General features: G+C 44.3%; 2 protein-coding genes across 2 annotated transcripts; one reads left to right on the top strand and one right to left on the bottom strand.

Annotated features, from left to right (window-relative positions):
- Positions 1-16,320: 16,320 nt before the first annotated feature.
- Col17a1 (collagen type XVII alpha 1 chain) lies at positions 16,321-55,538 on the top strand. The gene is given in 65 exon segments (XM_038317972.1): positions 16,321-16,372; positions 19,037-19,081; positions 20,241-20,306; positions 20,309-20,344; positions 21,455-21,469; positions 21,472-21,585; positions 22,901-22,948; positions 23,685-23,720; positions 24,642-24,665; positions 24,668-24,688; positions 25,215-25,358; positions 26,573-26,731; positions 27,354-27,425; positions 28,707-28,791; positions 29,456-29,511; positions 30,509-30,579; positions 30,581-30,675; positions 31,046-31,125; positions 31,552-31,596; positions 32,399-32,512; positions 32,515-32,597; positions 32,599-32,626; positions 33,186-33,401; positions 33,660-33,689; positions 34,035-34,061; positions 34,887-34,913; positions 35,022-35,084; positions 35,616-35,671; positions 35,674-35,722; positions 36,498-36,564; positions 37,135-37,176; positions 37,720-37,766; positions 38,003-38,044; positions 38,522-38,557; positions 39,052-39,115; positions 39,494-39,546; positions 40,040-40,067; positions 40,315-40,394; positions 41,555-41,581; positions 42,426-42,461; positions 44,183-44,215; positions 44,483-44,541; positions 44,543-44,567; positions 45,468-45,503; positions 46,008-46,036; positions 46,039-46,092; positions 46,878-46,932; positions 47,048-47,092; positions 47,266-47,325; positions 47,934-47,993; positions 48,715-48,765; positions 49,240-49,326; positions 49,329-49,361; positions 50,046-50,191; positions 50,668-50,749; positions 51,078-51,111; positions 51,113-51,216; positions 51,634-51,723; positions 51,821-51,931; positions 52,489-52,635; positions 52,873-53,229; positions 53,757-53,894; positions 54,122-54,184; positions 54,315-54,395; positions 54,688-55,538. Coding segments are annotated over 65 exon segments (4,512 nt in total). The 3' UTR covers positions 54,741-55,538.
- A 1,688-nt stretch (positions 55,539-57,226) lies between these two features.
- Slk (STE20 like kinase) lies at positions 57,227-112,140 on the bottom strand. Its single transcript, XM_038329777.1, is given in 35 exon segments — positions 57,227-60,702; positions 63,652-63,765; positions 64,615-64,740; positions 65,260-65,448; positions 65,892-66,016; positions 66,668-66,797; positions 73,262-73,354; positions 75,481-75,677; positions 80,085-80,179; positions 80,181-80,207; positions 80,586-80,607; positions 80,610-80,720; positions 81,839-82,243; positions 82,246-82,494; positions 82,497-82,548; positions 82,550-82,663; positions 82,665-82,808; positions 82,810-82,854; positions 82,856-82,930; positions 82,932-82,975; positions 82,978-83,131; positions 83,460-83,510; positions 83,513-83,590; positions 85,165-85,193; positions 85,196-85,244; position 86,700; positions 86,780-86,942; positions 86,945-86,973; positions 87,113-87,123; positions 87,125-87,169; positions 87,171-87,187; positions 90,644-90,793; positions 91,466-91,514; positions 93,980-94,144; positions 111,782-112,140. Coding segments are annotated over 35 exon segments (3,645 nt in total). The 5' UTR covers positions 111,932-112,140; the 3' UTR covers positions 57,227-60,555.
- Positions 112,141-113,273: the final 1,133 nt, after the last annotated feature.

Genomic DNA, 113,273 nt, shown 5'->3' with positions numbered 1-113,273 from the left:
TCTCTTCTCTCTCTCTCTTCTCTCTCTTTCTCTCTCTTTCTCTCTCTCTTCTCTCTCTCCTCTCTCTCCTCTCTCCTCTCTCTCTCCTCTCTCCTCTCTCTCTCTCTCTCTCTCTCTCTCTCTCTCTCTCTCTCTCTCTCTCTCTCTCTCTCTTTCTCTCCTCTTCCTGGCTATCTTACACCATGCAGTGATGGCTTTTCCCCACCATGCCTTGCCATGATGCACAGTAGCCTCAAACAGATCCAAAAAGCTAAGCAACAGAAACCTGTGCAGACGCAAGCCAAAATAAACGTTTCTCCCTCGAAGTTATTCCTCAACTATATTTGTTATATAGAAAGTTAAACTAGCACATAAGATTCATAACAGAAGTAAGTACCTAAGGGGTGACTTACTAACAGGGTATTTTAGAAGTGTTTGCCAAAGGAATTTTGAATTTTTGCAGAAATGCAGGCTGCAGGAGCCTAGAATGGGGTAGGCAGACTAACAATCAACTCTGAAAGGAACTCAAAGAATCAGACCGCTCATAGAAGCACAGAGCGGTTTCTGGTGGGAATGCAGACTCTGTTAGGGCTAGAGGCTGTTTACCTCGTGTTAAGAGAATTCGTCTACATTTTAGCCGTGCTCTAACACTCTGTGGGAGGTTGAGTTTAGAGGTCATGGACTAACTAAACTGGTGGAAGGAATTTAGAAGGCAGCTCAACATTCATGCTGTGACACAGGTATTTGTTTACCTACGCTTAAGGTGAGAATGTGTTAGCACTAAGAAGAGCAAGGGTTTTCAGAGAAAGACGTGCGAAATCGGGGCCAAGGACAGTACGCTGTCAAAGATATGAGGTTCATCGAACAGAAGCCATCCATGCCTTTACAGTGGGGCAACAGCAAAGATGCCTTCAGAGCATCTTAGAAATAGGCTGGGCCCAACCTATCCCAAGCTCAAGGACGCAGAAGTTTCAATCCACCGGAAAGAGTTTCAGGGCTCCTTGTTTTCCAGGACCATCTAGAAAGGCGCCTCCCCATCTAGACTCTGAGCAGCTGTGGGGACTGCCATGATTTTGACTTTGTTCTACTAGCCCCCTCTGCCACCATGAGGTTTTATCTCACCACAAACCAGACACACAAAAGCAGGTGTGTCTTACTTAGGATTTTCATTGCTGTGAAGAGACACCATGACCACGGCAACTCTCATAAGAAAAATATTTAATTGGTGTGGATCACTTACAGTTTCAGAGGTTCAGTCCATTGTCACCATGGTGGGAAACGTGGCACGAAGGCCAACATGGTGCCTACATCTTGTAGGCAACAGGAAGTCAACTAAGACACTAGGTAGTATCCTGAGCATAGGAAACCTCAAGGCCTGCCCCCACAGTGACACACTTACTCCAATAAGGCCACACCTCCTAATAGTGCCATTCCCTATGAGATTATGGTGGCCAAATACATTCAGGCTACCACATTCCACTCCCTAGTCCCCATTATCTTGTAACAATATCATAATGCAAAATTTATTTAGTCCAACTTCTGAAGTTCCCATAGTCTGTCACAGTCTGAACAATATTTTAAAGTCCAAAGTCTCTCCTGAAATTCATGCAATCTTTTAACTGTAATCCCCTATAAAATCAAAGTCAAAGGAGCAGGTCACACACTTCCAACATATAATGGCACAGGACATAAATTACCACACCAAAATGAAGGGAAGGGAACATAGTGAGAAAATACCGGACCAAAGCAAGATCCAAACCAGCTGGGCAAACTCCAAACTCCTATCTCCATGTCTCAGATCAAAACTCTCCCCACATCTCCACTCCCTTCAGCTCTGTTGACTGCAGCACACTTCTTTCTCTTGGTCTTGTTCCACTGCTTGTTAGCAGCTCTCCTCGGCAGGTGTCCCACAACTCTGGCATCTCAGCAAACATCTTGGAGTCTCCATGGCAGTCCAGGCTTCAACTTCACAGTTTCACACAGTGGCCTCTCTGAGCCTCTATTCAGCCCACTGGTGCAGCAACAGACGTTTAGCATGGATACCCAGCAAGTCCTGACCTGAAAAAAGCAATGGAATAGACAAAGAGCCTCAATCCATATATAAAAGTCCTCAAAAGTGATCTCTAAAGCTGAAAATAATAGCTCTTCTAGAAGAATTATATCAAAAAATCTTGTGAACTTGTTAAGCAAAGATTTCTTTTTTTTTTTTTTTTTTTTTTTTTTTTTTTTTTTTTGGTTTTTCGAGACAGGGTTTCCCTGTAGTTTCTAGAGCCTGTCCTGGAACTAGCTCTTGTAGACCAGGCTGGCCTCGAACTCAGAGATCCGCCTGCCTCTGCCTCCCGAGTGCTGGGATTAAAGGCGTGCGCCACCACCGCCCGGCAAGATGTTGCTTTTTGAATCCCAACAGTACAGTGCAAATTTTTGTAATTTCTTATGGCACTAAATATGGATTAACCTGGCCTATCATTACACTTCAAGACAATTGATATAATCCAGATGTCCGTCACTATAAGAACCTATAAACAGTGGGAAATTACTCCATAACGAAGTCAGGCTCGTGAGGCACACTCGCGCATGGATGAATCCCAGATAGCCACAGGAAAGGCTGGACGCCATCTAGTCCTCGTAAAAGGCATATTCTAGAAAAAGGCAAAACCACGGAGTCTGGAGCCAGACAGTGGTCATCGTAGGTGACCAGAGACTGGAGATAAGAATGGACTAATGTGGAACACACGTGAATTGGAGGGTGTAAGGAATTTCTCAGGAGCTTAAAAATAGCGGTGGTTATGCGGCTATGAGCATTTGCTGAAATCCCTAAGGCCTAAGGGTGTAGCGCTCTGATAGAACAAGAAAGCATTGGGCGGGATCCCCAGCCCCACCCAGAGCATCAGAAAGGGTGGATTTTCCCAAATGTCAACAATTGAGTAGCATCTCACTGGGAACTGTTAAAGCACTGGGTCCTCAAGGTTGGAGACCACTGGTGTGGTCAGTTCAGGAACTTCCAGATGAGTGTTACTCGCCAGCAACGCGTTGAGTCGATGGGTGTGTCTGGCATTGAGACCCAATTCTCACCGCAAGTCTATGCGCCAGAGACATACCCGTGGGGAATATACTGGCAACCACAGAATAGATAATAGGGTGCGGCCCTCATGCTAATGAAGACAGTCTTTGTGTGAACATGCCTATGAAAAGCAAACCCAGCTCCTGAATCATGGCCTACAGCACAAGAGAACCATCACCGCCTGACTCAGACCTTTCAGCTTCTTGGCCTAAAAGCATGAAAATCTGCTAATTAATCCAGCTGTCAAGTAGCTTCCTGCTGCTTCATTGACCTGTCCTTATTCAGACAAATTTCAGACAACTTATTTGGTAAGATAAGTCGGTTCTGGGAGCTCACCTTTCCCTGTATCGAGCTTTGCTTATGCCTGACAAGTTCCAGAGACATTTCTGAACAAATAACAAGACGAGGAGTTGCCTGCCTGGAGGGTTTCTCCACCAGGATGGGAGGGCAACACTGCCAAGCTCAAGGCTACAGAGGCTTTGATCCTGCCACAAGGATTTGCCTTTCTCCCGCTAGTAAGGAAAGGCTTTTTTTTTTAATCATCCAAGGGATACTTTTTCTCAGATTATAGAAGATGTCTGTTTCATGCCTCTATAACAGAATACCTGAAACAGGTAATTTGAAAGAAAAAAGTGGAAGGGAGATTTACCTCACTGGGAGTCCAAGATAAGGAATCAGAATCTGACGAGAGCCTTCTCCTAACGTGGTGGAACACATCACGTGACAAGAGGAGACGAGAAGGGCCAAGCTCACCCGTTTATGTGGAACCCACCATCCAATGGTGCATCGATGCATTTGTGAGGGCAGATCCCCTGTGACCTTAATCATCCCCTGCCTACCCTGTGACCACCCTCTCAATACTGCTTTAAGTTTCCAACTCGTGACCGTGGTGGGCCAGGATGTGGCCATAGCAAAAGCAAGCAACTGCTAAGGTCAGGCATCACTGATTTTTCTTGAGTACATTGTGTTCTTTTGTTGAAAGAGCATGAATGTAATAGGGTATATGTCAGAAATAGCATATGATGTAAGTGGAGACTGCTCGTTTGTTTCCTGACTGCTCAGACCCGAATAACCACACCGAAACCATATTAATTACAACACTGCTTGGCCTATTAGCTCAGGCTTCCTATTAACTAACTCTTACATCTTAAATTAACCCATTTCTATTAATCTGTGTTTCGGCACGAGGCAGTGGCTTACTGATAAGAGTCCAGCAGGCATCTTCCTTGGGGAGGGGGCTACATGGCAACCCCTTGACTCTACCTGCTCTCTCTATATCTCTGTTCAGATTTCCTACCTGGCTTTACTGTGCTAAGCCATTTGCCGAAACACCTTTATTCATCAACCAATAAAAGCAACACATATACAGAAGGACATCCCACATCAGTTTCCAACCAAGTAGATATGTCACCTATGGGTGTCTAGTATTTTTCTATCACTTAATTCCTAAATTCTTCAAGACAGAAAACAGGGCTGTTCTTAAGTGTCCCATTTATTATGTGATAAGGGGTGAGCCTAGGACAAATCGGGGTGGGGGGAAGGAAGACTAGAAACAAAAGGAATAATCTCGTTATTGTTTTCATATCCCCTACTGGAATGTAAGCTGTAACCCAGGGAGGTTTGAGAAAGGTAACTTGGCAGGGAAGGTAAATTGCTGTGGTCAGCGGGCACCTTGGAACACTCTCAGTATCCACCCAGTGTCTGTCAGACTAACAGCTACTGTCTCTGTCCAGCCTCCTTTTTAATTATGTTCATGCGTGTGTACAAGTGTGTACGGGGTTACACATGCATGACAAGGCCAGAAGTCAGCATGGTGACATCCGAGTCACAGCCTCACTCACGCTCCACCTGTTTTAAAAAATTACACGTTATTATTTAGTTTTTTATGTGTGTGTGTGTGTGTGTGTGTGTGTTCGTGTGCAAGAGTGTGGGCACACAGAAGCCACGCACAGCTTACAGAAGCCAGTTTTCCCTTTCCACCTTGTGGCTCCCGGGGATGGACTCCCAGGGATGGACTCAGTGCATTAGACTGGACAGCAGACACTTTTACTGCTGAGCCTTGGCTCTAGCCTCCCACTCTGTGTTTTCAGACAGAACCTGATTCAGCTAGACTGGGTACCCAGCCAGCTCTTGGGATCCTCTTGTGTCAGCCTTCCCAGTGCCTAGCTTTTGTCTGGATTTGAATTTCGGACCTCATATTTGAGTGGCAAGTGCTTTACCGAGTGAGTGGTCTCCCGAGCCCTCTGTAGCAGCTCCCTGAAGTCTCACTACTGTGTCCCACCGTGCTGTGTGTCTCACTCTCGTGTTGTCCTTGGTCAATCATTCCTCGGCGCAGAGCTCACCGCTTTATTTCTGCTGTCAATAACTCCCCTCACCTTTGGAACGACTGGACTGACAGATCCGAGCCTTCCAGCCTCCCCCCTTCCACTCTCCTTCCCTTGCACTATGCTCAACCACCCTCCTCCAAGCCCTGTTCTTTTCTGCTGTACCCCTGAACTTGAAGTTCTTTCTCCAACCTCAGTTTCTAACACCACCCCAACCCTAAGATTCCAGTTCCAGTGATGTCCCAAGCAGGAGGAAAGTCTCCAAAGTTCTGAGCGGTTACATCACCTCTATGTGGCACATCTATACTGAATACTTCCCTATTTGCACAACTGAGGTCCACCTCAGCTGACTCCAGGCACCTTATAATGACCTGTGGTACACACTCAGTAGGTGGTGGTGGTTTCCTCATTCAGCAAAAATGTGTGAATTTGGGGAGGATACAGGGATGAATAGATCAGAAGTTGGAACGGGAAGAAAGGAAACCAGGTCCTTTGTTATTATAATGAAGGGAAGCCAGAAGCCCAGCTGGGGACAGACTATTCTGGAAGCCTTATAGACAGGAAAAGCAGACCTACAGCCACATGGCAAAGGAGGCTGTTCTCAACTACATCCCCACATCCTTCTGGTAGCCAGACTTCTCCACAAACTGTACACATGCCTTATCATATTCTTTTTAGATAAGTTCTGTTACCCAGAAACACGTGGTCACCAGGGAAGTCCAGGCAGCGGTATTGTCCACCTAGTTTCTAGCAGCGACCACTTGCTGTGATCCAAAAAGTACAAAATATTAAAAGTGGGTTTTGTGTTATATTTTTAATATCTGGGGATTAGTTCTTTAAAAATCAGTGGATTTGCTGTTCAGTAAAACAGTTGAATCAACAGATATAGAGATTAGAGTGGTCTCACGACTATGTAAAAAAATTCAAAACTATTTTGTTTCCCCCCCACACACACTCCCTCCCTTTTCAATGTCTTTTGCTATTTTGTTTTGTTTTGTTTTTTGAGACAGGATTTATCTGTATAACTTTGAAACCTGTCCTGGAATGCACTAGTAGACCAAGCTGACCTTGAACTCACAGAGATCCGCCTTCCTCTGCCTCCTGAGCGCTGGGATTAAAGGTGTGTGCCACCAACTCCAGCAATGCCCTCTACTTTTTATTGTCTCTTAGGAACAGTGTGCAAATGGGTACTCAAAGTTTAGGATCTCTGGATAGAAAATACTATAAAACATCACTACGAACTGATGCGGCTTTATAGGAGGAAGTACTAAAGCATCTCTACCAACTGATGCTGTAGGACACAGTCATCAAAACCAACCAAACAAAGGAGCTGTGTATGTATGAAGATACATATGTATGTATGAAGATAGATACATATATATAGGAGGTGCTTAATAAAAGTCCACCACGGCCTGGGTTTGTCACTTTTCAGAAACATGTCTGTCATTGATGGTTGAGTCCACCTGTTGCCATGCTGCTCATTTAATGAAGAGTCTGGTCATATGATATCCTCTTGCATCACATGTGCAGGCATGTGCTCACCACATGTAGTGGGCATCCTTTCCCTCTGCCTGCTTTAAAGTCATTGGATAAATTTAGGAACAGGACTATTTTTCTAGATGCCTTTTAAGGAACTTTAATTAGACTCCTAGCCAATCAAAAACTAAGCAAAAATTGGTCGGGGCCGTGGGTGACACGGCCTTAATCCCAGGATTTAATCCCAGAAGCAGAGGCAGGCAGATCTCTGTGAGTTCAAGGCCAGCCTGATCTTCAGAACGAGTTCCAGGACAGCCAGGGCTGTTACACAGAGAAACACTGTCTCAAAACAAACAACCAAACTAACTAACTAAATAAATGTTTAATAAAAAAAATTAATGGGTCTAGCTGGGTAGTGGTGTCACATACCTTCAACCCCAGCGCTTGGGAGGCAGAGGCAGGCAGATCTCTGTGAGTTCGAGGCCAGCCCGGTCTACAAGAGCTACAGTGTCCAAAGCTACAGTGAAACCCTGTCTCAAAAAACCAAAAGGGAAAAAAAAAGAACGTTCCTGGACCTAAAGTGATGATCAGTGGTTGTTAAGCTCTCAGTGCTGTTGTCAAGGACCAAGATTTGGTTCCCAGCACCCACATAGTGTGTCACAGCCATCAGAACGTTGGTTCTAGGCCGTCTTCTGGCCTCAGAGGGTACCTCACACGCTTAGTACCCACACGCACATAAAATGAAAACAAATCCATCTCTTTAAAAAGTTGACTAATGACTCATCAGCATGAGTCTGCCTGTGGACAGGAGAGATGAGCACCTTTCCTGCCACAGGGGTCTTAGTCACTTCTGTTTCCGGAAGCTGACTCTGTGCCTCTTCATTTCAACAGGAATTCTGCTGTTCTCCAGTTACTCTAACATGTTCCCGGTGCTGAGAGTTTTGCACGTGAATATTGACAGACACAGTTCTCTCTCTTCGTGCACCATGATGAGTCCCAAACCGCTTTGTCAAGAGCTGGATACTGAAAACCTGGGGAAGATGCGGGTGAATATTGAATTTCCTTTTTCTCCTTTTCTCAAAGGAAAGATTCTATACTTAGTGCAGTTCTATACCTGTCCAGGCTCTAGAACAATCTATCCCTTCCCCTCACCTAAGGGATCTCTGTCGTGTATCCATCTAAATGTCACTTATGTAGCCCTACTCAAGATCATGTGCCCTCACAGGGTCCAGAACTACTTTTTTTTACAATAGTTACTGCATGCCTAATTATAGAAACCTACATACAGCTGTTGCTTGCAGATCAAATTGCGACATGCACGCCCACACAATTGTGGTGTGACATCTTAGCCACAAGAGTCTCGGAATGTGACTGTATTGGAATGAAAAGGCTATTAAAGAGTGATCGATTTAAATGGGCATTATGATGGGCCCTTGTCCCATGTGACTGGTGGCCTTCTAACAAGAGATAAGGAACTGTGTGGTTCTGAACCTAGTACATAATCTATAAGCGGGACTCAGACACACCCATGAATATGTGGGAACATATGTGCTTATAGGTACACACAGGCTGATTAGCTGGCAAGTTAGTTCAAGGGCCTGACATTTTCATGGAATGTGGGGAATAGCAACATTATTACAGGAACCAGAAGGTGGAAGCCCAGCCGTGTTTATGCAACGGTTGCTAAGCAAGCTCTAATAGTATCCATAGTTAAACCAGTCAGTTGTCTTAATAATCAGATTTCTATCTAATCTTTTCTTATCAATATCATATCATAGTGCTACTAATGAAAAATCCCACTGTTTGCATATTTTTTATTTTAGGCTGTCATTTGCAATCAGTGTGATCTGTTTGCCTGTCCTCCCCCTTTCCGAAACCGTGGGTGTGCCGGGCATGATACTGCATGCCTTTATTCCCAGCACTTGGAAGACAGAGGCAGGTGGATCTCTGAGTCCCATGTCATCCTGGTCAACAGAGCAAGGTTCCAGGGCCAGCCAGGCCTGTATACATCATGACAAAACTATCTCAAAAAAAAAAAAAAAACCCAAACATCCAACCATGGGTATACTTAAATTTAACAATCTACAAGGAGGTAGCAAAGAATCAAAGGGCCAGGTGGTAGCAGCTCCTTCCTTAACCCCAGCACTTGGGAGGCAGAGGCAGGCGGATCTCTGTGAGTTTGAGGCTAGCTTGGTCTACAAGAGCTAGTTCCAGACAGCTAGGACTGTTTACTCAGAGAAACCCTGTTCTGAAAAAATCAAAATAAAATGGGGAGGGAGTCTCAAAGGTCAGAGTGGAATAAAGGTGTAACCATCTGTGGGATATGGGCCTTTTATCTGATGGGCCCAGCTGCTGCAGAACTTCACCTCTCTCTGCTGCAAAAGCAAGGACAAGACCAGAGCGGTGGCTCAGCAAGTGAAGGTGCTTGCAGCCAAGCCTGACAGCCTGAGTTCGAGCCCACACAGGAGAAGGAGAGAACCGACTTCCAAAGAGTTTGCTCTGAACCTTGACATGTGTACATTTTCCCAGAAAAGAGAGAGAGAGAGAGAGAATAAGTACATATAATAATAAAAATCATGACAATAATGAAATCCAGTTCTTAGACTTGAATACAATCCCTTATGCAATAGGGATTGTATAAGACAATGTGTGTAAAATAAATAGAATATAAAAGGCCACATGAAAATGAGTTCCATCTGGCTCTTCCCCCAGGATCCACAGTTTCAAGCACTCAGAGAGTGCCTGTAAAGACTACAAGTTTAAGAACGTTATCCAGGTACAGAACCCACTACCCTGCCTAGGCTGTGAAACCATGTATGAAGAGGGAACTTGGCCTTCCTATCTTTTCGGCCACCACCCCCCTTCTCTCAGTGCTGAACACAATCTGGCCCATCCCTGATCCTCTAGCTCACCATGATTGTCCCACCTCAGAGCCTTCTCAGCTGCCTTGTTCTCTGCCCAGGCTCTAGAATGATCTATCCCTTCCCCTCACCTAGGGGATCTCTGTCATGTATCCATCCATCTAAATGTCACTTATGTAGCCCTACTCAAGATCATGTGCCCTTGCAGGGTCTGAACTGTATTGAAATGAAAAGGTCCCTAGCCCTCTTGATGAGCATCTTTCTCCATTATCCCGTGGCCCATTCCCAACATGCTGCCTTCCTTTGAGGTCATTGTCACATAGCAAGTCACGTCTTTCACAAGAAGCAACCCTTAACCCAGCAACTACTCAACCTCCTCCATATCGGGCATCTACTGGTGCGTGGCTTCATGTTTGACCCAGGTGAGTCTGGCCTGGCTTGGCCAGAACGAAGGAAAGAGGCCACAGGCACAGCTCTTGAATACACATTCCTCACGGTTCTTCCAGACCTCGGGCACTGTGACCACATGGGCTGAGATGCCCTGTGAATCATGTATGCTGGGACTCAGATACCCTGTGGTTTGCAGGAAGGGAACTGCTAGGTTATGGTTATTTCCAGATACCTGAGGTAGGGCGAAGCTGTGAAGGGTATTTCCTGTGGGCCATCCCTTTTTCCCCTTCCCCACGGGTCTATAAATGGTTAATAAGAGGGCAGGAGAAGTCTTCTGCCTTCTGCAAAGTTTGGTTCCTGGAGGCAGATTTTTTTTTTTAAACCCAGCAAGTGTCAGATAATTGGAAGGGTGGAGCGGGGCGGCAAAGCTCGGCACACCTTTGTCAGGACTTGTTTGGAAGCGAAGCGCTGAAGGAAACAAGAGGGGAGAGAAGAAGCGAACATTTTTTGAACGATCACTCAGCTTTAAACACACCTTGGCTGGGCCTGGATAAAAAAAAAAGTGGCCAACCGCAAACTTCTAGAAGAAAGGTATCCGAGGAAGAAAGAGAGGGGTGTCCGCTTCAAGCGTTTCCAGTCCCCCCAGACTCGAAGCCAGGTGAGTCTTTTCCCTTTCTCTGAGACTTTGGTTTGAGGCTTGCTTTCAACTGTAAATGTTTATCAGGAAAAAAAAGAGGGAATTTCTGTCTGGAGCTCTGGGTGAAGCCAGAATTGGTCACACGCTTATATATGTGTGCAGCTTAGGGTTGGTCTTCTAAAGCAATACCAAGGAAGACCCACCTAAGGCAAGGAGAAGGCCAGCGGAGAGCTCTCCCAGTGGCGACTTTTCTCCATTATTTTGAGTACTGAAAAATGATTGTTGAAACTGCTCTTACCAGGTGGCAGTCCCCTTCCCTCTGTCCTCCCTCTTCCTACCAGCCTCTGCTAACTGCTCCAAGCCTCTTCTGGCTGCCCCAGGGCCTCTGTTTGCTGCAAGGTTTCCATTAATCTCTGGGGCCTAAGCAGACATTGCTGCTCATCCCTAACTTGCGGAAAAGTGAAATCTTTGAATGGTGTAATTGGTCCAGGGATTTCCTAGAGTCAAACTGAGTGTGACTCCAGTTTGAAAGAGAATGAGGAGGAGGGGAGAAGAGAGAAAGAGAGAGAGGAAGAGAGAACACTGTTTCTATGTATATATTCTCACTGGCCAATTTGGCCTCTCTTTCCTCTCCTCGCAAAAAAAAAACAATCGCTTTGGCTTTGGACTTTCCAGCTTAGGTCTAACTGAGCAGAGTTGTCGTAGGCTAACACAACTGTCCCTTCACGTTAGAAAGCCGGGCAAGCCTCGGCCATCTCTCCCCTGTCAGAAGTGCTTACTCCGCAGTCCAGAGTTTAGAACTGTAACGTCCTCGAAACGTGCCAAGTTTTTTAAGGCTGTTTTATCGAAACCCTGGTACTGTTTTGTTCCTCCTCTGTGTCCTCTCTTGGATCTGAAGCAGGGGACCTGAGTAAAAACTATCACATGTCCATCTACTGATGGATGCCCTCAGATAAGTAGGGGGGTCTGCTTCCTCTCGGGCCTTGCAAAATCTCACAGAGAGAGAGCAGAACGTGCACGAGTCAGAAACAGTGAGAAGCTCTGCTTTAAATCTGCACAGAAACCCTTTGTTTGGGGAAATGGATCAGGCCTAACAAGTTACCAAACACAGATTGTAAGCAACGGTAAGAAGCCTGTTGGCAAAGCACGGTTTGTTCACCATCATCGGTGGTGGCAGTCACAGCTGAGTTGGCGTAATTGCAGACTGCTATCTTAGCTGTGGTCATGAAGATCTAAGGTGACCAAATGTACTAGGCTGTTGTTTTAAGATTTATTTATTTATTATGCATACAACATGCTGCTGGTACATATGCCTATATGCCAGAAGAGGGCACCAGATCTCATTATAGATGGTTGTGAGCCTCCATGTGGTTGCTGGGAACTGAACACAGGACCTCTGGAAGAGCAGTCAGTGCTCTTAACCTCTGAGCAATCTTGCCAGCTTAAATTACTAGGTAGCAAACTCACGACACTATCTATGACGTGACCCCACGACATGAGCACCAGGCCTCTGGTTTCCCTGGCCTCAACCTGCTTGGCCCCTGTGTGGAGTCAGATAAAAGGCCAAGGCTGGTTTTCTCATTCTGCAGCAATTTCCATGATCTTTACTTTAAAATATAAAATCTACAGAGATTGGAGTAACAAAAATGTGAAAAAAAAATACTGTGGTTTTTTAGCAGAATATAGGAGCATTTATTCCTCAAATTAAAGGCTAAGAAATAAATAAATGACGATTATCCTCACCATTCTCTCTCTGTGGTCAAGCACACAGGGTTTTGTGTGTGTCGTTAGACAATCACGGCCGTGGTTTGTTGTCCACACTGACAGGAGCTGGTCCTCACTTGTGTGTGCCTTAGACCACATCCCTGTCTGAACGGTTTTTAAGCGGGTGTGACCCCATCCAAGAAAGTGTAAAGGGAAAAAAATACTCATCGAAGAGTAGAAACTGTTTCAAATTTTGTCTTCATGCACCAGAAGTCACGTGGGATGTTTGAGTGTTTTTTTTTTTAAGTATTAGCCGTGAAATAAGTATAAGGCAGCTCCTGAGAAGAGTGGGTGGGCATATTCTCACGGGGAAGCTGAAAGGTTGACCTCAGAGAAGGGGTGAGAACGGTGATTACTAGAGGCTGAGAAACACAGCGGGGGTGAGGGGTGATGGGAAGAGACAGAAGCTGGCTAACTGTTACCAGTCGGGTGGGAGGACAAGCACTAGGGTCCCACTGCACGAGGGGCTGCCTGGAGCTGGCAGCGATTTCTTATGGATTTTATAAACAATAGAAGGAAGGGTTGTAGGTAGCAGTGCTTGAAACCCGGATAGTGGTGTAAGGAACCGGAAATCGCATTCACCTTGACTGTGTCAGTGCATGTGTGCATGCGTTTAATCACAACACACACTGACTGTGTGACTTGAAAATCTGAGAGCCATGTCTTGAATCCCAGCACTCAGGAGGCCAAAGCAGGTGGATCTCTATGAGTTCAAAGCCAGCCTGGGCTCATGGCAAATTCCAGGCCAGCCAAGGCTATATAACGAGATCTTGCCTCAAAATAAATAAACAAAAATGAACAAATATTAGGAGGAACAGCAGAAGGAAATCGGTACAACTCTGGAGTTAAGAACTTGAGCTACGGACTCTGCCTTTGCGCTAGTGAAGCAGCCCATACATCGAGGAAGTTAAGAATTATGTTAGATGACAAAGCTCCCATTAAGTGGTACTTGGGAACTCCAGAGCCCAGCCAAGCACTGCCAGGAGTGGCAGGCTCGGGCACGAACCTGACCAAACTTACTTTTCCCTGATATTACACTTTAAAAAACAACTACCAGCTTGGAAGATTCAAACAGAAGTTCTGTGAGGAAACCTCTCTCTCGTGGGACAATGCTACCAGGTCTGTGCCTACCACAGCGCACTTCCTCAGAGGAAGGGCTAAGAAATGGCTCAAAATCACAAAAGTCAGAAAGCCACAAAAAGATCTGCCTTCACAGCAGGCTGTTTACCTCTTTGTGCCTCTGGAAGCTGGGGAACCTGTGGCTTTCTGCTATAGGAACAGGTATTTCTTCCTTAGAAGGAGCCACAGCAGGGCCTGGGAATGCCTGTTATTGTGTGGATACAGAAACCCCAGCAGAATTGAGGCCTTTGGCGCTCAGGAGACTGAACCCTTACAGATCTGTCACCCACCTGCCTTCAGTCAGTTCCATCAGCACCCTTCTGGAAGTATCAAAAATGACACCTCAGAGAGTAAAAGATTCAGACATTTTACTAAGCAGTGATCTCAGGGTAATATTTCCTATTGATCAAGTACCAATCTAGAGAGCCAGTCACTGCTCCAGCCAGCGTCCAGCTCTACTGAAATGCTTAATCTCCTCAAATCCCCCCCCCCCCCGCTCTTGGTAATGGTCAATGCGAAGACAAATAATGATGATGGCACTGATAATAACAACAGAGAATGCCAGCGGTCCTGAGATGATTAATTCTTAAGCTAAGGATTTCAGAGAGGGTGTCCAGCTCCACACAGACAGGCATGCACAGTCCTATAGTCCACAGCCAGCCTTCCGGTGCGGTCACCAGCCAGGTTTGGCCTTTAATGAGGCTAGATTTCCTTATTAAGCTGTTTATGGAGCTATTCCTCTTAGTCCCAAAAAAGACATTTGATGGCACCTCAGATGCAGCTACATTTTTTCCATGATGCCACATTCCTTCTCTAGAGCTAGGTTTAAGAAACACCAGTAACAAGGAGCTGGCATATCCAGTCAGGCCCTGAAGCGAACGCTCGCCAGTCTTGGCTAAATCCAGCAAATTGCTGAGCTGGTCTTATTTCGTCATTGTCTCACCAAGGAAGTCACCTCAGGCTACATTATGACTTGCATGGATGAGTCTTAGACATGTTTGCCCTTGTGTGTTCCTTCCTCCATTACAAACAAAACCAAAAACCTCCTAAGAAAAATATAATCCTGATTAAAGTGTATTTATTTCTCTTCTGATTTTAAAAGAAATTAAAATAACTTTATGGTTTCCAATCAACACACACACACACACGCACACACGCACACACACACACACATGCACACACGCACACACGCACCCACGCATGCGCAGACACACACATAAACAAACCAAAACCATGGTGTGAGGCTGGGAAGACAGTTCTTAGTTAAGAGCCCCGGCTGCTCTTCCAGAGGACCCAGGTTTGTTTCCCAGCACCCACATGCAGCTCACAAACATCTGTAACTCCAGTTCCAAGGGATCTGATGTCCTCTTCTGACCTCCATAGGCACAGGGCATGCATGTGGTACACAAACATATATGCAGATAAAATACCCATCCACAAAATTAAAAATAAACAAACACAAGACAACAAACAAACACATCATAGATGTAGTCCACCATCCCCTGTGCCAAAGTAGTAAGGCAGCAACGTGAAGCCCGAAAGCAGATGAAGTGTGCAGGAAAATGCTCTGTAAGAAATGGCTTTGCGTCTACAATCTAGACAGCACTGCACCAAAAGATAACGCTGAGAAGGGAAGGCTAGCAGAAGAGAGGCCCAGGGGAAAGCCTGGCCCTGAGTCCTCCCACAGCAGCCCCTAGTCCACCACCATGTCTGTCAGCCCTGCCTGTGTCTCCTGTGCCCAGGAACACAGCAGGCAAGAGCTTTTCCCTTCCAAAGCAGAGTCAGGGAAAGGCTGTTGGTTTGCATGCCTTCTGCTTGCGGATGCAGGGACGTCTCTGGACTAGTCTGTTAGGAAGATCACACTTCAAACTTTGCAAACTGTAAGGATCTGTGAACATATAGAATGTGTTTTTATCCACCAAGCGCTTTTCTCACATGCAAACTCTAACACAGCACGCAGGTCATACGTTCAGAGTTCCTCCCTGAGCACAGAACGCTGCTCTCGGTGTTTCACTTCTCCTCTGTGTATGAATGCTTGATTGTGAGTGCGTACAGATGTGTGTGGATGTGTGGAGGCCTAATGCTGCCAACGGGTGTCTTCCTCCATCACTCTCCAGCGTATTTATTACAACAGGGTCCCTTGCTGAACCCAGGGCTTGCCAATTCTAGCTACTCCAATAAGCCAGCTTGTCCTGGGGCTCCCCAGTCCTCTGCGTCTCAAGTGCTGGGATTACAAACAGCCACCATCCCTGCCTGGCTTTTATAAGGGCTCTGGGGAATCTACCCTCTGGTTCTTACTCACTAGTAATCCGTGGAGCTATCTCCCAGCCCTAGAACACAGAACACTACAAGGCATATTAAAATGCCATAGTCAATATGACCAATGCTTCAGCCCACATCCTGTGGTCCCCCATCACCCTAGCATATAGTTAGACAAAGGTCAGGGTGGCCAGGCTGCTGAAGCCCTTGCATGTTCAGCCAAGGGCAGGCGGTCCTACCAGATTCTAAAAGGGGTAGACTGTACTGGGGAACTATTGGATTTTGTCTGTTACAGTCAATGACCAGATGGGAACTGGTGCCTGTACAAGGTATGCACAAGAGTTAGGCTTTGAGTGCTAGGGACAGGTTTTTGGCTATTAGCTTGAACGTGTGTTATTGGGGCTAGGCTTGCTAAAAGCAGTGACTTCTGTTCCTGCAGGTGGCTATGGGATGGATGTGACCAAGAAAAACAAGCGAGAAGGCACTGAAGTCACTGAAAGACGTAAGACTCTTTGGATTTCTTTTACTGAGAACTGTTCTAGCTCATTTGGGAACAGCAGCAATAATCTGCTCTAAGTCCATTGTCACCGTGGTATCTCCAAAGGTCTCCACAGGCAGACTCCACTCCTTCGCCCGGGAGCAATCTTCTCGATTTTAGCTTTCATGTGCTTATAAACAAAGGAGTTCTGCATCTTGTTCTGGGATGAAAATCTCCATTTCTGAGCCAGGCTCAGGGCACTATCCCCAGTCCGAGAGAAAACAAAAGAGAAATAAGGAGAGGAAAGGAGGAAGAGGAGGGAGAAGGAAGGAGGGAAAGAAGGGTTTTCTTTTCTCCATAGTTTCCATGAGCAGAATTTCCACAACTTCCCAGTTCTCTGTGGTTTGATGACTACCTGATTCTCTGTGATTTAACTCCTTTATTTAACCCTTCTCTACCAAGGGGTATAGGACAACAGAAGTCCATAAGTAGAATGTCTTACTTATTTTGGGGCCAAGATTGAAATAATGCTGGTGTCACACTCCAAATCCACACTAAAACTTGAAATCACATACATTTACTCTGTGGAACTGTCCAAATGATAAATTCGGGGGCGTTTAGACTGTCTCTCCAGCAACTCTAATTTAGGAAACTTTTTCATTTATTGTGTGGCTTTCATTTATTTCCAACAACAATGAAAAATTCTGGCTCCACAGACTTAGAACTTTAGGCTAGAAATAATTTATTTTTATGCATCAGAAAATCCCTAAGGTTGGTGCAGCGAGAGGTTACTGGGGACTCAAAGGCCATTATTCAAATGGAGCTGTCACCTTCCTATGACAAGCCATCCCCTTTAATGTCCTGAGTGCGGTCTCCACAGCATTCATAACTCTGTGCTCCTGGGAGGGTGAGGGAACTAATTAGAAACATGCCATGTGACAGACGGGGATGTCTGGACAGCAAGGCTGGAATGCCAGCAGCAGCACACGGCGGTCTGGACCATCTCCTTCCACCCTGCTTTTTCACCCCTCTTTCCAAAAAGAATGCATGCATGCACTGGGCACAACCACATCTGTACACATGTGCACGGCAAACAGAAAACTCTCCTTTAAAGACCAGTGAGGGCCAGTCAGGTGGCTCGGCATGTTGAGGTGCCAGCCTGCTGACTGTTTAAATGTGAAATCCAGACCCTACATGGTAGAGGGAAAGAGCCAACTCCTGCAAGCTGTTCTCTGATTTCCACACACGTGCCATGGCACACACATGCCCCACACGTCATGGCACACGCATGCCCACACACATGCCCCCACACACGTGCCATGGCACATGCATGCCCTCACACATGCCATGACACACACATACATGTCATGACACAAACATGCCCCCCACATGCCATGGCACACATGCCATGGCACACGCGTGTCCCCACACACATTCCATGGCACATGCATGCCCTCACACACATGCCATGGCATGCTCATGTCCCCACACACAATGGCTCCAGCCAGATGAGGCCGAAAGTGAGGGAGGTAGTATGATGATAGCCACAGTAAGACAAAAAGTTGACCCTGTTATGGCTTTGGGAATCCACCCAAACCTCATGCTCCTACAGGGGACTGACTCCTGAGGAAAGAGGTCCTACTTCTGAACAGTGTTTTCTTAGACACCGGAAGCTGTTAGAGTCTCTGTAAGCTTGCCACTAGAGAAACTCGTGGTTGTGTGGTGTAAGGGGGATGTTCCTCAAAGTCTGCCTCTGGGATTCACTGATGGCTCATTTTACTGACCTCCCAAAGTGGCTTACTCAGGCTTCCCTTCCTCTCTCTGCCTTCCACACTCACACACATCCTTGAGGGTTCCAGGATGAATCATGGTATCCTAGAGACTCCTCTACCTTCATCAGGGCAAACAGAGTGAGATCAGCAAGGGTGCTGGCCCCAGCTGGCCCAGCATCTCTGGGAAGGGACAGAGCGGGATAGTGTATGTGACTGTAAGAAAGGAGAGGCTGGCCCTCTTCCAGACTCAGACTTGGGCCTGGACTGGAGCCATCAGTGAAAGGCCTCGGTGCCAAGACAACCCAATCTAACAATTGGTGGGGAAATTCTTTTGGTACTGACTTAGTTAGGGTTTCTGTGCTGTGAAGAGACGCCATGACCACAGCAACTCTTACAGCGGAAACATTTAATTGGATGGCTTACAGTTCAGAGGTTTAGTCCGTTGTCACCATGGTGAGGAGCCTGGTAGCATGCAGGCAGATGTAGTGCTGGAGATGGAGCTGGGAGTTCTACATCTGGATCTGCAGACAGCAAGAAAAGAGTGGCACACTGGGCATGACTTGAGCATCTGAGACCTCAAAGCCCACCCCCAGTGGTACAATTCCTCCAACAATGCCACAGCTACTCCAACAAGGCCTAATAGTGCCACTCCCTATGGGCCTAGGGGAGGCCAATTTTATTCAAACCACCACAGGCACCAAAGAGAAAATTTATAGTCTAGGTACATTGACCCTCATTATTATTGCTCATATTTCCATGTATAATAAGTCAGATTTCTTTTCATAAAACACAGCTACGTATAAAGCTTTGTTGAGCCTAACAATGGGCTGAATGTATGACAGACACCAGGCCCTGCCAAAACCCAGCAATGTCAGTAGTAAATGCCACAGTGTCTCCTCTTTTCCTTGTCTTCCAGTTATCACGGAAACAGTAACTACAAGACTCACATCCTTACCACCAAGTAAGTGGCTTTGTCCCAGTAAGGTCCCATGTGAAAGCTCCATGCTGTAATCTTGAACACGACAGTGTTCCCACTGAGAAAATCCAAACTTTCTGGAATATATTCTTGTGTGTGTGGGTGGGGGGGGGTGGATTGAGACAGGATTTCTCTGTGTGGCCCTAGCTGTCCTGGAACTAATTCTGTCTGTTGACCAGGCTGGCCTTGAACTCACAGAGCTGCACCTGCCTCTGCTCCCGAGTGCTGGGATTGGAGGTGTGCACCACCGCCTGGCTTGGGAGATAGCCTTTTGCTAGCAGTTAGGCTGATGTTGGATTATACCCCACAACTGCTACCAACCGAGTCACGTGATTTGCTGCGGAAGTGAGCAGCAACTGCTTGTTTCCGTCTAATTGGAGGACACTCCCATCACTCCCTGCAATAAACCCCCTTGTTTATTCGCAGTTATGCCTCACTCCCCTCTGCTCCCCCCACCCCGCCCCTAAGAACTCCATCTACCAGGAACTGTGTCTGCCGTCTGTCTGTTATGGATTTGCTAGTAGAGTAGTAAGAATAATTGGGAATCCTGTACTCCCTGAGCATTTGATTTCACTCCACTTTTTTTGTTCGGGAGCTCTTAAGTGGATTCTAATCTTCCTGGTGAACTCTAACAACAAAGATCCCAACATTACCCCTGAGCCCACATGGACTGTGGGGTAGGGAGAACCCACCCCATCTGTGGCCAAGCCCACGTGGGCTGTGGAGTGGGGAGGAACCCCACCCATCCGTGGCCACAGCAGGGTGGCAGAGCAGTCAAGTGGAACCCAGAGCCACCCCAGTCCTCACAGCACCTCTAGCGGCTGCTGTGTCTGGGTCCCCAACTTCCATCTGAGATGGGGGGCGGGGCTTCGCGTCACTCAGCGGCCAGGTCTGTTTGTCCTACGGGATAACTTTCCGTTGCTTCACCAGAAAGCTGTCGTTCACATCAAGCAGGATATTCTTTCCAGACCTCTGTACTGAAAATGAGGAGTGGGGGAAAGGGCCACTTGAATTTGGAGCGTAGTAGGCGAGGCATCCCAACCAGTGGAGCCTAATGAGAAGGGGCATGGGAGGCTCCACAGAGCAGAGGATGAGGAGACCCTCTGGACAGGCTCCACCTGAGACTGTCACCCTGCTTTGACAGAAGGGAGCACCAGAAATGGATACGCTAAGACAGGATCTCTCGGCGGAGGAAGTCGGCTAGAGAAACAAGTCTGACTCATGGCAGCAGCGGCTACATCAACTCAAGTAAGTGGCGTCTGGCCTGGGGGGTCAGGGTGATAAGCAGAGATGAGAAACAGTGAAAATCCACCGTCTGCGGTCATTGCATGTGGACCTCTCTGTCGTTCATTCCACATGCCCCAAGAGTCACCCAAATGACAAGGGAGGGATTGGCTCTCAATCACAGCTTTGGACACCTACAGCAAATGGATTCGCTTTCCACTAAGTCTCCAGGGCAGGTGACACTCAACCAGTTAGGAAGCCTGCGAGAGAGGTTGTGGCTCCCCACCATTGAGTCCCTCTAACCTAAGCTGCATCACTTAGGAAAGGCTGTGCCTGTTCAAGGTTTACAGTCGGACTAACAATGAGTGGAAGGTGAAGTCTGATTTGCTCTGCTGAGAAACTGAAGGCAGTTCTCAACCTGTGGGTCGCGACCCTCTAGAGACTGAATGACCCATTCACAGGGGTCAACATATCAGTATCCTGCCTATCAGATAACCTGCCTATCAGATATCTACGTGATAATTCATAACAGTATCAATTATAGTTATGAAGTAGCAATGAGAAGAATTTTATGTTGGGGTCATCACAACATGAAGAACTGTGTTAAAGGGTCTCGGCATTAGAAAGGCTAGAAACCGCGGCCCTAATGACACGCAGCTCTGGCTGCAGTATTCTGCTGGGTAAGCACCCTCTGTGGCTCTCTGTGAGGCCATCTTCACGTGAAAACAAAACACAGCAAAAGTATGAACAAAAAAAAACATACTAACTCTGGATAGCCTTAGAGGTGACAGCGGAAATAAAAAGGAAACGTAAGACTCAGGAGAGCCTGCCCTTGTCCCTCTGAGCAGGAGTCAGTGGTCCAGCATCAAGTCCTCAAGAAAACTCTAAGCATCCTTACAACTCCCATGTACTCATGTATGAGGGCATCCTTACCTCTCAGTGTCTGCCCAAAAAGGCAGGAGCATCAACCCTGCCTTCCTTCTCCTGTGTCCCCTGGATCCCCCTGCCCCTCTCTCAGGGTCCTCACTTAGTAGCCTGGAGATTATTGGCTGATAGAACCACGTCTGGATTGTTGAGGAAGCATCTCTGGTGAGGAGTGCCCACTAGATTATTTTACACCGTTTCCCATGGCAGGCGGGAGCATCCGGGGCACGCTTCCACCTCCAGCTACAGGAGAGCTCACTCACCGGCCTCTACCCTGCCCCACTCTCCAGGCTCCACCTTTGAGAGGAAAACTCACAGGACCCGCCATGGAACTTACGAAGGTATCTGCAGAAGAGAGCCGCTCTCTTCCTGGTGTAACGCCGCTCATCCTCAGCACATTGGCTTCTTGGCTTCTCTTGTGTCCACACTCCACCCATCTTCCTCCTCACTGCACGGCTGCTCTTACCAACTTGCATTATTGGTATAGCCTTGCATTCATTATCTCTCTCATTCTTTTTTTTTATTCTCCTTAATCGCTTTTCAACTAGCACGTAACCGGTGTTTTACGCTGTGCGAAATGCCTTAGGGACCTTGTCTTCAGGGGCCCCATAGTCTGTAGTGAGAACGTGAGCAGGCCTGCTTTTTGTCCCACCCGGCTCCCGCACGGCTAGCTTTACACTGAATAACAACACACAAATTGTATTCATTTAAACACTGCTTGGCCCATTAGCTCTAGCCCCTTATTGGCTAGCTCTCACATCTTGATTAACCATTTCTAATAATCTGTGTAGCACCACAAGGTGGTAGCTTTACCGGGAAAGATTAAGCATGTCTGACCTGGCGTCTCTCTCCATGGCGGACTGTCTCACTGCCTTCTTCCTCCCAGCATTCTGTCTGTCTTCCCTGCCTACCTATGTTCTGACCTATCAGGCCAAGCAGTTTTTTTTTTTTTATTAATTAACCAATAGATAGAAGACCCTCTCATATCAATAGTCTATAGACGACCTAAGGTGACAGGAAGAAGCAGTAATACTGAGTAGGAGGTTCCTACTTTCCACTGAGGAAATCAAGGATGACTCCATGAAGGTGGTGCTTAACCTTGGCATCGTGATTACACTCATAGATGGAAGGACAAGACAAGGACTGGTCCAGGGCTGAAGAGGGATTGGGAGGCCCAGATTCTGTACTAGGCTTAGATTTTAGTCTCCGCATAAGAACACACAGAGGTTTTTGAGTCAAACGGGTGATCATATTTGAGGCCCAGAAAGCCATGGACAGGTGACAGTTTAAAAGGAAATCTTCAATAGTTGAGGAGAGAAAAATCTGGGCTACGAGTAGCTTCTAGCAGTGAACAGGAGCTGGGAGGTGTGAGGTAAAAGAGACAGAGTTGGCAGGCTTTGCCACCGATGTGAATATAAGAACCTGGAAACAGCTGTGCCTCTGGGGTTCCAAATGCAGACTGGGTGCAAAGTGATGCCAACAGTCGGAACAGGAAAGCAGAGGAAGGCCCTGCTTGGGTGAATTCTGCTTTGAGAACAACCCATTGCCTCCCGAAACACCTCCAGCTATGGGACATAGTAGCTGGCACCCCTGCCCCGTAGGAAGCCTTACTGAGGTAAGCAGCCTTTTGTACTAAGTGTCCCATCTGCTCTCCAGGTAGCTCCAGCGGCAACTCCTCCCCTGAGTACCCACGGAAGGAACTCGGTAAGTCCTCTCACATGAGCCCCAAGGCCAAGCAAGCAGCTGTAGGGATTCTGCTTTCCACGGTCTTCACAGAGACCTGCCACCAAGGAGGAGCACCAATCAACATTCAAATGCTGGACGTCTCTCGTAGCTTCCTCCCAAGGGCCACGTCGTACACCTGTGCCACACTGAGCTGTGTGTTCACTTGACCTTAAGTGTTTCTCTTGACCTTAAGTCTTTGGCATGTATTCTTAGAATCTCAGTGTACAAATGAACCGAGGTTAGGACCAGTGGTTACATAATGATTATAATTTTCTATATTTGCTTATGTTGGGAAAGCCAAGGCAGGCTTTAATAAACTTAAAGATTTAGCAGTCTTTTGGTCCATTTGACAGCGTTTCCACTTGTCCGAATGCATCACACACACACACACACACACACACACACATACACACACACACGCACACACACACGTCTCTGACACAATGCTCTAAGCATCAGCTAGCTCAACATTTGCTCAAATAAATTGCATAAAGGTGTTGCAAGAACATTATTTGCCCTTCGGCCTCTGGGCATCATTTATTTAACATCTTCCATACAGTAAATATATATATATATATATGAATATAAAATAAATATATATATATATATATATATAAAATCTGGATTTAGACACTGTGAAAATATCCCCGAGTTAAAAAATATTCAGCATACCAAGTCTTATCTGTGCCTGAGGTTACTTTTCTCTCTTCCTCAGCATCTTCTGCAACCAGAGGACGAAGCCAAACGCGAGGTGAGTACCATCACTGAATCCAGTTCAATTCACTCTGAGCAAATAGTACTTGTCAACCTGTAGCCAGGAATTGGAGCACAGAAGCGTAAATAAGAAGAGCCTCAGCTTGAGGAGCCTGGAGCACTGCAGAGTCTCAGACAACTCCGTGAAGCATAGGAGTGAGCATCTGAGAATGACCCTACAAAGCTCCATGGGCAGGAACCAAACACAGTGGCAATCTAAGGGATACGGATGCCACACCTATCTTCACAGCTGGTCTCCCAGATATGCTCTGATTTCCTTAGTAAATCAAGACAAGCAAAAGCCCTTCTTTGTCAAATTATTGCAAGGGACAGTATTTTAAACTTGTCATCTAGAAAAGACAGAGGAGAGAAAGACTCTAGAAAAGCCACCCTAGCAGAGCCCTGCGCAACTGTGGGAGCCTTGTGTCAGGCTGTTCTGAAGGCAGAGTCCTCCTCAGGCTTGGCGGCGTATTTTTCATGACCAGGCTAGGCTCCCACCGTGTGTCATCAGGAGCTGTACCAACCACCCGCAGCTTTAGGACAAGAATTAAAAAGTCGCCCACTTCCTAGCTGAAGCTAGCTCTATGGTGCTATCTTACTGACTTCCTGTTAGATGACGAAGTGAACATCAGAGGTTTTCGAGTTCTCTTGTCCCCATCTCGGGGGCTCTCAGAGGCAGAAAGATGCTGGCAACAGTAAGGTGGGTGGTGACAAGCGGGGCCTCCTTGCTCAGCCTGGGGTTTGTGGAGTCTCAGGTACCTAGGAGTCAGCTGGCAAGTGCTGAGGCAGAGAGGACATCCCTTCTGTAGCCACACAGAGTAGCTCAATGAGTCACACTCTTCTCAGAACTTGGGGTGCAGGACAGTGATGCAGACTCCTTCATCCACAGCCTCTCCTTCTCTTCTCTCCCCTTGTACAGAGAGCGAAATTCGAGTTCGACTGCAAGTGCGTCACCTTCCACCAGATGTAAGTGGTCACTGTCCTACTTCAATGACAGCACCTAGGAAAGTCTCAGAGTAAATGAGAAACAGAGGAACCGCAGAGCTGAGGAGTTAGGGGATAACGTGCGCTCCCCCGAATCCCTTTCAACACTGGCAGGCATACCAGGTCGCCCAAGACAACATATTCAGGGAAAGCCGATTGTCATGCTAGTTTCTTAAAGAGCCTAGCACTCTGACTGCTCTATCCCAGATGACAGTGTCTTCCAGGGGCAGTCACCCTAATGAGTCTGGTGAGGAGATACCTCCAAGGACTCTAAGTTCTGTGTGTGAAGCCCTTTATGTATGAGGCTGTTCCAGCTGCAAACTGGCAGGTTCATAGGAGCTACAAATTGCCAAAATTCAAAAACTACAGCGCTAATGGAAAATGTCCCCACTTACGGGGCAAGATACCAACTTCTCTGGTATCAGACTGCCATCAGCATTCCTTCCCTGAACTTTGGACTTAGGAAAGGGCCCAGGGCCCTGATGGGAAAGTCTGGGGTTCTTCGCAGGGACAGAGCTGGATGAAGTCAAGCGTTTGCTTAAGGGGAGCCGATCTGCAAGCGCAAGTCCCACCAGGAACACCTCCAATACTCTCCCCATCCCCAAGAAAGGCACTGTAGAGACCAAAATGGTGACCGCGAGTTCCCACTCAGGTAAGTGGACATCCCAGGCCATCACGGGGAGTTGGGGACAATGTGAAAGATGTGCCTTTTCAGCTTTACCAGAGTTGGGAAAGCACCGAGTGTCTACTCTTCCACACTGTGAATGTCTGAGCGGGGTGTTCTAATCTGCCTGCTCAGCTGTCTTCTGAGGATGTGGTACCCAGCTAAATCCCTGAGTTTCCCCAGTGAGAGCTCTGGATGTGTTGTCCACAAGAAGAGCGAGGGCAAAGTTGAAGTGCTTTCACCATCAGGAATGAAGTATTTCTCCTATGCTGCTCTGTGTTGAGCCCTGAGGGGAAAAAAAATGGACAAGGGAGGCATAGCCAATGCCCTGGTGGGGGAGGGTCTCTGGGGGAATTGGACAGGAAACCAAGAGACTAGGGTCACATAGAATGAGGGTACTCAGCAGCCTTGTGGAGCGTGTCGTGTATCTTCCATGAGGGAAATACTTCTTCAAGTGACGGGAAAGAGAAGTTAGCAGGGACGTGGGCAGAGACGAGGAAAGAGACCATATCTGTGAATGAAGATCTCCTGCTGTTTCTGGAAAGTCTTGATACCATGACCTTCCTCTTGTGACTTCCCTGTAAAGCCAAGCCTCAAGCATGCTAGCAGCTGTTGTCCAGCGCCCCTCTCACAGAGTAATGGGCAGACATGACGTCAGATTGGAAGAGGCATGAAAAGCCCTGTCAGGGACAGAAATGCCTTGGGTCTGGTAGACTCGCCGAGATGACTTAGTGAAGGTCTAGCCAAGAGGCTGCTGTGTCCAAGGAGTTACTACACCTGAACATTCCTTCATCAGATGCATACCCCGCATCTGCTAGGGCGACTAGAAGCAGCTCCTGACTGAACTACCCCTGGGCATCTTTAAAATGGCAGAGCATGTAAAGGGTTGTCCTCATTGGTGGGGAGAGGCCTGAAAGATATAGAAAGAAAATACTTAGGAGATACAATTAGTGGACACTAAAGTAAATTATTTTCATATTTCACCAAGAACTAGCAAGAATTTTGTGATCGAAGAAATCAATGACTTCTGTCAAAAAATGAAATGACTAAGTGCCTTAGGCTATCCCGAGCTGAGGAGTTCCTGGGATGTAGGACCTTCAATACTAAGTTCAGGGAAGCTCCAGGGAGCCAAGAAACCAGGCTCCCCCAGCAGGAGTGCCCATCTCTCTCATGGTAAGATATATGTGTGTTTCTCTTTCCAGTATCAGGAACCTATGATGCGACAGTACTGGACACCAACCTCCCCTCCCACATGTGGTCATCCACCTTGCCCGCAGGGTCCTCCATGGGGACCTATCACAACAACATGACAGCCCAGAGCTCCTCCCTCCTCAACACCAATGCCTACTCAACAGGATCGGGTAGGTGGGGCTGCACCTGGCTTCTCTCTCCCAGAATGGGGACGAATGGGGACCAATGGGGACCAATGGGGACCGCCTCAGCTCCACTCTGTCATTGAAGAGCTCCCTCGGTGGGCGCCATCCCCAGGGCCTCCTGGGAAGGTTTGTTTTTGTTTTTGTTTTTTTATGCCCAAATGTCCAAAGCATTTCCCACTGGAACATTGTTCATTTCAATTTAACCCATAAGGTATATTTTTTTTATAGAGTGAACATATAAGACTTAGTATCAGAAGAACTAAAAATAGATAAGGACACCACATATCAATGAGTATGAATTGATTGTGGAACTCTAGAATAATTCAAGTAATTTTTAGAGATAAAAATGGAGCCACTAAGAAGAGAACCCTTACAGGACCACTTGTCTACTCGGGTCTAGCTATCCCAGATCGCCTTTGGTGAGGACCTAGGGTGCCACAAGCTGATGTCTGGTTCTCTGCAGCAAAGAGAAAGAATTGAATAGTAAGGGTTTTTTTCCAAAACCAAAAATGTAACAGAACAATGGAGCCAGCTCCCAGCATTTGTTCTGGCGTATTTTGCCTTGCCTAGGCCTTGCTGTCAACTGCCTTCTCTTTCCCCTCTGTAGTCTTTGGAGTGCCGAATAACATGGCGTCATGCTCCCCCACACTGCTCCCCGGACTCAGCAGCTGCTCCTCAGGTCAGTGCCTGCCGCCACCTCGTCACCTCCTCTTATACTATTTTGGAAATTATTTATATATTTTTCTATTGCGTGAGTGAGCTTTCTGTTTGCACGGATGCTTGTTCATCATGAGTGTGAAGCACCTGCAGGGGGCAGAAGAGGGCATGAGATCACCTGGAACTGAACTTTTCACATAGGCTTTGGGAGCCACACCAGTAAGGCAATCAAGATCAATCCCCCACAGACATGTCAGCAGGCCAGCTCAAGGTAGACAATCTCTCACTGAGAGCCTTCCCAGATGATTCTATGCTATGTCAAGTTGATAGTTAAGGCAACAATCAAGCCTAGGAGTCAAAATTGGGGCAAGGATTTAGCAAGTGCACACCTTTAACCCCAGAACTCCAGAGGCAGAGATGGGTAGTTCTCTGGGTTCAAGACCATACTGATCTGAGTAGTGAGTTCTAGGGTTGCATAGAGGTGTGCTGTCTCAAAAGGGGATCTTCAAATAAACCACTTCAAACAGAGCTCAGTGGTTATTTTATGTTGTGCCATCCAGGCCACTGTGCCTGCGCAGACCTGGGGGTTAGAGCAGGGGAAAGGGTGTGGAGATGCTGGGCTCCTGCATTCCACCTGCCAACCCCTTAGTCAGAGTAGAGCACCCAACCCACAGGAAGCAATAAGTATCCTGTAAAACAGCAGGGATTAAGTGAAGAGCGAAGTCAAAGAGGACTTCCTGAAGGAAGTGGGCCAAGGAACTAGGAAAAGGCACAGCCCTCCAACCCCCACTGCTGGAGAGAGTTGATTTCCTGTGTACAGCTGATCACAGGGCTCTCAAGCCGTGGAAGCCATCGTCGCATACTGGCCCAGCTCATTGCGCTTTCTCTCCTGCAGCATATGGCTTGAAGAAGATACACTGCCTCAAAGGGAGGGGAGACCAGGGAGTATGTGTTAGAGTCAGAGGAAAGAGTTCAAAAGAAAGGGAGAAACGTGCTGTGTTCATGCTTCTCGGCTCAGTGTGTCTGCATCCCGTCTCCACACAGCGTACCTACTGCCCTAGAGGGCAACAGGGACAGGATATTCAGGGGAGGTGATAGTGTTTGTCAGCCCTATGTGACGTACTGCTATTTAGTCGCGTGGCCTTTACTCTGAAACAATCATAGATAAAGTTTATTCTGGTGGAAGATGCCCCTGGTAAAAGCAGTTTTCCAGGAAATGATCTGGCATCTTCAGGATGCTTGCGGCATCCCTAGGGGCATCCTCCCACTCACGACTCTCACCCGTTCTGGGTTTCTCTCGCAGTGTTTGGCATGCAGAACAATCTGGCCCCCAGCTCTTCTGTCCTAGCCCAAGGCACAACCACCACTTCCACAGGTTGGTAGCCCACGTTTGGAGCTCAGGGACTGGGAATGGGCACCCCTTAGACGCTACAACTCATGACACACCTTTTCACAAGAGTTAAAAGGCCAAAAGGCTTGCCCACCAGTAAATCAGGCCCGCCCCCCCCCGCCTACTGTCTCTGCTGTGAGTTAACTATACAGGGGAGCCTGTAAAGTCAGCACATCCACCCTGAGACATCTCGTTCCCATGTGTCTCTCAGCCCAGCTGGTCAGGTGGTCTCTCCAGCTCATTAGTCAATCTTTTGCGGCCACTGCCACTTCAGATAAAGCTCCGTGGTTGTTTTTATGTTGTTCCTCCCAGGCCGTTGCACTTGTGCAGACCTGGGGGTTAGAGCAGGGGAAGGGCTCCTGCGTTCACCCAGCCTACCCCTTAGCTGGAGTAGGATGCCCAACCCACGGGAAGCTATAACAATCCTGTAAAACAGCAGGGATTAAGTGAAGAGCGAGGCCAAAGAGGACTTCCTGAAGGAGGTGGGCTTATGAACTAGGAAAAGACACAGCAAATTAAGCCACCCCACCACACCCCGGCTGAGAGAATTGATTCCATGATTCCACGTGCTTTCTCTCAGCTGATCAGACCGCTTCCCACACCACTGTCCCACATTAGCCCAGCTCATTGGTGCTTTCTCTTTTGCAGCATATGGTGTGAAGAAAAAACGTACCGCAGCCCCCCACTGTCACCAGCACCGGTGTGTCCACCTCTGCTAGTGAGTGCTATTACCAACATCTAGGGCCCCGGCTGGTACATGGGAGAGGTGCCATTACCACACACGGTGTCCTGGGAAAGATCTCAACCCGTGCGTGGGTGTTCTGAGATCCACAAACCCAGCTCCTCTCAAAGGTCTCAGGGATGTTTCTACAGGGATGAGCTGGCTTCATCTTCCTCCCTGGAGCGGGAAGTTCCACCCCCCTTACACCTGCCTGCTGTTATATTCCAGCCACCAGACTTATCCAGAAACTCTTGGCTTTCTGTTACCTGGGATCTCTGAGAGGCTGGGAGCCCCTCTGAAGCTGCTTCCTATAGACTCTATGGATGTGGGTTCACCCCATGCAATGAGCTATTTTCCTCCAGTGCTTAGGTCTGCTGTGTCTCCTTCGGATCAGCAATTCATTCATTTAAAACAAAACGTTACCAAGCACCCATTTAGTATCAGACGGGCAGTTTGGTTCTCCGGGTGACAAGAGTAGCAAGTGGACAAGAGAGGGCAGAGTCATGTAGTGTCTTGGTAAGAGCAAGACAGAGCCAGTGGAGCAGCGGGTGACAATTACAGAGACAAAGTGCACCAGACAATGACAGAAAATGACATAACTCCTAAGCAAGCAAGCGATGTGGTGGACCCGGGGCCTGTGTATGAGAGGGCTAGAGCTTTAGGGGGGTGGTCAGAAAAAGCCTCCCCAGGATGGTAAAACCAATCTATTATGGTAGTTAAGGAAGGGCCTGGCTGATGAAAGAGACCTGGCAAGATCAATGAAGACCCTGTGTCTTCAGATAGAGAGGTAGCCCCATAGATCCAGTCTCCAATACGGTCATCATTGGCACAACCTCGTGATGGCCAGACCTAGCTGGTCCCCAAGGTACTTCACAGCACTACTGTCTAAAAGAGGAGCCCCCCCCAACACACTGGGGAACCCTCTTTCCTTCCTCTTCCCTCTCCTTTCTTTGGTACCCTTCCCTTCCTCCTCACCCATGGCTTTCCTCTACAGCCTGCACCACCAGTGTCCAGAGTGATGACCTCCTGCATAAAGACTGCAAGTTCCTAATTCTGGAGAAAGACCAACGTACCTGCCAAGAAGGAGATGGAGCTCTTGATCATGACCAAGGACAGTGGGAAGGTCTTCACTGCCTCCCCTGCCAGCATCTCTTCAAGTAAGTCAGAGCTCGGGTTTCGTGGGCTTCAGAAGGGCCAAGGGTCCTCACAAGGTGTTGGAGCTGAGTCAGTCAACAACAAGCCACCAGGATTCCATTTTGATGGAAAAATACCTGCCTGGATCTGCCTCGAATGCATATAAGCTAGGAAAACACGGGAGCTCCCACAGGGAGTCTGTGGACAGTGGGAGTCTAGCCACAGGCCCCAGAGAAGGAGATTAGCCCAGGAACACCAGACTAGCTTCCTATCAGGCTAACCTTGGTCTTCCCAGGATGGAGGGGACTGAGCAGGCAGGGAGAGTGGAGAGACAAACGGAGGTGTGGGGGGGGGGACGAAGGGAGACAGACCAGATTATCATGGATTCTGTGCACAGCTTCTTTTCAGAAGACACCCTGAAAAAAGAAAAGCAGGCTGCATATGTGGCTGACACCTGCCTAAAGGCAGATATAAATGGTAAGAGAAATCCGACCCTGCCCACCTAGCAAAATCAAAGCCACACCTCATTTCTCTGTCTTCTGGGACCACAACGCTCAGAGTCCACGGCAGTCCCCAAGAATGTGTTAGGAACATAGGATCCAGCCCTCCTCGGACTTGCTGGGTGGGAGGTTGCAGCTTTTATGTGGAAATGGGTGTGTGTATATGCGTGTTCCTGTGTGTATGGGTGCACATGTGTGTGGGTGAGCACATGTGTGGGTGCATGTGGGGGTACACCATGTGGGTTCATGTGTGGTGGGTGCATGTGTGGGGGTGCCCTGTGTGGGGGTCCACATGTGTGTGGGTCCACGCATGTGGTTGCATGTGTGTGGGAGTACATGTATGTGTGCTTGTGTGCTTTTCCAGTCCTCGAGTCCAACTCCCAACTTGTGTTTGTACTTTTAGGAGACCTAAATGCTGTGTCCACAAAGAGCAAGGTCACCTCAGTAGGTGAGTAAGATTGGGGGGCCCTGCTGTGAAAGATCCGTGAGGTTGGCCATAGTTAGCGGACAGAGGTTGCCCTTGCCAGAGCCTGTGCACACATGAGCTACCCAGATCTGGCCTCCTACAGGCTCAAAAGGGAGAAAGATGGAAAATGGAAGTGACAGGCTGGGGTCACAAAGATGATGCTCCTAATGGCCAGCCGCCACAGTCCCTGAGGCCCAGAGTCTCCCACCAGGGCAGACACAACACGACAGGCCCAGGATGATCATCCCGTGATTGCTCCAGCCCTCCGCCCTTTCCCTCCCCTCCTCCCTCGCCTTGTGAGAGAAGTGCATAAAGTTCCCACCTCCTAAGACAACTGCCAGCCCTTACCTTTAAAATATAATTTTAAGTTTATGGGACTAAGTGGGAACCACCAAAGGTGAGCTGTGTCAAGTGAGGCTTAGTGGCCAGAGATGGGGTTTAGGCCTAATTAGAGGTAGGTGTCACTCTGTGTGCATGCGACACTCCTAACAATGAAGATGTTTTAAAGCCCGCGCTGGGGTCTGCGTCCTCCACTCCTTAAGAATCTCATTAACTGTTTTACGAAGCAGTTTGACCTCATTTTATAAAAACTCTTGTCAAGAGTACACACAGCCAAATCCCGGGGTTTTCAGACTTCCTTTCAGTCTTATCTCTATGCTCATGAAAAAGCCATCACACAAACTCAAACCCTCCGGAAACCGACCCGACCTGACGTCAACCAATTTTGAAGGGAGACAGACAAGAGCCTCCTGAATTCAACTCAACCTCCCTATTTTTTCCACAGAAAACCACAGCTATGACCGGGGTGGCGGTGGTGGAGGCAAAGGCGGCGGCGGAGGAGCCGTCCATGGTGGTGGTGGTGGCGGTGGCGGCGCCGGTGGTGGAGGAACATGGGGGGCTGCCCTGCCTGGTGCCCCTGCGGCTCCTGCTGCAGCTGGTGGAAGTGGCTGCTGGGCCTGCTGCTCACCTGGCTGCTGTTGCTGGGGTCTGCTCTTCGGCCTCATTGCTCTGGGTAGGTGCCAAGGCCACAGAGCCTGAACGAAGTGCCCAGCCCTCCTCCCCCCTTCTTAGAGTCAGGAAACCAAAAGCAGTCCTGAGTGTTAGGGTCAGGAGCTGGAGATTGCTAGCCAGGCAAAGGCTGTTTTCCTACAGAGAGGAAACAGCCCCTGGAGGCATCTGGTCCAAGTCTCAAGGTCACTAAGCAGGACACTGGGAGTCTAAGGTCCTGGCTCTTCCCTAGGCTCCTGCACTGATGGCCCTTAGGGCCTCACTGCCTCAGGGTCCTTTCAACCTTTATCTTTCCTGAGCATCTACATTTTTACCCTGTTTTTCTCCTCTCTTCCACCTTCCAGAGGAAGGAGAGCCAGCCTTGTACTCAGCTTGGGTAGTGACAGAGCCAGGCTTCCGGAAGCTACGGAGGATGTTAGCTCCTATTGGCCACAGGATTATCTCTGCATGAGTATTCCTGAAATATGTGCCCAGGAGTGTGCAGAAGCCCCTTCCCCAGCCCAGGGCCCCAGGGCAAGAGGCAGACCCAGTCCTCACGGACGGTCCTCATGTGTCCATCACAGCGGAGGAGGTGAGGAAGCTCAAAGCCCGGGTGGACGAGCTGGAGAAGATCAGGGTGCAATATTCTGAAGACAAGATGGAGAGAAGTAGCAAGGACCGCCTTCTGAGTGAGGCTCCGGGCCTGGGACCTGGATTAGGCAAAGCTGAGCTGGATGGCCGCAGCCAGGAGGTGATCTGGCTCTTCGTGAGGGACAAGCTGATGAAAGAACAGGAAAATGGTGAGAGCAGGCCAGAAACAAGGCCAGCCAGCCCAGAACTCGGGGCCTGGGTGGCCTTACTGTTGCTCTGGGGACACTCCTCAGCCTCTCTTCTCCTCCCATCCTACCCTCCATCACCCTAAGGGACAAGATGGAGCTGGGCTGGGATCCCCACTTTCGTTTGGATGGTGGTGGTGGTGGTGGTGGTGGTTGGTGGTGGTGGTGGTGGTGGTGGTGTGTGTGTATTTGTGACTGACTCAGGTCTGTTCTTTTTTGTAGGAAATCTCAGAGGAAACCCTGGTCCAAAAGGTATTGGGGTGGGGTGACCCAAACTTTCCCTTGTTCTCATATCTGCAGGGGAGGCATGAGTCCCTGGGACTGGAATCTTTTTCTCTTTGTCCAAACAAGAGAGTGCAGATACCACCTGTCTGTCAGGAAGCTGGAAGTTAACTTTCCAGTCAGACATCACAGCAGGGTTGGGAGCCTAGGCACTGTCCAGGAGAAGCCTGGTGGTCTGCCCCGACTGCCCTAACAGGGCCCCGTCTTCTCACTGTGATACGTGGTTCCCATGTTGCCAAATGACCTTGAAACACGGGTGAGAAAGCAGCTCTTGGTTAACATACCATCTCACAGTATCTGTCTTTCTGGTTGTAGGTGACATGGGAAGTCAAGGTCCTAAAGGTAAGTATTCCAAAGACGATTTACCTTAAGCCCTGAGGAGGAGGGGGTTAAAGCAAGCAGGAAAACCCTCAGGCTGAGAAAGGCCTTTTAATAAGCTGTAGTCGGCACTTGCCTGAGGAGGAGGCTGCCTGTCCTTTTGCCCCTAGATGGACTCAAAGCCAGCTTTCCCTGAATCATATCACGAGCGTCTTGTCAACTCTAGAGTGGGAAGGAACTATGTAAAGAACCCTGGGCCCCTCCCAGAGCCTCCGATTAAGTGGATGTGGATGGGCCCAGGAGCCTTCCGTCTTCATCACCCCAAGGGATCCTGCACCCAGGGGTACCTTCCCTAAGACAGGCCCATCTCCCATCCTTGGCTCCGTTCTAACTCACTCGAATATATAAGAGACCCCAGGCAAGAAGTGGGTTCCTCCATTTGCCTGCCCTTCTCCCGTGTGTGGCTCCTTCATGGTTCCCACACACTTCCAGCCTCAGCACACTACCCTGGATTTACACCAGCACACTTCCAAGATTTACAATTCTACAGCCGTCCTGATCCTGTTTAGGACGGGAGCTGGTGGTCTGAAGCCCCAGCCTGATGAGCCAGGTAACATACAGGACTTCCGCGTGCAGCAGAACTCAGGAAAACATCATGTTTCCACTCTAATTATGTCCCAAACAATCACGGAGCCTAATGATAGAAAATGTATTTGTGGTTTTAGCAACAATTTGAACGTAACTGGATGCATTTGCTCCCTGGAAGGCCCAAATGAACCTTCTAGTGGCTCCTTAGGGGACCAGGCGACGTTTCTCCATCTGATGTCTCCTTTTCTTTCATCCCTACAGGAGACCGAGGCCTCCCTGGGGTGCCAGGTGAGTAACCTGCAGTAATTACACACACCTTTCATGTTGGGTTGGGTATGCTCAGTCGTAGCTGCCAACTCTGGAGGAAATACACACTGGGTCTTCTTATATCCACAGGTATTTCTGGGCCCCTAGGTCACCCAGGCCCAGAAGGACCAAAGGGACAAAAGGGCAGCATTGGTAAGAGCCACTTTTCTAGTCGTTTGTTTCCTCTTCGCCCTTTTTTTAAGTATTAAGGAGATCTTGTTTTAGAAGACAACAACGACCACAAAAGAGAAAGTGGGAAGTTAAATAGGGAATTTGAAGAGGGAGAGGCTGTGGCCGGCATAAGACCTAAGGACACATTCTGAGCAGAGGGGGCAGCCACAGACAAGGCTCCAACAGCAAGTTCAAAGAAAACTGGGTAGATAAGGAAGCTGACGCTAAAGAGGCAGAAGGGGTGGCCTCAGGCAGCAAGCCACGTGGGGCCTCAGGGCAAAGCCCACAGGCTTCTACTCCTGGTGTACTGAGAGTCGCTTGCAGATTCGGGACCAAGGCAGGGGGATTTTATGTATTCATTGGGTCACTCTGGTCCTGGATTGAGCAAGGCTACAGGGCAAGACAAACAACAGAGGCCTAGAAGAGGCTCTGGCCATCACTCAGCTGCGGAGAGGCTATGTGTGGGCCCTGACATGGGATTCTAACTGTGAGGCTGGCCATTTCCATCTTTAGGAGATCCTGGCATGGAAGGACCCATAGGCCAGAGAGGACTAGAAGGCCCCATGGGACACCTCGTGGTGAACCTGGGCCTCCTGGGTCTGGAGAGAAAGGGGACAGAGGTAAGAGGTGGACGCCTTACCTAGAGGACCAGCTGCATCCTTCCTTCCTTCTGCATGCTTTGGGGCAGCCTGGACTGAGCACATGCAGAGGTGGACGGTGGAGAAGCTCTGTACTAAACCCTGTAGAGACATCACTAATGATGGAATATGGCCAGGCTAAGAAACAGGCTGTGATCTGTGATCTGGGGACTTAACCAGAGAAAGAAGTCTCAGGGATGTGGCCTTTCCAGAGAGGGTGAAGAGCAAAGCCGGGTCAAGGTAGAGAACAGAGAGCAGCAGAGCCAGGAACACAGCCAGGTGTGGGTGAAGGTGAAGCTCCCTGGCCTCTGCGGGCTGAGACTCAGCAGGGCCAAAGGCAGAAGGACTGAGTCAGTAGCCTAACACTTCAGAGGGTTGGGGAGGTTTGGAATTCAGCTCCTTAACCATGAGATTGACTTTATGGGGAAACTGAGAAGGGCACCAGGAGTTGTTTGGTGCCAAAAAACACTGAAGGGAAGCTTTCGGAGCCACATTCTCTTAAAAAATAAAAGGGTCGCTCAAGTAAGTCACTGCTGGATCCTGGCAAAGACCCACACGGCCCCTTAGAATGAGCCAGTATTTGTTGAGTGCTAGCTATGTGCGAGACCTCTCTGGGCGGGGAAATGAAGGTTGTGGCCTCACAGAGGTACCAAATGATCCCCAGTTCATTGGCCAAGTGGAAAATCTCGCTTCCAAACCTGACTGCCAACTGGTAGGTGGGGCTTTCTCAACATATTTCTTCTATCTCTCTCCTCAGGGATTGCAGGAGAACAAGGCCCTCGGGGCCTTCCGGGTGTCCCAGGTTCTGTGGGTCCCAGAGGTATGCCAGAAAGACCACCCCAAGCTTGCAGGGAGGGTCCACTTCAAGAGGGAACAGGTCCTGGGCTCTCCAATAGTGCTGCTTGACAGCCCCAGATTTGTACAGGATGACCACAAAGTTTTCTTCCAAAGGGGAGTTCTGAGTGTCAAGACTCTGGGCTACGATTCTTACTTATTAGTGGGGCTTGGAACACATTTCTGTTTCTGTTCAGTGGCACGTTAAGTGGTGTCTAAGCAACTGGACAGATTATACCAGGACCAGAAACCAGATGATTGCCCTGCTGACTGGGACCCATTTACACACACAATGCAGCAAGTGCTTGATGGCCAGCTGCACCCTTCTCTTTACCTCAGATCTGCCCTCAGGATCTTAGGAGAAGCAAAGGTCTCTGACCCTGCCAAGCTCGGGCTCCCCTAAAGGAGGACATGTTATAGGGTCAGCACCGACCCCTCTGGTCCTAGAAAGACCCCCAAGGCCATTAGAATGAGTTCCTCATACTTCACAGGCCCTTGATACTAGGGTTACTGTCCCAGCCAGTCCTTGGCCTTCTGATTGTCTCTCCCCTGTTTCTCAGGTCCCAAGGCTCTCCTGGTCCCCAGGGACCCCAGGTAAGTGTGCTGCTTCTTGTGAAAATCCTCTGGCTTCTGTGGTAAAGAAAGGGCTGTGAAAAGGAAAACCAAACATTTTTAAAAGCCAAAGAAGTGGTTACAGAGAGAGCCTACTGTACATGCAAAATGAAAGTCCACAGTGTACCACTGTGGCCGAGCTTGGGTGTCCTGGCAGGTCCTGGCAAATCATGTCTGGACTGGTGTCAGGCCTGAGACCTCCCAGCAACTTCACCAATAGGAAGCTCCCATCCTGCCTCTGCTTTGTCCCATATGGGACAAGTAAGCCATCTGCTACCCTGAGAGCTTGAGCTGCAGGCAGTGTCTCTGTTAGGACCCTTTGGGATTCTAATGTCCGAGCCTGGTGACTAGCAGGAACAGGGAATGTGGGCCAGGGTTGGGCCGGCAAGATCAGGGTGGGATGAGGAGTCCATGGGAAGCAGCCCTCGATTTCATGTGTGCATCTGTGTGTGCACGCACAAGTATACATGGTGTTTCCATCCCTTCCAAAGATGGAACACTCACCTGATTGTCTGTTTTCCCCGTGGGGGCAGGCTCTGTGGGTCCCAAGGACTCCGAGGTGAAGTGGGACTCCCTGGTGATCAAAGGTAAGCTGGGGGAGGGGCAGGGAGTCAAAGGACTCTGTGGAGACCTCTCATTCAAGAGGGAATCGGGGTTCAGGGCTCAGAGAGATCTGATGGACACGACCCACAAGCTACGAAGTGCAAGAGGCGGAGGTGAAGCCAAGATGGGTGGGGAAACTTTCATCAGAGACCAGACACTGACCCTCTCTGGTCGTCCCCACACGAACTTTGCCACCAAGGTATCTGTTTTTCCTTGCAGGTGACAAAGGACTTATGGGACCACCGGGCACCAAAGGTATACTGTTCCCACCGCTGCTCCCATCTGCTCCCAGACACCCAGAACAACCTGTGCACAGATCCAGGAGCACACATGACTCTGGCTCTGGGCTCTGGGGATGAGAGGGAGCTGAGAGTTTCATTCTTCTCCTCAGAAGGGAACTGAGGCACAAAGAGGGGAAACACAGTGCCCACATCACATAGTCAGGGTTGGGTTGCTCTCTACGGTGGTGAGGCAGCACATTGCCAGGTGTCTGCCCTCTGGTCTTGTCTTCTTTGTGCCCAGGACACCTGTGTGTGCCACAACAGAGGTTGTGGGGGGAACCAGTTGGTGGATTGGGGGTGGGTGGTGGGTGGGTGGCTCCTCTAGCTTCGTCAGTGCAGGGACTTCACACCAGCATCCTGCTGCAGCTGCCTCACAGGGCCCCAGACATGGGGCAAGATGGCTTCCGTTGCTTTCAGCTAATTCTTCCTCTCCATCCCCGCATTTGTTTAGGTGACCAGGGTGAGAAAGGACCCAGAGGCCTCACAGGTCAGTCCAACCCAGGAATTTAAGGTCTAGCAGTCACCAGAAGTGGGACAAACACAAAAAGATGGGGGTTGAACCCAGATGGAATCCATCCGCCTTGATCCGTTGTCTGTTTGATGCAGAGGTTATACCTGTCTTAGGTTCTTTGGAAACTGACTGGGAAATATTAAGAATCAATTCCCAAGCAGCACCAAGCGCTGGCTGCTCACCCTCTCAGCTGCTCACCTCCTGCCCACTGCACGGAATTCATAATGCTTTGACCACAAAGGGTAGCTGCTGTTTCCAGGGATATCAGACTTATACACGAGCTTCTGAACCAGTCTGAGCCTGCTGCCCATGGGGTGGGAGGGATAGGGCGGGTCCTGACTGTGGCATCAAGGCAGAGGGTGCCTCTCTCAGCTCCTCTGGAGGAGGAGAAGCAGGCATACGCAATTCTACCTCGGTGGAAGCATGCATAGCTTGTTAGCCTCCGGCAGCGCTCCTTTGTCTCTTTGCAGGGGAACCTGGCATGCGAGGTTTGCCTGGAGCCGTGGGTGAGCCCGGAGCCAAAGTGTGCAATGGGTAAGTGTCCACAAAGACAGGCGACAGTTTTGAGCTGGACACCCTCCTGGGCTCTTCTAGACATAGTTTTCCTGGGAATTTCTCCCGCTCTGGAATAAGCAATGGTCCTCCTTCCTGGTGATTTTCTGTCTGCTAAGAACTGACAGGGGCCAAAGTTTGGTGAGCCCCCAAGTAGCCCACCTCAAGGTAGTGCCAAAGCCAGATCCAGACCGCCACCTTTTGACTAGCTATTACTGAGATGTCTATGCCAGGAGAGGAAGCACCAGGATGCCTGGTCCCCAGGCTGAGTCCCAGTGAAGCTCAAGCCCCACCAACAAGGATGAGGCCCTCACACCTCCATTCACTTAAGGAGACATAGTAAGTGCTTACTGTCCACAGGACAAGTGAACTACTGGCAAGGGGCATAGCTCGCCCCCTCAAGTTACCACAAAGTTTGTGATGGGTGACGGGATCGTGAGAGGCACAGAGAACGAGAATACAATCAGAGAAGAGATTGTGAAGGACAAAGGAAGGGTATTTCAGATGTTCCTAAACATTTAGGAAGCATTTCATCATGGGCCACTTTGGAAAAACTATCCCCTGCTGAGGAGACAGAGGTGTGGCTAGTGAGACCAGCCAGAGGGCTCCACTTTAGAAGGTCAGCCAGTTAGAACTATGCTTAGAACAGAGGTTGACAAGGGTCTAAAGGACCCCAGGTAATGGGGGGACAGGGTTGTCCCAGCAGGGGAATGCTGTTGAGGAGAGGAGGCTGTACCCGGGGTACCCCACAACAAGCTTCTGAGCTTGACAGCCAACAGTGATAGCTGCATAAGGCCTTCCAGCTAGGAGACGGTGCGCTCCAGGCTTACTAGGACAGGACGAGAGAGGGGTCCCAGAACTACCCCCCAAGAGTGCCTGACAGACTTTGCTTTTCTGCTTTACCAGGTCCTTCTGGCCCTGATGGACAGCAAAGGCCCCAGAGGTTAGTCACTGCTCGGTGGTCTTCAGTCTCACCAGGCCGCCCATGTCTGCCCCTCCCAACCCTGCCTTCACCCCCACATGCATAAGCTGGGCCCTCCATCCTAATGACAAAGGGGCATGCACCATGTGGTCACGGGACCTCCTCCTACCTATCTGCCATCCTGCCAGCATGTCACCCAGGAAAACCTGCTGACTCAGAGGTGCTTTCCCAAGGGAAAGACATTTCCATTTCTCATGCTCTCTGCAGGTGAGCAAGGTCTGACAGGGATGCCTGGAACCCGAGGCCCACCAGGACCCTCTGGAGACCCAGGAAAGCCAGGTAACGAGACAGGAAATGGAAGTCACAGTCTTTTGAGTGTGTGTGTGAGAGTCAGGAATGTTCAGGTGTATATGTGCACTCTCGAGGATGCAGTAGGCTCATGGGTGCTTCATCGCATGTATGCATAAGCCTTATCCCATCTCGGTGGAAGACTCCAACAGCAAGTTGTGCTGACTGATGTGGGCCCAGCATCAGTCACCGAGTCTGGACATTTGGAAAAGAGAGACTAGCCGATGAAAGCAGGGTGCTCTAGGAACGAGGTGCTCTTAAAGTTGCAGACTTGAACAGCCGGGCAGTGGTGGTGGCACATGCCTTTAATCTCAGCACTCAGAAGGTAGAGGCAGGCAGATTTCTGTGAGTTCAAGGGAAGCCTGATCTACAAAGCAAGTCCCAGGACAACCAGAACTGTTACAACAGAGAATCCCCCCTGTCTCAAAACACAAAAAGCAAACAAGAAAACTGCAGACTTGAACTCAGCTTCATATCTTGCCCAAGCTTTTCCCTGTCTCCTCTCCTGGTGCTGTGCCTAGGCCTTCACCAGTATCTACCAATCGAGAGGAGAAGCCTTCTTTAGTATCTCCACTGAGGGGCCAGACAGCAGGATTTCTCAGGTCTGTGGGAAAGAGCAAATCAGAAGCAGGCAAGGCGACCATTTCCCCAGGCTCTGAGAACACAGGACACCTGACTCCTTGGCTTGGTGCTTAGGTGAACTGTAAGAGAGGGGATGGTGGCAGCATTTGGCATCGTGTGTGTGTGTGTGTGTGTGATGTGTGTGTGTGTGTAGCTTTCTAGGTTACTGGCTCTCTATATTCCTGAAAACATCTAGAACCCAAATGGGCTTATATCAGATATTTACATAACAACTCATAACAGTAGTAAAATTACAGTTATGAAGTAGCAGCGAAAATAGTTTTGTGGTTAGGGGTCAGCACGGCATGAGGAGCTGTGTTTAAAGGGATGCAGCATTTCACGGCAAAACTCACAGAGTTGCTATCTGCCGAGTGACGAGGGCTCCAGATTACACCGCTGTGAGGCTTGTCCTCCCGTGTCCTCTGACCCCTTTGGCTGTCGTGCACACCAGCTCCTGCAGGCAAGGCTTGTGATTCCTTGGGGACACTCCTAACCCTTCAACTCTTGGCCCCATGTCTTCTTTTCTGCAGGTCTCACAGGACCCCAAGGACCTCAGGGTGAGTCATCCAGTCCCAGCTTCCACCTCCTCCCAGGCCAGACACTTTGGCCAGTGCCTCTAGTCATGTGAGCCTGGCTTCCTGCTCACAACTCCAGCAACACAGGCTCAGGTTCTGTCATAGTGAGTTCTGAAGAAGCACCATAAGAAAAAAACACACAGAGAACAATCTAGACGGCTTTCTGGTGTCAGTGATTCAGATCCTGTTCGTGCTGGGTTCTGCCCTCATCTGGTGCAGGAATGCTAGGAGAAGACCCAAGCCTCAAGGAGTCTACTGGCCAGGAATTCTCTTAGCCAGCCAACCCAGGTTCCCTATGGCATGGAGGGAGCACGTGCTGCCCTGCATGGCACTGGCTCCCAAGGTTCCCTTGGGGACAATGGCTGTGGTTAAAGCCCCTGTAAAGCCGAGTTGGTTTTTATTGTCTTCACCACGCCCAGGCCCTAATTTTCTAAAGGCAATTGGTCAAAGATTCATAGTGAAATCGAGTCCAGGCTACCCAAAGGTCCTCAGCTGCTGCTGCCCTAGACAGGGAAAGGGACAGTGGCAGCTTTGCAGTCCAGAGGGTAGGAAATCCCTAGGATGCTTCTGCCTGCTTCAACCCATGCCTGATGTGCCTCCATTGCCCAGAAACAGACCAGGGATCTGGGAGAGAAGCCCTCACTCTCACTCCAGGTACTCAAGGCAAGACCTGAGTCCTGCTGCCTCGATCAGGCAGCCAGGGTGGCCTGGCTGAGAGGCAGAATGCTGGCTACTGCCAGAGAGAAGAGAGGGATGGGAGGGCGGACACTCACAGCTGCCTGCCAGGCTTTGGTCATCCTGACTGACTTATGTTTAATCACATTAGGACTTCCTGGTAGCCCTGGCCGACCGGGGACTAAAGGTATGTGACTTTTCCCAAGAAGGTTTCTTTGGGTTTTTTTTTTTCTTTGCATCAGCCATTTTAACAGCTGGAGATGGTTGGCAAGAGGGAGGTCTGCTCTGACCAGAGCCTGGGACCAACAGTGGCATCTAGTGGCTCCGACTGAAGGCGGGACGGTGGGAGCTCTGAGATTTGTGCACAGCCCTCCTGGCCCTGAGTCCTCAGGCGCCTGTTCTCACCAGCTATCCGTTCTCAGACTAAGACTCATTTTCGTGTTCCCAGGCCCTTGTGGCAGGAAGATAGGACAGGAACCTGCTGGTCCCTAAATTTTCCAAGTCCTTGTTTTCTGCTAAAATACTCCGTCACCTAGGCTCATCCCCACTACTTTCTGAGACTAGAGGCTACCCTTGGTCTCAACCTCCCACCCTGTCCCAGGTGTGACCAAGGACATCAGATCTGAAGAAACAGCTGTCTACACAGGAAGGAAGGGGTGTTTCCACCCCGCTAACAAAGTCCAAGAACTGAAAGGGGTCTAGGTAGCGCAATGCAGAACCGCCTGGGTACATAGTGGCACTCTAGTTCAGTCCTGCCCATCAGACCCCAGGCCCCGAGCAGGCAAGGCATGCAGGGACTCAGGGACACACACTGTCTCCACACTCCTGAACTCTGACACTTCTGGCCATAAGCACTCATGGTTCACCCTAGAAAAAAAATTTAAAAAACTATTATTTCCAATGAGCAGTTGAACCAAAAAGATATTTTGAGGATAAATGAATGTAACCCCCCCCCCAAAAAATGACAGTTGAGTTCATACTTCCTAGGACAGCAAGTCTCTAGTGGCTTCAGTAGGCCTCATAGGTTTAGGGATAGCGCCACAGACTTCCTCTGTGACTTCCTGTCCAAAGGAGATGCACTACAGTGAAAGTTATCAATCGCTAGGCTGTGTTCTCAGAACAAACTCAAGTACTTTCTCCTGCTGTGACCTTGACACCCTGCTGGAAGGAACATCAACAAAGCACCAAGAGGAAACCAAAGCCACCTTTTCACTGAAGAGTCCCTGGGAGGACCCCGGGTCAATGAGCCACATTCTTTTAGCTCTTTGAGTAAAACTGGAGGCTTCAAACATGGCTGACAGGCTCTTTCACACTGAGCCTGGCTCCCAGCCCCAGGATCTCTCCCATGATCTACCTTCTCCTCTGGTGTCCTCCAGTCGAGAGGTGCACGAGCGGTGGGCGTGCGTGGGACACACAGAATCCATGTCCCTGTCCCTGGACGACCTTCACTCACACATTTTCTTCACCTTGTATCTAACTCGGGATCACCCAGCTGGGCCAATTGCCAGAACCCTCTCGTGTGGCCCCAGTCTGTCTGTCCCCCCGCCCCAGGAACTAGAATGTACATACGAGATCATGGCTTTTAATGTACCCTTGACCTTCAGAAAATATTCTCCACCTATGGCCATTACAGGAAGAAAAGGTGGGGCAGAGGTGTTGAGAATGAGTCTCCTGTTAGCCCATTCCAGCCTCATGGAAGGGGCGAACTCTCCATAGCCTCCCAGAAAACTCTTCTCTGAGAGACGAGTGATGCGCTGGGCTCAGTGCTCCCTGGGCTCCCATCACATTAAATCCCATTAGCCTGAGGGCCCGAGGACCACAGGTGGCTCTCCAACGCAATCAAAAACGTGGAGCGTGATTTATCAAGCCACTGATTGATCCTCTTGTCTACTCTTCTCATCTCCCCAGGTGAACCTGGTGCTCCAGGCAGAGTCATGACTGCAGGGTAAGCAGCCCGGGAGAGGCGCACTCCCTGAGTTCTATTTGCCTGGCATACCCTGGGCCATGGCCTAGCTGGGCCTCCATGTCAGCAAGCAGGTGGGTGGGTGCTTAGGGAGGGACAGAGGTGAGCTCTGTGGGTTAGCACAAGGAAGGGGAGGGATGTCAGGGGTGGGAGACCGAGTCTGGCTGCTGCACCTGCGGCCCACTGGGGGCTGGCACCCCTGAAGGGCAGGAGTGGGGCTCAGTGCTCCATGTCCCTTCTGTTTCCAGAGGGGTCATCAACAATCACTGTCCCTGGACCCTCCGGACCTCCCGGTGCCATGGGACCCCCCAGGACCTCCAGGGACTCCAGGTCAGTCTGTCTGCTTGCTCTAACCCAGTCAACAGCAGGTTATAGATGCAATGGATTCTAGCCACATTTGTTTCAAATCCTGACAGCAAGGGCAGGAACTGGGGGAAGAGAGAATAGGGGGCTCCAGAAAGCCCATGCTCGCAACATGGGGACCCCTCTAGCATCTGCAGATGAGAAGCTGAGACCAGAGCGGGTGAATTACATGCCTAGGTCACAACAGCAACCAACAGCAGGGTAGGGTGTAGGCCCCCGCAGCTGGACCAATCAGAAGGAAGGCTCTAGAACTCTTTGTTTCTTAGAAACACAAATGCCAGTGCTCTGTGAGGGGGACGCACCCCCAAATCCTCCAGCAGCGTGAGACGGCTGCAGGAAATATGGGGAAGCCGTGAGGGGGTGGCAGCGTCGTTATTGAAGAGTTCCACTGTTCGGGGCCATGTAAGAGCGCTGTGGTGTGGATTACATAATCTTATAAATAGATGATTAAAAACCCTGCCGAAATGAACAAAACAAAACAAAAAGCCAAGCACTTGAGGATGGTTTCCTGTTTTCCCCCCAAACCCTTGCTGATCTTGTATGTGCTTAATTATTTAAAATACTTATATCCAAAGTAAATACATGATTTATACCCAATGCAAGTATGCTCCAGTGAGTGTGGGGACATTTTGAGATAATGTCCCCAGCCAATAAGAGACAGCTCTGCCACCTCGGGGTCACCTTTCTGTCATAGTCTTACAGGACTGGACCTAGGGTTTCTAATCAGTCCTGACACAGCCAGCTAGTCCCCGCTCCAGGAGGATGCCTGTGGATCCCCAAAACCCCTGCCCTTTCCTCCGCTTTCTCCTGTGACCCCCAGAGTGAGGGTAGGATTTAGCCTTTTTTGTAATTCATAACTGTTTCCAGGTCCCGCCGGCCCTGCTGGTCTCCCAGGACAACAAGGTATGTCCCAACCTGTAAAATCCTAGGCTGTGGGCTGAGTCGCAGGGACATTCTTCCCAGGTGGGGTTGAAGTGTCTGGATGTTAGAGAAAGAGGGAGATGTGTGCTTTGGAAGAAACAGCAGGGCCTTTCCTCATCCCTCCCATTTCTCTGAGAGGGTTGGGGTCCTCAGGACAGGAGGCCCAAGGACGCTCTGTGGTATCCTGGTCAAGGTTAGGCAGACTATTTTCATAGCCTTACTGTCCAGAGATTTCGCCATGTAGTACAAGTACAGTGGACTTTGGGAGAACTGACCCAAGTCATCACGGGTTTTTGGCCACAGGCCGAAGGAGCAGCCATCAGTGGCCTGGCCCCTGCTTTACTTTCTTTTTTTGGTTCAGCTGGAATCAGCCTCTCTTCTCCAGGTCCTGTCCTTCCTTGACTAGGCCCTATCCTGTATCTGGTCCTACCCTGGAGTTTTCCTCTGCAGGCAGTGTGCACCCTAATTCTGCTGTCTTCCCCACAGGCCCACGAGGGGAGCCAGGACTTGCTGGGTGACTCATTCAATAAGCAGTGGTAGCTCCATCTCCGAGGTCCTCTCTGCCCCGTGAGTGCAACCGCTGTCCAGGGCAGGTGTCGCGTGGGGAGGGGATGGAAGATGAGGACCGTGGTGGCAGGGCCTGGGCAGCTGCACCAGTTGAGTCATTGCAAAGTCTCATGTCACAATGATCATGTTCCCTGCTCTGCCATGGAAGCTGGGAAGAATGGCAGGGTCTGTCGCTGTGAGAGGCACAGTCACACAGATGGGGCAGCTGACAGGCTCTGGGCTTCCATCAGGACCGGGGTCAGATCAGACCTCGGGAGTGAGTATGGTTGGCAGGAGTCACCTGAACTCAGAGAACAATGATGAGGAGCCTTGGATTCTCAGTCCGCAGGCGGGCTGACACTTGTGGCCTCCCGTCCACAAAGCTCTTTCAAGAGCCCAAGGGGGGATTGCAGCTGGGCCACCCCCTGACCGCTTTTGTCGTCGATACACTAGAGGCTCAGTGTTTGGTGGCATCTTGCTGAGTCTGAGTCATCTCAGCACCTCTGTGGTGCAGGTCTCAGTGACCCTGGTCTCTGGAGGGGAAACAGACAGAGAGAGGTTAAAAAGTTGCCTGGAGTTGCCAGCTTGGCTCTACAGAATGGGGACCGAGCTCTGGTTGGCTAATGCAGAAGTCCACTCCCCTGACGTCAGTTTGCATCCACCCTGCTTCTACCTAGGGGCGTCTCAGCAGATGGGGTCCTAGGGGGTGTTGTGCAGTCAGGGCCTGGGTGGCAGCCCCAAGACTAGCCATCCTGGTGAGAGATCGGGAACATGATGAGAGCCTTCACTTTCTATTTGCTTCCTCTACAGAAGGGTGTTGACTTACGAGGTCCCCCTGGTCCACCTGGCCCACGAGGGCCACCAGGTAAGGTCTTGTTGATCTTGGGAGTTGGGGACATGAACATTTTATGAGGAAGCTCAGATACTGCTCTCAGGAGTTAACCAGCCCTCTAAGACCAGCACATTCTCTGCCCCTACAGGGCCTTCCATCCCAGGCCCCACCAGGACCCAAGAGGCCCCCCCAGGTGAGAACTGAACTCCTTGTCGGGGAGAGGACAAGGACAGGGGAAGTGGGAGACCAGGAGACCCAGAGCCTTGCCTTCTGGCTCTCAGGAAGAGCATCCCTGCCTCCTCCCCCAGACAGAGGGGCGGCTGACTCACCCCCTGGTCCTACTGAGTCCTGGGCTTCTTTACCCAGGGGAAGGTGTGCCAGGTCCACCCAGGCCCACCAGGATCTTTCCTGCCTGGACTCAGGTAAGTTTGGGACATCCAGTCACACCCATTCCTCCCTCAGACCCAGCCTGACTGTGGTCTCAGCAGCTGCGACCTTCCTGACTGGCTCCCCAGACTGCTCCATTCTGAATTTTTGAGGGGAGAATCAATACAGAATCCCACCTTTATCTGCCGCATGTGGGGAATATGCTCCGTCAGCGCAGCTACAACTGGGAACCTGATTAGAAGGGAGAGCCAGGTCTGCTCTTGGAGACCCTGGGGTGAGCAGGAGGCTTGGTTCCTGCCCTCAGAGAGCAGGGAGTTGATAAAGCAGGAAAGGTGCCCGCACACAAATACGAGCAACAATGTTAACCAACGATGTATGGAAATAACCTAAGATTAAGCACTAGGCCAGAACAAGGCCCCGGAGAAGATCCGTTCCACCCACAACATCCCCTCTTACCCGACCTGTCTACCTAGTCATCTTTTCATTCATTCACATGCCAACCTTTTGAGCATGCAAACATCTTACAAAACCCATACACGTAGGAAAGGGGTTGACTGAGCATCTACAGCGTGTGCCCAGTACTGTGCCAGCTTCTGCTTCCCCAGGAGCACCTCATCCACACTCCTGATGTTTCTTTCTCCTCGCAGAAACCCTCTTCTCTGGCCGTCCTCGGGTCCACCTGGCCCCCAGGTCCAAGGGAGACCAAGGTAAGATCGTGTCTCGGGGATCCCAGAGACCAGTGTCCTCTGCTCATCTGCCTGGTGGTCAAAGCATTTAGACGAGGCCGGGGCAGGACCAAGGGCACTTCTGCCAGGCTCAGCAGCCTGCAGCGTGGGGATGGGAGTGAGAGAGTGGCAGGTGGTCAGAAACTCTGCCAGCAGTCTCCACCCGACAGAGATACCCCAGGTTGTCATACTCCAGCGCCAGCCTCCGTCCCCTTCTCACAGTGTCTCTGGTGTCCTCTACAAGACCCTCCAGGCCTCAGAGGGCATCAGGCAACATCAAACACAAACCTGGGGTAGGGGCAGGTGGCAAGAGCTGACCCCCGAGAACTCTGAGCTTCTTCAAAGTGCATTTGGTCCACACAAGTAGATCAGAGTCCCTGTGAATAGCTAAGTATGTACAAGCCTGAATGCGGTGCTGGTGTGTGTGCGTGCGTGTGTGCATGCATGTGTGCATGCTTATGTGTGTGTGTGTGTGTGTGTGTGTGTGTGTGTGTGTGTGTGTGTGTGTGTTTACTGCTCAGAGAGGGATGCAGGCACAGCAATTGTGGATTTTAGAGCGCCTCCCCATTAGGGAACACATGGTTATTTTTACAAGTAAGATTGTAGTAGACAAGGAATGATTGCTGAGCCACCCACGAAGGGTGCTAAACTTACTAGGCCTGGAGGAGGTGGTACAAACAGGGTTTCTCGGTTTGGATTGCAGGTGATCCTGGTGTCCCAGGTACTCCTGGCATCCCTGGTGGTCACTCTCATGGTAAGAACTAAAAGAGAATAAGTTCTTCCATCTCCAAGTGAGACTGGGGGTTCCAGTGAGGATGGTGATGCCTCCGTTCATCTCCTCGTCTCTGATTTCCATGGTAACTCGGTAGCTCCTCAGAGGCTCTACATGAGCTACCTTTAAGGAGGCCAGCAAGCTTGTGGGGGAATGGAAGAAAAGGTGCGTGCGCATCTGTAGTTAGTGGACCCAAAGCTGAGAATGCAGGCAGGCCTGGGAGCTTGCAGGTCGTCTGAGAGAAGGGAGGCTGTGGAGGCCGAGAGACTGCGGAAAGGAAAGGGCCAGGTCTGGCCTGGGGTCAGCACCCAGCTCTGCACCCTTAAAGATGTGGCCCTTCCATTGTTAGCTTCCTGTCTTCTCTACAGACAAAGCCTGAGACCAGGCAGGGACACAATGCCTGGGCCCGACCCAGAGTGAAGAAACCTAGTCAGGGACCCTTTCTCCTCGCTGCAGGTGGATCATCCAGCACTACGTACATGCAGGGCCCACCTGGCCCTCCGGGGCCCCCTGGGCCTCCAGGCTCCCTCAGTGGCTCTGGCCAGGAATCCAGCACTACATCGCAGAGTACATGCAGAGTGAGTGCCTGACACCCGCCTTGGGAAGGAGACTGAGGAGAAGGAGAAGGGGTGTTGGGGGTAGTCATCTATGTGGCAGGCCCACGTCTTCCACCCATGAAGTCTGGCCTGCAGGTCCAGAGCTGGCCAACATACCTGTCCATAATATGCTGCGTCTTCATCCTACCTGGAGCTCTACACATGCACGGAAATGAATATACACATATGCACGCACACACACATTTTCAAAAGTGTTCATGCCCCTCCCATCGCTGGTATGAGTGATATATCACATGGATGGCTGACTATAGAGTCTTGTCGGCCCAAACCCCTCATGGACAGAGCAGGCCTTAGCCTCAGGTTCTCTATCAGCGGCAAAGCAGTCCAGGCCACTAAGAGAGACTTACATAGATCTAATCTACGTGGGAATTAGAAGTAGAAAAAGACAAGATCTCCTGAGTAAATTGGGAGCATGGAGACTCCTTGGGGGAGGGTTGAAAGGGGGAGGGGAGAGGCAGGGAGGGGAGCAGAGAAAAATGCAGAGCTCAATAAATATCAATTAAAAAAAAGCAAGCAGTCCAGGCCCCCTGCTAGCCATGGCTCAGGCCCTATGTGGACCAGGACAGACTCTCTCCTCCACCTGTGACCATAGGGAGGTCGGATGCTCTTGGCCACAAGCTTGACTGTTCATTCCTTTGTTGGCAGGTGACAGCATCAGGTCTTACCTCTCTGGAGTTCAGGGTCCTCCAGGCCCACCAGGTCCTCCAGGGCCTGCCCTCACCATCACAGGAGAGACTTTCGACTACTCCCAGCTGGCAAGCCAGGTGGTGAGCTACTTGCGGAGTAAGTCTGTCAGTCTTCAGTGCTCTGATACCCTCCTCCTAAAGCATCCCCCGGATCCCCAGAACCACATCTCTCAATGCACTGGGCATCGCACCCCTCCCCTGACTATATAACCTTTGATTCCACATTCATCATAGTTGGGTCACAGGGCCGAGCTTCAGCAAACATTGTATTGCTGGGAACAGGCATGATGGGGCCAGCATGAAACTCATTTAAACTAGCATGCTCCCAAGTACAGGCCCATCTCTGCCTCACAAGAAGAGACCCTTGCTTGACAGTATCTAGTAGGAATCAGGCTAAAGCATACTTTTAGAACATGGCATTCCCTACAAAAGCCAGAATCTCCACCCGGCCTCTTCTGGCCTCCCGAATAGCCTGAAATTGCTCCATCTGTTCATTTTGCAAGAGCATCATGACAAGTTGCCTTGACTTTCAGAGCTTTGGACATAGGGGTATGCGTCTGAGACCAAGGGGGTAACCTGAGGTCTTCTTCCCACCGCGGTCTGGCTACGGAGTCAGCTTGTCCTCTGCCTCCTCCGAAGAGATCTTGGCCATGTGCGACGTAAGTCACTGACCCACCGTGGGCTAAAGTGGGGCCTCTTTGATCTATTCCGACCTCACTTGGTGGGCAACCAGTCAAGGCTGAGCTCTGTAAGGCCTGCAAGTCCTCTGTGACACTCCACTGTTCCACCTCACTTGCTGGGTCACAAATGCATCATGGGAGAGTGAATCTCCCATCTTCCTCCACTGCAGACACCCAGAAGTATGCTGATTTCCCCCGGCCTGTGTGTGTATCCCACGGACCGAGACCTAATACTGGGAGCCAGCTCTGAGCAGGTGGACCCTGACTGGGCTTCTATGGTTGATCCAATAAAGCATACCTCTCCTTTCCAGGGAATGATGTGTGGCAGTTCCTACGTCGCACCTGGCAGCCCCCCGGGTCCCCCAGGGCCACCAGGAGTCGGTGGAGATGGGTCCCTCCTGTCCTTGGACTATGGAGAGCTAGCAGACACCATTCTCAACTATATGTCAAGTGAGTAGTCAGAAGGGACAGCATGAGGACTAGGGCATCCAATGTCACTGAAATGGCCCCACGGACCCCTCCTTACCCCCCTGCCAGCTGCACTGACCCCTGCAGGGACTGCAGTCTCCAGGGCTGTTCAGGGCAAGTCTGAGTCGCGAGCACACTTGTATATGTATGCACATTCCACATCCAGCAGCCGTCAAGCAGTGTGGACCCACACTCTGCTCAGTGCCCTCCCCATTGGGCATCACTGCCCAGACTGTCTGCATCTCTCTCCTATTCATCTTCTTTCTGATCCCCTTCTCTCCCTTCCTCAGACCCCACTCCGGCCCAAATTGCTATCTGCTCTCCTCCCTGGTAGGCCATTTGTATCTGAGCTCCGCTGTCCCATGTGAGTCCCCAACAACTTGAGACCTTGTTCCCCAGATTCTGGAATCAGTTTTGGGCATCCTGGTCCACCAGGCCCCCCTGGCCTGCCAGGAACATCCTATGAGGAGCTACTCACCATGCTCCGAGGTAAGGCCAAGCAGGGACTCCCATCTATAGGTTTGGGATGGAAACTAAACATGGGCTCAGGCTATGACCGACTCCTTACTGTCCATCCATGTCCCAGGGTCTGACTACAGGGATATCATTGGGCCTCCAGGACCACCCGGGCCACCCGGGATGCCAGGCAGCGCGTGGTCCAGCATCAGCGTGGAGGACCTCTCATCCTACTTGCACAGTAGGACACTGGGGAGCAGGGAGAGAAGGGTAGAGGGCTGTGGCCTGACCCCGCAGGCATCCTTAATCCTCGCTAGGGCCACCATGGAGAACTGACTCAGTGTGCCATTTCCTGAAGGAGCATGCACAGGGATGAACTCTGGGGCTTGAAGGGGGCCATGAGCCATGGCAGGGGAAGAAACAGGGCTCTTAACTCATGCAAGTAGCCCTTGCAGAACTCATGAGCCATGTGATCAGTCATGGAATAAGGGTTCTAATGCCTGGTAGTGAAGACCTAGGAGAACAAGATGTGGGTTGTGGGGTAGAAGGGTGTCGGGGTCCAATGTCCCCTTGGAAGCAGCCATCCCCAAATGATGTCAGAAAGGGGACACCTAGTCCTTTCTCCTCCTGCATGCAAGGGGCCCAGTAAATACCCCCCACCCTCCTCTACTCCACCCTCCACTTCCCATCTCCTTCCCTCCATCCATGGAGGGCCCACAGTAGGCCAAGGGAAAACTGAGCATCTAGTTGTCTCTGCCCAGGACCCTGACCTTCCTCATTCCCTCTCCTCCCACCCAGCTGCTGGCTTGTCCTCCATCGCTGGCCCTCCAGGCCCTCCTGGACCCCCAGGTCCTCGAGGGCCCCCAGGTGTCTCAGCAGCTCTGGCCACCTATGCAGCTGAAAACAGTGACAACTTCCGCAGCGAGCTGATTAACTACCTCACAAGTAGGTGCCTTGACATTGGTGGCCTCCTGTGCCCCCCCAGACCTCATTACTCCTGTAAGTGGCGCAGTAGGCACAAGATTGTCAGCAGGTTCAGACAAACCAGTTTCGCTACTCAACTGCATTCTTCTGTACATGTACTCTGTCACTAAGGGATTTTATTCAAACTCCAGAGACCACCCTAGCTCCCAAGTCTTTTGTTCATCGCAATCTGGGCTAATGCATCTTCCTACCCCACAGGTCCTGATGTCCGTAGCTTCATCGTTGGCCCTCCAGGCCCTCCAGGGCCCCAGGGACCACCTGGAAATGGTCACTTAAGAGAGAACTACAGCTGGGGTAGCAGCTCCTCAGCCAGACGAGGCACTTCCTACAGCTCTTCCACGGGACTAGGGGGAGCCAATGGAGGCTCCCTGGGCGAAGGTGGAGCCTTTGGTGCAGGAGATGGGGGTCCCTATGGTACTGATATCAGCCCAGGAGGAGGTTATGGGGCAGCTGCAGGTGGCACATATGGCACCAATGGTGATTCGTTCCGGGCTGGCTTCACTGGAGACCTGGATTACAACAAGCTGGCAGTGCGGGTGTCTGAGAGCATGCAGCGTAAGTTGGAACCCTTGGACCTCAGGGAGGGAGGAGCATGAGTGCTTCTTGGCACACAGTCCTCACAAACTGGCCCGTTTTTAATGAATGTGAAGATAGAAACTGTAGAATCAGATGAGCAGGGATTGAAAGACAGAAGACCTTCATCCTAAGTCTCCACCGTCTCAGTGCAAGGAACCCCAGTATTGACACCCGAGCTGTGGGGGACAGGGCATACAGAAGGGCTTGGTATTCTGCTCAGAGCAAGTCTGACAGTAACAGAGATACAACTTGTCGGTTGTTAGCCAAGAAGTCCTTTCTCCCTCTAGTTATCAGCACAGGTTTGCAGGCCAAATGCCCCCGAGGAATGTCACAACAGGCCAGGCCAGTCTCGAAAAAGAGAAGGAAGCTGCAGGGCTTCTTCCTCTGGGCAGTTTCCTCTAGTTTAGCTGCTTTGAGCAAGGCTGTCTGAGGATACTGCCCTTCTGCTGCTGCTCACCACTGTGAGTGGTATCTGCTTCCTACACCTGCATCCTGGTGTTCTGCAGGTCAAGGTCTGCTACAAGGGATGGCCTATACTGTCCAGGGCCCACCAGGTGTGCCTGGGCCCCAGGGCCCTCCTGGCATCAGCAAGGTCTTCTCTGCCTACAGCAATGTGACCCAGGACCTCATGGACTTCTTCCGGAGTAAGCATGCCCTCACGGCTTCCCCAGCCCTAGCCTGCTGCTTAGACTCACAAGGGGCCTGACACATAAATGCCTCTTTCTCCCCGTACTGAGATTCCAAAACCATGAAGCCAGCTCCACTTCCCTGTACAAGCCCAGATTCCACTATCTGTGTTGCGCTGAACAAACCGCTCGACCTCCCAAACCTCCGGCAACCTCTAGTCTAAAACCAGATTCCTTCCTTGCAGCTTACGGAGCTATTCCAGGCCCACCTGGGCAAAAGGGAGAGGCGGGTGCCCCAGGACCCAAAGGTAAGTGGCAACAGGGATCGTGTGTAATGACCACCTCTTAGTTAGAAGTAGTAGCCCCTTTGCTGGTACCACACTGTGCCACACCTTCAGCCTTGTATTCATACATGTCACATCTTCTCTGTGCTTTTAGGTGACAGGGGCCTTGCTGGACAACGAGGTCCTCCTGGGCCACCTGGCCCTCGAGGGCAAAAAGGAGAGAAAGGAGACAAGGGTAAGTCCGAATCTTGAGGCTTCTGAGGTTCTGGGGCTCAGCAGAGAAAAAGTAATTTGCTTCCAAGCTAGTCTGAGAAACTCAAACAAAAACTTAAGCATACAGAGGTATTTAGCACAGCTGAGGAGGAAGACCAGAGCTGCCGCAGAGTGAGAAAGAACCTGGCAACAAAATAGGGCAAATAACTTGAAAATAAGTAGTTTTACAAAGGATTAACTATTAATCATTGTTGGTATCACTGGTCCTCATAGGTCATGACATATTTAACCCCTATTCCTCTTTGGACTTTCAGGCGACCAAGTCTACACTGGGAGGAGGAGGAGAAGTATTGCCGTCAAGCCATAAGTTGCACTTGGCAGGACCACCGAGTTCTTGGACCAATCCTTGCAATATGCTTGGGTGTCTATGTCCAAGGATCCCCTGTGGGTGAAAACTGGAACTGGTTCACATCTTGTTAAGACCAAGTCACCTAGCAACACTTGTTCTAGTTGGAACAAAATAGATACATACAGAAAGTTCAAAGACACACAGTTGGGAACAGCTTCATTGATTGGGTGGGCCTTTCAGAATAGCTGCAAAAATTTAATATGAGATTTAACCTCTCTGCTATATAGATCTGAGCTCCCTGGCTTCTTTAGCTCCCTGGCTTCTTAACTCAGGCCTAAACCTCGGAAGCCAGGTACATAAATGTTGGGTGGGGAGTCTTGGCGCTTTGCCTAAAAAATGAGCCCAGAAAAATGAAAAAACGGGAATGGGGACCTTGGCAGGGGTGACACTTGATGGTTTCTGGTCACTGTCACCAAGGCTGTGCTCACTCTGCACTCTCAGAAGTTCCCTTCCTTCAAGGATGGTTATCTCAGCAGAGATGCCAACCACCTCCTACTGGAGTACGGCCTGTGTCCCTGTGCATGCCGGAAGTCACGATACGACACCACACTAGACCACAGCGGACAGCACAAGAGGGGCAGCACACAAGGAAGGGGAACATGGCCTCCATACCCCATTCTGCACATAGGAAAGGGCATGGGTGCAGCTTGTTTTTAAGCACTTTTCACTGTCCAAAAGTATTTGTATGTAAGCTGTAAGATGAAAAAATCATTTCAATTGTAAAATTTTCAATTAAAGTTTTTTTTTTCTTTTTTAGTATGTTTACTATGAATCATGTGAAAATGAAAGTTTAAAAAGAAAGACTCTGGGTTACCTGGGTCTGACTCTAACGCTGTTTATTACAAACATTAGCAGAGAAGACTGGTTGCATTTTAGGCCCTGCCTTTTAACATTTTATCCCCGAGAGCTCTAAAGCAGACTTTTATCTGAAGCTACTAGCTCAACCTGGACACACCAGACAAAAAAGTTTGTTTTTTCTAAGTTCCTTGAAATAGAAACACTTACACAACAAATTAGCAAGCTTCTTTGCAATTAATGCATGACTGGAGGCCAAATATATATACCATAAAAATGTCTACTAAGGAAAATGTACACTTATCAGACACCCCAAAGAAATGCATGGTAAGATCAGAAGAGTCTGCACTTGGGCAATGGCAATTTGTTAATTTGTTACAAGCTGTGACTCTCAATTGCTGGGAAATTAAGCATGGGATAAACATAAATTCACTTCTACATCTCTCTGTGTAGTCCTGAAACTCACTCTGTAGACCAGGCTGTCCTCAAACTCAGAAATCTGCCTGTCTCTGCCTCCTAAGTCCTGGGATGACTTTCTTTACTTTTCTATGCTCTCTCCTGACTATCTTACATATCCTAGAGAAAGGACACGACTTAGTTTCACTCCCAGAGGCAGCTGCAGCAGCACCAATGCAAGCACATCATCATAACGTTGCATGGTCTTCTGGCCTGGCTGTTATATCCTGATGGCTACCCATAAGAATCAACATGGGGATCTTTGCACATGAATTCATATAGCCTTCACAATTTCAGATAACTTGCTTTATTACCCATAGGGAACAATACCCATTGTGGATAACAATGAATGCAATGCATCTTTTAATTTTTAAAGAATTTATCAGTTTCATAATGAAAACCTTTTGAAACACTACTTTTTACTTTGGGGCTCAAGTATTACATGTTAATAATTGCTACTGTGATTAATCAGATCTAGGAAATGTTCCCTTGTTATCAGACTTTACGAAGACACCTAAGTCTTCACAGAGTTCTACACTCAGAAGAAATGGGAGGGAAGTCCCAACTGTGCAGCTTTCTTCAGACAAAACCCAAAGAGGACAGACACACACAAGCCACACTTCTGCTGGACAGCAGTGCATCTGAGCCTCTTTTGTTTCACTGGGAAAGGGGGGCAGTGGTCAGGAATGAGCTCAGTAGTGCACAGCGCTCTGAGATTAGAAAATGACATCACAGCCTCCCTCTGGCCACGTTGCACACATGCCAAGCAGGGTTGCCAGTGTCTACTGAGTGGTGTTGAACAAATCAATTGACAAATAACAAAAAAGCTTTTTAGCATATGATTTTTCATTGGATTTGAAACACTTGGTGAAACAAATACTCTATCCCAGTAAGAAAAGGAAATTAAAGCACACACACACTTTATGTGAACACAGACATTTGAAGTTCCTCCCAGAGGAGTCTGAACATTGGAAGGTACTTACCAGCAAGTTAAAAATTAACATTTGTCAGGAGGGAGAGACTACCACAGATGCCTAGAATCGATGATAAACACAGAAGGTCAGAAGACTAAGAAAAGTGCAAGTTTAAAAAATGTAAGTAGGACCAAAAACGCAGGGGGGACAGACCTGCAAAGTGTCTCAGCAGGACAATCTCATTTCTAAGATTTTCTTTTAAAAAAATGTTTCCCAAAATAGATTAAGAAATAACTTTATTGTTTGACAATCCGTGATTGAAAAGGCGTGTTTCTAATCCCAAGTATACAAGAAGCATAACGTGAAACGAAATTCTCTCCGAAAATTTAGCTTGTGAACTTATTACACTACAAAGAATCACATTTTTAAGCTGCAGCCAACATTCGAAACTGGTCAACTCTATTCCAAGCTTTGTAGCAGAAATTTTAAAGCATTATCAAAACTATGTCAGCCAAAGAACAGCAACAGCAGAGGCATTAACTGTTGCCTCTGATGTAAGAGACACACTGAAAATATCACCCGTGTCCTACAAGACCATTTCCCGAAAGGACCAGAAGGCCATTAAAACTGACACCTCTTCTTCAACTGCAGTTCCCACGCCGGGCAGTCTGCAATATCTCTAGCTATTAATTTGGCCGAATTTGGCTTCTTAGAAGAGTCTCTGTCATATAATTAGCACAGTGTGGAATGGGGAAAGTATGAGGGTACAGGGGACCTGGAAGAGTACAAAAACAGTTACTTCTGAGACGTGCTGATGCTCAAGAATTCAGAGAAGCCTCCACGGGGGAAGGTCTCATGTGCCTGAGAGCGTGTGCTTGAGAAACACTGCTTAGAGGGTAGCTCCGGTTCTGCTTCTTACTTAGTCACACTCTGCCATGTCCTGGCATGTGGGAAGGTTCCAATATTTTCAACAAAATAAAAGCACTCTAAATTTGCTCCTCACCCACAGAAAAGGGTAAGAAAGAGCTTACTGTGACTCCAACTAAAACAGCAGCTAAGTCAGCAACCCACAGCCCAGGGGTCAAAAGGTCTGCGGAAACCCTGCACTTGAGCTCTAAGAGCTGGACCTGCAGAGGTGTGGTGGGTAGAGGTGTGGCGTGGCCAAAGCATGCAGGGAAAGGAGAGGCGACTGCATGGAGAATTTCCTTTAAGCACTGAATGGCGCATTCTGCCACAGCAACCAAACAACTTCATCAGGAGATGGACTAACTGCACTCTCAGATTCAAAGAAGGCGATGCCCTCAGCCACTCCCCACCTATACCTCACCCAGCAAAGAATGATCACTGTTATCTACTGGCATATGGTCTTAAAGGAAGCACAAGTTTAGAAACAACATGTTCTATAACAAAACACCTTTTTTTTTTTTTTTTTTTTTTTGGTTTTTCGAGACAGGGTTTCTCTGCAGCTTTCTTAGAGCCCGTCCTGGAACTAGCTCTTGTAGACCAGGCTGGCCTCGAACTCACAGAGATCCGCCTGCCTCTGCCTCCCAAGTGCTGGGATTAAAGGCGTGCGCCACCCACCGCCTGGCTAACAAAACACTTTTTATATATAACCTGAAGTGTGGAGAGGAGTGTCCCCTCTACAAGTGTACCACAGGACAGTCCCTGCACCCACAGGAACACAACCTTGCTTGAAAAGAAAACTCAAGGAGGAGCGGGGAATCCAGAGAGCAGGCTTCAGGTAAACAACCTCTCCAGCCTCCATTCCAGATACAATTCTCTAAATGTCAAGCTGAATAGAAACAGGAAGGAAAGATATTCAGACCAAATCGTGTCTACAATTACCTAAATGATACTGAAAATAAAGCCCACTGACTGAGTATGTAAAAATCCAATAAGCTGAAAAATTCAAAGGAGAAAGTGGTGTATAAGAGCTTTCCTCCCCTCTCCCTCTTCAAATAAATCATTAAATACACTGGGCAACATAATTCTGTCTTTTATCATAACAATATAAACAATCTCCATCATCATCCTGAATATTACTTTATAAAGATATATTTAAAGGCTTTCAACAGTTTTCAACCCAGCATCTGAAAATAAAGCATTAAGAATTCTGTATACAGTAACACATTCATGTGCTAAGTGTATGAATTTACAACCATACATTATAATATATACGTATATATATATTTATATAAAAAACAAAATTGGCTGAAAGTTAAGGCTACCTACAAGGTTGTCCAAGAAAATTAAGCTTGTCAAAATAATTATAAAGTTAAAATTACACATGCATTTTTAAACCAGATAAAGTCCAGCATCCAAAGTTTTCAAATAACGGCAACAAAGTCCTACAAACATCTACATTCTCTTAGTATGAGCTGGTATTTCCACATTACACTGACAGTTCTATTTTTCCACCAACCTCAAAATAGAACTAAAAACTGAAACGTTTACAGAGAACAGATTGCCAATGGCAGGCAGCAAGCATCATTCACAAATGTGCTGTTTATAATACTGTTGACCTGATGCGACTGAGATTCTGAGCTTCAGAAGGAACTAAGAGTGAACACTTCATTGATGAGCACATGTACCAGCAACCACATGATAAAGGTTTCACGCTTTTCCTACTCAAAGAAATTAATTTAAACATGGAACAAAATAAAACCAAAATGCACTTGAATAACCTCATTTGAAACCTTACAATGCCACTTTGCATGTGTATCTGATACTGAATGAAAATCCTTTGTGGACAATGCTTCTTCTAAGACGAGCTTCAGAACTGTAGTTGTGACTGCAGCTCGGGCACATTTCAAAGCTAGCTCATTCATCTCTCCATACTTTGTACAACATTTGTTTTAGGATGAATGTTAAATGGCAATATAAACATGTTTTTAAAACAGTAATGTCCACCAGTGAGAAGGGTATTTTGTTCATGCTGATCAAAAAGAAAACCCCATTTTATATATGATTAAAATTTAGTGTTTTAGGCACTATCTTAATAAAATTAGCACCTCAATTATTGTTCCTGCCCACACAGGCTAATGTTTGTGACAAATTACTGAAATAACCTTTCTCTTTTAAAAGACTTTGATCCTGCTTAATGATAAAAAATATATCTATGTATTGAATCACTAGCATATTTCTGTAACTCATGGCTTTTTAATAATAGTTGGTTTACCAAAAGAAAATCACTCCAATTCTACAGCATAATCTTAACTATAGAATTTAACATCATTGAGAAATCAAGTAAAACAATATTTATTAATACTTAGTGATGTAACAGGTTTGGTTTTTTTCCCCCCAAATAGCTTTAAACATTTCTCTGGCAGTTTTTCAGTACTATGTCTAAAGAATACAATAGTTAAGATCAATATACAAAATCACCTTAGGGAATTACTGCAAGATGCTACTTGCCAACACGGCCTAGCATCTGTCTTAGTTCATTTGCCCTTCATCTTTGTTTGCTTAACAAAAAAATCCAAGAAACCAATTTTCAAAACCACCGAGAAGATGGACAGGTGATTGTCTTGTGAGTCACATGTGCTGTGGAAGATGAAGAGAACACAAGGATGCACTTAGAAGCCAAATCCAGAGAATGCTTGCTGTCGCTATGACCCAGTGGAATGCAAGGTGGGAATAGGGTAGAATTTGGAGATACGGCTCTGTGCTGATGGATTAAGACATTCGGACTCCCCAGTCATTTTAAAAAATACTTCCTGCTCCTGCAGTTTCCTGGCAAACTCTTCTTCCAGTGTCTTAAAAAAGAATAGACAAACAATTATGCACTGTTTTACACTGTACATGTAAATCAGAATTTACTCTGATAGCCAAGATTGAACCTACTAACCCCAAACATTTTATTCAATAGTTAAGACCACATACTTCCCACGGTTGCAGGTTCAAGACTCAGTTCAGTTAGTCCTCTGCTATAGAAGAAGGGCACTGCCTAACTTACCTTGTTAGCATGCCATGTGAACATCAAACATAACAAGTGACAATTATTAATCACCTACTTTTTGTGTCAGTTACTGACATACATAGTTTTCTTCTGCACTGAACTACAAGCCATATAAACCTAAGATCTAAACTATACTCATCTTATAGCCCTACAATACACAGCAAAAATACTTGTACGCTATGAATATGTTTATTACCATTGGTTAATAAAGAAGTTGCTTTAGCCTATGGCAGGGCAGAATAAAGCCAGGCAGAAAATCCAAACAGAGACATATAGAGAGAGTAGGCAGAGTCAAAGAGACATCATGTTAGTTGCTGAAGGAGAGAGATGCGAGCATATTGCCCAGTAAGCCACAGCCTTGAGGTGATACAGAGACTAATAGAAATGGGTTAATGTAAGATATAAGAGTTAGCTAGAAATACAACTAAGATATTGGCCAAACAGTGTTGTAATTAATATAGTCTCTGTGTGATTATTCAGGTCTGGGCGGCTGGGAAAGGAACGAGTAGTCTGAATTTATTGAAACCTAACCCTGATAGTTTCCTGAAGTTAATCTTTTGAGTGGTGATTAGGTCACAAGACTGAAGCCCTCTAAATGGGACTACTATTCTTTTAAGGGGCATGCAGAGAGTTCTTTCCTAAAGAAGGTGGCCCTCGCCAGAACCTGACCATGACAGAACTCTGGACATGGCTTCCTTGGTCCTCCATCTTATATTTTGTTTTAATGAACTGAATGGACAGGCATCAGCGATTACCGATAAGTCATTTAAAGAAAAGTGCTATTGCTTAGGTTGAAACAAAGCACAAGAGGGTTTCTCAGAAATAAAACATGAACTTAACCAGGAAGCAGTATCAGGAACTGATAGGCGGGACGGAGAAGGTGCACTGGGAAGAGCAGGTAAAACTGACACGAAGGCAGGTGGCAGAAGGAACAGCTGATCTAGCCATGCTGCAGCATACTGGGAACACAGTGGGTGAGAAAGTGTATCACTAGGAAGGCTTCAGAGTCAAATCGCAGGATTTATGTTATTGATGGAACTGAAATTTATCAACACCTCTATGACATCTTCAGATGTTCATGAGGATAACTGGCAACAGCCAGCAAGTAAGAATAAGAAGGGAACTAGGGCCAGTAGATACATGAGGACATGGCTGAACAAGCCCGGCAACAGGAAAGAGAATACACACTAAATGTGAGTCACAATTAATATCTGGTTGAATGCTGAGTGCCACAGATTAAGGTTCTAACCTGGATGTCAATAGAGAGGGAGGATGTGGGAACACGAGACACTGGTGGGGCTACTGGAGGAAGGAAAGGGGAGATCAATACTGAGTTCACTCTGAAGTCTGCTGAGCTGACGTTCTCATCAGCTTCAACAGCCGTGCACGAGTCACTCAGCACTCCAAGAACTCCTCTAACACCAAGATACAGGTCAGAGAACAAAGAGAAATTCCCTGCTTTTTAAGCAGCTTATATTCTCATGAAATAAGACAAGAAATATATCTGGTGATGAAGACTATAACAAAGAAAAATAAATAAGCCAGTCCTGCAGAGAAACCCTGTCTCAAAAAACCAAAAAAAAAAAAAAAAGAATATTTGAGATGGGAATTAAGTGAAGAAACAAGGACCTCAGAGATGCAATGACACTGGAAAGGAGGCCTAGATGAGATGAGGAAGCCTAGAACACCGAGAAGAAAAGGAAATGAGTGAAAAGTTCACACTGACAGTGAGGAGACCAGTGAGCTGGATGTCGTGGGCACGCCTGTAGTCTCAGCGCCTGGAGCCTAAGGCAGGAACACAGCAAGCTTGAGGCCAGAATGGGATACAAGCAAACCCTGATTCAGAATAGCAATAGTCATGGCACTAAAGAACAGCCACAGCAATATAACCACTATGGCCTCAAGTGCCGAGACCCTGCTATATGCACATCACCTCTTTTAACTTGTTTTTTCTCCCTTTAGACTGGGTTTCATGTAGCCCAGGCTAACCTCAAATTCATCATGTAACTGAGGAGGACCTTGGACTTAAGGCATGTACACCATTACTGAGATGTATAGCAGGCAGAAAGCTCACAAAAAGAAATGTTAATGTCGTAAGGGTTAACAAAGGGAAGTGGACAATAGAGTAACAGCCAGAGGTACAGTGGTTAACTCATGAAATCAGGCTGGCAGAAACCTGGTTACAAACAAGAAATGGAAGGAGAGAGAATAAGCCGTTCTTGTGCTTTGTATCTTAAGTTAATTCAAGAGCCGTGTTACTGTAGCTTCAGCTGTGGGCAGACTCAGCCGTCACTGCTTTCTTCCTGTACTCCTCCCTGATGCCCCACACCCTAGACTACTCTGCAAGGGGAAAGAACTATTCGTAATTTTCCACATGCAGTATTTTTGCTCACTCTACTTTCTCTGCTTGTCCTATTCCTTTCCAATCTACCCACCTGCATGCAAGTTATTATTAATGGTTCATAGACCACCCAGTTTTTACCTCTTCGGCCTCCTCACAGAGATTTCAGCCCTCCTTCTCCTGTGCTCATGCATCTGCTCCCCTACGTCAAGCTCTGACCTATCCCCCAGCAAGGGTCCCCTCAGCCTGCAATCACTTCTCACAGACCCTTGACTTGGGAGTAGGGATGCTGTCTTTTCATCTCTGTACCCATCATGCCACTGCACCTGACACAAAGAAAGCACAGAACCATAGGCAGGGGATAGGTGAACCACACACAGCACTGTAGGACAGCTTTTAAATCACCTTCTTCCTCGGTCTCAGTCTCTCTCTCCACTCCTTTAACTCTTGGCTGTGCTCCTCATCTAACTCCTTCAGTTTCTGAGTCTCATGTTCAACCAACAGGTGGCATTTTTCATTCTGAAAATAAAGTTGGTATTAAATTATTTTTAGGGTCAATGGAGCCATTTTTAACAGATATACATTTCCTCCAAAGTAGCAAATTACTGACTAGATATCATGCTGTTATGGAAGTTCAAATTCTCCTTTAAAAACTAAGTGCCAAGAGTTGTGAAATCATCTGTTTTATAAGTATATAAATACCTTCACTGTTTTTGAAACTTTTATATCTTCTTGCAAAAAAAATAAATAAATATCATATAAAGCTATTAACATAACATATATAAAAAAGAACTTAAGTAGAAATACTTTGGGCTTTTGCTTTTCCAGTTGGTAAAAGATTTGGAATTAGTAAGTATTCTACTCCAGTAAATTAACCAAGTATACAGAACATAAAGTTACCTCTGAAAGTGTAAACATTTCGGGCACTCACTAGATGGACTGTGCATTTCAAATGAATTCCAAAAACAGTCCTCTCTAAGGTCTAATTTCCTAATGAAAAAATTTCCCAGTGTTTACCCTTTTTTTCTCAAAACCAGAAAAAAAAATCAGCCAAATCCTTTTAAATTAAAAAATAAATAAATTCAGAATCTTAAGCACACCATGATTTAATAATAAAAAGCATATTTGATGATGCTGTCTCAGGTTTTAATTTAGCTCATGCTTACATTCACCTTAGTCATATGGCATAAAAACAAGGTCTACAGCACTGCACAGCTCTCCCTTGAGCTTGGGCAGCAGCCAGGCATTCGATGCTCTGTCCCTTTCCTAAGCAGCATGTGCAAATTCTGGTTGGTCTTATTTTCTCCACATCAGTGGTATAAGCTACCCGGCCACCATGCATCCCGTTGTCAGGCTCTAGAACCTAACCTGCAGCTGATGCAGTTCTCGGACATTGGCTTCACACTGCAACTGGAGATCCCGCATTTGGCTCTCATGCTTTTGATGCTGAGCCATTCTCTCATTTTTCTGCCTCTTTTCTTCTTGTGCAGCAAACTATAAATAAGAAAAACAAAAAATAATTTAGATAGGAAGCAGGGTAATCTGTCCATACTCTAGAGGTATAATTAATCGATTTAACAAAGCTTAAAAAACAGTAAACTAAAGCTGTAATCCTACGCTGTAACTCAAACCTCTAAGACTTAGGTAAAGGGAGAGGAAATGACCTCTGGTCTAAGGCCTCCGTGCTCAAAAGCCTAATGATCTCCAGTGGCAGAAGATCATTTGCTGCTGCAGAAGTGCCCCAGGCAGACATGGTTCCTACTTCAAAAGTTGTCGAAGTTATCTCATTCCCATGGTCTAAGATCTGTCAAGGAAGAGATGGCTTTGCCCTCTATGGTCCCACACAGGGAAGACTAAGTTGGTACATACATAACAAGTACCCTGCCCCATCCCAGAAAGTTAAAATAACAATCCCGAAATGAGACTAAATGTCTAAACCCAATTATGAGGTACTTTTAAAGGCCATTCAACTTTGCTAAACCCTGAAAAAGAAGAGAATTATCTCTTAAGTACCTGTTTAATTTTTTCACGATCCTGATCTGGTGTGGCCGTTGAGTTAATTCTTAGACTTTTCTTAAACATGGCCATTCGTGTCTTGGCTTCACTTCGTTGAATCTTGGGCAGTCTCGCTCGTTCCTGAGTCTGTCTGTTTTTCAATTCCTCAATAAGCCGTTGATTGTAACGCTGCATTTGTTCTGTTTCCTAAGAAGATTGAAACAGACTTGAACAGTTGCAGATACAACCTAACTCTCAGCACCACAGACATGTTCAAGATGGCATCTGTTACTGTTTCTCAGAGGTACCTTCTAGCTGTACAATGAGCAACAAAATATTAGGCAAAAATAATTTATAAAAAAATTATTAATGACAGCAGTGTTCAGGAAAGAAATGTTACTAAGATACTTGAATCACATTGGAACCAGGAAGACACAAGATAAATATGACAATTTATAAGGTCTTTAAAACACTGTAATTGATAGAAAAGTTTACAATCAACATAAAGATTATAATCAAGTACTCAAACTCAAAAAAATTTAAGGTAAAAGAAATAAAGCAAAGAATCTATTCTCTAAGAAATTAAGCTACAAAACTGAATAACTTTGTAAAGTAAAACAAAGAACTGAAGAAATTTCTCTTTCGTTCACCTTCTCGTGGCGTTTAAGCAGCTGGTGTCTCTGCATGAAATACTGATCCTTAAGCTGCTGTTTAAGCAGCTGGTGCTTTTCCTGTAAGTGTCGCTCTTCAAGCTCCCAAATCGCAGCTTCTCGAGCTGCAAGGAAGTAGTTTTCAAAATGTCACTTAGTTCTTTTAACTAATGTCCAATGCTCTTCATTTTAATACTTACAGCAAAGCATTTTATATATATTAATTTATACAAATAGATATTCTAAGGTATAAATAAAAGGTTACCTATGCAAAATGGCATTTATTATCATTTTTTGTTTTAATGTCCTAAACTAAGAATGTCCTACCAGGAATGCCAAAATCCCACCTTAAAAAGAAAGAAAAAAATTAATCTGTTAGGAGGAATAAGGGCTTAAAATCCCATCCTATCATCTTCTCACTATGTAATTATATTCAGATAGATTAAATATTTCAATTTTTAGGTAGGGTTATTTGGGTTTTTTTTTGGGGGGAGCTTTGTTTTTGAAGTGCTGAGAACTGAGCCAGGCCCCTGTATCTGGGGCTCTGTGCACACACTAAGTACATACTCTACCACTAAGCTGCATCTCCAGTCCACATTTTGAGTGTATTTTTAGAGACACTTCAGTGTATCTCAACTTTAAAAAAGAGAACCTCTTATTTTACTTTTTCCTTGGCCACCCCAGCAAAGAAAAAGCACTCGATACTCTGCAATGCACACCTCAGACAATGTTTGAGGTATTTTTGTTGTGTACACACAGTGTGGACTCTCACATACCTCTCATGAGCTGTTGCTTGTTATTCAAGCACTCTCTCTCGATATTGGCCAACTCTGCCTTCTGTTGTTGGATGATCTTTTTCAGAGAGCCATCTAATTCTTGTTGCTGCTTCTGAACAAATTCTTGTTCCTAACAGACACAGTTAACCATCTGTTAATACATATCTACTAAATTAAACATTCAGTTATCTAGTGCTTATGTATTAGTGGTTAGTGAAGCTTCTTCCTCTCTGTAGGGGAAGAGTGATGGAGACTGAAGCAGGGCCTTGTACATGCAGGACAAGTACTCTAGCACTGAGCTGCTCTGGTGCTTATGAAGATTGCTAAGTGAAGTTTATAAAGCTGGTGTGGTTTTAAAAATCACTAAAATTATATTGTACAGATACAGCACAAATGTATTGACCACCCAAATCTAGAAATGTGTTTAAAAGTACAACATCTAAATTCACTATTAAGAATGATACACATAAAAAGTATACATCCATTCACAATAAAAATGTCTTTTTCATTAACAGCTTTGGAAAAAAATAACAAATTATAACTTCTGAAGCTGACCATTTGCTCCACTATGGTATAACTAAAATAAAAGTAAATAAGAAATTCTTTTTAAGAATAGAGGCAAAAAAAAAAAAGATCATCACAATGTTTAACCCTATTTTTCTAAGAAACAGACAGGTAGAAAGACTTTGCCTGAACTAACAGTGGAGGACAGTGCTCATCGTCTACAGCATGTGCCTAAAAGAACACCAGTTTGGAGACGTAGCGAGAAACAATGCACGGCTAGAGAGATTTAAGTTAGGGCTAGGAAAGTGACACTGTGAATCTACACACAAAATTCTTACAGTGAAGGCATTCTATCAACACATTTGAGACTCACTAATTCACTTAATAAATATTTGTTGAATGCTTACTATTTGCCGAATTTGTGCTTTTAAAAAGGCACAAATTAAATTAAATTAAAAATGTATGCATCTCTATCCCCTTTTGGCAGTAACAGAAGAAAGTGTTTAGTTCAAAGGATATACAAATAAAAACTTTAGGTTTATAATTTAGGGCTGAAACAGCACTTAACCTACAGTCCTTTTCTTTATGCATCCAGTGAACAGTCAAGTCCCAGCTCTATTTCAAAACTGTTCTTTGGGACTTGAACAGAGTCAGACAAGATCTGGACCACTTCCAGCCTGGTCCTTAATGCACACAGGCCAACAAAGCTCCTCTAACGGTGTCTCTGGAGCTGGTCACAAGGCTGTTTGCGAGGGAGTAATGTGGAGCTGCAAATGTTACCATCATTTCATCTGCATAATCATGTATGTTTTACTATAAATCCAAATACACAGAGCAGAAAGAAAGACCAGTGAACAGTCACTATGAAATACAACTAGTACTAGGCAGTGGTAGCACACACATTTAACCTCAGTACCCGGGAGGCCGAGGCAGGGAGATCTCTGTTAGTTTGGGGACAGCCTGGTCTACAGAATGAGTAGCAGGACAGCCAGGGCTGCTATACATAGAAACCATTTATCTCAAAAACAAACCCACAAAAACCTATTTATTTATTCATCTAGAATAAAGAAGTCTTTTATATTTTACTCAAGAGATACAAAATCTCCATGCCACCTTTTAAGCAGTTAAATAAAAAGGTGACCTACACTCTTCTTTTTCCTACAGCAAACATTTGTAATAAAAATATTGTTCCTTTTAACCTCTGATACAAAGTTTCTACTTGTAACCCTGTTCAATAAAAGTTTAACCTAGAGATACAGTTAAGAGTTTCTTGTGGTTAACAATTTTATCATTGGGTTGCATCATAGATTTTCAAAATATCTGTGCAAACAGCTTAACTAGTATATATGTTGACTTTATATTTAAACTCAGAAGTCAAATATCAAAAGTATAAACTCAACCCAATAAATATGTGAAACAAAAAAAAGGTAAATAAAAGCTATGCCACTAAGTACATATGATTTCTGTCCATGCCATCTGTGGGTATGTCACTGTCCTTAAAATCTGGATTACACAAGGTGGGAGTTCAGTTCAAAAGTTTCTTGAGGTACTCACTACATGCCAGAACTGCTAGGTACAGTGCAACTAAAATCAATAAAAACAGCCCCAGAAGACAAAATAGGGACCAATAAGTCAAAGTCAGTAGGCAGTGACAGACTAGTGTGGGAATGCTTCCTGACAGGAGCTACAAGGAACACGGTTGCCACACAGCTGAACAAGCAAGCAGGGTTTAAATAACTATATAATTGGTGGGCACCACACAAAGTTTATACTAAAGTTAAATTAATGTAAATTAATTACCTGAAAAAAACTCTTATACACAAATTAATATACTTTTTTACTTCAAATGAATATGATTTTAATATTACTGCCCATTCATTAAATTTCTCAACTTCAAAAGGCAAATATAATATGTTTACAATGGAATTTGTTAGTAGAAATTGCTCTTAGGAACAGAAACTAAGAGAAATTTCAGGTTCTAAAAAGTCTGCATGGATTACATTCTGCCTTTAAAAATAACTATGTGCTTATCAGTAGAAGTCACAAAAATGAACAACAAAAGAACCCAAACTAAGAAAGCCAAAAGTCATTTCTAAAAATGGCCTCATACACTATGAAGTCAAAGACCCTTAAAAGTACAAATTCAAATTCTGGTAAGTAATTTTATCATATCAGTTAACTAACTGTAAGTATTAAAACTGCAGATTTGCATTCAAAAAACTATCAGAAAAGGTTATGACAAGTTGAACTATTTGTATGAAAATTGATCACTTACTCAACAGATTTACTCAACAATGGTAATGATCAGAAAAGATTATAAATCATAATTTCTTGTTTAAAAAAGTATCTGCCAATTGCTTTTTAAATCTAATTTTGAAATGCGGGAATTAGAAATGGCTGAAATCAAGTAGTCTATATCAAATATCACAAACAAAAATTACCATGTTATATTGGCTAGCCGTTTCTATAGGAACTGTGAGAAGGAATACAGTTTGGAATTTCAGACATAATTTCAAACTACAATGGAAATAACAACACCTCAATATTTACTACAGACAATTTAAATAAATGGGGGCAAATTAAACCAAAGTAAAATCACTACTTTTACCATGGCTTTTCTGACCATATCCATAATTAAGACATCTAAAATTATATGTAATCAAAATGTCACTTCACACAAAGGTAAAAATCTAATCACAGCATTCAATTTCTCACATGTGCAAAGTTTATAAAACTCTACCAGGAAGATATTTTATTTTTCTTAAAAATCATGAAAATTTCAAGTTAAAATCTATGGTGGGGAGGCAGAAAAATAGAGCCCTCCACTGCAAGTGTTCTGCTTCCAGCTCTGCTGCTGATGTCATAGAGACCACTGGTCTACAGCAGATCACAAGCCTCCTGTGCACACACACTGCATCTGGAGAAAGAATATACTCCATCCCTACGTGAGGATGGTGCCAGTGAGAACCAGATGTAAAAACTCTGAAGAACACTGTTAATACTAAGTTCGTGCCAAACTATTATTACTGTTATTATTGGCATCAGATCTCAATATTCTATAATTGAGTCAATGAAGTTAATAATGAAAGGCACATGTGAGTCAAAGAAGGCACAAGTAAAACAGAAGGCACCTCCCACAGCACGCGGACTTACGTCCTGCATTTGGGCGTTGAACACTGCACAAGATGACAACTGAAAAGACTGAATCATGACCTGAGCAACACCCTGTGGATCAGAATACAATGCACCTCCCAGGTGAGAAAACAGACATCTGAATGACTTTGTGTAAATGGAAAGAATAACTTCACAAATGTTGCCCTTTGGGACTAGGTCAAGTCAAGTAACAGAGGGACCTACTGCCCATCTGCAGAACAAAAGGTGAGAATTAGGTCAATAGTTTCCAAACTCTAATGTGTTACTTACTTTAGAATTAGTTCAGTGGAACTCCTTTTTAAAAGACTATCCATGATGGATGGAAGGATGGATGGATGAATGAACGGAGGGATAAATGATAGACAGACAGACTTTAGACTACAGACTTTAGACTGCAAGGAGACTTGAGTGGGTACAACACCTGCTTAAGCCCTACGTGTAGGAAGGAGGAAAGACTCTCAAAAAATGTTGCCCTCTAACAAACCACAGACAAATAACATAAGAAACAAAGGGAGGGAAGGAGAGAGGGTAAAAGAGAAAAAAAAGAGAGGAGGGGGGCTGGAGAGATGGCTTAGAGGTTAAGAGCATTGCCTGCTCTTCCGTTCAATTCCCAGCAACCACATGGTGGCTCACAACCATCTGTAATGTGATCTGATGCCCTCTTCTGGCCTGCAGGCATACACACAGACAGAATATTGTATACATGAAGGAAGGAAGGAAGGAAGGAAGGAAGGAAGGAAGGAAGGAAGGAAGGAAGGAAGGAAGGAAGGAAGGAAGGAAGGAAGGAAGGGAGAGGGGGAGGGAGGGGAGGGGAAGGGTGGAACAAGGAGGAAAAGAAAAAGTCCTCTTTTCCACACAGAAGCAACACCCAAGCCCCACAGCCCCTGCCTGGAATAAGAGCTCCCAGGGAGACAGTCTGAAAGCCTGAGGACTAGGTGTCAAATATGTACCAGCTCCATGGCTACACAGCTATGATTTAAGAACTCTGATGAAAGTCTAAGACAAACTGTAAAATTATCAAATTTTAGTAAATTTATCAAAGGAATACTTTTGAAATGTGACATCTAAATTTACAGAAAGAATTTGCCAGTAATTTTAACTTTCATGGGAAAACAAAACTCCCCCAAATTACATGGAAAGTCATTTTTTTAAAAAAAAAAAAAAAAAAGTAAACTTAGAGTATAGGATCACTCAATTCATTCAACAATAAATTCTTATTCTCAACTCTTAAGTTTAATATACTTTTGGAACTAAAAGCCATCCGTTATAGTCCTTAAGGCAAAACTATATTGTTATTACTTAGTATCTAGTTTGAAATCTAAACTAACCAAAAGCAAAGGTGGAGCCAGCAAGGACTCCCTTTCACTTGTTCACAAGCATCCAGACCAGGCAGAGTGGGCAGTCTTGACATGAGGCAGAATGGTGTGCTGTCTGGCAATCCAGTATTTGAACATGAAGCTGAAACTGTCTGGGCAACAATTCTGATTTTACATTTCCCTTTCTGTGCTTGTTCCCACACTGCTAAGACAAGGGTGATACTCAATGTGAGACTGATCTGTGATATGTGGAGCATCAGAAAAAGAGATAGCCACACAGCAAATGCTACGTCTGTCACCATATCCTTCAACTAGTCATACCCACACCAGGACAAAACACAATGTCTCAATGCCTTACAGCAAGAAAAATACTAATTTTATTCAATTAAACTGGAAAGAATTAAAACTGGAAATTCTAGATCAGTTTCCTTCTTTTTCATAATACTAAAATGTTATCAGCTCTGAAATAACAATAGGCAAACAGTTTTAAAATATATTTACTGCACGCATGCACATACACACACACACACACTTCAGTTGCAGTATATGCCATGGTCTCTGATGGATTTTTGTTACTTCTGTGTTTCTTTTCAGGGACCTATACAGCCTAAAAGGAATCATTTTTTCTTATTACATAAAAACCACATTAAAAGGATAATACATTGCAGTAACTGGAAAATTCTGTTAAAATATTCATTTATCTAGTTAATTCATCCTTCTTGTAAAAATATTCTGTTCATTTAGCTGTTGGATTCTAAATAAAAAAATGAATATATGAAAAATTTGTCTTTGAAGTTGATTATGTTTTTGATCTTAAAAGTAATTAAATGATGCCAGATGGTAGTGGCGCGTGCCTTTAATCCCAGCATGTGGGAGATAAAGACAGGTGGATCTCTGTGAGTTCAAGACCAGCCTAATCTACAACGCAAGTTCCAGGACAAGCTCCAAAGCTACACAGAGAAACCTTGTCTCAAAAAACCTTAAACAGTAATTAAATGTATGATCTACCATTGAATAATAAAATTTACCATTTTTATTCTAAATGGTTTCTTAATAGGCATTCTTTTTCTAAGCACAAACTTATATATCTACCCTCAACTCTGCCCTAAAGGTCTTCCAGCAAGCACTGGCACCACTTCTTAAAAACATGGGCTTCCAGTCAGGCAGTGGTGGGAGTGCATGCCTTTAATCCCAGCACTCAGAAGGCAGAGACAGGAGGATCTCTGTGAGTTCAAGGCCAGTCTGGTCTACAGAACGAGTTCCAGGACAAGCTCTAAAGCTACACAGAGAAACCCGGTCTTGAAAAAAAAAGACAAAACCAAAAACATAGCCTTCCATCATGATAAAAATCAGATACCAATAGCCATTACATTAAGACGTTTGTTTCTTTATCTGGAATCAACTTTTTAAACATTTCAGCTACTTTCATATTAGCAATTTAAATGTCACCAAGTATAAATTCAGCATTATTTAAAAACAAAGATCCTGGGTATCTATAGATAGGGAAAAGTTTAACATTAAATAATAATTACAATTAAAATCTCCTCTTTCAACCATGGCTTCCTGAGCCAAGAGAAAAGGCAGCTTTCTGGTTTTAGTAGCATTATGCTGCTGCTGTTACCTGAGCATGCTGGCTTTGTGCAAGCTCCTCTTTCCTGCGCTTCATAAACTCTTTTCTCAGCTCTTTGGGTGCTTTCTCCACTTCATTCATAACCTAAGTATATGAGCATGCAGGAGGTGGGGAAATAATACTTTCTCCCCATAAAGCATATGCATATGTGAGCAGAAAGCTATAAGTCAAAATTAAAGTTGTTAAGATTCCTTTCAACATGCATTAGCAGAAGCGTTAGTTGGTGGAAAAGGATAAAAAGACAGAGCAGAAAGGGACGACACAGCATGCAAAGGCTCACTCGTTGCTTGACTATCCCCATGTACCAATCAGTGAAGGAGTGCTCAAAGCATTCAACTGCCTTCTTGAGGGGTCAAAAATTACAAACATACCTATCGATACTCTTTGAAATGCTAAACACATAAAAAGCTAACTCCATTTATAAAGTGCAAACTTACAACTGACTTGACACCAAAGGAATAGTTCCAGATGAGCCACTCCATGACAACAGGGGAGGAAAGGGAAGGGAAGTGGGACTTCAAATGGACAAGGGAAAAATAAATAAACACTAAACTTTTTTCATAAAGCATGCCATTTTATATATAGTGTGACAAAAACGAATATAGCTGATGACCTTCTGTAGGATTGGGTAATATTCTCTTTGGTGAAAACTGAAGCCAAGCTGGTCAACTTTCAAATCAGTAATGTAAGCACTCTTATTAAAGTTTAGTAAACTATGATTTCTTACATCAAACAAAGTATGTTTTTAAATGAAGTATATCTTTAAATTCCTTTTTTTAACCAAGAGTCTAAATATGACTTTCATCCACCAAAAGATCTATAGTCCAGATCTGAAAAACAAGCATGTGTATACAAGTAAAAGCACCAAAAGAGCCCGGATTCCAAATCACCACATGCCACTGGCACCCAAGAAAGAGACTGATTTTGATTTAACAGTGTCCTTAGTTCCCATCAGTAATTCCTCATGAAACCAAATCACCAGTAAAAGCAAGAAACTCCCCAAATGCAAGAAGTTTAGCAGTAAGGAAAAAATACACAATAAGATTATTCAATACAAACACATCATGATCTCAAACGTAACAATAACTACAGACTTATTCATCTAGAATTAAATCTTTTAATCTAATACAAAGATTAGTTTCTCAACAAATGACCTAGAATTTTTTTTTAATTGACAAAGATCTTTATCATAGTATATGAAGCAACTCTATAAAAGACATAACGACAATAAAAACAACCCTCTAGAAATGGTGGCTATAGGAAATGTGCATACTGGTGCATACACATCAGTATGCACCATTTGACCTAAGGAAAACATCAAGTACTTGCTATTACTGTTCAGTCCTACTTGAACACATCCTTAAGATTCAATAATATAATGTTCTGTTTTCTTCCTAATTAAATACTGAACTCAAATGCTAAAATAATGGTAACTGAAATACGTAACGAAAGTGAAACTACATTTCCCAATCTGGTTGAGATATTGTCTTCCAATCCTAACAGAACTGATCATAATTATTTTTCCCCTGGGATTGTTTATTTATATTCTGAAAATGTAAATCCTTCTCCTGCACTGAAGATAAGAACAAGTTGTAAATTATCACTGAGAATCTTGGATGTATTTTATTTTATGCTAGGTACAAAAGGACAACATATGGGAAGCCTCTTTACGAGACGATGACAATCAGTTCTATAGCAACATGGAAGCAGCTCAGAAAAGCCAAAACCTTTTTATAATCACATGGCTTGTGCTATTTTGAATATCAAGCTATTCAATTCCTGCTTGGCAAAATGTCTAAGAAAATGAATAAATCTAACTGAGAAAAAGTCAAACATCAAGTAATTCATAAATGATAATTCTTGTTGCTACCAGTAAATACCAATGATGTTAAGTTCTCTTGAAAAAGTACTTCTAAATAAAGCTCTAAATAGTTCATTAATAAGAGGTAAATGGCAGAATGAAATACAGCTTGGATTTTATTTGAAGATTTGGCTCAAAGTTAAGGGAGACAGGCCACTGAAACCTCTTTTATTCCCCGTTTTCTTGGCAGTAAAATGAGGATAATATCTGACCTCACTAACTGCCAGCCTATCACTGTTTGGAATAAAGAACAAAGGCAGTTACTAGCTATTATTCCTAACTCCTCAGACAGTCTTCAATTTGTACTTTAAACACATCTGTGATAATTAACAACCATAGCTACATTTACCTCCTTCTTGCGGTTTCTTAGCATATTCTGGAATTTGGACAGCTCCTTCTCTTGCTCTCCTTTGATTCGTTTGGCTTCATCTCTCAAGCGGTTTGTATGCTCTTGCTCTAATCGTTCAATTGTCTGTTTCTGCTGCTTCTCTAGATTCTCAATTTCTTGGTCATATTGTCGCTTCTTACTCTGTAAAACAATGCAGTCTATTACTATGCTAATTCATCAAATAGTCAAGTAATTATGTAATTTTGAATACAGAAATACATATTATAAAGTATGAAAGGAAGGAAAGAAAGAGGTTAAAGCTAGGTATAACAACAGCACATGCCTGTAATTCTACCACCTGAGAAATGGAGGCTGGGATGTCTAGAGGGAGACTATAAGGGAGAAACTGTCTCAAAACAGCAACAACAACAAACCCTCAAAAATAAAAGAATTTGAAAAGGAAAACATTTCAGATAAATCTATGGAGGGCAAAGACACAATTTCTAAAATTCTAGAAAACAGAATAAAAAGAATGCAAAAGCAGTCAGTGAGAGCATCCCTCTCTGTTTCCTTGGGAACCTGTGGTAGTGACTGAACACAAAATCAACAACGTCACACAATGCATACAACAGTCCTCAACACTTGCATCACAAAACTGCAAAGGATTATAATTTAAACTTCAATATTATTTTAAATCATCTTTTTTTTTCTAACATACTTTAAGCTAGATATTCAACTTAAATTTGGAATACATTCCTAAATCCCCTTCCCAGCAGTGGACATAAGTGAAAACTGAAGGCCTCAGACTTAACCGCAGAAGCCAGTGGAGAAAGTAACCTGTGAAAAGCCGCCAACAAGTTCTAACATTCAGCCAGGTGATGTGTGATTTCCCTCTGTATGCTGTGAATACCATTGGTTAATAAAGAAACTGTCTTGGGCCTGTGCAAGGAATAGAGGTAGGTGGGGAAAACTAAACTGAAAGCTGGGAGAAAAGAGGTGGAATAAAAAAGAGAAGCCATGGAGCTGCCACCGGAGACAGATGTGCTGAAACTTTGCTGGTAAGCCATGACCTCGTGGTGATGCAGAGATTAATGGAGATGGGTTAAATTAAGATGTAAGAGCCAATAAGAAGCTAGAGCTAATATGGCCACACAGTGACTTCAATATATAGTTTCTGTGTGATTATTTTGGGGCTGAGCAGCTGGGAACAAAACAAGCAGCTCCTCCCACAGTCAGCTTAGAAACAACGCTCTAGATGACCTGGAAACTTCAGAATCTAGACAAAAACAGGCAGGCCAGTGTGTTCTCGAGAGAAGGTGTGGGAAGGACTTTCTGAGAAGGACCCCATTTTGCCCAACAAATTAAGGACAAAACTGACAAGTGGGATTTCATAAAACTAAAAAGCCTCTGAACAGCTAAAGAAACAATCAGCGGAAGAGGGGAAGCCCACAAAATGGGAAGAATCCTTGCCAGCTCTAACTTGACAGAGGATTAATGTATACAGAATATCAAGAACTCAAAAGAAAAGAGTTTAAAAATAACAAACAACCCATTCAAATGAGAGCCTGAGACCAAACAGAGAGTTCTCAAAAGAAAAAGAGTAGCTAAAATATTCAAAAAATGTTCTCAGCCCTAGCAATTAGAGAGAATGCAATTCAAAACAATTTTGAGATATTTCATCTTACCCCAATCAGAATGGAATAAGACCAATGGAATAACTGGCAACAAATGCTGGAAGGGATGTGAAGGAAAAGGAACCCTCATTCACTGTGGGTGGGACTGCAACTACTGTAGCCACTACGGAAATAAGTGTGGAGAATCCTCAGAAAGCTAAAATAAATCACCCCATAGGACTCAGCTACACCACTCCACTTTATAGATACCTACCCACAGATACGTGCTCAGCCACATTCACTGCTGCTCTACTTCACACTGCTAGAAAGGAACCATCCTAAATGTCCTTCAGCTGCGAAATGAATAATGAAAAATGTGGAAATATACACTATAGAATATTATACGCTATAAAGAAAAGTGAAATCATAGAATTTGCAAAAAAATGGATGGAAATAGAAATACTGTATGAGTGAGTTAACCCAGCGTCCCAGAAAAACAAACACAAAATGTTTTTTTCTTTTCTATTTCATTTTGGATTTTAATTTCAAATCTTCATATTTGAGTGAAGCCAGGAAAGTATTAGAGGGACCATGGGAGAAGGAAAGATGTAACAGAGAGGAGAATAGCAGGTAAATGTAATTGGAAGGGGAAATGGAAGAAATGGGGCTGAGGGAGGATTGGGAGGTTGGGAGAAAAGTCAACACAGAAGAGGAAGGATAACAGTAAGAATGTCTGAAAAAAACTGTAAAAAATCATTATTACCTATTTACCCTAAAATTACATGCATAATGCATTAAATCTATGTATGTACATATACATATATAGTCTAAATGAAATTTCCCACCTGGGTTGACAAAGTTTTGCCGCAAAAGTAACAGGCAATCTAGCAAAAATCCCCAATACCAGGTCTCAGAAACCCCCCGATAAGCTGTTGGTAAGGGAAGTACAAGAGACTCTCAACACTATAGTTATTGCTGTTGCCCTTGGTTGCTTCCTAGAGACTGAAGATGAGCTCCTGCTGTTGAAGACCAGAAAATCCAAGCTGGATCTAACTGAAAGCCTCCTCCCTATGAGACGAACTTTCATAGTACCAGAAGGGTCTATGTAAGCTTATTCCTTGTCCTACCAAGCTATGACACCTATGAACCACAACAACCAGCATGGCAATAACCACAGTGGCACCGCATATTTTGGTGGTAAAACAACTCTATAATTGGATTTAAGACTCACTCAACAAGAGAAAAACCATGCCTGATTCTAGAAACTTGGACAACCTACATAGTCCATGGATCTTGAAGAGGACCTACAACCACCACTTTACAAAACCAGCATTAATTCCAGGTTACATTCAATATTTATATTTATATCCTACACGTAACTTAGCTCTCACCCCTCAACAACAACAAACACAAACAACAAAAATCTCTTTTGCAACAGATAGAGACCACTACAGAAAACAACAATTAATTAAAATGCAGAGAATAAGGGATCTTGTGATGCCCAGCCCCAAGTGAGAACATCTATAACACAACTCCTCCACCTAAGGCTCAGAGAACACTGCAGAGAGGGGCAGAAAGAATGCTAAGATCCATAGGACTAGGATGTCTGCTATGAGACTGAGTCTCGCAGAAATGTTGGGGAAAACTACACCCACAAAGTCTCAAAAATACAGTTGCTAAAACAATTCCTGAAGGACCACAACATCAATAGATATGCTAACATGGAAGGGGAAATCTCATAGGGCCCCAACCCTAAACAAAGAACAACAGGCAAACGAAGAAACGCTGAGAGTGGAGAAACAGTCTTCCCCAGGGATAAGCCCTCCAATTGGTAAAATCTATACTAAATAAAATAGTTAGACCTGAAATCATATACATATAAGCAACATTATACAACCTGAACATGCTGTATTTATATATTTAGGGAATACACACACAAATCAGCAATTAAAGAAAATTAAGTGAGGCCATAAATTGCTGTGGGACAATGGTCCTGACCCTGTCACTGTATTTATCTAAACGCTGACTGGCCAGTAGCCAGGCAGAAAGTATAGGTTGGGGGCAACCAGGCAGGCAGTAGAGGTGAGGCAAGGAGAATTCTGGGAAGAGGGAAGTTTCAGTCTGCAGTCGTCACCCAGACACAGAGCAAGCAAGATGTGGACTGCCTCGCCGAAAAAAGTACCAAGCCACATGGCTAACACAGACAGAATTATGGGCTAACATAAGTTATAAGAGTTAATAAGAAGCCTGAGATACTAGGCCAATCAGTTTATAATTAATGTAGAGCTCTGTGTGATTTCTTTGGGAACCAGGCAAGACAGAAACCTCAATCAACAATGAATATAAAGGGGGAGAAGGGTGCATGGGAGGAGGACTTGGAAAGAAGAAAGGGAAAAAGGGAAATTATGTAATATTTTAATCATAATATTTTAAAAAACTCTTAATATTGTAAGCTGAAGGATGAAACTGGAACAGTGAAGCAGCATTCAGTGACAGAAATATCTAAAAACCTGGTAAACAATCTACCAGTCTCCTAATACTAACTTCTCATGACAGATTTCAAATGAAACGTGGTATACTATAAAATCAGAAATAAGACAGGGATTGGAGATCCCTTTCAACAAGTTTTTGCTTTTAAGAAGCACCCAAAATACCCCAGAAACAGTGGCTACAGTAACAGACCACAAAACCATGAAAAATCTTATCATCAGAGAGCAAATTTAATAGCCTACTCCAGGACTGTTTCTTTCTTTTTTTTTTTTTAAAGATTCATTTCTTTATTATGTATACAAACTTCTGCCTCCCTGTATGCCTACTGAACAGAAGAGAGCACCAGATCTCATACAGATGGCTGTGAGCCACCATGGTGGTTGCTGGGAATTGAACTCAGGACCTCTGGAAGAGCAGCCAGTGCTCTTAACCTCTGATCCACCTCTCCAGCCCTCCAGGACTGTTTCTAACTAAAACACTAGATTTCATTTATTGACAATAATACAAAATCGAAGACGTCACCATCATTTTCTTGCTCAAAGCGCCTGAAAATCTGCTCTCGTTGCTGCTGCAGTTTCCCATTGAGCTGCTGCTGGGCCCTCTGCTCTTCTTTCTGAGAATCTCAGCTCTCGAAGTTCCTGACGCCTGACAAAGTATAACAAAAAGAAGTAAATTATACTCTGGAGTAATACTTTTAAATAACCTTTAGCAGGGCCGGGCGGTGGTGGCACACGCCTTTAATCCCAGCACTTGGGAGGCAGAGGCAGGTGGATCTCTGAGTTTCGATGGCCAGCCTGGTCTACAAGAGCTAGTTCCACGATAGGCTCTAGAAATACAGGGAAACCTGTCTCGAAAAACCAAAAAAAAAAAACCAAACAAACAACAAAAAAAAACCTTTAGCCGTAAGATTTAAACTTCAAAAACAATTTTCAAATAATCCACTCTTTTCTCTATTCTATATAATTTTCAGAAACAGCATAAACTCACTTAAACTCATGATAATTACACAGTTTTCTTACTCACCTGAGAAACCGCAATTCCTCGTTTTGGAGTCACTATCTGTAACTATCTTTGACGTTGTTACACTTACTTCTACGCCATCAACAATAAATTTGCGTGTTTTCTTCAATGTTTTCTTCTGTCTTCTTGTCTCCTGAATGAGATTTCATTTGGGTTAGGTTTTGTATACTATATGTGGAAGACATTTTCCTCTTAAAAATAAAAATGCCTGGACAGCCATCAAGACTGCACATATAAAGCAGCAGGAGTCATCTGTGCAGTAGTTATATCACAGTTAACACTGAGAACGCAACTTTGGCAGGTGAAAAAAAAAATCTTTTTAAAGTGAAATTAGGCATTCTGGCCATAGCATACACCCACCTTTATGACACTACATATTAGGTACAGCATAGGTGACTTTTACTATTAAGTTCATCTTCATCTTTACTGTTGTCGTTCTCACTACACTTTATACCAGTAAACAGATTAATAGGGAGACAATTACTTGGTTTACTGGGGGACAGGGTGGAGGTACAGAAACTAAGGGAGCCCAGCACTCAGAGTTTAGGGACTCTACACTAGACTCTGGAAGTAAGAAAGGGGAGGGAATGGGGGAGAGAAAAAAGTGTGAAAGGAGAAGGGGAGGATGAGAGGGGAAGGGAGCACAGGGAAGAGGAAAGGGACCAAGGGAAAAGAGAGAAAAAAGGAGTAAAGAAACAGGAAGCCCAAGAAAAGGCACTAAATTAAAAATGTGTTAGACTTCAAGTTTGCTCTGGCACCTGTGAGCATCCCCTTACTTCCCCATCCTCCAGCTTCAGGGGTCCTCATGTTCGCCAGAACCTGAACATGGCTGCTTCCCTAGCATTTCTCTAAAGTCTAACACTGACATGCGTTTTAAAAAGTAAATAAATATACCTTCCTTAACCTACAAACTTCACAGATTTCTTCGCTTCTACAACCACACTCCCCTAGCTGTCACAGAAGCACTTACCGTGGAAGAAAGGTAGTATTTTTTTTTAATTTATATTCTATTATTACTTTGAAAGTTTGTGTGGGGACGCATGTGTGCCATAGCGAGCGTCTGGAGGTTAGAGGGGCAACTTGTGGGAGTGAGTTCCTTTCTTCCACGTTCTTTTTGATTACCTTATGATCCCAAAAGAATTCATATGGTTAATATTACCCAGATTTAATAGTGTTTTTAAGATAGCAATGAACTAGAAATTACCAAAATGGCAAAGCAAAGCCCAAGCAAGGGCCCCAGGCACACTTACTTGGCAGAGACATTGACCCACTGTCTTTACTTTTGCTTAGGAAGCTGGAGATGGACAAGTTCAAGTCACTGCTGCTGTTCCCCACAGTGGACCCAGTCCCCGAGTCAGTGTCATTTTCCTTTCATTGTCAGGCTCGTGTGACAGTAATGGTTTCCGTTTTTGGGAAAGCATTCATTTCTCCTTTATTTTCTGTGTTTTCGGAGTTAATATTGATACTAGGTATTAAGACAGGATGAGGCTCGTCGGGCTGCGAGGTTGCAGGGGATTGGGGCTCTGTTTTAACCAGCACTTCCTGTGCAGTTTCTTTTCTCTCCAACTCTACCTCAGTAGCAGCGGCCTCAGCTTCACTTCCGAGAGCCGGTTGCTCAGCACCACCCGTCAAGGCACTCCTCTCTGTCTCCTCAGTGTTACGGACTCACTGACTTGCTCAACCTCATCTGTCCCTGTTCCTCAATGGCTGCCTGTGTCTCTGACACTTCAGACTGTTGACCTAGCTCCTTATCCTCACTCTTCTTGAGCAGAAGGCTCTTCCTCAGCACCATCAGCCTCAGGGCCCTCCGTGGCTTCCCTGCTGACTTGGGGGCTCCTTCCACTACGCCTTTTCCCTCCAGCACTCTGTACATCCTGGTTGCCGCCTTCAGCAGCATCTAGTGCCCTCGTTTGTCTCTGCCTTGGCTGACTACAACTCTTTGAGCTTTATCATCTTCTCCCCGTTGTCTCTTGGGTGGCTTCTGTCAACACAACTGCATTGTCAATGGCCTGAAAATCAGCCTCTGTTTCTCCAGTCTCTTGAGACACCAAGTCCATTGTTTGAATATGCAGATCTTTAATTACTTTCAGGCTGTGTAAGTTTACTCTCAGGTATCTCCTGGTTTTCTTTACTCCCATCGTCCTCTGGTTTCAGATGGTTAGTATTAACTTCTGAAGTTACTGTATCACCCTCATTCCCTCCACAAATTGAATTAACACCCACAGTTTTGTTGGTCTTCTGTGTCTGGTAGATTTTCCAGCTTGGGTCTCTTTCTCTCTCCCATTCTCATGAATTCCTACTGTCTGGTCATTGAGTTCAGCCATAGTTTCTAAGGTAGAATCACTGGCAATGCTCATTAACACCCTCACTAGCCTTCTCAGGTTCCTCAGGTCTTCATTAAGAACTCTGCTGCTAAATTTATCACCAGGAGTATTGTGTTCTATTCTTTCTGATACAGATTCCAAAATACAAGCATTCTGTGAAAGTTTATCTTCTTCAGAGCTGGCAATACTGAGGTCAGAGGAGGCACGTTTATTTGCAGGTATTGGCTAAAAAAGAATTTTATACATCATTAGTATTAAAATGTGACCACAAGATGATCATCAAAATGGCTTTATATATCTATACTCACATGTGTAAAATTTAATTTAATTGCTATAGTCTATAAAACTTGAAATTATGTAAGTAACTTAAAAAGTGACAGTCTTCAATAATATAGAGAATAAAAATAGGTGACAAGAGAAACTTAGTTACCAACTTCACTTCTAAAGCTGAAGGTTTTGTACTGCCTCATTTGTTCCCCTCGGACACATGTGCAACCACATCTTAAACCTATCTCTACAACTCTATTAAGGAAGCACCCTTAGTGACACTAACCAGAGCATTTTCTGTTTCCTCATCATCATCTTCCTCTTTGCCATCTTCAACTCTTCTTCTGTTACTTCAGCCTTTGCCTCAGCAATCAATTCTCGAACTGGTTTGTTTGGAATCAACAGTAACAAGGGATGCTGTTAATCACACAAAAAAAGCATGTTCAATGACAACTGAAATGCTTGTAAATTTGAACACATAAATAGATCCTTCTGTGTCAAAAAATGAATTATGGATATGGAAAAACATACACAAAGAAAAGGGAGAGGAAGTGAGCAAAAGTAAGACTATCTGAACTGGATTTTATTTTGTACAATTTAGTTTTTATTTATCTAGTGTAAGTGTGCATGTGGAGTCAGACTTTGGCAGTCAGTTTTCTCTACTATGTGAATCGTGGAGATCAAACTCAGTTTACCAGGTTTGTTTTCAGGTTCCTTACTGAGCCCTCTTGAAGACCCTATATTTTGTCTCATTTAGTAATTTGAAGGAATTTGTCAAAAATTAAAGCAACTTATATGGCTGAGTAGAAATTACATTTGGTTTTTTTCTATATGTTTGAAAAGTTTCAATAAATAATTTTAAATTAAATTTAAAGCAAGTTGTAAGTTTAGGCATCACTTCATTAAAAATAACTAAAAGAGGCCAATGAAATGGCTCTGTGGGTAAAGGTGCTTGCTGCCAAACTAAAGAACCTGAGTTCAGTCAGCACCCACATAGTAGAAGGAGAAAACCAACTTCTGAAAGTCACCCCAGGCCCATTCCTTCACTAGCATTAAAGCCTACTTCTGGGGATTCTAGCACACACTGAAGACAGCTAAGACACCAGCCCTTGTGGACTGACAACTACTTGATTCTTGGACTTTCCATCAGAAGACAGCCGTTGCTGGACTAGTCCAGACCACTCTAACAAAAGCTGTTTATTTGCCGCGCACCACGCCCCTGGTGTCTGCAGTTACCGAGATTCGGGCAAGGGTTAAAATACACAACACATATAGACAGAGAGACAGCGACACGGGTCATCCTTGAATTCCCCAAGGATGCCCCCTTTATTGTGTTTCAGGGGGCAGATGTTTATAGAGATAGCCACACCCCAGCCAAATCACCAGAAACCACTCTCCTGCCATCAGGAACTCCTGAAGGTCTCGTGCTCAGAACAGCTGTAGGCACTCAGATCGGGGATTACAAGAAATTCAGGATCTGGGGTCTCACTGCTCCAACAGTTTTATATATAATATACAGAGATTAGTTCTATTAATATGGTTTCTGTAGAGAACCCTGACTAACAGTCTGTTATAGGCTAAGATCTTCAACTACAGGAGTAAGTAAATACTGGGAAAAGTGTTTTAGAGACATAGAGATATACTTGTTGAACACAGAAAGGCAATTTTTTCCCACAACCTCTCTCAGATAAACAGGTCAGCTTAAAACACTACCATACTGGCATTACACAACATACATCCTTACAGCAACTACTGCCCTAAGATTTGTTATTTTATTATCTATAATATTATTTGACACACTTTTATTCAAATATAAGGAACAGACCCTGCTTTAAATTAAAATCAAATTTATCTAACCACCTTGTATCATTTGTGTACATGCATGTGTAGTGTTCACGTATGTGCAGTGCACATGTGGCATGCAGAGGCAATTCTTTTAGACACATGTTAAAACAATCTGACCTGCTGGTGTCACACTATCCTCATCTTACCTGTAATAGCTGAGCTGTGGTCCACCGGCATCTACATTCTTTTCCAAGCACTTCTTTAAAAAGTCCTTAAAATTGAAGACCTGAAGAATAAATGTCAACAATGGCATTTTATTTTACTTTATAATTATTTATAAATCAAACTAATTCTTTAAATAGATCATTCTTAGTAGCCAGGCAAGTGGTAGCGCACACCTTTAATTCCAGCACTCAGGAGGCAGAGGCAAGCCAGATATCTGTAAATTTGAGGCCAGTCTGGTCTACAAAGCGAGTTCCAGGACAGGCTCCAAGCTACACAGAGAAACCCTGTCTCGAAAACCCTCTCTCCCGCCAAAAGAGATTATGTTTAGCTTCATTATGCTTAGTATAGATTAGTATTGATTAGTATAATGATAAGAGAACTAATGAGAGTAAGATTTTATGAAAGTATTCTGTAAATACATGTTAGACATACATGTAATAAGGCACACAGCTGATTGGAGGCAGAGTTTTCCTGTCCTGACCGCCTGCTCCCAAATAACTGTCAAATGCTTCACAAACAACTGACTTGGAGGCTTAATATAAATTATAAATGATTGGTCAATAACATCAGGGTTATTACTAACTAGCTCTTACAACTCACCCATTTCTATTAATCTATATGCTGCCACAAGGTTCATGTCTTTTACCTCTATCCCATTTTGTGTGTCTGACTTGTTCTCCGTTGGGGTGGCAACTCTTCTGACTCTGCCCTCCTTCATCCCATCATTCTCAGTCATCATTCTCAGTTTGGCTTTCCCACCTAACTTTAATCCTGTTCAGCTACTGGCCAGTCAGCTTGCTTATTAAATCAACCATAGCAACATATATTCATATAGTGTACATGATTATTCCACAGCAGTATCAATAAGAGGCAGTCATATCTTTACAAGTTATCAAAATGTTACAAAAATTGTTACACTAAGTTCCACAAATATACATCAACTGAACATGGCATGACTTTTATAGTACAGAAAACGTCTTCTCCACACAGATCCAGTTCAATCACACTGTCTAACACAGGGAAAATAATTTACAAATGGTTTCCATGATCCTCAAGTCTTGTATTTGTACTTTATGTACAGATGTGAGCACCTGCCATTTATATATCAAGTGTGTGCCTATAGTACTCACAGAGGCCAGAAGAGGGCATCATACTCCCAAGAGAACAGAAGTACAGCCAGCTATGAGTCATCATGTGGGTGCTGGTAACTGAACGTTGGTCCTCACAAGCAGTAGAGGTGCCAGTGCTCTTAAAATCACTGAGCCAACCTCCCCCAGGTCCTTAAGTCTTGGGAACACACTACCTCAGTTTCCTCATTCAGTCTTCATGCCTCATCTCCCAAACTTAAACTTACCCTTAGCAAACTAAAAGAACAGAACATCAAAGCTGGCAATGGTGCCGCACGCCTTTAATCCCAGCACTTGGGAGGCAGAGGCAGGCAGATCTCTGTGAGTTCAAGGCCAGCCTGGGCTACAAGAGCTAGTTTCCAGGACAGGCTCCAAAGCTACAGAGAAACCCTGTAAACAAAACAAACAAAACAAAAAAGAATAGAACATCAAGCTTTGGTTCTCTAAAAACTTTATTAAAAGAGCTTACCATTTTGACGGCTGTGCTAATGTTGGAGGCTCAGATTTTGCTATTTTTAGCAATACTCGCATTGGATTTAACTCATGGTGAGGTGGCTCTATCTCAGCCATTTCTATTAAAGTAATACCCAAGGACCAAACGTCAGCTTTATAGTCATAAGGTCTGTCCTTGATGTCTCACACATGACTACTTCAGGAGCCATCCTATGAAGACAGAAAAATGAAAAGTTAAGATGTTAATTAACAGTTATTGCAAACTATAGTCAGTATAATGACTATGTGTGGACAAAGTAATAACTGCAGACCCAACTAATAGTATAGATTCATAAAAATGAATACCTACCAATATGGAGTGGCCAATAAAGGAATCCCTCCTTTGAATTGTCCTGGTGTTTTTAGCCCGATACTCCAAAATCCGCTTGAAATAAATGATCATACAATAACATTAATGACAGCTTTTAAGCATGGCATATTGTGTTTAATGGAGTGGGAGAAGGGAGCATTTCAAGTCTTTAGTAAGGTCAACCTTATTAAAAGTTAAGCACATCAGAAAGAGATGATTTCTCTGTCATTCTAATTATTTTTTAATGTTTGTGTGTACTGTGTAGTACATACATGTGTTCATGTGTGCATGGCAGGCATGTGTGAATATATGCTCATGGAGTTCAGAGGTCAGTGTCAGGGGTCTTCCTCTACTGCTCTTAACTTTTTGAGACATTACATCCTAGTGAACTTGGAGCTTACCATGTTGGCAAGACTAGCTAGCTAGGGAGCAATAGAATTCCTCCTGTCTCCGGCAAGCCAGCACTAAGGTTATAAGCATCCATCACTAAGCCCAGCTTTTACACAGATTCTTGGGAACCAAAACCAGGGCCCCATGTCAGCAGGCATTTCACTCACTGAGCCATCTCTCCAGCCCCTACCATGCTAATCTTAACCATCATCCTTCTACCATCTTTCAAAAAAGTGTCCAATATTTTATCAGAAATACACTGACCACCATCTAGAAACATCTTAAATTACAGTAAAAATGACAAATCGTCACAATTGAAAACAAAAAACTGTCACTTTAAATTAAAATCTTATATACACTTCAAAATAAATGCCAAACATTGTATGCTGCAATTAACTCAATAAAGGTATTTTCCTATAGTGTGAAAAAAAACAGAAATCACAGCAAAGTAGCCTTTATGACAACATTCTATCTCCTCAACGTCCTCAAAAATTAGAGTACAAGAGCTGAGCATAATGGTGTACACCTGCAACCCCAATATGTGGGAAGCTAAAAGGCAGGAGAGTTTAAAGCTACTCTAGGCCAAATAGTGAGATTAACTAAAAAAATAAAATAAAATAAAATAAAACCTTAATTATATTACAAAGGAAAAAGTGAGAAGCCTTATGGTTTCTGATTTGTTAAAAAGAACAACAGCACTGTAACTTTATCAATGGGTAAGCCTACCATTTTAGCTTAGAACTCAGAACCAACTAGTTATCTTAAAAACTAAATAAAACATTTTCTTTTGCTTTTGTCCCAAATAGTCAAACAACTAAGAAAATCTCTTCTTATAAAATTGTTAACTTATAGTAATAAATGAAGAGTTGATTGATTATAAAGCTATCAAAAATAACAAATGAAAAAATGGTATAATTCATTTTACAGCCTCAATTAAAGAATAAATCTAGATTTCAAAAACAAATAAGCTTGGGATGCTGGTCTTGATAGGATGCTTTCCGGGCATATGTGAGACCCTGAACCCAATACCCAGTAGTGTAAACAACAACAACCCTAACCAAAGCAGAAGGCAAGTCTCACACTCTGCAAATAGGACAATACACAACCACCTGCTCTCATCCAGGCGTCAAACCTGAGACTCAGCAAGCATTACCAAGCCTTTGCTTCGTCTACTAACTGAAGGAAATACAGAAAGAAACTAAAATCATGACCACATAATCAGCAAATGCAGCCTAAGGGAAGGCCACAAGTCTAGTGGCCAGATCCAAGTTCTGCCTTTCATTCCTACCACCCTCAAAGTCTTTTAGAACTGTTTTTCTAATAATCCCAGTCACTGAAAATTTAATGCCACATATATACCATGCATCTGTTTGCATGCTGTGAACTTTGGAGAAGTCACAAATCATTATGATTTTTTTTTTTGGCCTCCAAACAATCAAATACTGTTCTCTTGGTTGGAACAATGTTAATTCAATGAGAATGCATGCTACCATGTAAACAAAGGAATAGAGAAGAAATGTGTAATTTATAGAGATGGCAAAGAAAAACAAAAATTTATATATGAGCAAATTTAAACTTTAGAGATAAATATGGGATAACTGAACCATAAAGAAACACAGATTAGTTATAATAAAAAGTCAACACAAAGCTGGGTGGAGGGCGCATGCCTTTAATCCCAGCACTCGGGAGACAGGCAGATCTCTGTGAGTTCGAGGCCAGTCTGATCTATAGAGCAAGTTCCAGGACAGGCTCCAAAGCTGCACAAAGAAACCCTTTCTGGGAAGCGGGGGAGGTCAACACAGAGTGTGGGAAGGGGAAGGGCGGGACTGAAATTAGCTGGGCATGTGAAAGGATTTGTAGGGTACTTGGCTGAGTCTAACTTCTTCACTTAAGAAATGACTTCAAAGCTCTTGTCTAAAAATTTTATACAGCTTTTCTGGTGGATTTCCATGTCTCTTTATGGTACAGTAAGAGATAAAATTTAGCTTATTCCATTTTGATGTCCCATTATGTTATGACAATGTAAAATACAATGGTCAAAAAAAAAATCACTGAAATCAACACCGCTTTTGAATAACATTAATTTTTCAAAAAACATAAATTTAGGCATCACTGTTCGATTTTTTTTAATTGTCTCTTTTTAGAAAAATGTTTTTAAGCCGGGCGGTAGTGGCGCATGCCTTTAATCCCAGCACTCGGGAGGCAGAGGCAGGCGGATCTCTGTGAGTTCGAGACCAGCCTGGTCTACAAGAGCTAGCTTCAGGACAGGCTCTAAAAGCTGCAGAGAAACCCTGTCTCGAAAAAACCAAAAAAAGAAAAAAATAATAAAAAAAAGAAAAATGTTTTTAAAGGCTGTATCTTCTACTTGTATTTATGTGTGAACTTAACTAACCTCAGTCTAAAATTTACATCTAATTCTTTTTATGACATACATCATTCATTCCTTTGGTATTAAAGACAAAATTAAATGCCAGTCTTAAACTTATTTTACTTTCAAACATAAGGTTACCTGTTGGCTCATTAAAAGAAACTAAGAGCCGCACGCCTTTAATCCCAGCACTTCGGGAGGCAGAGGCAGGCGGATCTCTGAGTTCAAGGCCAGCCTGGTCTACAAGAGCTAGTTCCAGGACAGGCTCTAGAAACTACAGGGAAACTCTTGTCTCGAAAAACCAAAAAAAAAAAAAAATAATAATAATAATAAAAAAAGAAACTGAGGGTAGGGTTTTAGTTTCAGTGATAAGAACACTTGCTTCAAGTTCAAGGCTCTGGGTCGAAGAATGTGGAACCAAAAAATCTATTAGATATGTTGTAATTAAAATAAAATTGAGTTTAGTGTTATATTATACTCCAAATACAAAGCATTTACAAGTGTTAAATTTATGTTCAAAAACTTAACTAGTGCTTAACTAGTCTCTGCTTCTGAAAATAAAAACACACCATCTTTTACTTCCTCTGTGTGTCATTAGGTGCATATACTTAGGAATCCTAAGAACTGGGGAATGTGTAACCACTGAAGTGTTTACAAGTGCAGCTGGGAGTAATTCTCCCTGTTTTACATGTCGGTGTAGGCCAAAACAGCATCAAGTCACTACATTCCACAGTAAATCCCAGAGCACAAATTCAAATGTTTGAATAACTTACCCAACTTAATGTCTCCATCTAAGGTAAAAAGAATATTGCCAGCTTTTAGATCTCTGTGGATGATTTTATTGTCATGTAAGTAGCTCAATGCTTCTAAAGTCTGCTTACAAACTACTTGGATTTGGGACTCAGTTAACGGTCTCTCAAGTTCTACAAGGAGAAAGTAAAAAAAAAAATGTATTTTTATGCAATGAAAACATAAAGCTAATTAAATATTTTGAGTACAGTCTACCACTGTGATCTTGTCAAAGATCATTTACTGTAAAAGAGCTAAATTTCTACAAAGATTAATTTCTTGACATAGGATATTCAATATTACATCTCAGAACTATACTTATCTAAAATACAATTAAATTGATTTCTTAATGCACTGGACTCTAATATTACATATGTACACATATAGTTGAGATCCTTTGGTATGGGAGGTCCTTCTGTCTATGTGTTGCTTCTATTGGTTAATGAATAAAGAAACTGCCTTGGCCTGATAGGGCAGAACTTAGGTAGGTGGGGAAGGCAGAACTGAATGCTGGGTGGAAGAAGAGAGGCGGGGAGATCCTCTGCCTGAGATGGACACCGGCACGAATCTTGCCAGTGAGCCACAGCCACATGGTGATACACAGTAATGGAGATGGGTTAAATTAAGATGCAAGAGTTAGCAAATAAGAAGTCAGAGCTAATGGGCCAAGCAGTGATTTAATTAATACAGTTCCTGTGTGGTTATTTCAGTTCTGGGTGGCCGGGATGAACAAGCAGCCTCCTCTTACAATCCTTCTTCTATCTAAAAACAATCTAAGAAGCAAACATAGGAACAGAGGTACTTACCAAGCATCACAGCATCTACTGCTCCCCCTGCACAAAATTCAATGAGTATCTGCACATAAACAAAAACATGTGTCTGTAATCACATCAACTGTCAGAAACTTAGCAAGATGGATAAATGAAAAGCTACTGGTTTTTCTAGGCTCTAGAACAGTGTCATGCTAAACAAGGACTTGCTGCTGCCATCAGTTACAAGTCTTAAGTAATGTTCTTCTGCACACGCACAAGGAGAACATGTGATAGAAGTACATACTATCTCCCCTTTTCCTTTTCTTCATTTTTTTTGAGTCAGGTTTTCCTTATAGAACAGGATAGACTCAAATCTGCAATCCTCCTACCTCTGCCTCCCAAATGCTGATGACAGGTATGTTTCACCACACCCAACCATGCCCAATTTTATATATAAAAATTTTTAGTAGCCTTTTCTAAAATTACCAAGTATAGGTTGTTTTATTACAATATTTACACATTTAAAAGATTTTATTACTGAAATATCTTACCTTCATCTTTCAAGTAACTATTGCAATGTTAAGTGACCTAATATATTGTTTAACTTTCAATAAATAAACCCTGAAAAAAGCAGGCTTATTTTAAAGATTCATTTTATTTTTAATTATGCTAATGTTCATGTACTTCTGCAGTGGTATGTGCACTTGAGTGCAAGTGCTCTCGAAGGCCAGAAGAGAGTGTCAGGTCACCAGGAGCTAGAGTTACAAGCACATTATTACCTAATGTGGTGTTTAGAAGCAAACTTGGGTCCTCTGAAAGAGCAGTACATGCTTTTAAGCACTGAGCCACCTCTCCAGCCATTTTAATTTAAAAGAGAGAGAGAGGAGGGAGAAAGGAGGCAGACAGGCAAGTAACACAACACCACAGATTCAAACTCAATTTTCACCATCATGTACCCATCCTTCTTCACTGTTACTAGTTATAATTTTGTACTATGATTATTCTATTTATATCTATGTCTCCCATTAAATTGTACCTCATAGTAAACCAAATTTTTATTCTGCAACAGTATCAAGTAAAGGCATATCTGTTAATGTCTAGGAGTTTTTCTTGTAATATTTAGAAATATTCAGCTAGAGCCCTGAACAATTATTTTAAGAGACATCACACCAATAATAACTACACTTTTTAAAAATAATATTTTAATAAGTAGTGTAATTCTATACATCTTTCCTTTTGCTAAAATTTGTTTTGTTTTGTTTTTGTTTTTACTTTCGAGACAGGATCTCACTATATACTGCTGGCTGTTCTAGAACTCACTATGCAGACCAAACTGGACTCAAACTCACTGAAATCCACCTGCCTCTGTCTCCTGAGTGCTTCAATTAAGGTGTGCATCACCACACCAGGCTACTACAATATTTTCATAAGTGTTTGCTGATTACAACTTATTTTCAAGTGAAAAATAATTTGGGAACTAATTCTTTTTTCATCCTTCAGAGAAACAAAGACTCAAGAATGAGCTTACTCAACCAAGGTCCTAACTGGCAGCAGCTGCATCTGAAAGAACAGCCTTTTAATTTCAAGCCAGATGGTCATTATTTTAACAAAAACATCTAAAACTCTATTTTATAAGAAGCTGTCAGCTTTCTTGAGAGGCTGGAGAAACCACGCAACAGTTAAAAGCACTCACTGATGGCTCTTCCAGAGGACCCAGGTTCGATTCCCAGGACCCACATGAAAGTTCACACCCATCTGTAACTCCAGTCCCAGATCTGATATCCAGCTTCCACAGGAACCAGGAATGCACATGGTATACAGATATACATACAGATAAAACACTCACACACATAAATCAATATTTTTTTAATTTATAAAAAAGCTCTTGATAAAACTGTTAGTTCAAGTAAATATTAAAATATTATTGCTTTACCTATTTATACCTATTTTCTTAAAAATAAACAAAATATATACAATTTTAAACATTTCATTATGCAAGAAGGCTGAGCCTAATGTGAAATTTAACATTCTCACAGTTTATAGTATTGCATGATTTATAAAAACTTTAGGATAAAAATTATAAATAACACAGAAAAAAAGAACCGTCAGTGGGCAATGGTGGCACACTCCTTTAATCTTAGCACTCAGGAGGCACAGACAGGTGGTCTCTGAGTTAGAGGCAAGCCTGGTTCACAGAGTGAGTTCTAAGCCAGTCAGGGCTACACAGAGAAACCGTCTCAAAAAATCAAGAAGAAAAGAAAAAAAAAGAAAGAAAAGAAAAATAATCCTTCAAAATATTTAATACTGAAATTGAAATTACAAACACAGACGTATTTTAGAAATTCATCTCTCCCACATAAATCCAGTGTCAAAGAATGGTAATGAAATGGTATATCTGACACTAAAGCTGAACATCCATTGAACTGAGGATCGTTATCTTGTTACTGACTCTCATTAGCAGATCAACCCTCAATCAAGTTTGCAAGTAACACACAAAATGTGTTTTCACAACCCTTTTAGGACAATTAACTCATTTCGGCTACCTGTGAAGGAACAAAAAGTACGTACCCAAAGATTGTTCTCATAATAGAAGGCATCTAGAAGCTTGACTATGTTTGGGTGATCACAAGATGCTAATATGTCGATCTCAACCATATAATCTTCAAGTTCTTCTTCAGATTTGGTGTCAATCACCTTTGCAGCAGCTAAAACATTGGTCTCTTTATTCTGGGCCTGAAAATAAAAGTATCAGAAATGTCTGTCGCACTTTAAATGCTTACTTTTTTTTAAAAGAAAATATTTAGGTTCAAAACAATATTGAGCAGCAGCACAAAGTTCCTCTGTGTCCCCCAGAGCTCCACCTCAGTCTACACCAGTCTGGGGCACCTGCTGAAACCAAAGAGCCTACATTAACACACCACCACCACTTCTGCACACAGCTTAGATGATGGTTCAGTCCTGATGCTTAACATTCTAAGGGATCTAACAAATGTGTAATGAAATGTAGCCACCATTTGATCATACAGACAGGTTTTATTGCCCTAAAAGTACTCTGTACCCAGCTATTCTTCTCTACCTCCCCTGACAACCACTTATCTTTTGCTACCTTTTTTTTTACCCTTTTCCAGAATAACATAGAATTACAAACTTTTCAGATTGGCTTTTATTTAGTTATATATATTTAATGTTCCAGTAGCTCTTCTCAAGGTTTGAGAGCTCATTTCTTTTCAGTACTAAATACTCTTCCACTGTCTGGATGTAGCATTTTGTTTACTCTTTCACCTAATTAATGATATATGCTGTTTCCAAGTTTGGAAACTATGAATTACCCATGTGGGTGAAGACAACAGTATAGATAGTTTTCAACTTATTGAGTAAAGACCAAACAGCATAGCTGCTGGAACAGCTGGTTGAGTTTGCAGGAAACCGCCACACTGGATTCCAAAGTGGCTGTGTCATTTTGCATCCCTACTAGCAATGAATGAGAATACTGCTCCACATCCCAGTGCTGCCTGTGTAATTACCAAAAGACTTATGGGTGTGTTTCAAATCATAAATCCCTTTAGACATATGTGGGACATCATTCTATATAGCCTCTTTGGTGAGGCAGCTGTTCATGTTTTGTTTTGGTTTTTGTAATTTCTAAATAGTGAGTTTTAAGAGTTTTCAAACCATTAGCTTATGTTTTCTGCAAATATTTTCTCCCAGCCTGTGGTTTCTCATTCTCTTAAACACTATTTTTAAAAAGTAACTTAAACATAAATATTAATTATGCAGGCTGGGTGAGGTAGTTCTCATCTGCAATTCTAGCAGCTGGAAGGCAGAGATAGGAGAAGCACTAGTTTGAGGCTAGTTCAGTCTACACAGTTAATTCCAAGCCAGTCAGAGCTACAAAGCAAGATTCTGTCTCAAAAAATAAATAAATCCCACTTGCTATGCAAAGGGCTAATGTTTCTGTGCTTTCCATGCCAGGAGGACAGCACTCACTGCCCAGCACTGGTTCAACTGCTAGGGGCTCACATCCTGCGATGTCACTTCCAAGCTGTGCTACTTACAGCAACTTTTTAAAAATCCCTGTTTTAGTTCCATTACCATTGATGTTTACCTACACCTTACAAGTTTGTGAGAACTAGATAATACATATTAACTAGGCTTAAAATGCATACAAGCATTCACTATAGCTGACATATATAGTAAGAATTCAAAAGTATTAGCTATAATTATTACTATGTTATTTAATCCTCTGAACACATATTTTATTTATTTGAACACATATTAATCTTTTGAACAGATATTTTATTACCCCCACTTCAACAGAGACTATAAACAAACACGAGTAGTGGTCTAAATGAAAACAACCCCCATAGATTCATAGTGAGTGGCATTACTAGGCGGTGTGGCTTTGCTGGAGGAAGTGTGTCGCTGGGGGTCAGCTTTAAGATTTTCAAATGCTCAAGACAGGCCCAGTGTTGCTCTCTTCCTGCTGCCTGTGGATCCAGATATAAAACTCTCAGCTCCTTCTCCAGCACCATGTCTGCCTGTGTGCAGCCATGTTTCCCACCACGATGATAATGAATAAACCTCTGAATCTGTTAAGTCAGCCCCAATTACATGTTTTCCTTATTAAGAGTGTCCCTGGCCGTGGTGTCCCCTCACAGAAACAGAACACTCTCTCTGAAATTGGTAAACGGGAGGTGCTCTGTCAGTGTCATTTTATAATGCTGTTGGCCAGGACTCTGTCACCGTGTAGCCATTCCTGCATCACAAATTCATGTGTCCTTAGTGTCAAACGATTACAATTCCTTGGTCTCTCAGACTCTAAACTGTTTTAAGGATCTCATGAAGAAGCAATGTGAATCCTACACAATTAAAACTTTTCTATTATGTGGAACATTCAAGAGACCATCAGTGTGGTGATCTTTTGTTTGTGTTTTAGCAAATAAGGTTTGCCTAAAGATCTAAGACACTAGAGTTCAGGCAGTGGTGGCACACACTTTTAATCCCACCTCTTGGGAGACAGATGGATCTCTGTGAGTTCAAGGCCACCCAGGGCTACACAAAATTGATCCAGTTTAAAAAAGAAACAGCGGGGCAATGGTGGCTGCCACCTTTAATCCCAGTACTTGGGAGGTGGAGACAGTAAGAATATGGCTTGGCAGAGAGGGGGAATATGAGGCAGGAGGAGATAGGAGCTCATGCAGTCTGAGGCAGCAGTCTGAGGACAGGATCGCCCCTTTGGTATGAGCACTGGTAGGATGGCTGGTTGCCCTGCTTCTCTGATCTCTCAGCTTTCACCCTCAAGTTTTTTTTTTTTAAGAACAATTAGAATTTGTGCTACACATCAGCATTATCACCTGCAAAATGAGAATCATTATCTTCCAAGATCTTAGCGAGGATTTTGGAGTACTTGTTAAGAAATGCTGGACCTCAGTGTGGCATTGTCAGGCTAGCCTAGAATACTGCAGCAAGATCCCATCAAAAAGCCAACCAATCACCCACCCAGCCAGCCAGCCAATTGACCACAATGCCTCATTACTAATGTTTTTAATGATTAGAGGATGGCAGTACATGGAAAACACAAACATAAGATAATAGTCATTCAAATGTAATTCAGAGGAGTCAAATTTAAATTTTCATATATTCACAGAGATAATAGATACAAAATAGCAATTTGGATAAAATACTCAGGATTCTTAGCAAAATTTAATTAGTATTTTCTTCTTTTGTCCAGAATAAAAATAACACATCTTTTTATTTGGCTTTTATTTTGGAGATGAGGTATAGCTTGGGTTGTCACTCACTGTGTAGCTCATCCTGGCCTCCAACTTGGAAGAATCCTCCTACCTCAGTTCCCTAAGTGCAAGGAATGCAGGCATGTACTAGTATACTCAACTTTATTTCTTCCAAAAATAATATATCTTAAAGCAATCCTAGATTGAATAAAATTTGATGGACTATGCTAGCTAGACTGGCAGAGTAGTAAAGTTGACCTGCATTGCAATCTTTTTATCTAAAACATAGTCTCTGAACCCTAAACCTCAGTAGTAAGTAGTATCTGTTTTTTTCTAAAGGAAATAAAACTCAGCCCAACATAAAGACTTCATGAAATAACTAAGCAAACGTCCATCAAAAATAAGAGCAAGTTAATAAGTAACAAAAATTAACTTAAAATGTGACTTCCTTTAATAAAAGGTTTCAAGGATCAACCATGGCCATTCAATGTTGCTGTATTTTTATTTTCATAACTTATCAATATGGCTGGCTACTTTACATAAACAAATAGAGGACTGTGGGAAAGTTTAATTTACCTGAGTTCTCTACCAATTTTATGTTCTAAATAAAGGAAGGCCAAAACTAAACTCTCCTACACTACTGTTTTAACAACTGTTACCTTTCCTGGGTTGTAAGAAATTTTTTTAAATCCCATTTTCTTTCCAAGGTCTACATTTTCTGAGACTACATAATATTTTTATAACAAGCAAATTTTAGTAAGAATCTCAACTGGAAGTTAAAAGACCTAAAAAAGGAGAAAAGAAAATTTTAAAGACCTATAAAGAAAATCAAGTGGAATCCAGCCCCAAAAAGGTATCAATCTAAAGAGAAAGGTTAAAACCCATCCAGGATAAATATGAAAGAAATCATAAACAACAAGTTTATAAAAAGAAAAATGAACTCAGTCTCTTCACTAATCCTAATACTGAACCTGCTAATGTGGCCACCTCTGGGTCTAGGGGTTGAAAGGCAAAGGGTTTTCTTCTAACACCCAAACTACACCCAAAAGGAGTAAGACCCCAACTGTCCAGAGCATAAGGACATTTAAAATGTCTACCGAGTCTCAGATTACATCACTGTCCCACTTACTTCACAGACTGCTGACTCTGAGTGGCCTGAACATGCTAAAAGCAACACTGGGAGCTATCAAACAGAAAACGGAAACCACCAAGAGTTTCAAGATACATACTTAACAATAAGACAAACATAAATTACCTTCTAGAATTAATTCAAGAAAAATAAATGCTTTTAAATTTTAAGGATCTTAGTTACATTTTCAACTGCATCGCAAGAAAAAAAAATTTCTAAATGAATCAAGAAGACAGAAAGCTTGTACAGTGAAAACAACCAAACACTACTGAAAAGAAATGAAGACAATAAAAAAAAAAGAAAAAAAGAAAAAAGAAAACACATGTTCACGGACTAGAGTCAGAATCGTTAAAATGTTAATATTGCCCACAGCAATCTATACATTCAATGTAAACTCTACCAAAATCTCAAGGTTTTTGCAGAAATAAAAAAGGTCATGATAAAATATGAAATTTCAAATAACCCTAAATAGCCAAAACTTTTAAAGAACAAACCTCAAGAATTCATAATTCCTCATTTCAAAATTTACTACAAAACTAAAGTAATCAAAATAGTAAAGCACAGGCATAAACACAGACACAGATAAATGGGATCTCAGAGAAAAGCTTGGCATGAGCAGTCATGACCTTCAACAAGGGTGTCAGCAGGTTAGAAAAGTATTTCTATAAACATGCTAGGAAAATTAGTATCCATGTGCAAAAAATTAAGCAGGTACCTTAGTATGGGAAGTCCTGTGTATATGTGGCTTTTATTGGTTAATGAATAAAGCTACTGTTTCAGCCAATGGCTTAGCAAATAGGGCAAGGTGGGAATTCCAAGCAGACAGAGGAGAGAGAGTAGGCAGAGTCAGGGAGAAACCATGTAGTTGCTGCAGGAGACAGATACATCTGCTGGAGCCCCCTGAAACTTTGCTAGTAGGCTATAACCTCGTGGTGATGCACAGATTAATGGAGATGGGTAAATTTAGGATGTAGGATGTAAGAGCTAGCTAAAAAACACGCTTAAGCTATTGGCCAAACAGTATTGCAAATAATATAGTTTCTGTGTGATTATTTCAGGGCTGAGCAGCCGGGAACAAATGAACAGCCTCTGGCAACAGTACCTTATCCAATATCATAAATAAAAATTAATTCAAAACATAAAAAGATCTAAATATGAGACCTAAAACTATAAAACTCTGAAAAGAATATATTAAGGAGGCCAAAGAGATGGCTTAGCATGTAAAGGTACCTGCTGCCAAGACAAATTACCTGAGTTTGAACCCCTGAACCTGCACAGTAGAAAGAGACTCCATTCCTACAAGCAGTCCTCTGACCTCCACATGTGTGCCACAGCATGCAAGTCCACATGTGCACACTAATACAAAATAAATAAATACAAAGTAATTGCTTTTAAGAATACAGTGGCAAAATACTTAATATCTGAAGACCACTGTCGACTGCTCAGCAGTTAAGAACACATACTGCTCCTGCAAAGGACACAAGTTCAGTTGCCAAGTACCCAAGTCAGGAAGCTCACAACAGTCTCTAACTCTAGTTCCAGATACTGAACACTGGCCTCCATGGACATTTGCACTTTTGTGCTCATACTCCATATGAACACATAACTAAAATCTTTTAAAACAAAAATATAATTCAAGATGAGCAAAGGAGGAATTGGGGAATGGTTCAGACAGTGAAATGCTTGCCGTGCAAGGATGAGGACCTGAGTTCAGATCCCCAGTGCCCATGTAATCTGTAACTGCAAGGCTGGAATGGGAGAGACGGGATGACCCCAGGGTCTTGCTGGCCAGACAATCTAGACCAGTGGTTCTCAATTTTCCTTGTGCTGTGACCTCTTAATAGTTCCTCCTGTGGTAACCCCCTCCATCATAAAATTATTTTCAATGCTATTTCATAACTGCAATTTTGCTACTGTTGTGAATCAAAGTGTAAATAGCAGTGTTTTCCAAAGGCCTTAGGTGACCACTGTGAAAGGGTCACTTGACCTCCCAAAAAGAGGTTGCAACCCACAGGTTAAGAACCACTGATTTAAACAAATCTGTAAGCTCCAGGTTCAGTGAGAGACTGTGTCTTACGTAAGGTGGAGAGCAATCAAAGGGTGCACCAGACAATGTCTTCTGGCCTCCACATGCACGTATGAACACATATGCACGCAAACAGCAACCATATACATATAAATAAAATACATATGAAATAAGCAAAGGACTAGAACAAAATTCCTTCAAAGAAGATAAGGGAATGGCCCATAAGTATACAATAGATGCTAAGCACCACTAATCATTAGAAAAAATGCAAACAGAAACTACAATAAAATACTACCTCATTCATTAGAGTAGCTAACTTTTAAAAGAAACAATATTGGCAAAGAAGAGGAGAAAGCTGAACCACTGGGGAGTTGGGAGGAATGTAAGATTGCATGGCCACTGTGGGAAGTAGAAGTTTCTCAAAAAGGTTAAAATGAGATTACATTTGGTCCAACATCTCCACGGGTTTCAAAGAGGTAATCATACACTATGCTCATACAAGCTTTATTTACAATAGCTAAAATGCAGAAATGACCTAAAATCCCATCAACAAAGGAATGGCTAAGAGAAATATGGTGAAGATATGCAAAGGAACATTATTCAGCTTTTTAAAAAGGGGAGATGCTGATAAGCTACAAATGCTGAACCCAAGGACAAGGCAAATGAAACAAGCCAACCACAAAATGATAAATACTGTAAGATGCAATTACAGTAATCAAAATCATAAAGAAGGTAAAATAATGGCTGCCAAGAACTGTAAAAAGGATAGGAAGTCATTATTTAATGGGTAGAGTGTTAGTTTCACAAGATGAAGAGAGCCAGGTGGTAGTAGTGGTTAAACATTTTTGTCATATTTAATCTCAGTTAACAGTTCATATAAACAGTCCAGGTGTACCAGGAATAGCAGTGACGCAAGCCTATAGTCCCAGCATTAGGTAGGTGGAGGAAGGACGACTAAGAGGGCAAGACCAGCCTGGGACACACAGTACGATCCAAGCCAGACTGGGCTATGTAGCAAGATTCTTTCTCAAAATTCACCCCACATCGTCCCTGCAAAACAAAACAAAACAAAACAAAACAAAACAAAATTCTGTGTCTAATACTGAAAGGGAAGGTGGTGACTATTATATATATATATATATACATATATTTTTACCACAATAAAAAAATAGTAAAAAGCCGGGCAAGATTGTCCATAACTACAACCGCAGCACTCACCAGACTAAAACACAAGGACTGCAAGTTCAAGATCAGCCTTGGCTACTTCACAAGAGCCTATCTCAAAGAGAAAAAGAAAGGAAAAAATCTTGGGAAAATGTAAATAATGTATAGAACTTTTCAAAAGTATTTTTATAGTAAGCATTAATAATCATTTTATCCTAAAAGTTTTCTCTTTTAGGAATTTATCAGAAAGAAATAATAAATGTCATAAAAATGAACCTTATGCAAACAGACATGTGATGCATGATTAAAGCAATGTAAAAAAAGGAGAGGGTGAGCTGCACAAAAACCGTGCTGTGATAACAGTGTGTCTACACACGTGTGTCTACACAAAAAAAGTGAATCTGGATTCCCACCTCACACTAGAAACAAAAATCAACACCTAGTGAAGAAGACTACACTACCAATTTGAAGAAAACAACAAAAGAACATCTTCATTGTATTAGGCTGGAAGGAATGTCTCCATACAGCATTCAGTATATAGAAGAAAAGTAGCAGACTGAACATTAAAAATGTAAATGCCTATTAAAAAAAAAAAACATGTTACAGAGAATAGACAACCCAGAGGCAAAGGAAATGTGTAGACAACATATAACATATAACAATGACTCCCGTAAACCTGTGAGAAATAGAAAGAACTCAGAAGACCTTTACCAGCACTTCCGGGAAGAAATGCAAATGGCCAATCAACATAGGAAAAGGAGCTGGTCTCACTGAAAAGGAAAGATAACACTTCATAGCCATCAAATCATAGACTAGAAAAAAGGGCCAACAAATCTAAAGGCTCTTTCAGGACAATTTAAAGATACAAAATTAGATATGGTCTATTACTTTTCAGTCATCCTTTATGAAATTTTGGCAGGATATTCTGAAATAAATTAATTATTACTTGTCAATGAATACTAATAAACTATATATATATATATATATATATATATAGTCAGACCTTTAAATTTTTAAATTACTTTATGAATCTCACACTATACAAAACATCAACAGGAAACTTACAAGTAAAATTATAACAAGTTATATTGGTTTCTAGTATATTTCTTTAAAACTGTAAAAATGACAACATACAAAGAGAAATAAAATGTATGGTCCACATTTTTCAAGCCATAACATTAAAAAAAAGAGCGAGAGAAAAGAGAAGCAATGGAGGTTAGAAAGTTAGGGAGGAAGGGAAAGTTACAGGGAGAGAAGAGAGATGGGGAGAAGGAAGGATGTGAAAAGAGAGGAAGAACTGATTCAAATATTTTTCCACAAAAAAAGGCATTCTTACCAACATTCCCCCACAAATTTATAGGAAGACACGCTGTGGGATATCGGAACACGGTGTGAAGATTTGTTACTGTGATTGGTAATAAAAAGCTGAACGGCCAATAGCTAGGCAGAGAAACAGATGGGACTTCCAGGGAGCGAGAGGAGAGGGAGATAAACAAGGCACAGGAGGAATGAATCAAACACCCAGAATTGGAAAGGTAAAAGCCACGTGGTAGAACACAAATTAATAAAAAGTATGGTTAACTTAAGTTATAAGAGCTAGTGGGACAAGCCTAAGCTAAGGCTGAGCTTTCATAATTAATAAGTGTCCGTGTAGTTATTTCTAGGTTGGTGATCCTGATGAAAACCATACTACAAAGACACGTGAGTCAATACAAGGATAAACTGGCAAAGCTGATTATCTTATAGATTAAAAGAAAAAAAGGCTAAATATGTTTTATTCCTTGCATGTTCATTGAGTAATTATATCCACATAGAAAAGCATAAATCGAATAAGAAAATGGAGGGGTAGAAAGCAAGCTGTTCTGCTTTTGATATTTTTTCTTTCCATAATCTTGAAATAAACTATTCACTTAAAACCTTCTAAAATAGAGTTTTAGGAAAGAAAATAAATTCAGCAGGGTTCAGATTAGTATTAGCCTTTAAAAATCTGTTTTGAAGCCAGGGAGTGGTGGCCCTCCTCTTTAATCCCAGCACTCAGGAGACACAGACAGGCTGAGTTCAAGACCAGCATGGTCTACATAGTGAGTTCCTGGATAGTCAGGACTACACAGAAAAAACATTTCTGGGGCTGGGGAGGGGGGAGGAGGATGTGTTCTGAATTGAAAAAATAAAAACCTTTCCATTCCCATTTTAACATATAACAACACCAATTTTTATAATGAAGATGCAAATTTTAAATAGCAGCAGCAGCACCTTACATCCAAACACCTTGGCAAAAAAAAAAAAAAAAAAAAAAAAAAAAAAAAAAATTTCTCTTACTGACTTATGAAAAACCTGGGTAAAGGGATGTGTCTGTCTGTGTCATACACTGAAGTGAGTATGGGTGCATGAACGCATGTGTCTGTGGGTGGAGACAAGCAGACAACTCACTGCTGCCCCTCAGGCACTGTTGATCTGTCTGCTGCTCCTTGCCAGCACTGGGCTCACAGTGTGCCCAGTTGTTTGACACGGGTTCTCAGAGACTGTAATCTAGTCCTTGCAAGCATTTTACTGTCTGAGTTTTACTGTCTGAGTTTTATCATCTTAGGCCTAAGGACACAGGACAGCCTGGGAAAGTCTGGACATATTCCCCGCAAACTTCCTATGCTAGAAACTCAATCCCCAGATTTACACATTAATGATGTTTGAAGGTGGGACTGTAGGGTGACTACAGGGTCATGAAGGCCATTTTGTCCTGTCTAAGAAGCTCCCTTGTACACACTCTGAGTCAGCACCTGCTTCCATAACCAGAGTACACTGATGGGTTAACGGATGACTGGAGAAATAGGCTATTAGGCAAATGTTGACACATTTACTGTCTCCATGTGATGGTTCTTGCCATAAAAGAAGGCTTTCACCAGATGCTGAGCAGATGTGCCAAGCTCTTGAATAATCCTAACTCCAGGATCACAAGCCAAATAAGCCTCCATTCTTTATACTCCGCAGTTTATAATATTCAGTTATAATAATCAAAAAATTTGCTAAAATATTTCCACAGTGTACTCCTGTTGGGAGTGTAAATTGTTGTAACTACCTAAAAGCAAGAAAATCCATTGCTAGGTACACATTCAACAGAAATGAATGAAGGTATGCACCAAAAAAAAAACTACACAAGAATACTGACGATGTCAGGCTAGGTGCCTAAGCCTGCACTCTCAACACGTGAGAATCAGAGGCAGAAGACCACAAAGTCAAGGGCAACCTGAGCTACGGCAAATTCTATGCTAGTCCGGACTACAGAGAGATACCTTCTATCTGGGGAGATAGCTCAGTGGTTAAAGAGCTTACCAGAAGCACAGGGATCTGATTTCATATCCCCAAAACACCATTTCATGTGGGCAAGATGGCCTGTCTGTAATTCCAGCTTTAGGAAGGGATATATAAGACCCCTGGAGCAAGCTGGCTAGCCAGACTAGCTCAAGCAGCAAGCTCAGAGTTCAACTAAGAGATCTCTGACTTTGCCTGTAAAGTGTAATCAAACCTTGAATCTCTGCACACTTGTATACTTACACCCTAACACACAAGTGCCCATAATAGGCATGTATACATGCATACATGAATAAAACATATATACATGGATTGACCTTACTATTAAGATACAAAACATAAAAGCAATCCAAATGACTACCAACCAAAGAATAAACTGTAAACGGTGGCATTTCAAAAATTTTAATACTATAGAAAAAAGATCAAATGACTACTAAACATGAATTAATCACATTCATTATATCAAAAATACAGACTTACTCAAAAGAACACATTTATATCAAGCCCAAAACATACCAAAAAGATTCAGAAGAGTACATATAAGACAGAGCTGTTCTTACTAAAAAATTAGAGGGAAAAGAGAGTATGTGTGTGTGTCAAGACATGTTTATTAAGTATAACTTACAAGTTTTTGGACCAGCCAGATGTCTCAGCAGGTAGTGAGGTGCGTGAGGGCAGGCCTGACAACTGGAGTTTGATCTCAAGGAGAATCAACTCCTAAGAGCTGTCATTTGACCTCCTCACAGGTCCTGTGGCATAAGGACCTACACACACACACACACACACACACACACAAACACATACACAAATTAATCAGGTAATTAATTTAAATTAAAATGTACACAAGTTTTGGTGTTAGTAAACAACCAGTTGCTAAAGTAGAAGGGGAAAAGAGAAGATGAAGGTACAAGAACGTGCAAAAGAGGAAGGTTGGGAGGGAGTCGGTCAAATCTAAGTGTTTATGAAAGGCCATAGGGAAACCTGCTACTTTGTAAGCTAATTGAAAAATGAAATTAAAAATAGTAACTCTGAAATTCTATGACAGTAATCCCAGAACTTGGTGGAAGAAATGGGAAAATATAGTGCCCTCATTTTAACAATAGAAAACTTGTAGGTCTATGCAAGTGGTAGCCCCAGATAGTAAATACCAAACAGACCACAGGAATAAACTAGGGACCAACAATAAAGAACTCATATTCTGGACTTTGTTCAAAATATCTGTTAGACATCAACTCAATTATAAATTACTGCCAATCACATACATTACATCACCAAGCCTGCAATCCCAGCATTCAGGTGGCTAAGGAGCCTAGACTACATTGCCAGTTCAAGGCCAACCACGGCTATAAAGCAAGACCTGTTTTGAAAAAAAAAAAAAAAAAAAAAAAAAAAAAAAAAAGACATGGCTAGTGGACAGCTTGATGTATGGATCCAAATTTCAGGAGCAATCTTTGAGCACAGACATAAATTATCTTTAAGTGATAATTAAAGAATGGGTAAAAATGAGTTCTCATAAGCAAAGAAGAAAAGAGAACTGGAGGTGTGCACATCTCAGGAGGCAGAAACATAGGGTTGCTGTAAATTTAAAACCAGCCCCATTAACACAGGGAGTTCCAGACCACCTAGGGCTAGAAGGGGAGAAGGAGAGTGAGAAGGGAGAAAGAAAACAAAAATGATATGTTTAAATCCTCAGAAATTCAACACTTAAATATCCTTTAGCAAAAGAGCTAGCAGAGGAGCCTGGAAAGGTGAAGACATAGAAGAAATGGGAAAATAAAAGCCAATAGAAGGCTTTAAAAAGGAAAGAATGGTTAGGTGTCCTAAGAGCTCCTGAGAAGTCAAGTAGGATATTAAGTATCCACTGAATTTAGAAACAGAGATCTCAAAACCATGACAAGAGCTATTGGGGACAGGGGCAGAAACTGTCTAATAAATAATAGAAGAAAATGCCACACAAGTGAAGGACATGAGCCTCTGCACTGAAAGAAATAAGTCCAGCAAACAGGGGTGGAAAGTGGGGGGTGAAGATCATAGTATCAGAAAACCATATAAAAAGAGAGTAAATCCTGAAAGCTATGAAGAGAAAAAGATCACAAAGAATCAGAAAATAAACTGGCATCAACTCTTCAACATCAACACTTGAAGCCAAAAGATAATGAATGGAAAAAAGTCAGAAAATTCTCATTCTTAAAAAATCCAGGAAAACCTGTTTTGAAGTAGAATTTGCACACTACTCTCTGCATTATAAAAATATGGTACTCCAACAGTCTAAAAATACACTTTCCATGGATACTTTCTCTGAAGGCTACAAAAGGTTTCATACAAAATTAAGAAAGAAATCCTAAAAGTAAGGACACTTCTGAAGTAGTTTGTGCTCCAAGACTTCCAGGACAAAAAACAAGAACCCATTACTAAGGAAAGGCATGAGCACAGATACAATGAATACACAGAAAGACATGTCAAATTTTCTCAACATTGATTCATAAAATCAATAAAATCTCTCAAAAATAATACAATGGTTTGTGGTTGGGTTTTTTTGAATTTCAATCAAGGTATTTCTAAAATACACATGAAAGGGATAAGAGCCAGGAATATCTTAGACTACTGAAAAAAGTAGGAGAATGTCTTACTGTCATAGGAACTCACTTTAATGCTTTTCTAATTAGGATAACAGAATAGTGAGACAGGAATTAACTGATAAATTAAAAACTGCAGAAATCCAAAAGTTATATAGTAGATAAAACACTTCAGAGCAGTAAGACAGCCCTCTTAAGGGAAAGAACTTGAATGGTTCTGAACTTTAAATATTCATGATGAAAAGAAGGGAACACATCGCACAGGAATGAATCCTAACCTCACATCACACACAAAAACTTAGTCTATACAAACTGTGAACTTGTTAAAGGCAAAAATCTGAAGCTTTTGGAAGACATGTAGATTATCTTCATTATATTGGTTTAGGAAAGAATGCCTTAAAAATAAACATTAAAAGAAAAGAAAAAAACTGAAAAATTCTACTATACTGACATGAAGAAGTCTCTCGGCCAAGACAGTATAATGAAAATAAAGAGATAAGTCACAGAATGAGAAAGCATTTATGATAACATAACTGAAAAATGGCTAAAATTCAAATGCATATAGATACATAGACATGTTTATAATACACACAAATATATTACAAGTACATATACTACATATAGGCAGAAAATGACATTTATAAGAAAATAAGAGAATGGAACACAAAGAAATTTAAACTATGATAAACATACTAAAAAGTATTTATTAATAATCAGATGGTCAAAAATTCTAATACCAAATGTCAATAAGAACAAAGAGCAAAGACATCTTTATACACTCAGGACTATAAAATAGCCTAATCAGTTTGACATCAGCTACTAAAATTAAAGTCATACTGCTCTAGAAGCATAGCCATGCTACTCCTGAGTCAAGTCTTGGTGAAGTATCCCAGTGTTTTATGTCAGAATCGAAAACTAGGAACAACCCATTTGCCCACTAACGGTAAAATGGCAAATGACTGTGATACAACCTGTTGCAGGATACTTGTACACTGTATGAAGATGTGTTGCTGTGACTGGTGTAATAAAAAGCTGAACGGCCAATAGCTAGGCAGCAGACATAGGTTTGACTTCCTCGCAGAAAGAAGACACCATCAGGAAGTGAAACAAGGAGGACACACAATGAGAGAGGTAAAGCCATGTGGCAGAACGTAGATTAACATAAATGGGTTAACTTAAGTTATAAGAGCTAGTAGAACAAGCCTAAGCTAATGGTCAGCTTTCATAATTAATAAGATGTCTCTGTGTCATTATTTGGGATCTGCCCAGCAGGACAGAGAAAGATTCACTACAACAATCCTGTTATTGAATGCGATGCGACAATGAAAATCAACTAACTGCAGCAGTCGGTGATAACAAAAACCGTGTGACAAGCATAACACACTAAATATGATTCTATTTTCATAATGCTGAAACACATACAACTAAGTTTATGTCTAGAGATGCACACAGAGATGCTAAACTACACAGCAGATGAATAACTTAAGGAGAGAGTCTGAGGTGCAGCAGAATTTCTTAACCCTGATGCTGTCAACAGAAACCTACTTTGTTACCTGCTAAATACATATACATGTTTCAGTATTTCTTCAATACAAGAATTACATATTTCACTACTTTCTAAAAGACATGGCCGTGTCAGCTGCCACAGAGCATACAGACAGGACTCAGCTTCAACTCCTTTAATAGGTTAAAAACAGACATGTCACTCAAAGCATATTTTTGTTACTATTTTTTGGTTTCTGATAAGATAATGCAAAGTATATTATGTATCTTCATTTACATCCAACCATACAACATTGAAAAGAAAGCAGACTTAAACTAGTGCTGATTTTACAAGCACTGGTAACTCTGAGAGCTGCATAGCTCTGGACCCACCGCAAGGGCTGCAGCTGTAAGATGGGAAGCTGACTTAAATTAAGAACACAGCATTATTTCCTAGAAACAGTCTTGGCTGTCCTGGAACTCACTCTGTAGAGCAGGCTGGCCTCGAACTCACAGCAATCCCCCTGCCTCAGCCTCCCAAGTGCTGGGATTAAAGGTGTGCACCACCACTGCCCAGCCAATATTTTAATAGTCCCCAATTTCCATAAGCAAGTGATAGCTGGAATCAAGCTTTAAAACAGCTGTCTACTGCACACTACCATAAACTTTAAGGTATGACAGCATTCACACCACAAAAATAACTTTAGTTTCCTTCATATAAATTTACAACTTCCAGAGAATCTTGAAAATTAAACAATTTTTAGAAAAGGAAAAATGAGGCCAAAAAGTCAAGCAAGCTTAAATTTACATTTTTGTTTAAAAAAACAAAAACAAAACTCATGCCTGATTCTTCAAGAGCAAATGCAAAGATTCTGTGTTCTTCAGTACTATTGTAAAAATAATCCCACAGGAATTACGCTAGCCAGTTTATAATGTTAAACTACATGATGTCTCAAATTTTTCAGGAAATTTCAACTGACTTTGCAATAAGATTATACATGACCCTCTGCAGAGTAAAATCGCACAATCTGCCATAGAAAGAGTCAGTTATCTTCTGGGTCCCTTTTCCTCTCCCATACCATGTTTGGCTTCTATGACCTCTACGGATAATGACGGTAATTTCTACCATTCATTGAACCCCTTCTAGATGCCTTACACTTTCTATATAGTTACACTACAAATACAAGAAATAGGCCTTCCAGTGAGGGAAGTCCGTCACTGTCAGTCACTGAATATACAGCAGGTAACTTGCCCAAGGTCACTGACTGCTGTGTGGGAGAGCAAGAAATATTCCGGTATGAGCCCATGCTCTTAATCCTCTGCTATTTCCTATCTGATGAAATGTCCCCACACCACAAGAAATACCCATGGTCAGCTACCCTTCTCACTGCAAGCTTCAGGTGCCTTATGGGTTTCTCTTGGCCTCTCCTCAGTAACTGTATATGCAGAGGACATTAACAAGTGGAAAGAGCCGAAGAAACAAACACTCAAGGAAACCTATGGTTTTACAACTAACAAAACATTAGTCAGAGGAGATGATTATTTTGCCCATGACCACCAAGCTGGCTCTGAGAGCCAACACTAGTGTCCCCAGAATGATTTTCCAACCACATTAAATGCCCTTCCAACCATGCATCTTAGAGAGTAAGCTCTTGTTGAAACCATATTCTGTGCCAACTTTCAATAGCATTCTCTGAAGAGAACATTTCAACAAATAATGAGGAAATGCATATGCTGAGAAACAGATTCAAATGTGAAACTTTGGACCTCAATTTTATTATATAAATATGAATGTCAACTATAATACATGACAAGTGCGACAGTAGCCATGTGAACAAGATGCTCCATAAACACTCAGCGCAAAGAAAGTGAGTCTTTCAGACTGGATAAAAGATGAGGACTGGAATTCTGACAGAAGGCATTCAGTTCTTGCATACATCACAAGATAAAGTGTACTATGCTTAACAACTAGGGGACGTTAAAGTAAAAACACACTGCTGCAATTGGGAACAGAAGATCTGAGTTCAAGGTTAAACTGAATCATGTGGCCATGAACTACGTCTAAGCTTCAGGGTATCCAACCTTGGAAATGTGGTCGCTACTACTGACCTGACCACTTCCCAGAACTTTCACAGGGACCAAATTACATGAAATTGAAAAGTGGGGTATGTAAGTGTTCACTTCTAGGCAACCCTGTGGGTCCTTCCCCTAAACTGTGGCTCATAAAAGCCTCACCCTTCAGGAAGTAAATATTCCAGTGACATCATTCATATACTTCCTAGGGCAGTATAAACATTTAACATTCACACCTTCATTTTGAAACATCAAACCTCTACTGAAATAAATACGCGTGGAGTTTTTAATTCTTCAAGTGCTGGTACTGCCTTAGAGCCAATGCTTATTATATTTAGAAACTAGGATAAAATGCAGATTTTCTTCTGGAAGTTTTCTGTCAGAAATTCCATCCCATGTGGCCAAGCAACCAACTCAAGAACAGACAGAATGCAAGCTGGCAATCACTTTACTCTTGTTTTATTTGAACTACAGATACTGCCCGCTCTCTGCCCCAGCTCCCAAAAGTTACCTGTTTGGGTACAAGCGTACATGCAAACGCCATTAGTAAACAAACATGCGCACACTGAAAAGCCTACTGAGTTTCCGATTTTACAATGAGAGCCACAACCGCCCGCTCCTCCCATGAGATTACACTCATTTCTTTCCAAGTTTGACAGGGTGGACTGCCTAACCATCACTCTTGAAACTGCATCCGACCCCTATATTCAGTAAACCCTACCGTCGGAGCCACTGCTTTGATGCTGAGCTGAAGTTTCAACGTTCAAAGCCCAGGGAGGGTGGGCAAGATACGGGAAGGGGTGTAGGGGTGAAGTCCTAGTGCCACCGTGGACGGGCGACCGTTTCAGCTCCAAAGCCAACTTCCCGTTTTCTCCCTCTTACCTTATACACTTTCCCAAAGGCTCCGTCGCCCAGTTCCCCTATAATCTCCCAAAACTCTTCGGGGTTCAGGTCTCTCTTCACGTGTTCGTACTGCTTCTTCTTCTTCTCGCTCCCCAACTTGAAGATCTTACGGAAATTGAAGAAGGACATTTTCCTGCCCGGCAGAGTCCCTGGCACTTAAAGAGCTAGGAACAATAAAAGGCAAAGTTTGTGGCGCGTCCTCTCCCGCGCGAGCCCGGGGTCCGGGCCGCTCCCGCCTGGCGCTCCCCGGAGAAGGCGGGGCAGCGACCGGGCTCCGGCCGCGAAGGGGGGCGCGCGGCCCGCGGGGTCGGGACGGGCCGAGCGGCGCCGTGGACACCTCGCTCGAGGGCCCCGGGGGCTGCACCTGCCCCGGCTCTGGTCTCCGCCCCGCCCCGCCGCGCACCGGGCCGCCCGGGTCCGAGCGGTGCGGACGCCCGCGGCGCCTCGCCTTAGGCCCGTGTCACGGCGCGTCTCCCGGGGCGGCGGCCACTCCGGGCCCGGGAAGCGACCGGCGCCCGCGAGGCACGCAGCGGCGACGCCGAGCTGTCCTGCCGGGGCCCCCGCGTCCGCTCCGAAGCCGTCCGTTCCCGCTGCGCGAGGCCCGCGCGTCCCCTCGGCTCTGGGGCGCCGCCGCTTCGCTCGCTGCTTCAGCCCACACAGCCTCGGCCCGCAGCGCGCGCGGACGCCGACGCCGACTCGCTGCGCGCCCGCGCCCTCCGGCCGCGCGCATGCGCGCGTCCCGGTCACGCGCCCGGCTCCCCGCGCGCTCGCGAGGGCGTGCCCTCTGGCCCCCGCGCACGCGCACTAGAGCCGCCGGGCTGGCTGGCGGGCGGCTTGCTGGCGCCTGCGGCGGGAGGTGTGGTGGGTACGAGAGCGCTTCCAGCCGCCGCCGGAGCTTCGAGTTGACCTCCGGGAGCCGGATCCGGGTGGTTCTCCGGCGAGGATGGGGAGGTCTCCACCCGCACGACCCTGTTGATTGCGCTGGCGGATGTTGCCTCATTCTGCTCAGGGAAGCGGGAAAGCAGGCTGTGCTGGTTGGTGCCTGAAAGTGGGGTGTTTTCTGCTCCAGAACCGGTATCAGAAGACTGTACAGGGGAGAGCCGGGAACCTGGGCTTTCAGCCCACAGTTCAGTGACTTTGACTAGAGCATCAGATTCCGGATTGCGATAATCCCGATAGTCCTTACTGCTGGTGGCGGAGATTGTGGTTTAGATCAAAAGAGACAATAGATGGGAACCCTTTGCACGGTGCCTGCACCAGCAAATGCTCAATCTTGACCTCTGCTAAGTATGGAGGTAATGCAGACATAGGTTGTAAAAACTGTTTAAAAGGTACGTGTGGTGGAACCCGGGGGAGGCTGAGGAAGGAAGATCACAAATTCGAGAGCCGTCTCGGCTACATAAAGAAACCGTGTCTCAAAAGAGTGAAAAGGAAATTGTTTAAGACGGCTTCTGGAGTGGTGATACTCCCT

The sequence above is a fragment of the Arvicola amphibius genome, chromosome 1, assembly GCF_903992535.2.
Source record: "Arvicola amphibius chromosome 1, mArvAmp1.2, whole genome shotgun sequence".
In the NCBI taxonomy this organism is placed as follows: Eukaryota; Metazoa; Chordata; class Mammalia; order Rodentia; family Cricetidae; genus Arvicola; species Arvicola amphibius.
Note: the sequence above shows the minus strand (reverse complement) of the source record. Positions and strands in the feature narration are given on the sequence as shown.